At 36.2% G+C, this 144,179-nt stretch overlaps 4 protein-coding genes across 7 annotated transcripts; 2 read left to right on the top strand and 2 right to left on the bottom strand.

Annotated features, from left to right (window-relative positions):
* Positions 1-24,855: 24,855 nt before the first annotated feature.
* LOC125075156 lies at positions 24,856-119,905 on the bottom strand. 4 transcript variants are annotated; one of them, XM_047686776.1, is made up of 21 exons: positions 119,647-119,905; positions 49,973-50,575; positions 42,528-47,522; positions 42,283-42,446; positions 41,437-41,566; positions 40,883-40,997; positions 40,390-40,465; positions 39,476-39,619; positions 37,105-37,255; positions 35,656-35,741; positions 35,137-35,295; positions 33,848-33,997; positions 32,801-32,924; positions 31,773-31,881; positions 30,949-31,034; positions 30,078-30,199; positions 29,297-29,368; positions 28,530-28,651; positions 27,530-27,647; positions 26,872-26,899; positions 24,856-25,883 (listed from the first exon to the last, which is right to left on the bottom strand). In XM_047686776.1, the coding sequence occupies exons 1-21, from the start codon at positions 119,798-119,800 to the stop codon at positions 25,852-25,854; spliced, it is 7,740 nt and encodes a 2,579-aa protein (XP_047542732.1). In that variant the 5' UTR covers positions 119,801-119,905; the 3' UTR covers positions 24,856-25,851. The 4 variants fall into 4 exon arrangements, with proteins under 4 accessions (XP_047542732.1, XP_047542731.1, XP_047542733.1 ...); XM_047686775.1 differs by having other exon boundaries at positions 42,283-47,522; XM_047686777.1 differs by lacking the exon at positions 119,647-119,905 and adding an exon at positions 105,044-105,087 and having other exon boundaries at positions 42,283-47,522.
* Positions 64,087-116,027, top strand: LOC125075158. The gene is made up of 20 exons (XM_047686779.1): positions 64,087-64,234; positions 83,219-83,787; positions 84,905-85,013; positions 86,140-86,373; positions 92,364-92,464; positions 94,692-94,856; positions 95,879-96,001; positions 97,605-97,724; positions 98,991-99,120; positions 101,629-101,752; positions 101,945-102,096; positions 108,612-108,708; positions 109,267-109,391; positions 110,234-110,427; positions 111,595-111,681; positions 112,039-112,136; positions 112,562-112,665; positions 113,159-113,338; positions 113,801-113,974; positions 114,130-116,027. The coding sequence occupies exons 2-20, from the start codon at positions 83,290-83,292 to the stop codon at positions 114,285-114,287; spliced, it is 2,973 nt and encodes a 990-aa protein (XP_047542735.1). The 5' UTR covers positions 64,087-64,234; positions 83,219-83,289; the 3' UTR covers positions 114,288-116,027.
* A 519-nt stretch (positions 119,906-120,424) lies between the features above and the next one.
* LOC125075159 (ATP-dependent RNA helicase abstrakt) lies at positions 120,425-130,552 on the top strand. The gene is made up of 13 exons (XM_047686780.1): positions 120,425-120,780; positions 121,279-121,529; positions 123,133-123,315; positions 124,553-124,720; positions 125,111-125,300; positions 125,646-125,782; positions 127,049-127,146; positions 127,587-127,750; positions 127,929-128,134; positions 129,366-129,482; positions 129,618-129,808; positions 130,046-130,145; positions 130,426-130,552. The coding sequence occupies exons 2-13, from the start codon at positions 121,331-121,333 to the stop codon at positions 130,512-130,514; spliced, it is 1,842 nt and encodes a 613-aa protein (XP_047542736.1). The 5' UTR covers positions 120,425-120,780; positions 121,279-121,330; the 3' UTR covers positions 130,515-130,552.
* A 1,136-nt stretch (positions 130,553-131,688) lies between these two features.
* On the bottom strand, positions 131,689-141,987 carry LOC125075160. Its single transcript, XM_047686781.1, has 6 exons — positions 141,714-141,987; positions 136,541-136,648; positions 135,803-135,918; positions 134,664-134,775; positions 133,457-133,583; positions 131,689-132,888 (listed from the first exon to the last, which is right to left on the bottom strand). Exons 1-6 carry the CDS (start codon positions 141,785-141,787, stop codon positions 132,235-132,237), a joined length of 1,191 nt encoding a protein of 396 aa, XP_047542737.1. The 5' UTR covers positions 141,788-141,987; the 3' UTR covers positions 131,689-132,234.
* Between the last annotated feature and the right edge of the window lie 2,192 nt (positions 141,988-144,179).

The raw sequence follows: 144,179 nt of genomic DNA, 5'->3' as shown, positions 1-144,179 counted from the left end.
AACGAACTAAATTTTTGACTAGATTTTTGGAGTGGTCAAAATTTTCGTAGCAAACGATTTATTGATTGCACATATTTTGGAATCAGTGATACCTACTAAACTCCATTCCAACCATAACAGGAAAAATGCCAAATAAACAACATTTGACAGCAAATTGACGCGATATCATTGGTCGAGAGCTCGATTAATCTGTGATATACGCTATTGGCGAAAAAAATGGCCTTTTGAACGTCGACGAAAATGTTATCGGAGTTTTGGTAGTAAAATTAAAGTGGATATAAGTAGTTAAGTGTAATAGTGTTGTATTATAAGTAAAGATATATTAATGGTAAACTCTTAGTAGTGCACGATATAGCCGAGTTATTAGCAAATACGTTAATCTGAGGTATGTTTATCTTTTTTCCTACTTCCATTGGAATAATATAATATTAGTATCTTTTCAATACGATTCCATTTTTATGACATTTATTAATATTACAAACTAGCTATGCCCGCGACTTCGCGTGCCTTTGAATTTACCAAAAAGTTTATTGTTCAGTTCGCAGATTTTACTATAACTTATTAATTCTGTGTTTGGCAGCTTTTGTGATATTAAGTCGTTGGTGGGAGGCACCCGACGTGACGGCGGAGTGGTGGCATACGCGAGGGCTGCGCCTGGTACTGGACAGCATTTGAACGTTGCAGCGTGACTTTATTATAGCCTAAGATACACCTTATTACATCAGCTATCAGCCAGTGAAATTCCCGTCAAAATCGGTCCAACCGTTCCAGAATGACAGACATAAATAGTAAAAGATGTCATTTTGGTATAAGTACCGTGTATACATACAAATGCATTTAGTAAAAAGCGGTTATTTTAATAATACAAACAGACACTCAAATTTTATTATACGTAATAATAGATTATATGACCAATAAAACATATATATTGAGTTGATCCAAAAACATTAAATTAAACAAGATTCTAACCAAAGACGGTCTTATAAATGATATTTCTTATAGGAAAAGAAACGGGTGAGCGTAAAAAAGTAAATTGTAAAATCATTTATCGTATATTTAATACAAATGTACTCATATATTTAAATATGCATTATCCATACTGATATCATAAATGCGAAAGTAAGTCTGTCTGTCTGTCTGTTGGTCTTTCACGGTCAAGCCGTGGTACCACTTGGTGAAATAAAATTGTTTGTGTCAAGCTGCACACGTCTTGGGGCTTGACTAATAAACACATCTATAAATTTTTAAATACTTATTGACGTATCTTTCTTTGACGTATTCGTAGAAAGGTTAAGTGCCGATAATTTATTGTTAAAGATTATAATAAAACCAATTATAGAAAAACATTAGACGTTATTAAATAATAATAATGTATTAAGTGGCGTGGCTATCGTAGGGCCAGGTGGTGCAGTGCACCAGGGCCCCGGAGCTCAGGGGGCCCTCTAACCTAAGCTTTGAATAGAGATGATGTATGGATTTAGCCTACTAATGATAAGTTCAACTCGCTGTATCCTGTATCCTATTCTTATTCCTAATTTTGAAGGGTAATATGAAGTTAAAGATGGAGTGGAAAGGGGGGGTGAGGGCCGGATGATTTTCTATGCACCGGGGCCCATGCCCACCTAGCTACGCCACTGTGTATTACCATACAATACCATCCAATGTTAACTAAAAACACCATTCGTATATTTAACTTACACACAATATAACTAAGAAACAATTGAACCTTATTCTTAATACTTAAATTACATATTTTTCTAGATCACTGATGTCTAACTCCACGAGACTGTCTAAACGAGGAGATTCATTTTAAGAGGTCATAGAGGATTCGTTTTTTAAATTATAACACAATACCAAAAATATTTATTAAAATTATAAACTCAGATCGTAAAAGGACGAATACTGTGAAACGAGGACAGATTTTTAAAGATATCGTTATAAACATATCGTTCGATTTTAGCTGGTCAACATTTGCCTTTAAAAAATACGGTTATAAAAGAGGAAACGATGCAAAATATGCACGTAACATACATATTTTTTTATGTGATCCCGTTATTTTTGTGCAACGATATTATAATTCGTATCCCACTGAAAATAAACCCCAAGAATCCAGTCAGCCATTACATACATACAAACCGTGGTCTGATGCCGTTATCTTTGCAGAACTTAATGGAATACACGGAAATACCCCCACAATTTGGCGCGTTGACTAAGAAAGTAATTTTATTTGATAGAAGTCGGAGTAATCTTGATACATATTACGATGGGTCGTTCCCAGGTCGAAGAACTAGAAAGCGCATTGTCTAATAGATAGGGGGATCCAGAACTGATTTAAAGGTCTAGGGGCGTTGGCCCACAAACGAGTCGAGGCCCGAGGTCTTTCATTGGAATCAATTATTTATTTATACTTTGTATCGGTAACCAGTAACTTTAAAAACAGTAATTTGACAGTATCTGGATATCTAATCATATATAGCTGTTGCCCGCGGCTTTGCTCGCGTGAAAGTTGAATATATTTACTGAATATTGAACTTCAAATATTTCGTTAATCTAAGACCTTTTTGTGTACCACATTGGTGTGTATTCCTATGTGTATGTGTGTATGTGTTGTATACCCTCTTAGGGTAGAATATCGAGGAACGCTTAAATACGTATCTACTCATTTTTAATCAGTGTCCCAAAAATAGAGTTTATATTTCTAACTTATAAAAATTACTACTTACATACAAACTTTCAATCCCTATTTCACTCCCTCAGGGGTAGAATTTTCAAAATTCCTTCCTTAGTGGATATTATCTCAATAAAACAATCCTACTCACCCAATTTCACGGCCCTAACTTCAATAATTAACGCTCGGCGATGATGAATCAGTCAGTCAGGACATTTTCTTTTATAAGTATGTATAGAAGATCAAAATTGTTAACTCTTCGGAATCTCCATTGTGGGGGCCTCACATACCATTTTAGCTTTATTGTGTTTACGAGTAATCTCCCGTTCATTATTGAAAGAAAACATCCTGAGGAAACCATCATTTGCATGGATGCTTCTATTAGGTCCCAACCCCTTCGAGAGGAGGGGTGGTCTAAGTCCCAGTATGACACTGGCAACTACTACAAGTATCATCGTAAGACAATTTAAAAATATATCGTATAAATATTATTATACATCCCTTTAAAATACATTCCGCTGGGCAAAGTTCAACTATTGTTGCGGGACTAGATAAAAAAGATCTAAATATCTGTGTGTCGGTCTGTGACATCGTAGCTCCTAAAAGGATGAACTGGTTTTGATATAGATGGATTTTTGTTTGAATGTTGTATTAGTATATTAGTAATAGAAGTATTATATAATTCAGCGCTTTTATAGTTGTTAAAAGGAATACATTGGATTGGAAAATATGTTTGATTTTCTTTTAAACTTGTATGTATTTCCTATTAAATTTTAATTATATTTTTAATAAATGGTTATGAATTTGATATCAATAAATACTATTAGGTTAGTTTGTCACAGTAGACTTTATTAAAAAAAAAAAACTCGCTGATGTTAAATGTCAAAATCTTAAATCAAAATACAATCATTTAAAATAAATTAAAAGTAATATTTTTTAAAATTTCCGTGCAAGATGTAATAATTATAATATTAATAATTATCTAAAAAATGGCACGATATACAAAGAAAATCGTAACTTGTAAAACTGGAAAACCAGACTTTTTGACGTTTCCCCACGAAGTGACAGCAAATTTGGCGGGAAATTTTCTCTTAGTGATAATCTGTTTTTACGCTTTTATAAGACCTACGAAGCCGAGGACGAGGGAACGAAGTACCACAGATAAAAAAAGACGCCATGTAGTAAAATATAAAACTTTATTGTTTTACCAATGTTAGTACAATATCTTTATACGCGTTCCAATTATTTCTCACCGAGACTCGGAAGAAACTTCAACTTAGCTAACAAACTTCCACGAGAACTCATTTATGGTAAGTGTATTTTATGTTTCAGCTTTCGTTTTTTTTTTACGTGACAAACGATATTGGTGCTTTGAAAAATGTCAATCTCACTTATAAACCTTACCAAAGCAGTATGTCAAAAGATTTTAACCCTTTTATATAGTAACAATAGTAAGAGCTTGTTGATTTCCCACTGGATTCACATCCATACGATGTTTTCCTTCACAATTGAGCACGAGATGAATTATAATCAAAAATTAAGGACATTAAAATTCAGCGGTGCTTGCCTGTTTTTGAAACCATTCGTTCTAACCACTGGGCCATCTCGGCTCTTGAACCCATTGAACAATTGTAATCAGCCCAACAGTTGGACATATAGTATAATTATATATCTTATATAGTAAGTAATTATTTATTATCTGTTTTCAGATATATATTCAGAGCCCCAAATAAGAGTCGCGAGAAGTTTGAACAGGACAAAATCGTCGAAATTGTAAATAATTTTAAATTAATGGAATTACAATGTTTTGGACAAAGTGTATTTACGGTGCTAGCTAATAAAGATTATCACATATAATTATGTTTTTATTTAACCTCACCAATTGATTATCCCGACCATTCTCGAAATATCCGTAATAATTCTCATACAAAAAAAAATGATTTTGCCAAAAGTAACTGAAAAAAAAATATCCGCATTAGTCTGGATTTGTTTTCATTTTAAAAAACTAGATTTTACCAAGATTAACAGCAAAAACCTCTAAACGATGCTAGGATCTCGTTAAGTAAGACTTTTCTATTCTAAAAAAATTGATTTTGCCAAAATTAACTGAGGAAATGCTAACGCATCTCGTTAAGTTCGATATTATTCATTGTAAAAAAATAGATTTTACTAAGATTATCTAAGGGTAAAACTCTCAACGAAATGCTCTATCATCTCACGATTTTTATCCATTCTAAAAAATTAGATATTACAAAGATTAACCGAGGCAAAACTATAAACGAAATGCTAACATCTCGCTAGATTGTTGTCTTTTCCATATTAAAAATTTTGATTTTGCTAAGATGACATAAAAACTCCTAACGAACATTCGGATCTATCCGCATTCGTCGTGATCTGTCCGCATTAGTCTGGATCTATCCGCATTAGTTTAGATCTATCCGCATTTGTCTGAATCTATCCGCTTTTGTCGAACTCTATCCGCATTCGTCTGGACTTACTCGCAATCGTCTGACTCTATCCGAATTCGTCTCTTTCTATCCGCAATAGTCTGGCACTATCTGTTTTTGTTTGGAAGAATCGGCATTCGTCTGGATCTATCCGCATTCGTCTGGCTCTAATCTAAACAAATAGATATTACTAAGATTAACTGAGGCAAGACTCAAAACGAAATGCTAGGATTGATGCTCAAAGCGGGATCGCTTAGTTCGATATTATCCATTCTAAAAAAATAGATTTATCCAAGATTATCTGAGGCAGAACTCTAAACGCATCGCATCGCATCGATCTCTAAATGCATCAGATCTCTAAACAATCTAGCATCTCGCTTAGTTCGATATATTCCATTTAAAAAAAAAAAATTATCCAAGATTATCTGAGTCAGATTTCTATATGAAACGCTAGCATGTCTTGCGTCCTGTATTTTAAACTAACATCGTTTGAAAATAGCTTAATGACAATGAAAATATTGTTATTAAAACACTGGAATGAGACAGGTACAAAGAGAAAGAGAGGTCATGCTTAACGCTGTTTCCTTACTTGACGATTTCAGTCAGTTCATTCTACTGTAAGACCCATAAAAGGATTTCGTAGCAATAATTTTTAATATGATACGATTTTAAAAATATAAATTATTATTAATCTCTTAACAATTCAAACCAATTATGCTTGTCTTATGGAATCTAAAGTTAATTAAGATTCGACTTATAACTACTGTAACTTAAGATTTTATTCTCTATGGAAAAAGGATGAATAGTGTTGATGAGGTTTTATAAAAAAGATTAAATTGGAGAAAAATAAAAATGGCGTGTGTTTTTCCTATTGACTTAAAAGCTAATGTATTTTTAATTAATAAGTTAAAACATAGGATCGATATTTGTTACAATATATGTATAAAAATTTAAATAACTTGAGCTGTTCAATTATATTCGAAAATAAGTCTGTCTGTTTGTTATCCTTTTACGGTCAAACCATTGAACCGAACTTGGTGAAATTTCGTATGAAGTAAGCCCGAAACACAAGGGAGAACAGACTTCTTTATGCCTCATTTCAGACAACCAACCCTGAAACGCGAGGAATCCGGGAGCAAAAACATAAAATATTTTTTTTAAGAAAACAACAGTTTATTAACAAAATACAATTGTGTCTTCAATTAAAAACCCTGATATTTCATTCAGCTATCCGCATTCGTCTGAACTTACCCGCATTCGTCTGAGTCTCTTCGCATTTGTCTGCTTCTATCCGCATTCATCTTGCTCTATTCGCATTTGTCTGGATCTATCTGTTTTCATCATGATCCTTTCGCATTAGTCTGCTCTGTCCGCAACAGTTTGGATCTATCCGCAACAGTCTTGAACTATCCGCAAGAGTCTGGATCTATACGCAACAGTCTGGATATATCCGCAAGAGTCTGGATCTATACGCAACAGTCTGGATCTATCCGTAACAGTCTGGATCTATCCGCAACAGTCTGGATCTCTCCGCAAGAGTTTGGATCTATCCGCAACAGTCTGGATCTATTCGGAACAGTCTGGATCTATCCGCAACAGTCTGGATCTATCCACAACAGTCTGGATCTATACGCAACAGTCGGGATATACGCAACAGTCTGGAACTATCCGCAAGAGTCTGGATCTATCCGCAACAGTCTGGATCTATCCGCAACAGTCTGGATCTATCCGCAACAGTCTGGATCTATCCGTAACAGTCTGGATCTATCCGCAACAGTCTGGATCTATCCGCAAGAGTTTGGATCTATCCGCAACAGTCTGGATCTATTCGTAACAGTCTGGATCTATCCGCAACAGTCTGGATCTATCCGCAACAGTCTGGATCTATCCGCAACAGTCTGGATCTATTCGGAACAGTCTGGATCTATCCGCAACAGTCTGGATCTATCCGCAACAGTCTGGATCTATCCGCAACAGTCTGGATCTATCCGCAACAGTCTGGATCTATCCGCAACAGTCTGGATCTATCCGCAACAGTCTGGATCTATACGCAACAGTCGGGATATACGCAACAGTCTGGATCTATCCGCAAGAGTCTGGATCTATCCGCAACAGTCTGGATCTATACGCAACAGTCTGGATATATCCGCAACTGTCTGGATCTAACCGCAACAGTCTGGATCTATTTGCAACAGTCTGGATCTATCCGCAACAGTCTGGATCTATCCGCAAGAGTTTGGATCTATCCGCAACAGTCTGGATCTATTCGGAACAGTCTGGATCTATCCGCAACAGTCTGGATCTATCCGCAGCAGTCTGGATCTATACGCAACAGTCGGGATCTATACGCAACAGTCTGGAACTATCCGCAAGAGTCTGGATCTATCCGCAACAGTCTGGATCTATCCGCAAGAGTTTGGATCTATCCGCAACAGTCTGGATCTATTCGGAACAGTCTGGATCTATCCGCAACAGTCTGGATCTATCCGCAACAGTCTGGTTCTATACGCAACAGTCGGGATCTATACGCAACAGTCTGGAACTATCCGTAAGAGTCTGGATCTATCCGCAACAGTCTGGATCTATACGCAACAGTCTGGATATATCCGCAACAGTCTGGATCTATTCGCAAGAGTCTGGATCTATACGCAACAGTCTGGAACTATCCGCAAGAGTTGGAACTATCCGCAAGAGTCTGGATCTATCCGCATTCGTCAGACTCTACCCGCATTCGTCTGAATCTATCCATATTAGACTGGATCTATTTGAATTCATCTGCATCTAACCGCATTCGTCTGGCTCTATCCACAATCGTCTGAATCTATCCGTATTTGTCGGACTGTATCCTCATTCGTCTGGACTTAGCCGCAATAGTCTGACTCTATCCGCAATAGTCTGGACCTACCCACATTTGTCTGAATCTAACCGCCTTCGTCTAGCTTTAATTTAACGAAATAGATTTTTTTTTTGAAGATAGTTAATCATATTAATTTTTCTCAGTTAGAGAAACACTCTAAAATAAATGCTATTGTCTCGGTTAGTTATTGAACTAGTTGCTAGTTATTTTAATTGAAAACTATCGAGTTTTCAATTAAAATAACTAGATTTTTTCCAAGATTAACAGCAAAAAACTCTAAACGAAATGCTAACATCTCGTTAATTAAGACTTTTCCATTCTAAAAAATTAGATCTAGCCAAAATTAACCGAGGAAACCTCTAAACTAAATGTTAGCATCTCGTTAAGTTCGATATTTTTCATTCCAAAGATAGATTTTGCCAAGATTATCTGAGGCAGTATTCTAACAGAAATGCTATAATCACGCTCAGTACGATATTATTCATTCTAATCAAAATAGATTTAACTAAGATTATCTAAAGTAAATCTATCTACGACATGCTCTCTATTCATCTCGCTAAGTTAGATTTTTATCCATTCTAAAAAATTAGATATTACAAAGATTAACCGAGGCAAAACTATAAACGAAATGCTAACATCTCGCTAGATTGTTGTCTTTTCCATATTAAAAATTTTGATTTTGCTAAGATGACATAAAAACTCCTAACGAACATTCGGATCTATCCGCATTCGTCGTGATCTGTCCGCATTAGTCTGGATCTATCCGCATTAGTTTAGATCTATCCGCATTTGTCTGAATCTATCCGCTTTTGTCGAACTCTATCCGCATTCGTCTGGACTTACTCGCAATCGTCTGACTCTATCCGAATTCGTCTGTTTCTATCCGCAATAGTCTGGCACTATCTGTTTTTGTTTGGACCAATCGGCATTCGTCTGGATCTATCCGCATTCGTCTGGCTCTAATCTAAACAAATAGATATTACTAAGATTAACTGAGGCAAGACTCAAAACGAAATGCTAGGATTGATGCTCAAAGCGGGATCGCTTAGTTCGATATTATCCATTCTAAAAAAATAGATTTATCCAAGATTATCTGAGGCAGAACTCTAAACGCATCGCATCGCATCGATCTCTAAATGCATCAGATCTCTAAACAATCTAGCATCTCGCTTAGTTCGATATATACCATTTAAAAAAAAAAAATTATCCAAGATTATCTGAGTCAGATTTCTATATGAAACGCTAGCATGTCTTGCGTCCTGTATTTTAAACTAACATCGTTTGAAAATAGCTTAATGACAATGAAAATATTGTTATTAAAACACTGGAATGAGACAGGTACAAAGAGAAAGAGAGGTCATGCTTAACGCTGTTTCCTTACTTGACGATTTCAGTCAGTTCATTCTACTGTAAGACCCATAAAAGGATTTCGTAGCAATAATTTTTAATATGATACGATTTTAAAAATATAAATTATTATTAATCTCTTAACAATTCAAACCAATTATGCTTGTCTTATGGAATCTAAAGTTAATTAAGATTCGACTTATAACTACTGTAACTTAAGATTTTATTCTCTATGGAAAAAGGATGAATAATGTTGATGAGGTTTTATAAAAAAGATTAAATTGGAGAAAAATAAAAATGGCGTGTGTTTTTCCTATTGACTTAAAAGCTAATGTATTTTTAATTAATAAGTTAAAACATAGGATCGATTTTTGTTACAATATACGTATAAAAATTTAAATAACTCGAGCTGTTCAATTATATTCGAAAATAAGTCTGTCTGTTTGTTATCCTTTTACGGTCAAACCATTGAACCGAACTTGGTGAAATTTCGTATGAAGTAAGCTCGAAACACAAGGGAGAACAGACTTCTTTATGCCTCATTTCAGACAACCAACCCTGAAACGCGAGGAAATCCGGGAGCAAAAACATAAAATATTTTTTTTAAGAAAACAACAGTTTATTAACAAAATACAATTGTGTCTTCAATTAAAAATCCTGATATTTCATTCAGCTATCCGCATTCGTCTGAACTTACCCGCATTCGTCTGAGTCTCTTCGCATTTGTCTGCTTCTATCCGCATTCATCTTGCTCTATTCGCATTTGTCTGGATCTATCTGTTTTCATCATGATCCTTTCGCATTAGTCTGGCTCTGTCCGCAACAGTTTGGATCTATCCGCAACAGTCTTGAACTATCCGCAAGAGTCTGGATCTATACGCAACAGTCTGGATATATCCGCAACTGTCTGGATCTAACCGCAACAGTCTGGATCTATCCGCAACAGTCTGGATCTATCCGCAACAGTCTGGATCTATCCGTAACAGTCTGGATCTATCCGCAACAGTCTGGATCTATCCGCAAGAGTTTGGATCTATCCGCAACAGTCTGGATCTATTCGGAACAGTCTGGATCTATCCGCAACAGTCTGGATCTATCCGCAACAGTCTGGATCTATACGCAACAGTCGGGATCTATACGCAACAGTCTGGAACTATCCGCAAGAGTCTGGATCTATCCGCAACAGTCTGGATCTATACGCAACAGTCTGGATCTATTCGGAACAGTCTGGATCTATCCGAAACAGTCTGGATCTATCTGCAACAGTCTGGATCTATACGCAACAGTCGGGATCTATACGCAACAGTCTGGAACTATCCGCAAGAGTCTGGATCTATCCGCAACAGTCTGGATCTATACGCAACAGTCTGGATATATCCGCAACAGACTGGATCTATTCGCAAGAGTCTGGATCTATACGCAACAGTCTGGAACTATCCGCAAGAGTTGGAACTATCCGCAAGAGTCTGGATCTATCCGCATTCGTCAGACTCTACCCGCATTCGTCTGAATCTATCCATATTAGACTGGATCTATTTGAATTCATCTGGATCTATCCGAATTCGTCTGGGTCTAATCTAACAAAATTGATTTTGCCAAGATTAACTGAGAAATACTCCCAACGAAATGTAAGCATTTCGTTAAGTTCGATATTATTAATTCTAAAAAAAAATAGATTTTTCTAAAAACGTCTAAGGCACGATTATCTAAGGAAATGCTGTAGCATCACGCTAAGTTATATTTTTTGCATTCTAAAATAATCAGATATTACAAAGATTAACTGAGGCTACACTCTAAACGAAATGCTAACATACGGCTAAGTTATATTCTTTTCCATTTTAAAAATTTAGATTTTGCCAAGACTGACACCGAAATAATCTTAACGAACAGTCGGATCTAACCGCATTAGTCTGGATCTAACAAGATTATTGTCAAAAATCAAATTTTTTACAGTTACTTTTGGCAAAATCATTTTTTTTTGTATGAGAATTATTACGGATATTTCGAGAATGGTCGGGATAATCAATTGGTGAGGTTAAATAAAAACATAATTATATGTGATAATCTTTATTAGCTAGCACCGTAAATACACTTTGTCCAAAACATTGTTATTCCATCAATTTATAATATTTATTTACAATTTCGACGATTTTGTCCTGTTCAAACTTCTCCGGACTCTTATATTGGGGTTCGGAGTATATATCTGGAAGGAATGATAAATAATTATTTACTATATAAGATATTATAGAATCCATCTCCATACTATTTTAATACTATAAATGCGAAAGTAACTCTGTCTGTCTGTCTCGCTTTCACGCCAAAACTACTGGACCGATTTAAATGAAATTTGGTACACAAATAGTCTAGAGCCTGATAAATGACATAGGATTTACTTTTACTTTTTAATTGGAAACAAGTGCTGTAAGGGTTTGAAAAGAGGGATGAAAGGTTGTAAGTTGTTGAAAATTTTTAGAACTAGAAGCTAAATCTTATGTTTTATGCTGAACACTTAGAAACTAACATATATGACACCCACTAAGGTGGGTATTTTGGAGATTCTACCTCTAAAAGAGTGAAACGAGGGTTGAACGTTCCGTCAATTTTTAAGTCGGAATCATAATACTTTATTTTTAGTACACTGATTAAAAATGAGTACATAAATATTTAAGCGTATCTGCCTTTTCTTCTCCTAAGGGGGTAAAATAAGGGATGGAAGTATGTATGAAAACCCGTAATTTTTTAAGTTAAAAACATTAAATTTTATTTTAAGGATACTGATTAAAATTACTTGATATGTATGTTAGCGTTTCTATATAATCTACCACAATGGGGATGAAATAAGGGTTGAAAGTTTTTATGGGAGTCAGTCGTTTTTTAAGTTAAAACCATGAAACTCTATTTTTGGTATACATATGTATGGTATGGTATGATTAAATACGTACTTGAATGTTTCTACATGTGGTTTAATAGGGGTTGACAGTTCTTATATAGATTAGTCTGGAAGTCCGTCATTTTTTAAGTTAGAAGCATGAAAATGTATTTTTGTGTTACTAATTAAAAATGATTAAATACTTATTTAAGCGTTTCTGGATATTTTACGCCTAAGGGGAGAAATAGGTGTTGACATTTCGTATACAGGTTAGTCTGAAAGTCCGTCATTTTGAAGTTAGAAGCATGAAATTTTATTTTTGAGCTACCGATTAAAACTGACTTCATTCGCATTTAAGCGTTTTTGGATATTTAATGCCTGAGGAGGATACCGATTAAAAATGACCGATATTAAAAACAAGGAAACTTTGCTTAGAATTATTTTTTCCACTAAACAATATCTTATTGTTTCTTAGTTTGGTTATTTGAAAGCTTCGTAGAGACTGATGAGATATGAGACTTCGTAGAGTGCTAATGATCACTTATCTTAGAATTGGAAATATCCAAATTGCTAGAATTTCGCTGAAAGTTTTGCATCAGTTAGTGGCGACAAAATCTTAATATTCAAAATATGAAAAATATCGAACTTAGCGATATGTCAGCATTTCGTTTGTTTTTCTCAGTTAATCTTGGCAAAATCTATTTCGTTAGATTAAAGCCAGACGAAGGCGGATAGATGCAGACGAATGTGGATAGATCCAGACTGTTGCGTATAGATCCAGACTGTTGCGTATAAATCCAGTCTGTTCCGGATAGATCCATACTGTTGCAGATAGATTCAGACTATTGCGGATAGATCCAGACTGTTGCGGATAGATCCAGACTGTTGCGGATAGATCCAGACTTTTGCGGATAGATCCAAACTAATTCCGATAGATTCAGACGAATGTGGATAGAGCCAGACTAATACAGAATGTACAGACTGTTGCGGATAGATTCAGACTATTGCGTATAGATCCAGACTGTTGCGAATAGAGCCAGACGAATGTGAACAGATCATGATGAAAACGGATAGAAGCAGATAAATGCGGATAGAACTACACGAATGCGGGTAAGTTCAGACGAATGCGGATAGATGAATGAAATATCAGGATATTTCATTGAAGACACATCTTGTATTTTGTTAATAAACTGTTGTTTTCTTTGAGAAAAATGTTTTATGTTTTATGCCCCCGGATTTCCTCGCGGCTTCAGGGTTGGTTAAGTCATAAAGAAGTCTGTTCTCCCTTGTGTTACAAGCTTACTTCATACGAAATTTAATCAAGTTCGGTTCAATGGTTTGACCGTAAAAGGATAACAAACAGACAGACTTATTTTCGAATATAATTGAACATCTCAAGTTATTTAAATCTTTATATGTACATACATTGTAAGAAAAATCGATCGATACGCCTATTTTTATTTTTCTCCAATTTAATCTTTTTTAAAAAACCTCATCAACACTATTCATCCCTTTTCCACGGATAATAAAATCTTAAGTTGAGTCATAAGTCGAAACATAATTAACTTTAGATTCCATAAGACAAGCATAATTGGTTTGAATTGTTATGAGATTAATAATAATTTACATTTTTAAACTCGTATCATAATAAAAATTATTTGTACGATATCCTTTTATGAATCTTACAGTAGAATGAACTGGCTTAAATCGTCAGGTAAGGATGGAAGGAACAGCGTTAAACGTTTCTCTTTGTACCTGTCTCTTTCCAGTGCTTTAATAACAATGTTGTCATTGTCATTGAGCTATTTTCAAACGATGTTATTTGACATGTTATGACATGTTTTTGCGCACGCACTTGTCCACTATGTCCACGTGTTGGCTGGTCTACCTTGAGATCAGCCGCCGTGACCGCAATCACTAAAGACGACATCATAATTGTTTTTTTTTAGGATAAATAACTTTTAAGATTCAGACATATGCTGAAAGATCCCGCCGAATGCATGTATAGCCAGATAAAAAGACCCTGACGAATGCCGACTAATCTCAACTGTAAGATTGATGCAAGCATTTCGTTTGAGTTTTTATCTGTTAATCTTGGCTTTATCTATTTTTTTAGATTAGAGCCAGACGAATGCGGATAGCTCCATACTAATGTCGATAGATTCAGATGAATGCGGGTAGGTCCGGAATATTGCGGATAAAGCCAGACGAAATCAAATAGATCCAGACCAATGCGGGTAGAGCGAGACGAATGCGGATAGAGCCAAACGAATGCGGAATGAGTCAGACGATTTCGGGCTATTCCAGACGAATGCGGATAGAGTCCGAAGAATGCAAATAGATCCAGACTAATGCGGATAAAGCCAAACGAATGCGGATAGAGCCAGATGAATGCGGATAGGTTCAGACGAATGCGAATAGAGCCAGACGGATGCGGATAAAGCCGAACGAGTGCGGATAGAGCCAGATGAATGCGGATAGGTTCATACGAATGCGAATAGAGCCAGACGAATGCGGAGAGATTCAGACAAATGCGGATAGTCTTTTTAGATAGCGAGAAAAACTGTAAACCAAATTCTCGCATCTCGCTAAGTTCGACTTTTTCCATTCGTAAAAATTAGAAATTGCCCAAATTATCTGAGACAAAACTCTAAACGAAATGCTAGCAATTTCGATATTTCTCATACTAAGATAAATTATAAATGGCACTCTACGAAGTCCCATATCTCATCAGTTTCTACAAAGTTCCAAAGAATTGAAATAACCAAAATAAGAACCAATCAGATATTGTTTAGTGGAAAAAATAATTTCAAGCAAAGTTTGCATTCGCCTGAATTTCCTTGTTCTTAATATCTATTGATAATTCATCTCACAATGGATGCAGAAAACAATCTGCAACCCGCACATAACGGTGGTTTACTTGGTGGTAGGGCTTTGTGCAAGCCCGTCTGGGTAGGTACCACCCACTCATCAGATATTCTACCGCCAAATAACAGAACTCTGTATCGTTTTTTTTATATAAATATTGGACAATATCACATACATTACTCTGATCCCAATGTAAGTACCTAAAGCACTTGTGTTATGGAAAATTATAAGTAACGACGGTGTTGTGTTACGGTTAGAAGGGTGAGTGAGCCAGTGTAATCACAGGCACAAGGGTCATACCAGCTTAGTTCCTGAGATTAGTGGAGCGTCTTTGTCTATGGGCGGTGGTGACCACATCAGGTGGCCCGTATGCTCACCCACCAACCAATGGTAAAAAAAAAACTGATGTAAATTTGCGATATGTGATCCAACAGCTTCGGACCAACGTGCTCGAATTACGATATATATTTTTTAAATCCATTTTTATTTCCTTTTTATTTACGTTTTCATACCCAACCCAAATTTTAACTGGCAGTTAAAATAAATGTAAAATAAAACGACCGATAACAATCGTAATAGAAAAAGAAAATGTTTTATTTAAAGCACTTTATCCGTGTATGTAAGTATTGCAATAAATTCACTTCAATTTCAACGAAAAGTTAGATAAAATTTAAAAATAATCAATAAAAAAAAATAAACTATTTAATAGGTTTATGTCAACGTATAATTGTAAATATCGTTAGATTGTAATCTATCTCGCCAAATTGTGAAGCAAGGCCGGCAAGAAACTCAGTAGTTACTCTTTTTCAACAATCTAACCTAACCGAAATATATAAACTATCGATATTTATGACGATTTATTTTGACTTAAATCACCGATCACAATATTTCGGCAGCTTACAATCTCGCGAGATAGATAACAATCTAACGGTATTTACAATTCTACGGTGATATTTATATCGTTATTATTTGATAGCAGTCAAAGTTCAGAACGCTTTTTATGTAATAAATGTTGACAGCCTAGCTAATAGTTCCGTATCACCTACACGGTATCATCTTGCGAACTAAAACGCTATGTCTCTTGTGACTGTAGTTACACTTCTTTTTTTTATGGCATTTGGCGGTGACCATATGGGCCACCTGATGGTAAGTGGTCACCACCGCCCATAGACAAAGGCGCTGTAAGAAATATTAACCATTCCTTACCTCACCTATGCGCCACCAACCTTGGGAACTATGATGTTATGTCTCTTGTGCCTGTGATTACACTGGCACACTGGTGGCACCTTTCTAACCAGAACACAATAATGCTATGTATGTAACTGTTCAGGGGAATATTTTATGAGTGGGTGGTATTTAGACGGTCTTGCACAAAGTGCTGCCACCGATCAAAGCCTGTGTGTTCGTAAACGGGGTTGTGATCGAATAGCCCTTTTAGTTTTTATGAGTTTGCCACACAACGTGATGAAAAACTTATAGAAGCCACAACAGGAACGTGAGCTGATTTTTTGATTAATAAGTATTTTCGTTCCTATGCATAATTTTTTATACCTTGAACTTGACATAAAAAACTTGAACATAATAAATAATACACAGGTATAAAAAACAACCACCGTACAAATTATAGCTAAGTGGATTGGTGGCAATACTATCAACAATTTGATTGATACGAATCGGAATTGTCCGATTTAATACATAGATAATCAACCAGCCCTGATGTCATTGGAGACATATTTTTACTACCATTTTCGTATTTCAGGTGTGTATTTCTCGACACTCGTCAAGCTATTAAGCGGTTATCTTCTATTCGCTGCAAATTTCGAAGATTTCCATACGATCGCTAAAAAATTAGCTGCCGATAAACGACCTGTAGTTTCAACGAGAAATAATCAGGCAAACCCAGATAGCTATTACGAATACGAAGACGATTACGAGAGATCATATGAAAACAGACCGAAGAACAATCACCAGTTGAATAAAAAACGCCAGAAAGCCACCTCAGACACAGATACAGATCCTCAAATAGATTTCGAAGAATTAGTCGAAAGAGTCAAGAAAAGAATTGAGAAGGAACTTAAAGATAAATATTTGAAGAATATAAAACAAGACGATGAGAACAATGGCGACATTGACGATAATAATGAAATGGTTACTAATAAGGAAAATAATTCTGAAACTTTAAAACACGAAAAAGAAAATAAACAGAAGAAATCAAAAGTAACGGAAGGAGTTGAAGAAACGTCACCACCAGAAGACGACACGGAATTTATCGATGAAATCACAGATAAACGTCAAAGACTTAATTCGAATAAAACTCAAACACAAGAAGTTAGATACGAATACGCTGATGCAATGTTTGAAACGACACCATCGAACAAAAGAAATAAAAAGAATCATATTTATAAAGAAAAAGGTTTTATAGAAACTCCCGCGGAAGAGAAAAACGATGACTTGCCCTTTAAGAAAATCATCATGACTAAGAAAGACAGCTACGAAGATTACAAAATGCCAGAAAAGGAAACTGATATTTACTCGAGTTCAGAGAAGGCGCGTCAGAAATATGAGAATACAAATAAAAGATTCAAAATCGAACAGAACAGACAACAGAAACGTCACAGCAATGACAGTTCCGAATCTACGTCACGTCAAACCAGAGCCAGCACGAAGAGACTCAAAAGTCATGGTAAAATTAAATCTAGAACGAGAAAAACAACGCCAAACTACGATTACAAAGAGAAAACAAATTCCGACGAGCTTGAAACGAAAACAAAGAAATTCGACGTGGTCGATGAAACGACCTTAACATCGAAAGAAATTACGAAAAGAGCTAAATCTGGTACAATGCTACCAACACGAGAAAGATTTAAAACTGTAACGCCAAATTACAACGCAAAACTGCCAACGTTAGTCGAGAAATATGATTTCGATGAACCTTTACCGGAGAGGGATCGCGAAAGGGAGGATTTGAAATACTACGGGAACCCTCCCGCTCGTATCAATAAAAAAATACGTCTAGTATAAAGTTTTCAGTTTATTAAATTACAGAACTCAGAACTGTTATATAAATTCAGACCCTGAATATTTTCTATTCAAGTAGGCTCTTAAAAGCACTTTTGAATTATGTTACAGTGTTGTGTCAAATGTAAAGGTACCACCGGTTCGAAAAGTAGATTCTACCGGGAAGAACCGGCTAGTAACTCTTTTCTACCGTGCTAGTTCTATGTCAATAAAGTGCAATTTTATTTATAATTATAAATAAAAATAAACAAATTTTACGCACGCTTGTTTTATAATAAATATAATCTTGTATTGAGTAATATTCCTTAGTTATCAATGTTATTTTGACATGAGCTTTAAATTTATTAATAGGTCAGTTTAAAACTGAGGTATCTTATGATAGGATATTAACTTTTCCAATTCGGAAACGGTATGTTATAACTACAGATTCTCTTGCCGGTTCTTCTCGGTAGAATCTACATTCCAAACCGGTGGTAGCCTTACTTTAAATAGTTTGTTAAATGAACATTCAAAAGTGCTTGTAAAAGCCTTCTTGAATAAAGTATATTTTGATTTTGATTGATTTTATACTTAATATTTTTGTAAACACATTGTGTAGCGACTATAGGGTATATCCACTTTATTAAAAACATCCCAAGGAGAGTCTCGAACTAGAAGCCTGTTAAGATTTTTCCAAAGAACCTACATATACGATTTTTTTGACGACCTCTGTGATCGAGTAGTGTGTACACCGGTTTTCATGGGTACGCCACTGCGAGGTCCCGGGTTCGATTCCCGGCCGAGTCGATGTAAAAAAAAGTTCATTAGTTTCCTATCTTGGGTCTGGCTGTTTGTGGTACCGTCGTTGCTTATGATTTCCATAACACAAGTGCTTTAGCTACTTACATTGGGATCAGAGCAGTGTATGTGATGTTGTCCAATATGAATATACCAATAACTTTAAATTTTTTAACGAACTACATTTTTGACTAGATCTTTGGAGTGGTCAAAATTTTCGCAGCCAACGATTTATTGATTGCACATATTTTGGAATCAGTGATACCTTTTAAACTCTACTCCAACCATAACAGGAAAAATGCCAAATAAACAACATTTGACAGCAAATTGACGCGATATCATTGGTCGAGAGCTCGATTAATCTGTGATATACGCTATTGGCGAAAAAAATGGCGTTTTGAACGTCGACGAAAATGTTATCGGAGTTTTGGTAGTAAAATTAAAGTGGATATAAGTAGTTAAGTGTAATAGTGTTGTATTATAAGTAAAGATATATTAATGGTAAACTCTTAGTAGTGCACGATATAGCCGAGTTATTAGCAAATACGTTAATCTGAGGTATGTTTATCTTTTTTCCTACTTCCATTGGAATAATATAATATTAGTATCTTTTCAATACGATTCCATTTTTATGACATTTATTAATGTTACAAACTAGCTATGCCCGCGACTTCGCGTGCCTTTGAATTTACCAAAAAGGTTATTGTTCAGTTCGCAGATTTTACTATAACTTATTAATTCTGTGTTTGGCAGCTTTTGTGATATTAAGTCGTTGGTGGGAGGCACCCGACGTGACGGCGGAGTGGTGGCATACGCGAGGGCTGCGCCTGGTACTGGACAGCATTTGAACATTGCAGCGTGACTTTATTATAGCCTAAGATACACCTTATTACATCAGCTATCAGCCAGTGAAATTCCCGTCAAAATCGGTCCAACCGTTCCAGAATGACAGACATAAATAGTAAAAGATGTCATTTTGGTATAAGTACCGTGTATACATACAAATGCATTTAGTAAAAAGCGGTTATTTTAATAATACAAACAGACACTCAAATTTTATTATACGTAATAATAGATTATATGACCAATAAAACATATATATATTGAGTTGATCCAAAAACATTAAATTAAACAAGATTCTAACCAAAGGCGGTCATATAAATGATATTTCTTATAGGAAAAGAAACGGGTGAGCGTAAAAAAGTAAATTGTAAAATCTTTTATCGTATATTTAATACAAATGTCCTCATATATTTAAATATGCATTATCCATACTGATATCATAAATGCGAAAGTAAGTCTGTCTGTCTGTCTGTTGGTCTTTCACGGTCAAGCGGTGGTACCACTTGGTGAAATAAAATTGTTTGTGTCAAGCTGCACACGTCTTGGGGCTTGACTAATAAACACATCTATAAATTTTTAAATACTTATTGACGTATCTTTCTTTGACGTATTCGTAGAAAGGTTAAGTGCCGATAATTTATTGTTAAAGATTATAATAAAACCAATTATAGAAAAACATTAGACGTTATTAAATAATAATAATGTATTAAGTGGCGTGGCTATCGTAGAGCCAGGTGGTGCAGTGCACCAGGGCCCCGGAGCTCAGGGGGCCCTCTAACCTAAGCTTTGAATAGAGATGATGTATGGATTTAGCCTACTAATGATAAGTTCAACTCGCTGTATCCTGTATCCTATTCTTATTCCTAATTTTGAAGGGTAATATGAAGTTAAAGATGGAGTGGAAAGGGGGGGTGAGGGCCGGATGATTTTCTATGCACCGGGGCCCATGCCCACCTAGCTACGCCACTGTGTATTACCATACAATACCATCCAATGTTAACTAAAAACACCATTCGTATATTTAACTTACACACAATATAACTAAGAAACAATTGAACCTTTTTCTTAATACGTGAATTACATATTTTTCTAGATCACTGATGTCTAACTCCACGAGACTGTCTAAACGAGGAGATTCATTTTAAGAGGTCATAGAGGATACGTTTTTTCAATAATAAACACACAATACTAAAAATATTTATTAAAATTATAAACTCAGATCGTAAAAGGACGAATACTGTGAAACGAGCTGGTCAACATTTGCCTTTAAAAAATAAGGTTATAAAAGAGGAAACGATGCAAAATATGCACGTAACATACATATTTTTTTATGTGATCCCGTTATTTTTGTGCAACGATATTATAATTCGTATCCCACTGAAAATAAACCCCAAGAATCCAGTCAGCCATTACATACATACAAACCGTGGTCTGATGCCGTTATCTTTGCAGAACTTAATGGAATACACGGAAATACCCCCACAATTTGACGCGTTGACTAAGAAAGTAATTTTATTTGATAGAAGTCGGAGTAATCGCAATACATATTACGATGGGTCGTTCCAAGGTCGAAGAACTAGAAAGCGCATTGTCTAATAGACAGGGGGATCCAGAAGTGAATTTAAAGATCTGGGGGCATTGGCCCACAAACGAGTCGAGGCCCCTAATTTTTATTTTAGAAGTTATATTGAACAATTTCATTTAAACTTAAAAAACAGTAATTTGACAGTATCTAGATATCTAATCATATATAGCTGTTGCCCGCGGCTTTGCTCGCGTGAAAGTTGAATATATTTACTGAATATTGAACTTCAAATATTTCGTTAATCTGAGACCTTTTTGTATACCGCATTAGTGTTTATTTCACCTCTTAGGGTAGAATATCGAGGAACGGTTTAATACGTATCTACTCATTTTTAATCAGTGTCCCAAAAATAAAGTTTATATTTCTAACTTAAAAAATGACAACTTACATACAAACTTTCAATCCCTATTTCACTCCCTTAGGGGTAGAATTTTGCAAAATTCCTTCCTTAGTGGATATTTTCTCAATAAAACAATCCTACTCACCCAATTTCACGGCCCTAACTTTAATAATTAACGCTCGGCGATGATGAATCAGTCAGTCAGGACATTTTCTTTTATAAGTAGGTATAGAAGATCAAAATTGTTAACTCTTCGGAATCTCCATTGTGGGGGCCTCACATACCATTTTAGGTTTATTGTGTTTACAAGTAATCTCCCGTTCATTATTGAAAGAAAACATCCTGAGGAAACCATCATTTGCATGGATGCTTCTATTAGGTCCCAACCCCTTCGAGAGGAGGGGTGGTCTAAGCCCAGTATGACACTGGCAACTACTACAAGTATCATCGTAAGACAATTTAAAAATATATCGTATAAATATTATTATACATCCCTTTAAAATACATTCCGCTGGGCAAAGTTCAACTATTGTTGCGGGACTAGATAAAAAAGATCTAAATATGTGTATCTGTGTGTCGGTCTGTGACATCGTAGCTCCTAAAAGGATAAACTGGTTTTGATATGGATGGATTTTTGTTTGAATGTTGTATTAGTATATTAGTAATAGAAGTATTATATAATTCAGCGCTTTTATAGTTGTTAAAAGGAATACATTGGATTGGAAAATATGTTTGATTTTCTTTTAAACTTGTATGTATTTCCTATTAAATTTTAATTATATTTTTAATAAATGGTTACGAATTTGATATCAATAAATACTGTTAGGTTCGTTTGTCACAGTAGACTTTATTAAAAAAAAAAAACTCGCTGACGTTAAATGTCAAAATCTTAAATCAAAATACAATCATTTAAAATAAATTAAAAGTAATATTTTTTAAAATTTCCGTGCAACATGTAGTAATTATAATATTATAATAATTATCTAAAAAATAGCACGATATACAAAGAAAATCGTAACTTGTAAAACTGGAAAACCAGACTTTTTGACGTTTCCCCACGAAGTGACAGCAAATTTGGCGGGAAATTTTCTCTTAGTAATAATCATATTATTATTTTTATACTGTTTTTACGCTTTTATAAGACCTACGAAGCCGAGGACGAGGGAACGAAGTGCCACAGATAAAAAAAGACGCCATGTAGTAAAATATAAACCTTTATTGTTTTACCAATGTTAGTACAATATCTTTATAGTGTATAAATAATGCTACAAACAAATATAACAATAAAAAATAAATTATTTTAAATAGTGTTTTTTTAATGACAGACGAAAGTAACATTTTGTAAAGCCAAGAAAATATGTTACAACCATAACGTAAGAAGAAAACTAATACTATACATATTTCTTCGTTGAATCAACTTTAAAAAATAAACAAAATATTTTTGACAGCTGACAGTTTAATTTTTTTTATTTTAGTTATGTTATTTTAGACAGAGAATGGGCAAGGCAATAACCTCACAAGATATATTATTCTCTAGACAGAGACAACACGACTATACCTTTCATTTTTCTGTACGTCTGTAGTAACAAACAGAAAAATAGTTTATATAGAATTTATTTCACTATATCTATGTATATAGGTTAGATTTTATTTGAAGTTAATCATTATGGGAATGTATCTATTACATATAATAATAAGTTCTCGTCTAAATCATTCTTTATAGTATCTATTATCGATATATATATATATATATATATACACATATATAATTAAATAGCTCAGCGACACACAGCGCGACACAAAACTAATACCCAAAGGTAATTTAGCAACACAAAGATTGTTAGCACGTGTGGTTGAGCCATTTTTTTAAATATTTTATATTCATTCAATCTACTATTCAAACAAAAACAATTTTAAATATGACATATTTATTTTAAAATTGAATGTCTACACAGATTTAATTTAAAAAATATACTAACATGTATAGCCATAGACCATCGCCTATTCCGAATTTTAGTAAAAAGAAGAAAAAAAACTTAAACGTCAAATTTTGACAGTTAACATTTTTAGTCCTTAATTTACGCCTTAATAATGGCTTCTAAGGCATACAGTAATATATTATATAAATTCAAATTATTATGCAATCGGGTGTTGTTGACAAGAAACTATGTCTTGAATTCTTAAAACGAAGTTTGTCACATGAAGTGTAGAGATAAGGAAAAGTAACCCGAAAATAAAAACTAAATATATATTATAAGGATTCCTGATAAATTTCCAGAATGTTCCGTAGCTAGAGGTCATTTATAGAAATTAACATTTATGAGTATATAATTATGATATATAAAAAGAGGTGACGTAGGACACGCATTGGAACGAAGTTGCTTCCTCTATATATAATGTATTAAATAAGACACTTGAATTAAATTACAAAAAGTTTGAGAATAATTCAATGAAAAACCATAAGCTTAAAGAATATTACATAAAAACAATGGAAAGAGACAGAGTTAAAAAGAAAGAGAGGCAAAGCTCACCTGCAGCTTCGTTGCCTCATAAGAAATCATTCCAAAAATATTTTCTAAATAACGCCATTTTCAGTCAAATGTAGTTTTCCCTCTAATTTACTTTAAATTTCCTCTAGCTGCAGTTCCTTTGTAAATTTCATACGATTTGACGCTATACATGAAGATACTTTCCATTACCCCTACCATTGTTTATTACAAAGACTAACTACCATGACACCGTTATGTCAGCAATTATAATTAACTATTGTTATTTAGACTCCATCTCGGCTTCGTATGAACGAACTTCACACAAAGTAACCCCCTCCTCTATAAAGTAATATTTTCCAGGAATCCTTTCTCAGTGAACGTCCTTCCGTATTTATTCTAAATTTCAATTCAATCGGTCCTATCGTTTCGGATATCTCGTCATCAGTCAGAGTTTCGCTTTTTTATAATCTGTAATACATATTCCATATATACACAGATCCGTAATAACATAATAATTAGTATTAGATTCATACTTTACATGAATATATATTATCTGTATATTTATGCATCTGTCATCTCGAGTGACAGCTATCGCAAAAGCGCGGGAAAATTATACAGATAAAATATGGCGCGCGGTGTGTGTATGTGTGCACGGCGAGCTGATAATTAAATATAATATCGATTTAATGGTATTTTTTAAATCGACCTTACATGAGAACATTACACATATAAAAAAAAAATCGAAGTATGAAAAATATATAGTCTAATTAACCTTCATTTTTTTTTTTTTTTAATTAAACCCCTTTATAAATATTGGGTCAATGTTTGAATTCTTTTGACATGACATCTTGTTTTTTTTATTGTGAATAAAAAAAATATGCACAGATACGACATCGATATTACAATTCGAATCGAATCGAGAGTTGATAACAACTACGTACCAATAATTTTTGTTTTAAACAGCTTTTGTTATTTATGTTATTTTAATATTTTAACATTCTATCTTAAATAAATATGAAATACAACAATAGAAATGACCAAAAACGATCTGCACGTTAAAAATAAACCGTTACTAAACGAAATCATAATGATAGTTTTTTTTTAATTGTTAACTGTTTATACCGTTAAATACCATGAGTTAACTTCCTGACATGACGTCATTGTTCGAGATTTTATAGTCTCTGGTGTTCATTGTGGATTCGTAAATGACGTTTTATATGTCGACGAAGTTATTCGAACTTTGGAAGTTAAATTAAAGTTTATATAAGTATTTAAGTGGAAAATATATTAATCTAGAGCAGCTTGTAAATTATTTTCAATAGATATAAAAGTTTTCTTCAAAATTGAATTTCGATTAGCAACGGTTTGTTTTTGAACGTTTTATTTTTTTAAATATGAAATCTAACCGCCATATTTATGATTGTGACAGATCTTGAATTCAATCATCATTGGACGCCATCTTGGATTGTTTGTGTGTTCTTCAGTATACTGACATTAAACTAAAATTGTTTATAAATCATTTTCGACCGGAAAATAAGTCTGGCTCTGTTATCAATTTCAGTATTATTAATATTAATAATATATATATGGTATAATTATTGAATTCATTCAGTATATATTTAATTCGCAATAAATAAGGCGATTATTATTTCATATAACTTTTAATGAAAATATACAATTTTTTTTTATTTATTTTGGTCTTTAAATATATTAAACTAAAAATTTTAATGTTTCCGCAACGAGTCACAAGCTCCCTCGGCTTGTTGACGGGTAATCTGAAAAAAGAAAAATACATATATATAACGGGGCGCGGTTACTTTGGTTGTTGATTTGGATAATTAATGAATCGAGTAGTTGGCAATAATGTTTGATGGCTGATTTACTTTTAAGAGCGGGTCACCCCGAATGGAGTTGTAAGTGTCATGGCAACGCGAGTCGTTATGTTTTGACAGGCGATTCGAATGCGATGGTTGCTTGCAAACCCATTTGCTCTTAATCGAGATAAATTATTGTAATCTTTTGATATTATTGTGATGTACGATTATTGAATCAATTAATACAGTGATTAGACGATATTAAATACGTTTTATTTTGTGAGTATCTCCATTGCACGCCCACATAGTCTTCCAAATGTCGGATCAATCCCTGAACCCAACTGTTCGGCATCCTGCTCCTCCGACATTTTTTTATTATTTTTTTTAGCATTAGCAGCCCGTAAATGTCCCACTGCTGGGATAAAGGCCTCCTCTCCCTTTGAGGAGAAGGTTTGGAGCATATTCCACCACGCTGCTCCAATGCGGGTTGGCGGAATACACATGTGGCAGAATTTCGTTGAAATTAGACACATGCAGGTTTCCTCAAGATGTTTTCCTTCACCGCCGAGCACGAGATGAATTATAAACACAAATTAAGCACATGAAAATTCAGTGGTGCCTGCCTGGGTTTGAACCCGAAATCATCGGTTAAGATGCACGCGTTCTTACCACTGGGCCATCTCGGCTCTCCGACATATATATACAATATCTTAAAGTCGTTGTAATATTATAAATGCAAAAGTAAATCTGTCTGTCTGTCGCTCTATCAAGGCCAAACTACTGAACCGAATTTGATGAAATTTGTTTTGAAGAAAGCTTGTACTCAAGATAGGACATAGGTTACTATATCACGTTAAGCACTTCGACGATCAACTACAAAAGCGCCGAAGACGCTACGAGCGACAAAAAAATTAACTATTATTTTATGATTTATTATATAGATAATCACCTGTATGTTTCGCTACATCGTTGTCTTCCTGTGGAGGAAAAAAACAATTATAAAGCCTTTTCACACGAGACATAATTATTACAAATATACATTTTATTGTGAAGCGTTTTTAGACTACTTTTAATTCAATCAACGAAACGTACAACGTCGCTCTACTGCGGGTCAAATATATAACAGAATTTCTATTTTAGCAGGTCGTCTGACGATGCTTTGGCAAGAAGCTTGATATGAATTGATTCACAGCTTAGAGTTAAGAGTCACATTTTCTATCCTTGAGATTTGTTTTTAATAAACTCCAGAGCATATATGGACTAGACGATACAACAGGTAATGGGATGGGACCATATCAACCCAAGACGCAGAGGGTGCAATGAACCCTGGCGTTCTATAACTGGACCACATCGCGTAGAATTGAACGAAACGCGTAAGCGCCTTGAAGTTCCAGTCGCTTACGACGTTTCGGTCGCGAGAGTACTCTCCTCTACAAGCGGTGTAGCGCTGTATGTTTTAATAGTTTGATTAGACGACATTACGAAGAATTATCGCTGCAGCGAACTTTAGTTCTAACTAACATTTACATGAATACGTCTATCATAGAATGATAATGGCTTTAACCGCTCCCAAAAATGGGATGTTCGATATCTACTAATAGACTTACTAGTATCGTCTTGCTCCTGTGCACAGTTAGTGTCTGTTGGGGGAGGCTGCAGTCCGGGGAGACGCCTATGGTGTCATATATCTCCCGCAGCATCACGAGCATCGTATCCTCGGACTCCCTGGGGGTTGGAATGTATCATAAAGAATTGTTAAGGCACTACATTTTAGTCAAGACGGCAATTTTAACTATGAAAGCATCGCTATTTTGACGAGCTACATCGACTAAGTTTCATTGGAGTTTTCTGCCAGAAAATCCGTTAAAAGCTTTTCTGGTAAAAGTTCATGCGCAGGCTTTAGGTGCTTTTCGAAACTCAGGACTTTCAACTCTGTCAACTGCTAGACCATATGGCTTTTAGGGCTTCAGCCCAGGGCCCCGTGGATTCAAGGGGGCCCCAGCTAAGTCAAGTCAAAGTTAAAAAAATAGACAATCCGAAAGAATCCATAACGAGCCCTGCGAGTCCTGCAATTAATCAAACCCATTCAATTAATTCAAGCCTACGTTCAGATATGTCGTAGGTGGGCCCCTAAGTAGTGTTAGCCCAGGGCCCCCTAAATTTACGGTCCGGCCCTGTCGGACTTTTAGAAATATCTTTATAGGAATAGATAAGAACTTCGTGGTATTAACTCGGTGGTAGGACTTTGTGCAAGCTTGTCTGGGCAAGTACCACCCACTCATAACATATTCTACCGCCAAGCTGAAATTAGTATTGTCGTGTTCTAGTTTGAAGGGCGAAGCCAGTGTAACTTCAGACATGACATCTTAGTTCCCAAGGTTTTTGCGTCTACCAATTTGATTCAGTGGGACATTAACAGGCTGTTAGTGTGGAAAAAAAATAACGTTATTTACAGAACTCAATGTGATCGTATCTAAGTCCAATAAAAGAAAGAGACTTACTGTACATTATTGGCATAACTTAAAATATATAATAAAACACTTTTTTGTGTGTTTGTTTGTTCTTAACTAGACCTTAAACGGAAAATATATATATATTTGCACACACCAGTAGCACACGTGACTCCTCATAGCGAACAAATATTCATTAATCATCTCAAACGGCGCCTCCTGCAGCACGTAGTCCACACGACGACCGTCGTTCAGCTTGCCGAGCATGTCCGCCGTCGCCTGCCGGGAGTGAACGAAATGACCGATGAATGTAATTGAAATCTATACATAGTATAAAACAAAGTCGCTTACCAATGTCTGTTCCTATGTATGCTTCGATCATTAAAATTACACGACGGATTTTGATGCGGTTTTTTTAATAGATAGATTGATTCAAGAGGAAGGTTTATGTGTATAATACATGCACAATATAGTTGAGAAACAATGATTACCTACAAGATACATCAAAATGATGTACTACAGTATTGTACACCTTAAAAAGGCCTTCGACAAAGTTCGCGATGGTATATGTCTATCTCTTAGGGATAACCCACAATAACCATTTTTTATCCTTTACTTTTTACGAGAAATAATGGCTTATTTTCGAAGCGATTTTAAGCAATACAACATCAATCCTTATCCAATTAAGTACCTTAAATACATTGTGCATTTAATATAGATCAATACGGTCCTTTACAGCGTGTGATTTAAGTGAATATTTTCGAAGATATTACAGATTTAAAACGCAGGGACATAGCGGTTTGTATTGTCTAACGACTGAAAAACTGTGAACTACAACGTTCAGACATTCTGTAGTATATTTAGTATCAGCATTGCCAAAGCGAAGCCGGGTCGGGTCGCTAGTGTATATAAAAAACAACTCACGATATTCTCTTGGTTGGTTTCGTCCTTGGATTCGGCGTTCAATTCTTCTTTCTCCATTTCCTCTTCGACGACCTTCAACAAAATCATTCTATAGTTACTTAAAAAAAAAACAAAATCAAAATATAGTGCATTCAAGTAGGCTTATACAAGCACTTTTGAATCGTCATTTAACAAACTATATTAAGTGGAGCTACCGCCGGTTCGGAATGTAGATTCTACCGAGAAGAACCGGTAAGAAACTCAGTAGTTACTCTTTGTCAACATCTACAAATACAGTCATGTTAGTTAAATACAATTATATATGTATGTTATGTTTCCTGTCTGGAAGTCAACAAGCATTAACTCCACGCTTTTTTATCATCAATATACTCTTGTATCGACTGATAAAAGCTGAACCTACGCCTTAACCCGCGCAAAATTTACAAAGCACAAACTTCCAACCGCCGTTTTACCCCCCCTTAGGGATGGAGTTCCGTAAAATCCGTTCTCAGCGGATATCTACTCCCTATAAGGAACCTACCAGTAAAATTTCAAGTTTGTACTTGTTAAATATATTATAAACAGTAAACGGCTGTAAACTTCCCACGACTGGACTAAGGCCTCCTCTCCCTTTGAGGAGGTTAGGATTGCACCACGCTGTTCAAATGCGTTTTGGCTGATTCAAATTTGATAGAATTCCGTTGAAATTATAACCAACAATGCTATGAAAGTAACCAAAGTCTACTTTTCCAGCGTGTGCTGCGGAGCTGAGTCTCCAAGCTGATATATAGATCGATCTCACCTTCTCCAGATGCTGATCCGGGGGCGGCTGCGTCTTCCACATACTGGACCACGTGTTTTTTATAGACTCGATCAATTTCTGTTTAATGTCAGCGCCGACGCGCGCCATCGTGTCCTTGAGCTCTGGAAATATAATAAATTGCCACATTTATAGTTTTTGTAATTAATTCTAAGCTTAAAATTTGAGAGAGAATTATGATATCGGAAGGGGGCGTCGTCAAATGTGCGTCTGTGTGACGTCATCGGGGCGTGACGTTTGTGGGCGGAGTCACGTCATAACGCACCAATCGGTGCGTCGATCGTTTGAGATACGTTTGAATGGAAATGAAAATGGTCACTGCCCATAGATATCGGCGCCGTTAGAAAAATAAATATAAATCAACCAACCTCGGGAACTAAGATGTTATCTCTCCTGTGCCTGAAGTTACACTCACTGACCCTTGGCCTTATTACCAAACAGAAATACTTAGTATTCTTGTTTTCCGGTGGAATATCTGACGAGTAACTGGTACCTACCCAGACGGGCCTGCACGAGGTCGTAACACCAAGTGGGCGTATTTAAATATCTAATAGAAGATTACTATGAAAAAAAAACGTTTTAATTATGAATTGCGGGTTCAAATCCAGACAAGCACTATGGAAAACATCGTGAGGAAACCTGGACATGATTAATTTAAATGAAATGCCGCCACACGTTTAACTAACCTAACTAAACCGCATTGCATGGCGGTATGAGCTCCGAAACATCTCCGAGAGAGGGCCTTTAACCCCCCACCTCAAAGGAAAAAGAGGCCTTAGCCAATGGGGCCTATACACATACAGCCTTTACTTTTGAAAACGACAATAACACAGTTATTATCTTTCGTACGTACCCAAGTGCATACGTTTCCGCCCTTTGTGGTGAGGAATGAGGAACGGCTTCACGTCTCTTAGCTCAGGATTGATCATCGGTTCAATTCTGCAATCAAATGTTATTCACAGCACATTAGATAAACATTTTCCTGGTTGCTCTCCGACAGAGCGACCGGCTTAGCTGATGTTATTATATTCCACAAGTACAGAAACTGCCACGTCGGTCTAGTGGTTAGATATAAGGCTGCAGAACCTGAGATCCTGGAATACGGATTTATATAAAGGTATTGGGTTGTACTAGCGAAAAATTCTCGATAACAAAGTGTTTCTCAGTGTTTTGTCACTGCTCTGTTACTGTGTAAGAATTCACTTTGGATCTCACTCGTGAAATTTCACCTCACCCCATTTTGATACGCGTATCCTATAAACATTATAATCATAAGTCATGCGCCTTAATAACAAGTACAGTTGTAAGTGTGGGGGGAAGGGGTATTCAGGATTCCAAACTAGGTTACCTTGTACTACGGGTCACCTGACTAAAATTTAATAAATTAACTAACTGGAATACTTCTCAGTTACAGTCCAGAGTTTACACGTTAGTGATGCGCTGGACTGTCACTGAGAAGCGGTGGCTAAAACCATCGGTCCTCGTCGAGCCGGATTGCTGTCCAATCGAATTATTAGAGTGAGAGAATAGATATTACACCTCTTTTTCACACATATATACATTCTATAACATATCTTACAGCATTTGCTAGTCTCCGAAGGAAATAGCAGACAGCGATATTTGTATATATGAATATATTTACCTATAAATTATTAATAATAAATTCGAAATCATTACCTGTAGGCGATCGGATCGTAGGGGTGGAATATATTGAAGAAGTTCTTGCAAGTCGGAAAGTGAAAATCTTTCCCGAGAGTTTCGACGCCTCGTATGCAGTTGAACATCGCTGAAATATTAACAAAAAGTATGAATCTATATATACTAGCTGCTGCGCGTGGTTCATATGCGATAAACGTTTCTAGGTCATTCCGGTAGGCCGGAGATCTACGCGCACCTTCTCCCCCCGCCTCAATAGGCGCCACAGGGGCTAGGAGGGTTCTCAGTACCCCGGGAATCCCTCCTAGGAATTGGGCTGACCGTCAGGGAGTCACGGTAGTATGCGAAAGCGATCCCGTGGCGCCCACCGATGAGACGGAGAGGGTACCGCTGGTTTTTTAGTGGGTATTTCGGTGTGCCGCTAACATCTTGGGCACCGGTGAGTCCCACATACCCCCCCACTTCCACCAAAAAAAACAAAAGTTGAAGAATTTGCCTATCTAATACAAAAATACTTTTTCAATTTGAACGGATTGAAACCGAGATGACGGAGTAGTTAGAACGCATGCATCTTATAGAAATATTGCGGGTTCATACCCGGGGCAAGCGCCACTAATTTTCCATTTGCTTATTTGTGGATATTCACTATCATGCTCGGCGGCTAAGAAAAGCATCGTGAGGTCTGAATGTATCTAATTTCAAATGAAACACATGTATATCCAATTCAAGCAGAGTGGTGGACTTAGCACCATGCCTTCTCCTCAAATGGAACAGAGGCCTTAGCCCAGCAATGAGACTTCTTTAGTACTGTAACGATTTTCGTCCCATCAGATTATACGACCGAGCCGAAGGAAAACGGTCACTATCACGCATAGACATTAGTAACCTTGGAAACTAAGATATTACGTCCCTTGTCCCTGTAGCAACGCTCACTGACCCTTTTAATTGGAACAGACTAATTGGGGGATAATGCGTGATGAATAGGTGATAGCTAACCAGACGGACTTGCACAGAGCCCTACCACCAAAAAAATATTGAAGGAACCTCACCGATTGGACTTCCAAGGGCATACATCGCGTCTGGTACGAATTCGAGGCTCGGATACTTGACGCACGGCTGACCGGTGCCGGCCGGGCCCGTCACGTACTGCTCCTGTTCCGACATTGGAACACCCTGAAATGATCATTTAATATTCAGATATGGGTACTGTAAGAGATATTAATCATTCACTAAGTAAGATGACCACCAACTGAGATGTCATGTCCCTTGTGCTTATAGTTACACTGGCTCACTCGCGCCTCGAAACGGAACACAACAATAAGTTTTGCTGTTCGGCGGTAGAATATATGTTGGGTTACGGGGGTGGTACCCAGACGGGGATATAGCCCTACCACCAACAACTGACTGTGGTTGCGTGTGTGAAAGAAACTAAACTCATCCGAAACGGTTGAATCGATATCGATAAAAAAAAATATGTATATTTCAGGGGGTCCCTAGATGATTTATCCTTTACAAAAAAACTATATCCAAATTGAGTGTTGTATCGTTTTAAATACAATGAGACTTTATCTGAGACTACTGACTTGCCCACCTTAACAATTATACAATATATACGATTTTAAATTCATTGACATCTTTTGTAGATTGGTTGAAATATTACGATGATTCTTGAAGTTTACCAAATTATTACGCCGACCAATAAAGATGTACATATATTAGGATACATCGTGGAGTTAATGCTCGTTGACTTCCAGGCAGGAGACATGACATACATATATAATTGTATTTAACTAACATGACTGTATTTTTAGATTTTGAAAAAGAGTAACTACTGAATTTCTTGACGGATCTTCTCGGTAGACTCTACATTCCGAACCGGTGGTAGCTTTAATTTAAATAGTTTGTTAAATGACGATTCAAAAGTGCTTGTAAAAGCCTACTTGAGTAAAGTATATTTTGATTGATTAATTGGTTGGCAAGTGTTTTATGCAGACCCTTATTGTACCCAAGCAGAGCAGGATCTGGTACTAGTTTATTCAGCCATGATTATGGATTCGAACAATACTTGTTAAATAAAATACAAAAACAACACTTACCTTCGGCATCTGATGACACAGCAGGTCATAGAGGATAACGCTGCCCAAGGAATGCCCCCCAAGGGACACCCCACCCTTAAAGTCTGGGTTTCTTGACCTAAAGAGACTGTAAATACGATTCAGCTCGCTGCATACCGTATTTATTATTGTCTGTAATAAAAAAAACAATAAAATTAGTTATTTATTAAGAATTTCCAAGAAAAAGATACGTGCTTAACTTTTGCAACAAAAGGTCTTTAAAGCATTATTAAAATGTTACTTCAATTACAGGAAACACACAGCTTAGATAATTAAGTTAGACTAAGCAGAATATTATTAAAAAAAAAAAACACCGTAACGCGTTACGTAACGAAGCGGTTTACCCTCCCATAAGACGTAATCGCTTCCATTATATGATATAAAACCGTATACGATAGAAAGAGACAGAGTAAAAGAGAAAGAGAGGCAAAGGTCGCTTGGAGAGCGTAACGCATATTCCCTAACATGACGATATCTGCCAGTTCACTTTACTGTAAGCCGCGTTAAACAAATCCTTACTAATAATATGGTACACTATACCCTGTTCAAGTTAGCTTGATCTTTTTGACAGACGGGCTTGTGATAGGAAACAGAAAATATAACATATATAACAGAGACCCCAACCAAAAGGACCCCCGTTCGTAACAATAACTTAACAATGATCTTTAATAAGGATTTTTGTAATCGATATTTGTAGCAGTTACCGCCTGCTAGTCGCGTCCCTACCGTCCGACCGATGTAACACTGTACAAGCGTCTATTATTTTCAGATTTTCTATTTAAATTTTACTTTTTTTTACAAATTAAGAAAATAATATGTTCGTCATTACAAAGTTATGTCGATCGGAAAAATTTACATCCGTCGAAAAGATCAAACTAACTTGTACATCGAAGTGAAATAAAATAGAACATTGAAAACACATGAAAACACAAAATTTAAACAAAAAATCTGATAGCTTTTGAAGCAATATTAACACAAAAATATGTTTTCATGTAACAAAATCGATATAGTTCCACTGGTGACACGGACACTGGTGAGGAACCTTCCAGTCACCACATACTCAGTCGTTGTGTACCAGTTTGAAGGGCTGAGTTTGAGTTTGAGTGTAACTACAGTACGAGGGATTTAACATAGCGCCCAAGGTCGACGGCGCATTGGCGATGTAAGGAACTGTTAATATTACTTACAGTATACAGGGTGACCACTTAACCGATGGATCACATGCCAGTCTGACGATCTATCTGAAATAAAAACAAAAAAACCAAACCTACCTGACAAAAGACGGGGCTCGTGTAAAACAGTACGTCGAGTATCGTGTCGTTCGTGAAGTTTCTCAACCGCGGTATGCTCTCTAGGGTGACGGCCGCTAGACGCCTGTCGACGCCCGTCGTTCCTGAATGCAGACTCGAATGCCAGGATATTGGCAACACCTGTCGAAACGTCAATGTCGGTGATTATCGTACCATTCAAATCAAATCAAAACATACTTCATTCAAGTAGGCTTTTACGAGCACTTTTGAATCGTCATTTAACAAACTACGTTGTCGGTTAGTCTGGTTTATATAAAGTATATCAAAAGTATTTTTGAAGGTCAACGTTCTTTACACCTTCAAAGACTTATATCACTACATATATCACTTCGAATGTTACCGATTTTGGTTAAATCGACCACTGCAACTACAGGCACAAGGGACATGACCAGCTCAAAAGTTGGTGTTTAGCTAGTCACCCTTGACATTGGCAGCCGAAATCGGTCAGGTCAGGAAAATTATTATAAATAATACACTCACCTCAACTCTGCCCACTAATCCACTATCATAAGAATTTTTGTAATGGGACTGTATCAGCTGAAGACTGGTAGCTCTGAAGTCGTCCACTGAAAATAGACAAAATGAAGAATTCAGTAAACTGTTTACATTCAACGTGGAAAACTGATCAGCAGTGGGGTGACCACGTTAATTGCTAAAGATTTCGTGATCAAATACAGGCACCATTTTATCATGGGATTTTTTTTGTTACTTGGGTTGGCGGACGAGCAATGAGTCATGGTCACCACTGCCCAGACACAAATATTTATCATTCCTCATATAGCCAATACTACACCAATCTTGGGAACTAAGATGTTATGTCCCTTGTGTTTGTAGTTAGCCCTCACTCACCCTTCAAACCGGAACGCTACATTAAATATTGCTGTTTGGCGGTGTTTACGAATATACGACGTGTGGCTGGTACAGGGGCTTGCATAGGCTCAACCACCAAGTAAATAAAATATTCCAGAATAAGCAGAGTAATTTCTATGTTAGCGATTGAACGAAGTGACCAAGTAGAGTCAAGCGAGATGGCCCAGTGGTTAGAACGCGTGCATCTTAACCGATGATTTCGGGTTCAAACCCGGGCACGCACCACTGAATTTCATGTACTTAATTTGTGTTTATAATTCAACTCGTGCTCAGCGGTGAAGGAAAACATCGTGAGAAATCTTGCATGTGTCTAATTTCAAAGAAATTCTGCCACATGTGTATTCCACTAACGCGCATTGGAGCAGCGTAGTGGAACATGATCCAAACCTTCTCCTGAACGGGAGAGGAGGTCTTAGTCCAGCAGTGTAATGTAACGAATCAAGTCATCCATTCGTCTGCCTTCCAGTAGTCCTCTACGAATAATTAATAAATATCCTAATAATGGATCTGTGGAGGATAGATGAGCACGATAGCATGAAAAAGATTACCCTTGACGCCACCGAAAAGACGGAGAGAGTACTAGGGCGCACAAAACTACCTGGGTATCGGGAAGTCATCATTATGTAAAATTATATAATAAATAGTTGATACCCTAAAGGGGGAGCCAGGAGACCTTTAGTACAGGGCAACCTAGTTTGGACTCCTGTCTCCCACGCACAATTGTACTTATTATTAAGATGCATTTAAATTGTAATGTCTGTAATGTGTGTAAAAAAATATATAAGTCCCACGAACTCGCACTTAATATGGGGAAAACAATATTTTTTTGCGACGAAATAAAGAAAGGCTTTCTCTATAGGAGCCCTTTTTTGTTTGCCGATTATATCATCAAACTTCTCCACTGCGAGCTTTTCATACACACGTGGTAAAGTATCCTCCGACACATATAAGCTTCTTTCAGTTTATTTAGTTAAGTTCCTCGTCAAGATAAACTTTTGCCAACTCGTCGAATAAAAAAAAAACCCTTAAACATAAATCCTACTTTCCAAATAAACTCACCAACTTCTTCGACTGGTCGAAAGCGCATATCACAAGCTGATCCGACGCCGTGGCAGAGCAGCAGCAGGTGGTCGATACTCGAAGGCTCCGTGTCCTCGATTTCGGATTCGACGAACCCGCGACGAACCACGCGGGGACGCATCATTGATTGCTTTGGATAACAAAAGTGGAGCATGAGAAATAACTTCCATATCACTCTCTCTTCCGTCGTTTCTTAAAATATAAACTATATCGATGATGATGATGAAGACGTCCTCTGGATTCGGGAACTCCGTTCTCAAAAGTAGTGTAGAGAACCATCAATAACTTTGTATTTTGAATGTTAACAGTAACTACTGCGCTTCTAAGTTCTACTCGATAGAAACTACATTGCGAACCGGTGGTAGTTTTACTTTAAACAGTTTGTTAAATGACGATTCAAAAGTTCTTGTAAAAGCCTACTTGAATAAAGTATATTTTGATTGATTGAAACCAAAATTGTAAATTAATGAAGCAACCGAAAAAGTATCTTATCGTAATTCTCGTATCATGACGCACAGCCTTTTTCATGGGGGCGAAAATTTCTAGTCAGGCATTCTAAACCCCTCCTACAATATATCCAAAAATCAGCCTTCAAGATTCAATTGCTTTTCTCGGCCATATTTTTGTATATAATGACCGAACTAATATGAAAGTCAGGGAAAAGAAAATATAATTGTACATTAAAATATGTCCTACGTAATCAATCAGAAGGTTTTTTTATATAAAAATAATCTATTCTACACATATGATAAAATTGGAGTGTCTGTTTGTAATATTAAAATAACACCGTTTTACTAAATGCATATGTACGTATACACGGTACATATATCTAAATAACATTTTTTACAATTTTTGTCTGTCAGTCTGTCTGTCTGTTTGTTCCGGCTAATCTCTGGAACGGCTGGACCGATTTCGAAGGGACTTTCACTGGCAGAAAGCTGATGTAATAAGGAGTAGCATAGGCTACTTTTATTTTAGAATTATATGTAAAATAACAATAAAGTCACGCTTTTTTATTAAATTCAAACACGCACGAAGTCGCGGGCACAGCTAGTGTTACATAAAGTAGGAAGACATACTATTAAATGAGCAACCCAATGGTACATGGTCACATTATACATAAACAGCCTGTAAATTTCCCACTGCTGGGCTAAAGGCCTCCTCTCCCTTTGAGGAGAAGGTTTGGACCATATTCCACCACGCTGCTCCAATGCGGGTTGGTGGATACACATGTGGTAGAATTTCGTTGAAATTAGACACATGCAGGTTTCCTCACGATGTTTTCCTTCACCGCCGAGCACGAGATAATTTAAGCACATTTAAATTCAGTAGGTTTGAACCCGCAATCATCGGTTAAGATGCACGCGTTCTAACCACTATGCCATCTCGGCTCAAGTGGTCACCACTACCTATAGAAATTAGCTCTGTAAGAAATGCGTCACCAACAATGCGAATTTAAATGTCATGGCTGTTGTGCCTGTAGTTACACTGGCTCACTCACCCTTCAAACCGGAATACCACAAGCAATCAGTCTTTATTAACAAATCAATATCAACTAACAATTCTTTTTTTCTGATGCCTGTACTCTCCAGCTCCGTGTACGAGGAAGACTAGGTGATCGATCCTTCTTGGCTGTTCCGCTGGGTTTTTTAACTTGGGTGGGTTACGGTACACACGCTTACCAAGGGTAAATAGCTAGGAAAGGGAATTCAGGTAAATATGGAATAGGTAAAGGATTTTGTGATATGCAAATTAATTACTTATATATATATATATAAGTCTTCTGTACATGTACATAACTGATCTCTAACCGGTTGGACCGAGTGTGATGATTTTTAATGTGCATTTGAGGGGGTTCCTGTTTTATTTAGATGGGATCCTGTAGGTGGCGCTACGATCGGAAGTAATTTTTTTATTTCACCTGGACGAACACAAGACTGAAATCTAGTAGTCAAGTAAATAATATAAAAAACTATTCCATTTTCAATCAAAATTAACGATTCCTTACATCATCAATGCACCAAAGAACTTGAGTCTTTAAGTCCCTTGTTCCTGTAGTTACACTGTAGTTATTCACCATTCAAAGTGGTACACAACAAGATAAATTATTGCTGCTTGGCGTTGGTAACTATAGGCACAAGGACCATAATAACTTAGTTCCCAAGGTTGGTAGCGTATCGAAGATGTCAGGTCATTGTTTATTTCTATGGTGGTGACCTTCAGCTGGAAAATTTGCCCGTCCGCCTATTTAAAAAAAAAGTAACTTCCCAGCCAGTCTTTCACAAAGTCCTATCAAATATAAAGAAATCCATTTCGAATTATAGGAGGTAAATAAATTTTGGTAACTTACTGGTGATGAGCTGAACGCATCGTTGGCGCTGTTCTGCAGGAAGTGGACCATCACAGCCGGTCCGTGCATCACGACCAGCTCGTTGTTTGGCAACACGAGTCGCCTGTGCCATTCACCAGTGGTTATCCCGTGGATGTATTCCTCCTGTTTATGACAAATTCGCAAACCATTATTGGAAACTTTTAGGTATTTTAGTCAGTTTAATCTTCTCTTCAATATATCATGATATCAATCTTGCATTCTTAATTTGTACATATTTCTATCCTACGGCGTTGAAATTTTTCATGTAGTTTCAGTTGCCATGACAAAACATTTTTATGGTAACCATAACCTGATCTACATCCAGGTTTGGCTGCAGACGAAGAAACTAATCAACGGACAACAGTATAGACACGAAATTTTACATATAAAAGCATGTAAAAATTCTTTAGACACGTTATGAGAAATAATGTCATTCATTTAACCTAGGAGCCAATTTTTAATTGGGTAACGTTTTCGTATGTATTTCTAGAACTTCGAGGTAAATTATTGAAATAGTTCGAAATAGACAACGCACCTTATATTTCTATCTTATCAAGGTCAATATAATCTCAAAAGATGAGAGAATAATCGGCCACTTTTATATAGGTAACCGGACGAACAAATGGGCATGCCCATAGACAATGGCAATATAAGAAATATATAACCAATTCTTACATCGCCGAGGACGATATAAGAAGACATGGATGGTGTGTATGAACGATCAGATGACGAATAATACAAGACTGCTGCCGCACCGACTCCGGCAGAACTGCTGTATGTCTTCCTCTGGTTAGTTAAATAACCAATAAATTGTAATCTTTACTAACAATATGTGAGCACAATGCTTATTTTGACCAGGTCATGAATTTACAAAAAAAATAGTCAATTCTCACCTCAAGTTTCTCTGCGATCGTTTCGGCATATGGTACGTATCTGGCGTCCGTTGTACCCTTGTAGAACCAGCTGCATCTGAAATTTTATAGTTGGTATTTATTATTATTATTAATCGCACAGTGTATTAAGCTACGGCGGCTATTCTGTAGTGCAAGAGTGTGAGCGCAAACACTGGTGTTTAAACACATTCTCTATTCCGTCACTCTAATAGTCCGATGGAATGAAAAGAGCTCGATTCCACAGGATCAAAGGCTTTACGTGCTGTCCGAGGCATAGGGGTGCACACACTTTCAACTTCCAGATTCCGGGCTTGTGCTGAGATTTCTTCAATAAAAAACACCCCTCGGAACGACCTAGGTTTTGAACCCAGGACCTCAGAATCTGAAGCCTTATATTTAGCCATTAGATTAACGGGGCAGTCTTTATATTGTTATAACTATACAACAGACTAAAAAATATATTTATGTAAGACATAGGCCATAATAAACATACCTCATAACGTTCGTGGGTTTATCTTCCCAGTAGACGGCTATCTTCAGTCGGCCCATCACATTCACGTCGTACCGGCCACCGTCGGTAGCCACGAGAGTGTTCTCGTTCAAGTCGGCTACAAACGGAATAATATTATTGGCAAACATTGGCATTTTATTGGCATATATTGGCAAAATACGTGGGATTATATTATGTTAGTATATGTAGCAATATTTTTACATTTATTTTAATTTAACTCATATTATTTTCTTAAACGAATATTGGACAAAACGACGAGGGATTGTACCAAAGATATTAATATACAAAAAGTCCCAAAACAAGCACAGGTACACGTTTTATATATATTCAAAGGCACGTGAATATCTAAATTTTAATATCCTTAATCCTGGCATAACTGTTATTGACCAGATTCGGTATCTGAAACAAGGGTTGGAGCTTTAAACTTATATACAAGGCACGACAATATTTGCTATCGCTTGCTTTTATTTTGACTTTTAAAGACAAGGAGTGCCAAATACAGTAGTAATATCATGTTTCTTCCTAAATATACTCACGACTATTGAACGCATTCTCCAAAGCCCTGGAATCTGTGAGTGAGAATCCTTTCCAGAAGGACCTCTCCTCGGAATCTACTTGATAGAACCAGTGGTGCTTGACCGGAGCATGTTCGGATGTAGCTCGATTCTGTGGAATAAATTAGAAAAACCTTGTAAATTCAAAATTGTTAGTAGTTGTAGGTATTTTAGACGTTAATAGACACTGCTTCAATTAGCTTTCAATCTGAAACGCAACGTAACATTAAGCGTTACTGTTTGACAACTTATCCTACCGCTGAATAGCAATACTTACTACTGTACAGAAATTCAAATCATTAATAAAAAAGTATATTATTTAATACAAGATTATATAGATGATAAAAAAGCGTGGAGCTAATACTTGGTGATTTTCGGGCAGGATATATGACATAACTTTGTATTTTAAAGGTTGAAAAAGAGTAACTACTGAGTTTCTTGGCGATTTTTCTCGGTAGAAACTACAATCCGGTGGTGGCTTCACTTAATAGTTTGTAAAAAGGCGATTCAAAAGTGCTTGTAAAAGCCCCCTTGAATAAAGTACATTTTGATTTTGTTGTGTTTCAATATCAAGGGTAGAATGAGTCATTGTAATTGCGAAACAAGCTTAAAGGACATAACTTCTAAGTTGGCTTTTAATTTTAGGTGTCAAATAAAAACATGATATTTTCCTAAAATAATCTACGGAAGCAATTTTCAAGAAACCAATTTATACATATACAAATTACTATTATTACTAGATTTATAGTAACATACAACCACAAAAATAGGATTTTTTGAAGTCAATCTAACTGTAGATTATATTAAAGATAAGACAAATTCAAGTACCTCAGACAACACAACGATTTTGTCATCAGATCCATCTTGATAGGATTGCTCGCAAAAATTAACTGTCGCAGATTTTTTAACAACATTTTCGCTTCTAGTGTTCATAGTTTTCGTATCCTTTTTAGTATCAGAATTAGTCTCCATGGTCTGTTTAACTTTATAACCTGTATTGTCAACAATGTTTGTGCTATCGATCATATTATAACAGTATTTACAATTAACAACAGAATCTTTTGATGATTCACCTATTTTCAATGTTTCGTTATTTTGTGACGTCGTAGCTTCTTTTCTATCAACGTTTATTGGTTCACTTGAATTAATTTCAATTGGATGGTTAAAATTATATTCGACTGTAAAATAATTGACTGTTTTAACTGTATCGTCGTTTGGCTTTAAGTTATTAGGTGATGTTAAGTCGCGAATTAATGCCATATTTGCTAAATGATTTTGTGGAATGTGTGTCGAATTTGTTGTGGATGTGTTTTTAAAGAAATTATTAACATTATTTTGGATTGTATTGCGTGTTTCGTCGTTTGATTTATGTCTGTAATGGTTTTGGGACTCGCTCAATTCAAAAAAAGACTTCGAATGATCTGGTTTAGGTGGCGTCTTAAAATAACTCGATAGTCTACTGAAATCACTGTAGGCCTCCGATTCTTCTGTACTTTCTACGTTTGAAGAGAAGAAGTTTATTGGATCAGGTAAAGGCTCAACTTTTGTTACTTCTGAAGATCTATCTAAAACAGGTTCATGTGATGGTTCAACTTTTGTTTCTTCTGAAGATATATCTACGACAGGTTCAGGTAATGTTTCAACTTTTGTATCTTCTGAAGGTTTATCTACAAGAACATCATCAGCGTTTTCTGGACGAGGTTCAATGGTATTTGAAATTGGTACTATTTCGCTTTTAGTAGGAGAACTATCATCATCTATCAATTTTTCAACCATAGATTCAACTTTTGAATCACAAATGATTTCATCGTCCAAGTTATCTGTTTCTTGGGTAAATATTTGATTCAAATGAATGTTTTTCGAAGTGTCAGGAATGTAAGCGATCTGATTATTAAGACTACATAATAAATCTTGGGATGAAACACCACTGAGTCTTCTTCGATATTCATCTTCAAAGCCTGGAGGTATTCGCATTTGATTAGATGTACCTGTATTAAATGAGCTTATAGTCGTGGGTGATGTTATAGAATTCTTATAATGATTTTCAACTGCATAATTTCCCGTGTCAAAGTAAGAAGCTATAGTTAACGCTGGACTAGTCGATGTAGGTAAATCAAAGGGTTTAATTTCTTTCCGTACTTCTTGCGTATTATCGTTAGAATCAGGAGTACTTTCCATTTTTTTGAATCTTTCAACTCTGTTAGTAAACGTATCGACGTCTTGTGCGGGATCATCTGAACACCTTTTCTGTTCTCTATATTCTATTTTATCGTCATCAGTTTCAGATGGTTCTATAACGAAATCCTCGAATAAAGGAAAGTCTTTTTTTGCGTCTAATTCTATTGAATGAACATCTAAGCCGCTTTCGTCTGATATTGTATCCTCTTCAGGTGGAGCAGAAGGAACACTAATTTGATGAGTTAGTATAGCAGTTTCCTCTTGAGAATTTTTGTATTCAGCTTTTATTTCGTCACAAGCGTTTGTAGGTATATTTTCTAAAAATAAAGATTTGTCTTGAAGAAAGCCAATAGGATTAGAATCTAAAGGAAAATTATAATCATAATCCAAATGAGCCTCTGACGCGTGGGGCTTGTTGGTCGGCCAGGGATAATTTAAAATTGGATTGTTACCACTCATATCATCAAGGAGGTCTGTTGGTGGCGGTATAATCATACTTCCTAAAATATTCTGTGCAATTAGAGATATATCTACTAATGGTTTCGAGTAATCAGATATTTCTACCGATTTAACATCATCGTGTAACACTGGATATAATACAGGGTTTTCTAATTGTATTGGAGCTGTTACATTTTCTATTAACTGCTTTGTAAGGTCATCGACTTTATTTTCTTCTGACACACTAACATCCCTGCAAGATACATAAGTATTTAAATCAGAAACTTGATTTTCTTGCAAATCAGGTTTGATTTCACTACTTCCGACATTTCCAAATAAATTGTAGCTCGGTTGTGGAATTATTCCTGCACCTGAATTTTCAAACAAAGATACATTTTCCAATTTCGTTTCAATATCATTTATGTTAGCATCTTTAACAGATTCAGGTAAGGATATTGAAGATAAAGATGGAAGATTAAATAAAGGTACAGAAGGAATGATGGGAGACTGTTCGAATAATGAAAATGTAGTTGCATTCACATCAACTGATTCTTGCGGAAGTATTATAGAAGACAAATGTTCAGTCGTATCACCCCCAATAATATTGGTTGGTTTAAAATCAGGCACAGTTTTGAATCCTGGTTTTTTTATCGTCATACAATCTTCTGGTATTTTTGTAGTCTCTGTTTGAGTACTCACACCAAATTGGTTATGTATATTTGGAACATTATCTTTAATGCTGCTTATTTCTGGTTCAGATTGATTTAAACCTTTTGCTTGTACATCAACTGATGAACTGTCATCTTTAGTAACTAGTTTTAAATCATCAGGTTTTTTAATTGCGAATGGTAGAACAATTGATGTTTGTTTATCAAAGAAACCTTTGGATGAAGGATCAGTAAATACTTGTGATATTTTAGGTACATCACTAATGAAATCCGATTCGTAGTCTCGAGAATTGTCAATTTTATTTTCTTTTGTTGAATTTTCTAGTGATAATGAATTATCAAAAATAGATTTTAATGAATTATTTGATTGGATAATTTCATCATTTGATGAGCTAGGCAATTCATTCAGTTTTGTTCTTGTTTTGTCATTAGACTGAATATCTAATTGTGGATTGTCAAAAAAACTTTTTGATGTTGAATCCAAAGTTACTTGAAAAGATTTCAAATTTTCTGTATCTATATTTTGTTTGTTGATTTCTAATATTTCTTTGTGTTCTGGTACAATTTGTCCAGTCGTTTGTCGATTGTCAAAAATTGTGGATACGTTGGTCACTTCTGCTGTCTGCGAATTATTGATTAAAGCGACTTGCTCTTTCTTGTGTGATTCAGATTGAAGTGAAGATACATTATCTTTGTTGAACGTCGATTGCATTTCTTCCATAGCTTTAGTTGTTGTCTTATCAATTATTTGATTACTTTCTACATAGCCTTCTTGTGAAAGACCTGTCACTCTTTGGAATTGTTCTGCTTGTAGAGAATGTTGCTGATTATAGTTACCATACCATCCGGCATAGTAATTCGAACTAGTATTAGTCTGCGGTAAATTTTGATTACCATAATTATCGTGTGTTGTATAATACTGATTCGTTTGATCATTTGATTGGGTAGGTCCCATTTGGTATGAATATGGATTCAATGAAGCTTGCTCTTGATTCATGGTAGGTACAAAAACCTCTAGAGTAGCACCATCGCTCTGGGGATAACTGGGGTAGCTTTGAGGCATATTTTGATAGCCATATGGATCAATTTCTTGTTTAGTGTTGCTATCAACTGCATTGTATGCTGGATCAAAGAAAGTGGTTACTGTATTTTGGATCTTATTAATATCTAAAGAGCTAAGTTTAGATTTCAATGATCCAATAATTCCAAATCCCCTAGACTCTTGTGGTTCTTCGTGCTTCTCCGTTGTTTGTCTACTTAAATCAAAAGCTGTATTATAATCTGGTTGTATTTGTTCATTGCGCGTTTGAGGGCCGTAAGCCGGATATGTTTCTATACTAGCTGGTTTACTAATATCAAATGGCGTATGTTTTTGAAAACTATTCATACTATAATCTGGATACATTGTATTTTGAGCGGTTGCTGTACTTTGATCCGGAGTAAATAGAGACCCCTGAAAAGAATTAGCTGCAACGGGGTCAATTATTGGTTTTATATTATTGCTTATATTCCCTACGCCTTCAATAGGTCCAGAATAATACTGTGGTTTCTTCTTCGACATTCTATAGCTTAGATTACCAGATAGCTTCGGTGGTTCCTGAATTGGTTTCTGAAGTTCAGGTTGCAAATTACCGAAGTGTTCAGATGAAATATTTTGAGGGACGGTTGAAATATCTTTATTCTCTTTCTTAAATGAAGTAACAAAATCGGATTGAAGCGGATTATAAAACGTTGGAGGAGCTTTAGTTTCCGGTGACGTGATCTGAGATAAACTAGGTGCTAAAGGATTATATGATATATTAGGTATTTCTGCTGGTGGATTATATAAAGTAGGAGATATAAAAGTATCTATATGTTTTTGATTTAGTGATGTATTTACAGAATCCGCAGAGATATCCAATTCTTTAGAATTATCGGCTTTACATGGGACCTTGGCGTCTGATAATGTTGCGTTTGCTAAATCTGGTATATACATCGCTGGTTGTAATATACTCATAGACGGCAAATTCTGGACGTTTTGATCAATTTCTACTTGATCGCCTCTATTATGGGTTGTATTAATAGTTTCAATTTTGCTAGTTGGATCAAACGTTTGACCATAATTATGCATTGACGAAACAACTCCAAAACTCGACGCAACATTTGCCTCTGGCGGCATAATTGGAACGAAAATATTTTCATGGATCACACTTGGAGGCACTTGAGTTTTCAATATTGGTTGATTTCCCGAAATCCGCCTTGCAACGGACGGTGGTAAGACCGACTTCCCAGCAGATGCTTGACCGTCCCTTCGTGGTAAATTGGAAAACATTGGAGGCGGAGGAATTATAGTCGCTGACGGTTGTGGGATTTGCGGGGTTACGATCGGTTGTAGCGTAGTCGATTCTTGTTCAAACGTTGTTAAAGGTCCACTATCGTGCGGCGATACTAAATCACTACAAGCTTTAGCTGTTTCACTCATATCACTAGCTGAAGGATTCAATACATTAAACGTAGATTTTCTTTCATCAATCCCTTTTTGATTATGTGCATTCTGTCCGTCTGGTATCATTTGCGGGGTTAATACTGAATGTGGTGCACCAAGTCCTATTGATACATCATTATTTTTACTACCAACATCGTGTATATCAGCTATTTGAGCGTTAACATTAGCTTCTACGAAGTACGGTGGAGCACTTTGATTCGTTGGTGGATTGAAATGTACGTGACTGTCACCAGAACTCAAGCCTGGTATTTGTGCATATACTTTCTTCTTCGTCGTTATTCGGTAATTTGACGCTGTACCTGAAACAAAAACGTCATCTTTAATTAAAACAATAGGATAAACAGTTCTTATTGCAACTGCTGGTTCTTTATCTAGTCGATCGTGTATAGTGGCTGCTTATTTATGTGACTCTTTATTATTTTCTTTTATACAGAGATATATCGAATCGGAGGAATGAGGACCGTGTTGTGAGAAAGGTTTTGAGAATGGATGTCAAAGTCAAGCTAAAGTAGCAAGAACCCAGTAACTTTTTATTGATCCAAACCTGGATCTGAACCAAGGAATCTGCAGTCATATAAACTAGCCACTAGACCAACGAGAGTCGCGTAGGTACCATCCACTCATCAGATACCGACAAACAGCAATACTTAGCATTTTTGTGTCAGTTTGAAGAGTGTTTGAAACAGTGTAACTACAGGCACAGACATTACCGTGTGGAAAGCGGCCTCTATCGAGAAGAAATGGCAAGAAACTCGCATAGTTCTTTTCAAATATTATTCTCAATCAGTCAGGTACATTATCGATGTAAACGTTGGTTAATATTTCTAACAGGGCCCGTATTTATCATCAGATCACTCGTTCAGACCATCAGATGACTCGTTCGCCAGTCTATCTATTCAGTCTAAAGTCAAAATTATAAAACAACGTCCAAAGATTGAACAACTGTTTATAAGTAGTGTGTAACAAGATCTTACGGTTTTCATGGGTACGCCACTCCGAGGTCCCGGGTTCGATTCCCGGCCGAGTCGATGTAGAAAAAGATCATTAGTTTTCTATGTTGCCCTGAGTCTGGGTGTTTGTGGTACCGTCGTTACTTATAATTTTCCATAACACAAGTGCTTTAGCTACTCACATTGGGATCAGAGTTATGTATGTGACGTTGTCCAATACTTATATCATTATTTATTATCCCACCAGAAAAACAAGACACATTGATCGTGAAACGGATCTCAAAAATCTAACGGTAACATCAAATTCCCCATCAAGAAAACCCACAAAAAACGCCACATATCATAATGAAATGACTCACAGAGGAAAAAGATAATATTGAAATCGTATTATAAAAAATAAAAAATAATAACGACTCTTGACCTTATGAATAAAAAGTCCTAATCACCTCGTACATAATTAATAATAAGAGGATCATTATGTCTGTACATCACTACAAAGTATAAAACAAAGTCGCTTCCCGCTGTCTGTCTGTCCCTTGGACCTTTTAAACTACTCAACGGATTTTAATGCGGTTTTTTTTAATAGATGAAGTGATTCAAGAGGAAGGTTTATATATATAATACACAATATAGTAGAGAAACACTGATAATTTAAGAGGTTTCTAATGTGATGTCATTAATAAATACATTTTTTTGGGCCTACATTGCAAATACTGACTGAACCCTACGAGCTAGATCAAAGTAATGTTCTACAGCTTACTACGCCTTAAAAGGGTTTTCAGAAATTCTGCGTTGGTATACGTCTATCTCTTAGGGATAACCCAAAATAACCATTTTTTAACCTTTACTTTTTACGAGAAATAAATAATAAATATTAATCCTTATCTAGTTAAGTGCCTTAAATACATTCTGCATTTAATATAGATCAATATGTCTCTGAGCTGACTGAAAAAGCAATGAAGGTTGTATATCAAGGTATTCTGTAGTATATTAAGAATCAGTAATGCACGCTTGCGAAGCAGGGGCAGAACTAATTACCGTCTAATATCAATAAAATTATAGCAACAACAATTCGTAAGAGACTAGTGTCCATCCGGACTTCAGCTTGGGAGGATGTGGAGTCTTGGACTCCAATTCTGCTAACAATATAATCCGAACCGAATCTTTCACTCTTATTTTTGATTTTATTTGTCAAATCGATACGGTGAATTTCGTCTGTAAAACACGGGATCGAGTGTCGAGTTCACGCAAAACAAATAAAACAAATAGTAGGGAGGGAAAGTGACAATGGTAGTGTTGACCAGTGTTTACGCAGCAAACGTACGAGAAAGGAGGTAGTCCGATATGGACACTTCTAATGCCGTCAACCTCTACCCGCAAACTTCAGTCTCGTGAACAAGACATTCGTAGATAACGTCGAAATATCGAGCTCCACCAAATAAAAATAAAAAACAATATAAATACTTGCAATAATAAAAAATATCTAGGTTAATTTAAAATCAATACGAATATTATCAAGTTTAAGAGTTTGTTTGGTTAAAAGCGTTAAGATGTTTTGTCTATGTCTATGTGGACTGTTGTTGTTAAACAATAATACTAAGTATTGAGGGGGGGGGGCATACTTCATCTGATGAGTTCGAGTTAGAAACTCTACCACCAAGTAATAATTTACAATGGACGAGGAGACAGGGAGACGAGAGAAAATAGGTATTATGCATGTGTCAATAAACTCAAATAAACCTTCTCAACAGGACATTTAATCCCTTTGATTTTTCATTTTAATGAATAACATCACTCACCAATCGACGGGGGCTCCTTTAGCGGCGGGGGTGCAACTTGCATCGTCACGTCTGGTACACAGAACTGCGTGCTCGTTGCCTGTGTCTCTTGATATGACCTGTCGTCCGGAGTTTGCTCTCTGCTTTTCATATTCAGCATGTTTGAAAACGAACTGAACACCGCACTCGCGACTTGAGGCAAAACAGTCGGTAGTTGAGAGAAATTCTGCGCTATATCCGACGTTATGCTATGCTGGACGTCATCGACACCTTGTACTTTATCTGGTTCATTTAAATTTATCTCTTCGAGGTTATCTTCGGCTTGGAGATCGTTCTGATCCTCTTTGATATTACTATTCAGCGGTGCACTCACGTATCGCGTGCCTTGTAATCGTGCAAAGTATTCATTAACGTCAAAATCGTCGTCGGATTTCGTCGAGGCCTTCGATAAGCTCGAGTTAGCGTTATTACTTTTATATACATGTTTATTTGTATCCAAAATATTTGGATTTGTGTTTTGAGGTGCATTTAAGTGTGTCGTGTTAATGTTCGCGTCGCCGGATGGAAGGTTGAAGGTATCGCGGTCGGAGTGCTGCAAGGGTCTCATTTGAGTCTCGATTTGATCTGGAACAAAAAAAGAATATATCAACTTGGTGGTATTATAAACATACTATTACAGCCTTTAAATATCCCACTCCTGAACTAGAACCTCTCTCTTTGAAGATAATTTTTGGTTTCAATTCTGCAGAATATGCAGGATACAAATTTGGCAGAATTACATTAAAATTACAGACACACGCAGATTACCTCACGACAGTTTTCGTTAGCCACAAGATAATTTATAAACGCGACTTAAGCACATTGTAATTCAAAAGTGCTTGCCTGACTTGGAAAATGCCATCACCGGTTAAGATACACGCGTTCTAATCACTGGGCTATCTCGGTTTAGTATTTATATACAGGATTATGGGTAATTCGACGTATTAACGTTAGGAGATGATAGGGGTGTAATATTTGCGATAATTTAAGCCCCAATATGTATGATGGAAAAGTGAACCATTTTTGACTTATTTTGAAAAAAGATAAAAAAACGCGATAACTCAAAAATACTGTAAAGTACAAAACATACCAATAAATATATAATATATACTAAAGTCTCTTCGTCAGGTCTGTCTGTTTGTCTGTCTAACGCTATTATCATAAAAACTATTGTACTAAACAGATTTCCATGCGGTTTTCACGATTAGCCATTGGCTAATCTCCTGGGAGACCAGCCAGCTATGCAGAATATGTTAAATACATACACAGATGCACTATCTCTACTATCAAAATCTGGTACAAGGTCAAACGCAGAACCCAATAGAGCTTCCTCTACGTGCTTTAGAGACTGTAGCGTATTTAGGTGTATGCGTACGTTGAAACGTCTATGTTTTGTCTATGGAATGATTTGACGTATGACGTACTTCCTTTTCTCTTCCCTTCTGGTGTGAGCCGCGTTAACGTGTGTTATGTGAGTGCGCCGCGCTTTTGAAATTAGCTTGTGTAACGGACTTATCCTTCTCCTATAATATCACCTATCCCTTTGGCTGTGTTCTTCGAGTGTATGAAGACCAAGGGAGCGCTCCCAAGAAGAACGTGTCTTCACAAGTCCGAGCCCAGAGTTTTTAGGTAACAACCCCTTTCATACCAAAAATACAGTCCACTTTTCTCTCAGGAGTACAGAGACGTAAATGCAGAAACTGTCCCACTTATGCCAACATAACAATGATAGAACCCAACCGATCATATGTCGGACTCAAAATTCGAACATACGGAACCGAGATCAAGAGTCATATACGCCGTCCGGCGGACCAGAGTAGGAAGTCAGTACGAGAGGGCGGTTCTCTTGTACAAGCTGCCGCGGCGCAGTGAAATCGTTGTAATCTGTATCTCAAACTTTCTCCCTAAGTGCTACAAATTTTATACATCGACGGGATATGTCGTCCCAATCAGCGGCCGTTCTGTGTGACGAGTACTGTTGACGACACAAGCCGTTAGAGTAAAATTAAACAAAAACAATCTATTTAAATAAATACAATTTTAATTAAGAGCGCAAGAGGCGCCTAGCGATGTACAAAGTTGCAATATCGATTCTTACTCCTTGGGTACTTTACTTGGTGGTAGGGCTTTGTGCAAGCCCGTCTGGGTAGGTACCACCCACTCATCAGATATTCTACCGCCAAATAACATTACACTGTATTGTCGTGTTCCGGTTAGAAGGGTGAGTGAGCCAGCGTAATCACAGGCACAAGGGACATGACATCTTAGTTCCCAAGGTTGGTGGCGCATAGGTGATGTAAGGAATGGTTAATATTTACAGCGCCTTTATCTATGGGCGGTGGTGACCACTTACCATCAGGTGGCCCATATGCTCGTCCGCCAAACAATACCATAAAAAAAAAAGAAAATAGCTTAATTTGAAGGCTGAAAAGTAATATCAGTAATATAAAATCTGCCAAGGAGATACAAAAAACTTTTTTTTATCTATTCTATACATATAATAAAATTGGAGTGTCTGTTTGTAATATTAAAATAAGTGCTTTTTACTAAATGCATATGTATGTATACACGGTATATATACCGAAATAACATTTTTTACAATTTTTGTCTGTCTGTCTGTTCCGGCTAATCTCTGGAATGGCTGGACCGATTCTGACGGGACTTTCACTGGCAGATAGCTGTTGTATAAAGAGTAACTTATGTTAGAGGAATAAGTTTTTTGTTAAATTCTATAAAAACCAAGGAAACCTAAGGACATAGGTTACTTTTTTATAAATTAAACATACGACAGCCCCCTTGGTGGTAGCATTTTGTGCTAACTGTGGGTTTTTTACTGGTTAATTACCCACACACACATCCCATATTCTACCAGTAAAAAGCAATATTTTGTTGTTCTCTGATTTGAAGCGTGAGCGAGCCAGTCGACAGGCACAAGGGACATAACATCTTAGTTCCCAAGGTCAATGACGTATTGGCGATTTAAGGGTTGGTTAATATTACAGCACCTGTCTATGGAGGTGGTGACCACTTACCATATGATGGCAGGCTTTTCCCAGCCTATTTACATGATATTTAAACACATCAATGGACTAAGTTATAACATTAACTTGAAACAGTTACGTCGTCGACTGTACGAGACCAGTTTCAATAGACTTCAAGTAGGTATCAACATTACTATACTTGGTTTAAGATAAGTGTTGAGATCGTTAAAAATCGACAACTTTTCGCATTTACAGCTTTACAAATCAAACCAATCATGAACTTAGGGAGACAGCCGTGATAGTTCAGGGTCTGGAATGTGTCGATCTTAACGAGAGACAGCTGGTTCAAATCCAAACAACAGCGAATTAAATAAAACATCGCGAAGACACTTTGTCGAATGTATTCACCAAATCAATTTTGAACAGCGTGGTGGGCTAAGCTGCAAACATGTTCAAGAGGCCAGTTTACTTTCTTTATAAAGTCATCTTCTATATACTTATAAAATAACATGTCCTGACTGACTGCTTCATCATCGCCGAGCATAAATTATTTAAGTTAGGACCATGAAATTTGGTGAGTAGGATCGTATTATTGAGTCACCCACTAAGAAAAGAATTTTGGAAATTCTACCCCTAAGGGGGTGAAATAGGGGTTGAAAGTTTGTATGGAAATCAGTCATTTTTTAAGTTAGAAGCACGAAACTTTATTCTTGGGCAACTGATTAAAAACGAGGGGATACGTATTTAAGCGTTTCTAGATTGGATTCTACCCTAAGGAGTGAAATACGGTGTGTATTTGGTATACAAACAGGTCTTAAAGTTAATTAATAATAATTAATAAAATCAAAATTAAGATATTCTTTATTCAAGTAGGCTCATAAAAGCATTTTAGAATCGTCATGTCACACTATTTACTTAAATGTGTTCAAACCTGTGGTGGGACATGAACTCCAAAAACCTTCTCCTCAAAGGGAGAGGAGGCCTTAGCCCAGCAGTGGAAAATTTACATTTGTCAATGTAAATAATATTAATTGTTTATTGGTTACAGGGTTTAATGTAAGTTACCCCGTGGTAAGCCAGGATATAAACTATCTCCATACCAAAATCCATCCAAATCCGTCCAGCCGTCTTTGCATGTGTGTGCAACGAACATACAGACTTTCACATTTATGTACAAAAATAATTTGTAACAAGGTAAGAATGTTCGCATGGACCTTACTACGTGAACTTGGTCACGGGCATCCGTCATTTTAGGATTCCGTTGTGAGTTGCTCGCTAAGTTCATTACACTTAGTTGCTCGTACCGACTTTACGCGGCTATATTATAGATTCTGTCATACATTAGAAGGCACATAGGTCGCCTGGAGGCATGACATCTTCATGTTTACGTGTCGATTTCTACCAGATCGCTCTACTGTAAGCCGCGAAAAGAACTTCGTTCCAAAAAAAGTGCCATCGTATCATATAGAACTTCACGTACGGAACCATCAATTATTCATACGTTTCGACTTGTTTTGAGACAAGGTTAAGTGAGTTTTTATTGCTGGAATAGTCGCTGAGCCCGTTCTCGAGGTATTTGGTTCAATATACGAATATTAATACATAGAATTCCCTTGACAAACCCAAGAGATATCCGTGTATCGAGGGGGGAGGAACTATGCAGGATTTTTAGGTTCTAAAGCTGTATTAATAGGCGTCCGATGCCCTTCACGTGCCCTACTCTGGACGTAAGCAAGAGTTTATATAGAGGCGTGAATAATGTATTTCCATATACTAATATTATAAATGAGAAAGTAACTCTATCTGTCTGTCTGTTGCACTTTTACAGCCAAACCACTGAACCGATGTTAATGAAATTTTGTACAAAGCAAGTTTGAACCCCAAGGAAGAAGGAAGGCGAGAAAGCTTAAAAAGCGAACGAAGTTGCGGACGAAATAGTACTCAAACTCAAATTCCTTTATTCATTATAGAAGTAAAACACTTTCTTATTGATGGTCAAATTAAACACTACCACCGGTTCGGAAAAAGGAACACCCTGACCTGAGAAGAACCGGCGAAAGAAACTCAGCGGGTCTTTTTTTTTCGTAAAATTCATTATATACATGATTGTATATGAATAGAAACAGCCAGGAGGCGATCGTTTCATTCCATAATACGAGCTACAAATACATTATCTATACTAATATGATAAATTCTAAAGTAACTGTCCGTCTGTCACGCGTTGACAGCTAAACCACTGAACCGAATTTGATGAAATCGGTTATGAAGCAAAACTTTAATCCGAATTAATAGAAGCTTTAATGAGTTGAGCCGAGATGGCCCAGTGGTTAGAACGCTAGCATCTTAACCGATGATTTCGGGTTCAAACCCAGACAAGCACCACTGAATTTTAACGTGCTTAATTTGTGTTTGTGCTCGGTGATGAAGGAAAACATCGCGAGGAAACCTGCATGTGTCTAATTCCAACGAAATTCTGCCACATGTGTATTCCACCGACCCGCATTTGAGCAGCGTGGTGAAATATCCGATAAATAGGCTCCGAACCTTGTCCTCAAAAAGAGAGGAGGCCTTAGCCCAGCAGTGGGAAATTTACAGGCTGCTAATGTAATCTTCTAACTTGTTATCCAATGACTATATTCCTAGAATATCCGACACGACAGTTACACTGTATTCTATAATCAACTGCGCATAGAGATATTTAAGATAAAATAAAAAAAAAAAATACCACCTTCGTGACAGATAACATAAAATTCGATAGATAAAAAAAAAACGTGCTCAAAGACTCATTACATTAATTACTTAATTTTTAATTAGAATCATTATTTATCTATTACGAAATACTTAGGTAATTTTATCTAGAATAACTAGTTTTTAACGATCTGTCTTAATACTGATCGCTGATTGGTTGTTTGTTTATTACGTCATCGTGCTATCGACCAATTACAGTTCGATTGGAGTAAAACAAAAAAAATACTTAGAACTGATTTTATATGTACGTCTTGTAATGTTGGTGACTTGAAGTGATCAGTCAGATCAGAGAAATGTTAAACTTATTACTGGCAAAGGTACCACCCACTTACCATACATTCTATCGCCGAGCAGATAGGTACTGTTTTGTTCCGGTCTGAAGGGCGAGCTGTGCAACTACAGGCACAAGGGACGTAATAACTTAGTTCCCAAGGTAGGCGCGTCGGAGATCAAGGAATGATTATACTTCCTTACGGCACCAATGTCTATGGGCAATGGTGACCACTAACCATCAGGTGATACAAATGCCAGTCCATCTATTATAAATGCGAAAGTAACTCTGTCTGTTACCCATTACCGTCTTTACCAGAGGGCACATGGGGCACGTGCCCAGGGCCCCCATCCCGAGAGGGCCCCGAAGAACCAACAAATTACCAAATTAAACCAAAAAATATCTAGCCAAGGGCAAGGGCAATCTAAAAGGGCCCCAGCATAGCTTGAGACGGCTCTGCGTGTTATCTCTTCACGTTTAAGCCGCTGAACCGATTTTCTAACCGGAAAAAACAAAAACTTTTCTTTTCATGTGTATGTTATTTTATAAATATATATTTGTGTATATATCCTTGTGTACCCGTGTGAAGGGACGGTTAGCTTGAATATAATAGACTAAACGCTTTACCCTCTTTGTCTGAACGTGTCGGTTAAACAATCACAATGACTCAATAGGAAATAAAAATAAATTGCTACAATGAAATACATTGTAACAGTATTAGACAACACATGCATAGTATTAAATTTTATTAATCAATACGACGTTTGTCAGCTAGTTTTGTTTTCATAAAAAAAAACTAGATGGCGTCACTAGTCTTTTAAATCGCGCTGACGTTTCGTACAAATGATTTACATATTAATATTGTACTAGAGTCAGCGTTGCTGAACCATCGTTGGCTTAACTATCGATAGTTGGCCTCGGAAACTGTACAGGAATAGCACTATCGATAGTATCGATAACTCTCCGTGAGCAATACTAGTGAGCGATACTATCGATAGTTTTGGACTAACGATAGGTAAAGTTAAAAGTAATACTATCGATAGTATTTCCCAATTCCCAGTGGGAGCTATCGATAGTATTGACACGTGACAATACTATCGATAGACTATCGATACTCTAACACTAACTAGTGGGTCTCCCGCAAAGGTTAGCGTTTGTTCAAACAATTTCGAAGGAAGTTCGAAACCTATGTTTCAGGTTTTGTTTTGATTTCATTGTAAGCAAGGCACTCACTCGCCTTCATTTAGCGCCGAAATGATGAAACCACTTTGATAATAGAACGGTTCGAGTAGTTTAGTGGGCTCACTTAAGCACGTGCAAATCTAATGGTGCTTAGATTTGAACCCAAAATCTTCGCTTAAGATAGTGGTATTCTAACCACTGAGTCATTTCAACAAATATACAAAATATCAACGTTACGTTAATCGCATAAAACCTATAAAAATAGTTGTATTCGTTTTTTATATCTAAATATAAAAATAACATATTTATGGCTAATAAATTAACATAAATTTAAATATTAACTGTTTTTACCGAATATTATACGTGTTAGGTAACAAGAATATCTATTAATAGTTTGTTTACAATAAATATACATATATATTTTTGGCATAGTTCGGCGGGCGAGGATATTAGCCAGGCCTCCCGATGGTAAGTGGTCACCACCACCCATAGACAATGGTCCTGTAAGAAATATTAACCATTCCTTACATCATAAATGCGCCACCGACCTTGGAAACTAAGATGTTATGTCCCTTGTACCTGTAGTTACACTGGCACACTCACCCTTCAAACCGGAACTCAACAATACTGAGTACTGTTATTTAGCGGTAAAATATCTGATGAATGGGTGGTACCTACCCAGACGGGCTCGCACAGAGTCCTACGACCAAGATCCATTTGAAAAAAAAAAACACAATCAAGGGCGACATTACTTTGCTACAGAATGGTTCCGTATGATAAATTCTACTAATTATGATCATGATATCGTCCTGACCGATTTCTGTCACGGCGTCCAATTTCAAGAGAGACCAGCCAACGCAGGACATATTATAGAGCACGTGTCTGTGTAAACAGGTGCACTCTTTATTCCCCTAACACTCATAATCCGATGGGACGTCGAATCCAATACGACCTGAAGTTAAGTTGAGGGCCAGGACAAACGACATCACACGCTTTCCGAAGCACGGACCCACACACTTCCAATTTCCAGACTCAGGGCTGTAACTGAGAATCATTCGTTACGTAAACCGAATAAAATATGATCTGCCCGACCTGGGCTTTGAAGCCAGAACATCGAGATCTGCGGCCTTATATCTAGCGACTAGACCATCGAGGCATACATCCTACTATTATTGTAAACGCGAGCGTGGATCTCTTTGATTCTTATGCGCACTACTGACAACCTACAGATTTCGATGACATAGATGACACATAACTAAATACCTTCTCCCCTCCCCTCAAACGCGAGCCAGTGTGAACAAGGCACAATCTACATAACATCATCAGTTCCGAGGGTGGGTTGTTTGGTGATGAAAGGTTATTGTATAAAAACAAAATTTGACGACCTCCGTGGTCGAGTAGTGTGTACACCGGTTTTCATGGGTACGCCACTCCGAGGTCCCGGGTTCGATTCCCGACCGAGTCGATGTAGAAAAAAATCATTAGTTTTCTATGTTGTCTTGGGTCTGGGTGTTTGTGGTACCGTCGTTACTTCTGATTTCCATAACACAAGTGCTTTAGCTACTTACATTGGAATCAGAGTAATGTATGTGATGTTGTCCAATATTTATTAATATTTATTTATTAAACATACAGTTATGTTAGTTAAATACAATTATAATATATAAATATATATATATGTCAACAAGCATTAACTCTACGCTTTTTAAAAAAATTAATCATGAATCGCTAACAGCATATCACCGTATGGCTTTCTTGCTATCGATGCGGATCTCTAAAACAATACAATTACTAGCGAGAAACGGTTAATTTATATTACTATGTTTCAACGACTTCGGCTATTCAACATATATAACATAACTATGTTTTCCTGAACAATTTTGGTGTCACAACGATAACACTTTAAAATCATTAAAAAAAAATTTATGAACAATAAAAAACGACTTCGAGTAATAGTCTGAGAATAAGGAAGAGGTGTCTGGAACACGCGGTTGGAACGATGTTACTTCCGCTTTATATTATGTATTAAATAAGAGACACTATGAAATAATTATAAATAGTTTAAATAACTAAAAAACACGCTTTTAGCACACATTAAAAATTCCAAAAGCAAACCCATATCATGTCAAACAGCCAGTCCGCCATCTTGGACGTCCGCCATATTGGATTTAAGTCACGTGATTTTTTTTCGTATTCCTGACAGCAAACCCTTTCATTTGATATCCGTATCATTGGGGTGGATTTCAAACAGCCGCCATATTGGATTCGTAATGACGTTTCTTAGCTAGTCATGTATTGTCATCGGAACTCGGAGCGTGTGCAAAATGTCATCCTAATCGAAGACCGGGAAGTGGGTCGAATTAAGATTCCAAGATTTTCTTACATGCATAGTTACAAGTGAAGCTGATATAAGCGTGTTAAAAAATTAACAACGTTTGAGAGTAATTAAAGGATAAGGAATAAAATTGTTATTAAAAATCCCGTTTGAATTAATGCAATAATAAAATATGTTTCATACAGCCCTATAAAATAGAGATAGACAGAGAGTTAGAGAAAGACAGAGAAACGTCAAACAAACCTTAGATTCACGTATTACATACGATTTGCTAATAACTCAGCTATATTGTGCACTACTAAGAGTTTACGATTAATATATCTTTATTTATAACACAACACTATTGCACTTAACCACTTATATACACTTTAATATAACTTCCAAAATTCCGATAAAAGTTTCGTCGACGTTCAAAACGGCATCTTTTCGCAAAATCGCGAATCCACAGTGAATATCATAGATCAATCGAGCTCTCGACCAATGATGTCGCGTCAATTTGCTGTCAAATCTATGTTCATTGGCTCTTTTCATGTTACGGTTGGAATAGAGTAAAGATCAATTCATGCTTATATATATATAAAATTTTAACTCCGTAGGAAAAAGCTTTATGTACGACAGGCGACAATTCCCTTCCATCTTTTCCTGTGATATTATTATACTTTGGTTAGTTTTTGTTAACACGGGGATTTCGATTATCGAATTGATTCCTCGTCATTGATTTATTGGCAAACGATGTTCATTTATTTCATTGTGTCTGTATTACGTCCGAACCGGGTATCGCACCCCTTATTTTATTGTACAGTCATGGTAAGAAAACCTTCGTCAGTTTTCAAATTCAACTCTTAGTACATTTTGAAACTAAAGCATTAAACAGAAGACTGCACATAAAATTAAACTAACACAGTATGATAACAAGGTTCAAAATAGTGTACATTGTGACACAATATGTCATACTCAAACGGTAAAGCAGATTATCGCGCATACTCACACGAAAATAGTCCTTAAGGCGACGAACCTTTTCTTACCCCGACTGTACATAAGAGCTTGCTTTAAATACATTTTTAGTTATATTTATTATCAATTACTCATATTAATATATCGTAAACAATTGTCTTGCAAAATATTTACATACCGAACGCCGGTCACCGCTGACTACTGCACTGATTCGTGAATGTTAATTTAATGAACGGCAAAACCTGATTTGGATCGCGTCATGCCATAACGCTTCTATTACAATTATGATTTGATTGAAAAAAAAAAATTCAACTCCATCAAATTTTTTAATTGATAACTTCTTATAGGAGCGTGAACCGCTTCGTTACGTAACGCGTTACCAGTCTGTCTTGCTTTCCTTTCTCTTACGCATACGACAGCGATAGGCAGGCATTACATTATCATATTAATATACAAGAGCCGAGATAGCCCAGTTTAGAACGCGTGCATCTTAACGTTGATTTCGAGTTCAAACCCAGGCAGGCACCACTGAATTTTCATGTGCTTAATTTGTGTTTATAATTCAACTCGTGCTCGGCGGTGAAGGAAAACATCGTGAGGAAACCTGCATGTGTCTAATTTCAACGAAATTCTGCCACATGTGTATTCCGCCAACCCGCATTGGAGCAGCGTGGTGGAATATGCTCCAAACATTCTCCTCAAAGGGAGAGGAGGCCTTTAGCCCAGCAGTGGGAAAATTTACAGGCTGTTAATGTAATGTAAATTAATATACATAAAATTTAAGTAATAACCTTAGCTTTTTCAAGTTCAAGTTTAACAATTTCAATGTTGAATAGTTCAACTTAGATTTGTTTAAGTTATCACTCCTGTCGGGCGTCTCGAGAAGTACACGTATTTTTTTCTTTTATAATACGAACAGACAGAATACGGACTGATACGTGGCCTGTTGATAAGTCACCACCCATGGACATCTTCACTGTAAAAAGTATTAGATATCCTTTAAATCTTCAATGCAATACCAACCTTGGGAACTAAGATACGATTAGTTACTGACTCAATCACCTTTCAAACCGGAACACAACAATACTGAGTACTGCTGTTTGGCGGTAGATAATGTTACGAGTGGGCGGTACCTACCCGTCTTGTCTAAGCGTATATAAAAATGATTTGTATTAAACATTTATATATTATTGATTCGAAAATATATATGGAGGAGCGCAGAATGCTATTGTAATTTGTAATAAAATTATTTAAAATAAAGATTCCACACACAGTACCGCGCGTTACATGATACACATATACAGATTTTTTTTTTTTTTGTGGCTTCTTACCGGGAGGGCACAAATTATTTAATCAATGTGCGAATTAATACAGATACCACTAATGATGTCAAAGTCAAAAAACAATGACACTTTTTTTTTTTAATCTGTTTTTTTTTATTGTTATAACGACAAGGTATCGTCCCGTTGAGCCTGATTTTAATTATCTTTTGAATCAATATGTCTTATATATTTTTGCTAGCAATAAATGACGAATATCGATCAATGAGCGCCCAATACTTATTACAAAAAAGGAAGCACATTAAACACTGTTCTCCAAACTCAAATTCATCTCGCATAAACTAAACTACACAAATTATCATAGAATATAATTAAATCATATCATATGTCGCTGATTTTGTATTGAAATATAAAAATTAACAATCGTTTTCATACAACTTACAACATTATTCAGTGAAAGATAAGTTCACCGGACACACGAGTCAACGTTACAGGTGACGAACGGTTCGTTTCCTTTGAATAACGTTAAGGTATGTCACTTATGAAAAACAAACATCCGCCAATATGACCATAGATCAAAGGCACCGACGAGGGCTTTTGAAATAGATTACAAATGATTAACAAGTATTTACAAGCTTGACAATGAATCATGGGAATTTAATCATAGTACGAATTTGAAAAGTCATTTAACACAAACTACTGCTGCGACATACGTTGTCGTCCTAACTAGCCGACTACTCTGGACTTATTATAGTGCACAGGCATGTGCGAACACTGATGCAATCTCTATTCCAACACTCCCCTAATCTGATGGCACGGTAAATCCGATACGACAGGAAAAAGTTCAGGCGTAGAACCAACGGACAAACAAACCAACCAACCAACCAACCAACTATACACTTCTAACATCCAGACTTCGGGTTGTCACTGACATTTTGTTCGATAGAAAAACTTAATAACTTTTAGCAGCCCGACCTGGAGTTTTTACCCATACCATCAGAATATACAGCCTTTCATATGGCCACTAGAACAACGAGACACATATACTGCTGGACAAAGTTGCCCCCAAGGTGCTCCACAGCTATAGGTCTGCCCACGCTACGTTTTCCGATTCTATATAAGTTTTTCTTTAACTACATATAACCTGCCATTACAGTTCTTTGTCATATCAGATGTATCATAGAGAGGTGCGGTCAGAACGTCGCCTTTAACTAACACAGTTAAAGATAACCAATACGTTTTAAAACCGAAAGTATTGCACAACGTTCGTTTTGTACACATAACAATTGCGTCAAAGTCGTAAAACTAAAAGTTCGTATTAATAATGTCAGTGTATCAACTTTCATTTTTAAACAGAAACATCTTTATCGTCCATAAACAGATTGGCTACGTAATGGTAAATGGGCATAACCGTCCATAGACGTTAGTTCTGTGAGAAATATTAACCATTCCTTACATCGCCAATGCACCACCATACTTGGTAACTAAGATGTCCCCTGTGCCTTTGGTTTTACTGGCTCAAACAGCCTTCTCTCGCCATTTTTGTTTGTGGTGACCACTTACCATTACGTGGCTCATTTGCTCGCCTGCCTCCCTACATAATAAAAAAAAAAAAATCTCTAAATCTAAAACATCTCGTAAATCCTTAAATTAAAATTATAAAGGCGAAAGTTTCTTTGTTTGGATGTTTGTTACTCTTTCACACAAAAACTACTGAATGGATTTTAATGAAACTTTACAGTAAAATAGCTTATACGTCAGAATAACACAAGGGGTAGCATTTATAAAAAAAATAATATTGTGTATACAATAACTGACAACGAAAAACGTGAACGAAACCGCAGGCGAAAATTCATGACATCTGAATCAAGATCACAGTTTTAGTCTTTGCACTACGGTGCTCCACCATGAAATGTATCCTGCCAATACTTACCATCCGAGTTGACCACGAGATAAATTAACAACACAACATAAATCACATAAAAATACTTGCCCACGCGATTTAATGTACAAATGAATGATCTTAGAAAACAATAAAAACTATTAAACGAAATCGTAATTACAAAATATTTAAGACTTGAGTATAGATACATAACCAAGTTACTTGATAACTTTGATGAGTCAAAGTTACGCCCTGAGTAAACTAATTTCAAAACTAAACATTCCATCCACACTACCAAGATAGTACAACTGGAACGGAAAACGATAGTAAAAATTAAAAAAAAACAAAAAAAAATAAACTAAAAATGTCGAATTACTCACGCCGCATAACACTATCCGGCATTGATCAATGCTAAAACACACCTGCGCAAGAGTCGACGGTCAGTCTGCGTGTAGATGTCGACGCGATCGCACGCGTACGTTCACTAACAGTGTTGTGCTTTTAAGTCGAGTCGAGTCTTGAAGTTTTGTGACCGCGTTCGAAAATCAAATACATTGAACGTGTTCTGTTTTGAAATATACATAACGAGTGAAAAAAAAGTGTTTTAAAAAGTATGTTCGTCTAATTACAATAAATATAATAAAATATTATTCTACATAAACATTACAATACACAAAAAAAAAATCTAAATTCAAAAAAAAAAATAAGCAATTGATCTATTTAAAATAATATTAAAAAAAAAAATTCCATAAAAAACAAAAACCTTTAAATATCGATAAATTATTCATCAAAGTCGCTTCAAGGATTTCTAAACTTACTATGAACACTTATAATAAAACACATTTATAAAAAAAAAAAAAAAACGAGCTGCGCGTGCGCAATCGTTCTCTTACTTACGAAAGTAGTTTTGATATTATATACATTATATATAAAAAAAAAACGATACATAACCACAAAAGACAGTTTATCAAGCAAATTTCTAATTTTCCAACAATCATCAGGCCAATGTTGTTTACACCCTTAAAGACGTATCACTTTGTATGTTTATTTTGTTTTATTGTAAAAAAAAATCATATTGCGATATACACAGTTAAACTAACTACGTTCCCGTCATCACACGTATAAAAAGTGTTCATAGAATGTTTACGTTAAGGTCAATTGGTTTCGGAATCATAAACTTACTTTTAACCATATTTTTGTAAATAGTTTCAACGAGGTTTATATCACAGAAATAACTGGTATTCTTGAGGATTTACATAAACTTAATACGATAGAAAAAAAAATATCAAACTTTTATAAAACCAACAGATTGTCAAACATCGAATCGAAATCAAACTAAACCGATTCGGATTAAGTCTGTCATCGAGATAGTTTGAGTACCGGGAAAGGACGGCAAGAAATGGGGGTTGACGGTTCGTTAAAGTTTCGTAAATTACGCGCGTGAAAAGCCACAGGTTCAGCTAGTATGTTAAAAGTTTTATCCAAATATTACTTTAATAAGTATCAAGACTGTTCCGTGGAGGTTTAGAGGTTGCCAATTTAAGTGCAAGTTTTAAAATCGACGTTACGACGGCAACATCATACACTAAAGTGTTGAAATGTTGTTTAAAAAAAAAAAAACTAAATTTTTTATATATAACGGCGTAAGGTCTGATCTGCCTCCATAAACACCGTAACTAATTACAGGCCCAAGGGATACACGTGTTGCTAATATTTTATAAGATGACCTTAAGGCGACTTAGTTTGTCCAATGCCCGTCTAAAAAAAAATATGTAAATTATATTTAATCAAGTTTTGTACTTTAGATCGCGCGTTGGAAGCACTACTTTTTTTTTAATACGTTGTTTTGCTAACTAGCGACCCGCCCCGGCTTCGCACGGGTGCAATATGGATTATCCCTAAGAGATAGACATAAGCCATCGCGGACTTTTTTGAAGAACGTTTTAAGGTTTACAATACTGTAGTACATTATTTTGATCTATCTCGTAGGGTTCAGCCAGCGTTTGCAGTGTAAGCTTCACATTAGAAACCTCTAAAATTATCAGTGTTACTCAACTATATAATGGATGTGTTGTACATATAAACCTTCCTCTCGAGTCTCTCGCTCTATCACTAAGAGAAAACCGCATCAAAATCCGTTGCGTAGTTTTTAAGATCTAAGCGTACATAGAGACAGACAGCGGTAAGCGACTTTGTTTATATACTATGTAGTGGTACATACTCAGCATTGAGTATCATAGCGGCAGTCAAAGTTGTCATCCGCCTAACATTAATCAAAAAACCAACAAATAAAAATATTCTATATTTAAAACTCAAATTTAAATTTGCTAAAATTTAAATGTATACAATCTTTTGTTTTTTTTTTTGGGGGGAGTCGTTGGTGATATGTACTGCCACATATACTGCCACTGAAACAAACTTTGTATACAAGATATATGCCCATTGTAAAAGTGAACTGTAATATTCTTTATGAGCGATAAAAGTTCTTTAACCCGAAGAAACATTCAAAATTCAAACTGATATACCAACACTCATCCCCCATTTAACCGTCTTAGGAGTGAATTATGAATAAATGTAACGATTTTTGCATAATATATTAATAATAAAACATTTTTTTATATATATTACCAGCTATGCGTACTGGTTTCACAGAGACAAAAAAGATAAATTCTTGTTTTTTAGCCGGCTAGGAAAGTTGAAATTCTCGGAATATATATATATAAACCTTCCTGTTGAATGGCTCCGTTCATTGATAGAAACTGCATTAAAATCCGTTGCGTAGTTACAAAGATCCAAGCGTACAGAACGCGGGAAGCTATTTTGTTCCATACTGTGTAGATATATAAAAATTTCATGTCTATACTGTTGATCTTTGATGAGTTCCTTCATCTGGAATCAATTGTGTGTAACGGCTTAGAAGCTACGATGCCACACACAGACATACAGATACAAGCATTGAACAATTATAACCTCTTTTTGCATCGGAGTTTAAAAAAAAAACAAACGAGAAAATTTCATCGACACGCGATACTAGTTTAAATTGTTATAATTAGCGATACAAAGTTTCTTTTTACAAGAATTATTGTTATTATTTAAACGTTTATAATAAATAATTAAATAATAATTTATAATAAAAACCAAGTGGGAATTACAGATAGTTAGAAATATAATAAAAAAACCCCATAACATTAAAACAAAGAAAAACTTCTATTAGAAAAGAAACGATGCAACTTTTTCCCGCCAAACAAACATTTTTTCCCTATAAGGAAAAGACAAAGGTGTTACTTTATACTGCCGTATAGTATGATTTTTTTTAATGTGCTTTATGAATTCAGGATTATCACATAGCTCTTAAATGTTGCTTATATATATATACATATAAATATTAGCTGTTAACTGTAACAGTATATTTAGTGTGCCATATTTAATTTAATAAATAAATAAATGACAAATAACGATAAAAAATATTCACAATCTTATATTATGATACAAACTGTTATTAAAAAAAACGCAGGTCACACTTAAATTAAAAAAAAAAAAACAAAATAAAGATGAAATACACTAAAGGCAACTAACATGTCAAAAAACTTTATACAGCCACCAGACAAAGGTACTGCATTATACAGCCTTATGAATATTTTCAACTGTCATAATCATTATTATCAAGGCTCCGATATTGACAACACGATAGGTTAAATTAAACTCGGAGAGTGTAAACACTTCAAGTTCCCACCAACGTTCATAAATAAATTTATGACCATGGAGGTTTTTCCGCATTTGATCTTAAATACCATTTTATTATTAATTTATTGTGTCTATTGTTTTTCAAATACTTCACGAGTATTTAAGTATAGTATGTCTGTTCGTATATTCCATTTTAACGCAAAAACTAAAAATCCGATAAACTTTTACATTAGTTTAACTTTTTTTTTTTTACTCACTTTTCACCTCATGCTCGGTAAAGGAAACCTGCATGTGTCTGTCTGGTGCAGCATGGTGAAAACGGATTTTGATGCGGTTTTTTTAATAGATAGATTGATTCAAGAGGAAGGTTTATATGTATAATACATGCACAATATAGTAGAGAAACACTGATAATTTTAGAGGTTTCTAAAGTGATATCGTAAATGGATAGCCCACAAGAACCCTTTTTTTAATCTTAATTTTTACGAGAAATAATGGCTTATTTTCGTAACAATTTTAAACAATACAGCAATAATACTTATCCAATTAAGTACCTTAAATACATTGCGCATTTAATATAGATTAATACGGCCCTTTACAGCGTGTAATTTAAATGAATACTTTCGAAGATATTACAGATTTAAAACGCATAGCGACATAGCGGTTTGTATTGTCTAACGACTGAAAAACTGTGAACGTTGTAAGACATTCTGTAGTATATTTAGTATCAGCATTGCACGCGTGCGAAGCCGGAGCGGGTCGCTAGTCTTTTGTAAATAACTCTCAGTTAACATTTATGTGTAAAAACTTTTATTTAAGTTTCACCGTCACAATGTATTGATATTTATTTAAATAAATAATACATTAATTCTTAACGTATTTAAGGACATTTGACGCTTTACACTTCGCAATACGAAACCGGTAGTTTTAGAGTGATTACGAGATGTTTAAACAAACACAAACACAGCGTGTGTTGACAGACGAATTAGCACAGCGCGGTCGAATAGACCGCTTGAATGGTATATCAAAATCGTGATATACCATTGGTTTGATCAGCACAGACTTAACCATAACAAACGCCTGGATGCTGTTGTTATCTGACGAATTCCTCTCCCCAACAAAAACTATCTGAACGGTCCAAGACTTAAGAATCATCGGTGAACCGACCCCGAAATTGCATCCCCTTTCGATCGGTGCAAGAACACATTTACGCTTTTCTTTCGCATTAAGTAGGGGTGTGTGGCACTCGACCACTAAAGAGCCAGCAGTACCCTCTCTATAGCCAAGTTTTTTACTCAATAAATCCTCCCTGGGGCAAGGTATTCGTATCTATAATAAAATTCGACATATTTTTACTACAATTTCAATTAACAAATTTGCCAATTAATAAATTAAAATATTTTATTAAAAAAAAAAAATCAATAAATAAGGCGTATTACACAAAACGAAACGTCAAAAGAACTCTGTGTGTCTGTCTGTTATGCTAACACAACTAAACCGAAATTGATGAAATTTGTTTTGAAGCAAGCTTCGTAAGAAAATCCATCCTCACATACAAGCGAAGTCGCGGAAACTAACTTAATATAATACTATAAAATAATTCATTACATTACATTAACAGCCTGTAAATTTCCCACTGCCGGGCTAAGGCCTCCTCCCTCTTTGAAGAGAAGGTTTGGAACATATTCCACCACGCTGCTCCAATGCGGGTTGGTGGAATACACAAGTGGCAGAATTTCGTTGAAATTAGACTCATGTAGGTTTCCTCGCGATGTTTTCCTTCACCGCCGAGCACGAAATTAATTATAAACACAAATTAAGCACATGACAATTCAGTGGTTCTTGCCTCGGTTTGAACCCGAAATCATCGGTTAAGATGCACGCGTTCTAACCACTGGGCCATCTCGGCTCTCTCTCCCGAAAATAATTCACGTCCTCATAAATCGTACTTAAACATACTTGATATCATTACAAAAAAAAATCTCCAATACACGTGGAAAATCGGGATCTAAAGCTAATACGTTATATAGTCTAGATTATTCAAACGAGGTCACATAAATACAACCTCACCTCATATACTAGAACAGTAATAACTATGTTGATATATATAGCTCTACGAATAGAACTCGACATATATAATATTATTAACAGTATTTAAAACTTGAACTTGAACACTAGCCTCGTGAACACGACATTCGTAGATAATGTCGAGATATCGAGCTCCACCAAATAAAAACAAAAAAAATGGTAAATATCCCGTTTCAAATACTGTTAGTAATAAAAATTACCATGTTAATTTAAAATCTTATATATATCATATTTTCTCATTCGTGGCCGGAGAGATATGAACTATGTCGAATTTCCCCAGCCAGTTCCACTAGCCTCAAAACCTCAAAACATTAACAAAGACAAACAAACAAGCATGACCTTGGATCGACGCGACGCGATTGGTCGACATTTGACGATCTGTCGGCCCTCCCACTTTTGAACGTCAACGAAGCTGTTTTTCTAACTTTAAAAGTAAAACTAAAGCGTTATAAGTAGTTAAGTGTAATAGTGTTGTATTATAAATAGAGATATATTATTATATATTAAATCTATGTAAATCTAATTGTTTATCTTCGCTCGTAATAATCAACTAACCTTGAGAATTAACATGGTACGTCCCTTGTGCCTAGCGTCATGTCAAAAAAAACATTAATAAATAAAACATTACGCAAGACAAGATTATATTAAATATAAAAAGTCGTGTACGTAGTATTTATTGATTTCTATGCAGGATTTAATATAAACTCGATCGTACTTCATTTACATACTCTGTAATCGGAATTGTAGTAAAGACTACCTACTGAGTTCCTTGTAGAATCTGCTTTCCGAACCGGTTGTAGCTTTACATTTAAATCAACAATAACACGACGATTCAAATGCGCTTTCATGAGCCTACTTAAGTAGAGAATATTTTAATTTTTAATCAGCCCTCAAACCGGAACACAACCAAACTGCTACTAATCTACCTAAATGAGTTCGCACGAAGCCCTACCACCATGTAAATACCCTTTTTTTATTCTCGCTGGAAAAACGCGTTACGCGCTTCCCCCACGTGATGGAAGTGGAGGGGTATTTGGGGCTCGACTATGTCCAGGGCGCCGAGTGCGCCACCGGAACACCCACTAAAAAACCAGCGGTACCCTCTCCGTCTTTTCTACTATAACCTCATGATTGACACGCGACATGTGTAAAGATACAATATAAATAAATTGACCATCTAGAGCTTTTTTTCTCAATGTCAAGAACTAATTTACATAATTATACAATATTTGTACAACGCGAAATTATTTACATAAGTAAATTTCCATTACCAGAAAATAAAATCTATAATATATATCCATATATTTGAAGATACCTAAGTTGAACTTAAACCGGATACGTAGCGTTGAATTATTCGACGTAAACTTTGAGCGTATTCCGGCTTCGCTCAAGTTATCCAATGAGAATCTGCCGAATGTCTTTTTTTTTTTTTAAGTTTACATCCTCACTAGAGTGACTTTAAGTTAGTTGTGACGATTTACAATATTTCTTATTGACTAAACATCATATCGACAGATCTTCGCTGTAATTGAACTTCAGTATAGGCTTAATTCTATTTCACCGAAGAAACATTTTTAAGAGACTGTCAGGGAAAATACTAAATTAACAACCAACCGAAGAAAGTATTGTTGGGTGCATAAAATAAATTGATTTATAAAAAACTATTTTGTTTGGTCCATTTAAATTTAAAGACAATAATACGGGATGAATAACTTTTTATGGTCTCCTAAAATTTTTTTGTTTTATTTTCTATTTTAATTTAGGGACTATTGTCCTACACAAGTACGTCAGCCCCATTGTCCCTTCTTCCTTTTTCTAAAACATTATTTTATATTAATAGCCATTATAAATATAATTCCAGGAGCATCCTAGCAGATTCTGATAAAGGATCTGACAGAATCCTCTGAACAAATCCAACATCGAACAAACACGCTTTTAAATAAGTTAAGAGTAACTTTATCTGATTCTGAGTCTTGCCACATTCCATAAACAGATGATATAGATATTCTACAATTATATAAATTACAATCGAATCGATTGTTTGGAAAACGCGCTTGCCCTTAAAGGGTTACAGAGGTCGAGAGGCAAGCGGTTGGCGCATCGTTTCATACGGACATAAGTGCTCATGGCGTCATAAGTCACCGTGACTTCTTGAACTAGTGATCGTGACGAGATTTTATATTGCTAGTACGCTTATTGTCATGTTTTTTATTATATGCGTAGGCGGACGAGCAAATGGGCCACCTGACTGACGCTGTAAGAAAAAATAACCAGCGTATTAAATAGCTGAGACGGCCCAGTGGTTAGAACGCGTAAATCTACCATCACCATTGAGTTTCCATTTACTTAATTTGTGTTTGTAATTCATCTCATGCTCGGCGGTGAAGGAAAACATCGCGAGGAAACCTGCATGTGTCTAATTTGAACGAAGTTCTGCCACATGTGAATCCACCAAACCGAATTGGAGCAGCGTGGTGGATTATGCTCCGTACCTTCCCCTCGAAGGGAGGGAAATTTACAGGCTGTAAATAGGGCCACCAACCTTCGTAACTAGTATTTTATCCTCGTGCATGTATTAACACCTGACTCACGCACCCTCCAAACCGGAACTAACTATAAAATCTTCAAAATCAAAATTTCTTACAGCATCAAAATATATACTCCTACTACCTCGAGTAGTGTATACACCGGTTTTCATGGGTACGCCACTCCGAGGTCCCGGTTTCGATTCCCGGCCGAGTCGATGAAGAAAAAGTTCATTAGTTCTCTATGTCGTCTTGGGTCTGGGTGTTTGTGGTACCGTCGTTACTTCTGGTTTTCCATAACACAAGTGCTTTAGCTACTTACATTGGGATCAGAGTAATGTATGTGATGTTGTCCAATATTTATTTATTTATATGGGCGTTGTTGACGTACCGTCATCTTTGCCATCTCCCTACGTACATATATGCATTACGTATATTACAAAAAAAAAAAACAAAAGAATAAATAGTCGAATTTCACCACCATGCTTTGCGAAAACTAGTTACACACAAAACCCTGAAGTACTGCTAGGCCATGGTCAAATACCATACCCGATATAGTATTGACCGTACACGAGAGCTTACCTTGTATAATTTATTTATTTATGAAACATCTCTTCGATCACTTCGGTCTCATAACGCGATCTTTTAAAGACATCTATACATAAACGCGACATCAGAGTCGCCGAGGCTGTACTCTCTCTGATCGAGCACGGAGCGGGGACCGCTGGATTGCAGTAATTAGCATAATAAAAAAAAACTACCATATACAGTATATTTATATATTATATATTATCATATACATTTAATATGGATTTTTAAAGATCTATATAAATAACGCCAAAATTTATAAAAATAAAATGGTGAAAAAAGGCACGGGCACCTTTGAGCCCGTGACTGTTGTAAAGTATATATATAAAAAAAAAACAACGCGATCTTTTAAACCACGCAACGCATTTCAGTGCGGTTTTCGTCAAAAAACAGATCGATTCAAGAGGAAGGTTTATTTGTATAACACGCATATTATAATTGAGATAAGCCGAGAATTTCGACTTATTATACCCGTGTCAAAGGACAGGTAGGTCGTTTGTAGGCATACATAAACGCTTACAATAACACGATATAATTTAACTCGAAGTGTTTATCATTTAAGCTCAAATCTCGAACGCTGAATTAGAACTCGAAACGGAGTTCTAATTTTACGAATCGGTTCGGTTAGCATGATGCAATTTTATGGTCACCATGAATTGAACTCAAATTCAACGATATTGACAAAATTTTACATACTACAAAGGTTGTTTATTTGAACAGGTTTTTAATATGACGTTATTAATTTTAATTACTTAATCCTTAGAGCTTATAGTATATTCAAATACCAACAGCCGTTGAAATTTAATGAAAACTTGCCAACATAATAACAGTAAGAAAGGGCGCTACCTCCTGAAACAGTACGCATAATCATGATACAATATGCAAACCCTAACAAATTAAATGAATACTTGTACAAAGATCAACAGTGAGATATGATGCTACCTCCTGAAACTGTGCGAATTATGAAGATACAAGATGTAACGCTGTCAAATTGAATGAATACTTCTACAAGGATCAACAGTTGGACAGGACGGTATCTCCTGAATTAGTGCGTATTACTAAAGATAAAAGGTTCAAATCACACACGACAACTATTGAATATCAATAAGAGCTTATCAACCTTATCAAACAGGACGCATTATTTCAGCAACAATATGCAAAACCTAACAAATTAAATGAGTACTTGTAAAAAGATTAAGTCAGATACGGCGGTGCCTTCTTAAACAATAAGCATCATGAAGATACAATATGCAACGCTGTCAAAGTAAATAGACACTTGTACAATCATCAGCAGTGAGAACGGACGATACCTACACGAATTGCGTGTGTTAATCCGCAAATAAGTAGATGTATTTTAGTGGTTTCATAACTAAATAAAACAAAAACGGGGAGATTAATTTCGTATACACTTAACCTTGGCCTAATGATCTAACGTACAAACATTCTTCGTTTACATATTAAGCTAACTTTTGCACGCGGTTCTCGCACCTTCTATTTCTCTACTAATATTATAAATACGAATTTAACTCTGTATATGTCTGTCTGTTGCTCCTTCACGGTCGAATCACGGAAACGAATTTACTATTTTTTTACAATCAACAAATGAGGTATAGGTCACCTGATGATAAGTGGTCACCTTAGACATTGGTGCCGTGAGAAATTTTAGTCATTCCTTAAACATCAATGCTCAACTAAACTCGGACCTAAGTTATTATGTCCCTTGTGCCTGTAGTTACATTGGCTCACTCACCATTCAAACCGGAACACAACAATACTGCTATTTTACATTACATACATACATTAACAGCCTGTAAATATCCCACTGCTGGGCTAAGACCTCCTCTCCATTTGAGGAGAAGGTTTGGAGCATATTCCACCAAGCTGCTCCAGTGCTGGTCGGTGGAATACACATGTGGCAGAATTTCGTTGAAGTTAGACACATGCAGGTTCCCTCACGATGTTTTCCTTCACCGCCGAGCACGAGATGAATTATAAACACAGATTAAGCACATGAAATATCAGTGGTGCCTGCCTGGGTTTGAACCCGAAATCATCGGTTAAGATGCACGCGTTCTAACCACTTGGCCATCTCGGCTCTTACTGCTATTTAGCGATAGAATATCTGATGAGTGGGTAGTACCTACACAGCCGAGCTTGCGCGAAACGACCACCAATTCCGTATGAAGCAAGCTTGATCTTCTGACATAACGATTTTTCTTTTTTTCTTTTCATAACTGGCAAACTACTGTCAGCCGCGTAAAAGAACTACGTCACAACATTTGAAAAAATACTGGACATATGTGGGGCATATATTTCTCAGACATACTAGACGTAAACCTAGTGAGTAAAGGGAACGTCGATCGATCGTACTCCGAGGAGAGTGAGCTACGGGAGGTACAGAGGGTTCATATGTGATAACGACACCTCACCCTCTCCGATTTGTATCGAGAACGGCCATCGACAGTTTTAGGATATATTCCCACATACCTCGCTGGGACACCGATAGTTAAAACATTTATAATAAACTAACCGCCGTCCGCGTATTCGCACATATAAGGGATGTTAGGTATAAAATAATATTCATGTCCTTCCTTGTTTCCGGTACAAGCTTGCTTCATAGTGAATTATTTTCGTTTTTCCGATAAACCTTCCTCTTCAATCGATCTGTTCATTGATGAAACCGCATTAAAATCCGTTGCGTAGATCGAAACGTACAGACGGGAAGCGACTTTGTTTTATACCACGCAGAACATAAATTAAAATCTTAATTCTCCTCCTAAACAAAGACAGCGTTTTATCAAAATCTGCCCAGCAAATGCCTTCCTACGTGACCAATTTACCGTCATGAAGGATTATATTTTCCTGGTATTTATATATAAAATGTATTCTTGCCTTTTAAATACAAATTAACATAGAGTAAGAAATTTCAGAAGTGACACAGGCGGATATGATCAGTACGAGTACCTGCATGGAATTCACGATCATATCACGTCAACGTGTCTATCTCTTAAGGATAAGCCACAATAACCTTTATCCTTTACTTTTTACGATAAGCCATTATTTGCTTATTTACCTTACATACAATGTGTATTTAATACAGATCAATATGGCCCTTTACGGCATATAATTTAAATGAATATTTTCGAAGATATTACAGATTTAAAACGAAGGGACATAGCGGTTTGAATTGTCTAACGACTGAAAAACCGTGAACGTTGTAAAACATTCTGTAGTATATTTAGTATCAGCATTGCACGCGTGCGAAGCCCTGTTCAATTTGAATACGTTCAATTTGAATTTCTGTTCGATGCAACATCCTAACCGTACTGTTCTGTGGTCACGCTCGCGACGGACCTACAGCTGGTACCGCATCTTGCATACATATCACCCGTTCAAGGTTGCCCATCTTTCCGGGATCGTTAAACTACTTATGATTGACTTTTCGACAGTTCAGGGAGTTACCAAACTTTCTAACGCTGATCACGTACGCAAAATGTTTCATCGAATTTACGAGTGCATTTTTAAATTGTAAAATAAGGTAATACGTTAAACATTAAAGAACTAATAGATAGGGACATATCTTTTTTAACGAAGTTCCTTCACGCCGCTCACAGTAGAGGGAACTGGCAGAAAGATTTTCGTCTCTTTCTTTTTCTCTCTGTCCCTTTCTTTTTTATATCGTATTGTTTGTAAATAAAAACAATTTTATTTAATTGTGTCTGTTATTTAATTAAATAGAGCCGAGATGGTCCAGTCGTTAGAACGCGTGCATCTTAACCGATGATTTCGGGTTCAAACCCAGGCAAGCACCACTGAATTTTTATATGTTTTTTTTTGTATATTTTTATATGTACCGTGTATACATACATATGCATTTAGTAAAACGCGGTTATTTTAATATTACAAACAGACACTCCAATTTTATTATATGTATAGATATAGATTACATTACTTATTATAAGCTTACATTAATATTTTTCTGTAACGCACAAAAAATAAACATACATCGTCCAACTAAGCTTGAAAGCACTTTAGAATTGCTGCACAAGGTTAAGTCCAATGGAAAATTTTTCCGAGTTAAACCGTGAAATTAAAAATTTAGTAAATAAATAACTTAATAATAGATTCTTCCCCCCCCCCCCTATCGGATTATGAGAGTGACAGAACAATTGACAGAAGTACAGGTGTACTCTTGCTCTATAATACGTCCTGCGTTGGCTGATCTCCTTTGACATTAGCCGCTGTTTTTTTTATGTTCCAGTTGGACGGACAAATGAACCACCTGATTCTGGTCTGTTCAGCAGTACCCATAGACGTTCGCGCCGTAAGATATACTAAACATTCCATACAACACGAATGCACCACCAATCTTGGAAGCCAAGATTCTATGTCCCCTGTACCTATTGTTACACTGGCTGGCTGGAGTACTGCTGTTTGGCCGTAACTAGGTGCAGAAATGGCAGAGCAATACATACATATAGATATATACATATATCAACTGAAAAACTGTGAACGTTGTAAGACATTATGTAGTATATTTAGTATCAGCGTCGCACCCGTGCGAAGCCGGGGCGGGTCGCTAGTTCTCATATAAAATAAATGATATAACAAATGTACGTTTATCAAAACACGTCCGATGACCCGAATTATGGGTTATGAAATACAAAGAGCCTCTCAACGTTTTTGGTTAACGAGAAAATTACCATTACGTAAGATTCGGGCGCATGTTAAGTAAGACATTTTAGCTATATGGATGACTCCAGCGATGTATCATTGATAACATTGATAGAATAAGTGATAATCATTGTATGTACACGAGACGAAAGCATAAGCTTATAACGCCAGGTTTCCGACCGACGAATTCAATAAATCCTTCTTGGGGCAAGGTTGCTCAACTAAAAAATAACACAGATATTTTTAACTTTACCGATACATAAACTCCAATCATTTGTAAAAAAAAATACATTAATAAAAAAAGCCTATTATTCAATACAAGATTATATAGATGATAAAAAAGCGTGGAGCTAATACTTGTTGACTTCCACGCAGGACATATACATATATAATTGTATTCAACTAACATAACTTTGTATTTTAAATGTTGATAAAGAGTAACAACTCATTATCTTGGCGGTTCTTCTCGGTAGAATCTACATTCGGAACCGGTGGTAGCTTCACTCAATATAGTTCTGCAAAATGACAATTCAAAAGTGCTCGTACAAGCCTACTTGAATAAAGTATATTTTGATTTTAATTATAGCATGTAATGTTTGAAGTTCTACTTATTTTGGGGCGATGCGCGCGCAGGATGACGTGGAAACATTAGACATTGGCAGTGGTAATCACTTTCCATCAGGAGAGCCTCCTGCTCGTTTGCCAACCAAAAAAAAAAATTACATAAATTTAGTGCACAGTGGATAGATTTTACACCTTCCCCATAAGAATGTTTTAGGAAGTCACCTCATAAACACAAAACCCTAAGATCTCGTTTATTCTACGAAATGAATTCGAATCCCACGGTGCCAGAGCAACATCCCTGTACCGTTTGTGCGTGGCCCCTATGCTTAACTACCACACGATCACCACTGATTCTACCACCAAACAGCAATACTTTGTAAGTGATTGGTAATATTCCAAACAGTGACAACTTACCATCATTGGACTTGCGCCTATCTCTACGTATAAAACAAAGTCGCTTCCCATCTGTACGCTTAGATCTTTCAAACTACGCAACGGCTTTCAATACAGTTTACATCAATACACAGAGCGAATCAAGAGGAAGGTTTATTTGTATAATACGTCCATATTATAGTTGAGAAAAGCCGAGAATTTTGTCTATCCTTTTTCAAACTAAAAGTTGTTTATAGACCCTTATTGAAGGGACGGATAGCTTAAGTTGAAAAACCCTCAGTATCGGAGTTCAACACAACTTAAAGACTTTAAAGGTACGCGTTTATTTACAATAAACAAATGTTACGTCATCGCGTACTTTTTAATCGTGCATCGAAGGGTCGCGATGACTCAGTACTCATTATGACAGAATGCGGCGCCGGTTTATTTTTTTCGGTATCCTTCAATTATTTAGGGTACCGTCGGCACGTGATGAAAACCCGTCTTTTTTATGTGACACAACATTCCTTGTAAGAATACTGTTTGATCGTTACGAATTCATCTTAAATGAACTCCTTGATGCGTGGCAATGGTGTTCTTTGACTATATTTTATCTATACTAACATTATAAATGAAAAAGTAACACCGTCTGTCCGTCACGGGCAAACCGAATTTGATAAATTGGAAGCAAGCTTGAAGGCGAGACAAAGGCTTCTTTTTTATGTCAAACTGTTGACTACAAATCCCTCAAACGCGAGCGAAGCCGCCGGCGACAATCAGTCGTTAAATATAAAATAAATTTATTTAATTTTCTTTGTGCTCAATTCTAATCATATGGTTTATCTTATTGGTTTTATTAATTATTATTTATTATCTATAAATATAATATAATTGGAGTGTCTGTTCGTAATTTTAAAATAACCGCTTTTTACTTAATGCATATGTATACGCGGTAAATATACCTAAATAACATTTTTTTTAAATATTGTCTGTCTGTTTGTTCTGGCTAATCTCTGGAACGGCTGGACCGATTTCGACGGGACTTTCACTGACAGATAGCTGATGTAATAAGGAGTAACTTAGGCTACTTTTATTTTAGCACTATATGTGAAATAACAAATAACAGTACACTATATTGTTGTGTTCCGGTTAGAAGGGTGAGTGAGCCAGTGTAATCAGAGGCACAAGGGACTTAACATTTAAGTTTCCAAAGTATTGATCTAAATGTATCGAACGAATCATATTGGCACAGCGTAAAAAAGAAAAAAGAAGCCCCCCCCCCTTCTTTAGTCTAGCAGTAATACCTATTCTTACTGTATTTCTGACCTAGACTGTACACTATGATGACGGGACGTTTATACATTATCTCAATGACAGATTAAAGATTATGACCTTGAACTGACGTGACGTCATCGGTCGAGACTTATTAATCTGTGGTATTCATTGTGGACTCGTGAATGACGTTTTGAATGTCAGCAAAGCTTTTATCGGTACTGTGGGAGTAAAATTTACGTGTATGTAATCGATTCAAGCTATAAGCGAAATTGACGCGATATCATTGGTCGAGAGCTTGATTAATCTATGATATTCACTATGGATTTGCGAAATAAATTGCCTTTTGAACGTCGACGAAACTGTTATCGGAATTTTGGAAGTAAAATTAAAGTGGATATAAGTAGTTAAGTGTAATAGCTAACATAAGCTATCTAACAACTGCCCCATGCCAGTAATATAAATATACGGAACCCGAAAGAAAAAACAACCTCTAAACTTAATTGCGCACGCGCCGGTCGGTCGGGCTTGCATGCCAGCATTTTTTTCATCGGCCTTTAAGTTCGAAACGTGGAATTTGATTGAATTTAAATTTTCGAATGTCATTTGTTATTACTTTTAACACGATTACGAAACAAACAAAGAGAGTAATGTTCCACCTTCAATCTCTTAGATTATAAAGATGATAAAAAATCGTGGACTTAATGCTTGTTGACATCCAGGCAGGATATATAACATAGATATACAGGGTTATCGGTAATTCGACGAATTCCCGTTAGGAGGTGATAGGGGTAACTATTTGCAGTTTTACAGATTTTTTCAAAATAAGTCAAAAATGCACGTTCAAAATTTATTTAATAATAAGAATTACCAATAACCTGTCCAATTGTATTTAACATGACTGCATTTTTAGATGTTGGAAAAGAGTAACTACTGAGCTTCTCGCCGATTCTTCTCGGTAGAATCTACATTCCGAACCGGTGGTAGCTTCACTTAATATAGTTTTTAGAAGCCTACTTGAATAAAGTACATTTTGCTTTCGATTATAAAAGAAAACAAATCTAATCCATTTAGTCATTTCCGTCTTTACCATAAGGGCAAAAGTGGCACGTGGCCCCCATCCCGAGAGGGCCCCGAAGAACCGACAGTTAATCTCACACGACACATGACAGCTATGTATATTTTCGCAATTGCCATATCTGTAAGAAGTAACTAACATACTGATCGATGGTCGATATTAAATGGGAAGCTATAGACGTGCCATGAGATTGTACCACCAATCAGATTCCGAAAAATTTACAAAATTATTGCACCGTTTATTTGAAACTAAACATAAAATCATGGCCATAAGAGAATTATTTCTACAGGGAAGACGAATTTATAAAAATTAAAAATAAATTGTTATTTTGCTAGATATTTAATTTTAGTAGCAAAGGGCCCCAAATTCACGTGTGCCCGAGGGCCCCAGGATAGCTTGAGATGACTCTGTATGTAGTAGTTAGTTCAGATCGTAAAAGTCCAACTGATGGGCAAGCTGAATCCACCACGCAGATCCAATATTAATAGTATTCCTTCACCGACGAACACGAAATTAATTCTAATTGAAATTTGAACTCGTAATGATCGATTAAAATTCACAGTTAACCACTGAGCCACCTCGACCCTTAGAGAACCTTACATAAGCCTGTATTAATATTACTATAATAATCACGATTAAACACGATACACGTTACTAATAAACCGAACCGGTTTTCAAGTTGTAACTTATAACACTAGCGACCCGACCCGGCTTCGCACTCGTGCAATTCTGATACTAAATATACCACAGAATGTCTTACAACGTTCACAGTTTTTCAGTCGTGAGACAATACAAACCGCTATGTCCCTGCGTTTTAAATCTGTAATATCTTCGAAAATATTCATTTAAATTACACGCTGTAAAGGGCCATATTGATCTATATTAAACGCACAATGTATTTAAGGTACTTAATTGGATTAGGACTAATGCTGTATTGCATAAAATCGCTTTGAAAATAAGCCATTATTTCTCGTCAAAAATGTATAAAAAATGGTTATTGTGGGCTATCCCTAAGAGAAAGACATAAACTATCGCGGACTTTTTTGAAGACCTTTTTAAGGTGTACAATACTGTAGTACATAATTTTGATCTATCTCGGAGGGTTCAGCCAGCGTTTGCAATGTAAGCTCAAAAAATGTATTAATTTACGGCATCACTTCAGAAACCTATAAAATTATCACTGTTTCTCTACTATATTGTGCATGTATTATACATATAAACCTTCCTCTTGAATCGTTCTGTTTATTGATGGAAACCGCTTTAAAATCCGTTGCGTACTTTAAAAGATCCAAGCGTACAGACGGCGGGAAGCGACTTCGTTTTATACTATGTAGATAATCATTACATTATTTAAATTATATACAATAATATGATTGAAGATTTAATAGGTGATGAAGTTGCGTAACCTTCTTAATGTATACTTCCACTAAACATCAATACTAAGTATCGTGATTGTAGCATAACTAACTCAACTTATCACATACATTACTCTGATCCCAATGTAAGTAGCTAAAGCACTTGTGTTATGGAAAATCAGAAGTAACGACGGTACCACAAACACCGAGACCCGAGACAACATAGAAAACTAATGAACTTTTTCCAATGCGAAATCGGATGCGACCATGACCACCCCCCCCCTTGCCTATTATGAAAACGGAACGTGGACTGGCCAACGTTGGAGTTCAACCTTGGCTACATTGAATGGACAGTGCAGCCCGTAACCTCTGTAAACTCATATGGATTTTTGGTAGAGAAAGCAAGTAAAATCCAAAATGTCAAGACATTTTTCACGGATGAATCAAATCAACAACGATATTTCCGTGTTTTTATTTTTTATTTTTATGAGGGCCCTCATATAGGCAGGGCATCAGCATAGCTACGCCACTGACCAATACGCCTAAACCTTTCTCAACGATCACTCCGTCTATTAGCAAAAAAACGCATGAAAATCAAGAGTTTTTAAGTTTATCACGTTCAGATAAAAAGACAGATCACCCAGACTTTGTTTTCCTATATACAGTAAATAAAAAAAAAAAAAACATTTTGATGAGACATCATTGTGAATATAATACGTAATTGTAACACGACACCAAGCAACGGCGAGTTCAATGACTTCACTGTTAGCAATCATTATTCCAACTAAAATCTGACATTTGTTGATTGTTTTTTTAACACCGATTTGATTGGTTAATATCAATTTACTAACTGCCCGTCACAAAAAGAGAGATGTCGGAGGACGTCCGGATGGAAAGAAGTTGCTTAGCTGAGCTATACATCATGTATTTAATAACAAAACGAAATAAATGAACATGGTTCGAGAATAATACAAGGACAATGACTAAATTGTTGGGCGCCATTCATTTATTACGTAAGACGATCTGGGGGTGGGAAGGAGTCTCCATAGTTCTTACGTAAGATCAAAAAATGAACAAAGTTAATTAACTTCAATAAATTATTTCTTTAAAACATAAACATTAAAATAAACCAAACATGTATTCATTTTTTCCTTTAGATTCTTACGTAATAAATATTAAACAGGGGGTCGGCCTATTCTTATTTTTTCTTATAATAGGGGGGAAGGTCAAAAACAAGCGAAAACTACTTATTAAAAATCACGTGGGAATGAAAATTACAACAAAAAATAATTTTTCAATGAATTATTGGAAAATATTTTTATTTTAAAATTGATTTAATGTTCATCTTAACAAAAATTTTTATCTCAATACCTAATCATAATTTAATAATTTCAGTTAAAAATAAAAACATAAAATGAGTGTACAGTTCTAAAAGAAAAAAAAAAAAAACTGTCTAAAAACTAAAAATGTCTATTAAAAGTGACAGTGTAAAATTAACACTATTAGTTCTAATTAATTTCGTAATAAGAAACAATTGTGATGTTGACATAAGTGAAAATGTAGACGAAGGTACAAAAACAGTCGATCACATGACGAGAGACGAAACGAGGTTCGACTACGACGAATATCCAAACGTAGACAAAGACTACGAAGCAAAATTAACAAATACGGAAGAATCGAAAGAATCCAAAGACAACGAATCAGTTTCCAGAGAATACAACGAAAGATTAACAACGGACAACACACCGACGACATTGACAGAAGAATCACACGGAGACGTTGAAGTTAGAGAAGAATATGACGCTGTCAACGGTGAAAATCGAGAGGAACACAACGATCAATTAAGAACTACGTATCAGGATGTCACGGAAACCGCTACTAGTTATTCAGCTGTATCAGACAGCAATGTCTATAGAGAGACTCTTCTAGAAGATTTTAACAGTTTAAAAGGATTTAATTCACAGGTACGTATTGAAATCTATATGAATGTTAAATAGGCAATCTGGAAGATACATTATGGTCAAAAACAAATTCCCCCATTCATATAATTTGGAATGTTGAATAGTCACTTTACAACATTTTTAAACGTAGAGCTATCACCACTTCGAAATGTAGATTCTACCAAGAATAACTTGCAAGAAACTCAGTAGTTACTCTTTTCGAACATTTGGAATACAGAGCTAAATACAATCTACACATATAATAAAATTGGAGTGTATATTGTGTATATTGTAAGAGCCGAGATGGCCCAGTGGTTAGAACGCGTGCATCTTAGCCGATGATTTCGGGTTCAAACCCAGGCAGGCACCACTGAATTTTCATGTGCCTAATTTGTGTTTATAAATCATCTCGTGCTCGGCGGTGAAGGAAAACATCGTGAGGAAACCTGCATGTGTCTAATTTCAACGAAATTCTGCCACATGTGTAATCCGCCAACCCGCATTGGAGCAGCGTGGGGGAGTATGCTCCAAACCTTCTCCTCATAGGAGAGGAGGCCTTTAGCCCAGCAATGGGAAAATTTACAGGCTGCTGATGATGTATATTTATAATATTATAATAACCCATCTTTACTAAATGCATATATATGTATACACGGTACATATACTTAAATAACATTTCTTACAAGGGTTCGTAACAATAACTTAACAATGATTTTTAATAAGGATTTTTGTAATCCATATTTGTAGTACCGCCTTCTATTCGCCTCCCTACCGTCCGACCGATGTAACATTGTACAAGCGTCTATTATTTTCAGTGTTTCTATTTAAATTTTACTTTGAAGCAATAATATATAATAGAAAAAGTCTTGATATTTTCGGATAACGCTTGAATCGTTAGGATTTTTTTAAAATATTTTTACAATTTTTAAATTCATTAAATTAAGAAAATAATATGTTCGTCATTGCAAAGTTATGTCGATCAGAAAAAATTACCTCTGTCAAAAAGATCAAGCTATCTTGTGCAGGGTAGGTATGACAAGATTAATTATTTACATTATTATCTAATATTATATATACAGTATCCTATAGCTAAGCCTTAACCTTTGCCAAAAAGTTATAAAAAAAAAAACAAAAATTACAGGTGGAAACCACATCACAGGCAACAACGCGGTCTATGGAGAGCATCGAAGACACGTCTCCGGTTGATGAGGATTATGAAAACAGCGGTGCGAGGAACCCCAAAACTGAATGTATGTATATACCTATAAGATACATATACTGAAGCTATATAAGATTTTAAATTAACGTGGTTATTATACTACTATCGGTATTTGGAGTTGGTGGAGCTCGATATTTCACGAGACTAGACTCGATTCGTCGAGACCTATTCCAACGCTGAGCAATGGTTGAAATTGTTGTGTTCCTTTTTGAAGGCTGAATTAACCTTTAATTCGCTGGGAAAACGCATTACTCGTTTCCCCCGCGTGACGGAGTATGTGGTAGTTCACCGGAACGGTGTCCTAGTACGACGGAATATCCACTAAAAGACCAGCGGTACCCTCCATTCTTTTCAACGAGCGCCACAGGACAGGGTTGAAAAAACCTGCGTGCGAAGTCGGGACTCGATCGCTAGTCAATAATTGTGGTTGTAGAGCCGATGTCTATGGGCGGAGGTGACCACATACTACAACGCGGTACCGTTCTGACGATCTCCAATTTAATAATATAAACTTAATTAAGTATGCTATTACTTTCAACAAAAAAATAATCCTTGATGATAATCTTATCTCTGTTCGTTTGCAATGATCTACGCGTTTGTGTGTTATTAATCTTCACTTAAGACTTTATGCACCAAATAATATCAAGAACACGTAATTTTACGTTTTTCTTAAAGAACTTAAAGTGAGGACTGGTGACTTTGGGAAATAAGACGTTACGTCCCTTGTGCCTGTAGTTACACAAACTGACTCCCCCTTCAAATCGGAACAAAACAATATATTGGCGGCAGAATAACTGATAATAATAACTTTACCGCATTAGCATTAGCAGCCCGTAAATGTCCCACTGCTGGGATAAAGGCCTCCTCTCCCTTTGAGGAGAAGGTTTGGAGCATAGTCCACCACGCTGCTCCAATGCGGGTTGGCGGAATACACATGTGGCAGAATTTCGTTGAAATTAGACACATGCAGGTTTCTTCACGATGTTTTCCTCACCGCCGAGCACGAGATGTATTATAAACACAAATTAAGCACATGAAATTTCAGTGGTGCCTGCCTGGGTTTGAACCCGAAATCATCGGTTAAGATGCACGCGTTCTAACCACTGGGCCATCTCGGCTCTTTACCGATATTCAACTAATAATTTCTATTCTTCCAGCTGACAAGCAACCAGTTGACAAGAGACTGTACGAGAAAACCCGTCCAGTACCAGCCCTGAGCAAGAGTTCGACATTGAAATCATGGCTGGAGGATTCTTGGCTACGACCTCCCGCTGGGATCCTGGTGCCGTTACGACCCTTGGCTCTGAACAGGGCTTTAGGGGTCTGGAACGACTTGGCAGAAGAAGGGTTGAATGTTACCGATATCGTCATCGTCGGCTACGATTCAAATGGTAATTATATGATGTGGACTTAGGATTTAAGAAACGACTCGTTTTGCTGTCTACGAGGCGTAATTCATAAGTTACTATTTGTTTGCTTCATACGGAACACAATGCTTCGAATGACAGGATCATTATTTTTATAGTATAATACGATGGTTTCCAAATGTACCAGATGGTAAATGGTCACCACCGCCCATAGACACCAACGAATAATAAATAATAAACATGGTGGTGTACTTCTGGTGGTGATCCAGGTAAGTACCAACATCATATATTCTACCGCCAAGCGTTTTGAAGGGTTTGAACGGTGAGTGAGCGAGGGTAACTACAGGCACAAGGGTCGTAACTTAGTTTCCAAGACTAGTGGCGTATTGGATATATAAAATTTCTTGCCATCAAGTGACACACTAGCTCGTTGGCCTACAAGTTTCATAAAAAAAAAAAACCTATCACTGCCAAAACTTTTTATCTGCCCGGGATTCACAGAACCTGGCTAAAACCTAAAGCCCTACAAGCCAAGCTCTAGAGTCTAGACCAACGGGACACTACCTCATATAATAATAAATAATCAGAAATTACAAGCAAAGCGTGAATTAGATGTTACGTAGATAGTAATTACGATCATGATTTTACTTTGATGTAATCTTAAGCGACGTTTTATTACAATGTACATTACAAGGTCATATTCACCGATAAAGGAAATATATTATCTATTGTGCATTCCAACGGCAGGACGAGCTGAGATAAACAAAACTTAGATTTACAAATTCTATGAGGAGAGGGTTTGTAACTTCCGTTCATAGGAGCCTTATATACTAGGACTATAAGGAACCCACCTGCCAAACTTCAAGTTTTGTAGATGTTAATGTTTATGAAATTTCTTGATTAATCAGCGAGTACTATTTCGCTTTTATATATGTGTATATATAATATATAAAAAAATGTTAAATCACGTGTAAATTAAAACAACAACAAAAAATACTTTAAGTAAAAAAAAATTGAGAAAAAGAAAGAGAGAGGAAAGGTCGCTTGGGGGGGGGCTAAGGGGGCTTTTCCTTACGTGACGATTTATGCCAGCTTACTATAGCCAAAAAAAAACACTTACCAAAATCTCTAAAACTAGACGTCACAACATCATCGTCCTTACCTGAAATAGAAAAAAATAAATGTAATAATTACTTTACTTATGAACTTAGCGGGTGTCGAGTTAAACATCTGACATCTCATTTTATCACCATTGATTTCATATACAAAAGATAGAAGAAAGCATGATATAAATAACCACCCCCCCCCCCCCTTTACAATTATTTGAGAATAATTAAACAACAATGACTATATTGTTATTAGAACAATAACAAGAAGTTTAAATAATTAAAGAGCCGAGATGGCCCAGTGGTTAGAACGCGTGCATCTTAACCGATGATTTCGGGTTCAAACCCAGGCAGGCACCACTGAATTTTCATGTGCTTAATTTGTGTTTATAATTCATCTCGTGCTCGGCGGTGAAGGAAAACATCGTGAGGAAACCGGCATGTGTCTAATTTCAACGAAATTCTGCCACATGTGTATTCCGCCAACCCGTATCGGAGCAGCGCGGTGGAATACGTTCCATACCTTCTCCTCAAAGGGAGAGGAGGCCTTTAGCACAGCAGTGGGAAAATTTACAGGCTGCTAATGCTAATGCTTAAATATTTTTTTATAAAAACGTATATATTAGAAAGAGACAGACTGAGAGAAAAAGAGATGGAATTATCGCTTGGAGAATAAACGCTTTTCTCTTCTCGCTTTCACTGAAATACGATCAAAAAGTCTCATTTTACAAATTGTAGTTTTCGTTCGTACATACAAACCCAATGATCTACATTAATATCGAACTTCAAGAAAAACATCTTTAAACCTCCAAATAAAAAACATTTGACAGCAAATTGACGCGATGTCATTGGTCGAGAGCTTGGTTAATCTATGATATTCACTGTGGATTCGCGAACAAATGGCGTATTGAACGTCGACGAAACTGTTATCCGAATTTCGGAAGTAACATTAAAGTTGATATAAGTAGTTAAGTGCAATAGTGTTGTATTATAAATAAAGATATATTAATCATAAACTCTCAGTAGTGCACAATACAGCCGAGTCGCATGAAACACGCAAATCTAAGATTTGTTTACCTTTATTCCTACTTCCATTGGAACAGTCTATAATATTAATAAAGGCGAATGTACTTGAAACTTTTTTGCTCGAGAAATTTCTATGAAATCGTAAGCAAAACGTTTGCACACAGTTGTATAGAATAATGAATCAATCAAAGTTAAATATTGCGAATGTAAGCAACTGGAGCGTTAACTTACATAAGCCAAGGTTAAGTTACGAATAAACTTGGAAAGTTATAATGACAGAGTCGGACACGAGTTAGGCGCGAGACCGTTAATTTGGTTCATTTTAAATAGTTAGTTCACATTAATAGTTTGAAATCTAAAAAACACGCTTTTAGCACGCACTTAAAGTTACAAATGGAGCGTTTTGTCCAAAAATAATAGTTTAAAAAACTAAAAATCACGCTTTTAGCACGCACTAAAAGTTACAAATGGAGCGTTTTGTCCAAAAATAATAATTAAAAAAACAAAAAAGCACGCTTTTAGCACGCACTAAAAATTAAAAAAGCAAACCCTTTCATTTGATACCCATATCATCATATTCACCACTGCTTCAATAACATTTGGTGGATTCACATGTGGCAGAATTTCGTTGAAATTAGACACATGCAGGTTTCCTCACGACGTTTTCCTTCACCGATATGAATTATAAACACAAATTAAGCACATGAAAATTCAGTGGTGCCTGCCTGGGTTGGGACCCGAAATCATCAGTTAAGATGCACGCGTTCTAACCACTCGGCCATCTCGGCTCATAATGTATACTCCCACTAAACAGCAATACTAAGAATCCTTGCGTCTGATTATAGCATAACTAACTCAATTTATAAATAAATAAATATAAATAAATATTGGACATCACATACATTACTCTGATCCCAATGTAAGTAGCTAAAGCACTTCTGTTATGGACAATCAGACCGCCGAGCACGAGATGAGTTATAAACACAAATTAAGCACATGAAAATTCAGTTGTGACGGCGTAGGTTCGGGTTAAGTTGCACGCGTTTTAACCATCGGACCATCTCGGTATCTAACCTACTCTAAATCTATGGTAGGTACCACCTACTCATCACATAGTATAACATAACTCAGTAATGTTTGAAATAAGCTAGCTAGAGGTAACTACAGGCACAAGGGACATACTATAACATAAGCGTCAACAGCGCAGTGGTTTAAGGGCCGCTAAGCGATGTAAAAGAGTCGCAGGATCGGTCCTGACCGCTTGGGCTATTGTCTTACCCACTCCTAGCACGAGTGATAAGCTTAAATGGAGGAGTCAATAGAAATGTTAGCAATTCCTTAGGCTAATTTAAATAAAAAAAAAAAAAAACATATTTTAGTTCCCAAGATTGCTGGCGCATGGACGATAAGTAATGGTAGGTGGAACCATCAGGTAACTCATATAACAGTCAGCCTGTCTATATTAGAAATTAAATTTTATCGGACCACCAAGACATGGGGTTCTGTGTTAAAATCACCACGAACCAACGAGACAGTCGCGTACCATAAAAAGAGTACACACAGACATACAAGACCGGCTTACAAACAGTATTAATTTATTATATTACTATGACAAAGCATGTGTATGACATTAATAATTTCCAACTACCCGTGTTTAGGACGAGGGGGGGGGGAGATGTTATTACAGTTTTTTGCGATAAATATAAACGAATGTAGAATACCAGACTATAACCAATCAAAATCAAAGTATTCTTTTTTTGAAATTTAAAGTTACAACCGGTTCTGAAAGATTAAAACGAGAAGAACCGGCAAGAAACACAGTAGCTACTTTTCCACCGTTTTAATTACGTTGTATGTCAGTAAACAACAATTATTTCTTATATATCCTGCTTAGAAGTCAATAAACACTACGTCCACGTTTTTTTAATCTTTAATATAATCTTGTATTGAGTAATATGCCTTATTTATCAATGTTTTGTCATGAGCTTTTTAGCAAGATAAAAACCGCCGTGGTGTCTTATTATAGAAACGAATACAGTGCCCCAGGAAGGATGTATTAACTCTGCGTAGTCGGAAACTAGGTATGATTAGTTTATCTTCTTACCTAGATTTATCTTTGTGCTAAATGTCATCCAGATCAGTTCAGCCGTTCTGTCGTAATTGAATAGCACCCATCCAAAGTCAAAGTCAAAGTCAAAAATCTTTATTCAATATAGAAGTGTTTACACTTGCTTATTGATTGTCAAAAATCTACCACCGGTTCGGAATTTAGCACCTCGGACCTGAGAAGAACCGGCGAAAGAAACTCAGCGGGATATATTTCCATCCAAGCTTTAGCATTATAACATAAAAATAAATAGTTTTTTACAAATGAAGCGGTTTTTCCAAAAATAATAGTTTATAAAACTAAAAAAGACGTATTTAGAATGCACTAAAAATTACAAATGGAGATTTAATACCCATATCATGGAAGTGGATTTCCAACAGCCAGCCCGCCATTTTGGACGTCCGCCATATTGGATTCGTAATGACGTTTCTTAGCTAGTCATGTATTGTCATCGGAACTCGGAGCGTGTGCAAAATGTCATCCTAATCGAAGACCGGGAAGTGGGTCGAATTAAGATTCCAAGATTTTCTTACATGCTTAGTTACAAGTGAAGCTAATATAAGCGTGTTAAAAAACAAATACCTCATAACGTAACGTAACGTAAAAACTGGGCAAACTACCAAAGGGTTTTCACCGATGGACATGATTAATGACAGATTAAATACACAGGCAGACGCTTTTGAAGGTCCATTAGTACAGATTTTATATTCTCTCATTGGTCTAGTGGGTAGGTGAGGATGCAGATCTCAATGTCTTCGGTTCTCAAATTCTACCGCCAGGAAATACTTTGTATTGCTGTGTTCCGGTCTGAGTGAGACAGTGTAACAGGCACAAGGGTCATAATATCTTATCTCCCAGGTTGGTGGCGTATTAGTGTGATGTAAGGAATGGTTATTATAATGGTCCATTTGCTAGTTCGCCTTCCTGTATAAAAAAAACACGCGGCTACCCAGTACGTTATTGGGTTTTTCAGTCATATTAATCTCATTAGGAACACGGTGTCTATAACGCGGGCGAAAACTAGTTATATCATAAAACTAACTGAATCTGCAGCTTTACACGCGCGAAATTTATAAAACACAATTTTTACCATTTTCAAAAAAGGTTTGGAGTTTCGTAAAATCCAGTCTTAACGGTTGACACCCTATAAAGAACCTACCTGCCTAATTCATACGTATTATAATTTCTGAGATTTGGTGAATAATCAGTGAGTGGTATTTCGCTTATATATATATAAATCTTGTCTGTCCTTACATTAAGCAAACAAGGCGAAGGATATGAAGAAAAAAATGTATTGAATAAAATCAGACAAAAAATAATATCTATTAATATCAAGGAAAAACGTAACAGACTTGTTGAAAAAAACCAGAGGTCAATACGACAGTGAAAATAAATATTTCGAGTAATCTTTAAGATACTTGAGGATGATTCGACCGTGATTCCCACTTAAATCGAAGAATACCTAAGGACGTATTATGTTAAAGTACGTTCGTCATGGTAGGATGCGAAAGCGACCCCGAAGCGCCCATCGGAGAGAGTACCGCTGACTTTTTTGTGGGTAATCCGTTGCACTAGGCACCGGTGAGTCCAACATCACAACGCCCCCCCCCCCCCCCCCCCCCATGTGTAGCAAACGAGGAATATAAAGCTTTCTTCCAGCGAGATAAAAAAGAATCACCTAGCGTACAAACAAAACACAACAAAAATAATTGCTAATATTAAATCAGTAGAGTTCAGTTTCGACGTCCTTTGATCATTGCTTCTCTTTCCACCAGGAGTCAACTGGAGATCACGTCACAACCTACAGCCGACGAGCTCGAACAGCGGCGAGAGAACCGTATCGGAGGCACTATCGAAACTACTACTGAAATATCAAGTGAGTATGGGGTCTACTATACTACTGATATGGGTGCAACACTATGATAGAATTTTTGGACGGGCAATTGTCCACGTGATGGTAAGCCTCAACTACCCATAGACATTTGCTCCTTAAGAAATTTTAAGCATTATTAACAAAATGAAAATATACTTTATTCTACTTGAATATGCCTTTGAATCGTCATTTAACAAACTATAAGTTAAGCTACCACCGGTTCGGAATGTAGATTCTACCGAGAAGAACCGGCAGGAAACTAAGTAGTTACTCTTTTTCAACATTTAACATCGTAGATGCACCACCAACGTAGAGGCGATATAATTTATACAGAGGGGATGCTACACATCGAGACGGACTCGACCAAAATCCTACCCTATGACCGAAAACGGTAAACAGTTCGATACATGTCACATTAAAATCGCGACCTTCGAACGACCTTCGGTGAAAACACCAGAAATACTCGCCGGTTAAGTGACCTCAGACGAACACGACGACGTTCTTCATAAAAGGCAAATTTATCCGTAACACCGACGACATTATCACAATTAAAACAGACGGCGCGACAAAAAGACAATCAGTCACGCTTAATATTACAATGTATTTATATTCGCATTGAAGAATCGATACGATTCTATATGTAATAGGTAGGTAGGCTAGCAAAACTTCAGATAGTCACGATAAATAAGAAATATTAAACATACCCGACACCGTTGCACTAACACTGAAAGGTGTTGCGTTCCTTGGAACTTTAGTTGGTGGTAAGACTTTGTGCGAAACCATTTTTTTTTTTTTTTTTAGCATTAGCAGCCCGTAAATGTCCCACTGCTGGGATAAAGGCCTCCTCTCCCTTTGTGAAGGTTTGGAGCATATTCCACCACGCTGCTCCAATGCGGGTTGGCGGAATACACATGTGGCAGAATTTCGTTGAAATTAGACACATGCCGGTTTCCTCACGATGTTTTCCTTCACCGCCGAGCACGAGATGAATTATAAACACAAATTAAGCACATGAAATTTCAGTGGTGCCTGCCTCGGTTTGAACCCGAAATCATCGGTTAAGATGCACGCGTTCTAGCCACTGGGCCATCTCGGCTCATAAAACCATTAGTTGACTTTAATCGACATAAAACCTCTACCACCAGCTCGGAATGAAACACTTCAGACTTTAGAAAAACTCGAAAGATATTAATCGAGATGAAGACATATTTACTGACAGATATTCAGTGTTTACAATGAGAAATCATTCATTTCTGAAACGGCCTGGAGGCGATCGTTTCGTTCCCAAAACCACCCATCAGACTGACAGACAGTTACACTGTGTATTGTTGTGTTCCGATTTAAATTGTGAGTCAGTGTAACTACAGGCCCAAGACACAACAATACACAGTTTGGCGGACATATGCTTACCCAGACGGGACATTGTAGTTCCCAAAGTTACCAGCCCATTATCAATACGAGGAAGGCTTTACATTCCTCACATAGCCTATTTCAAAATAAAAAAATAAATACTACTAACCCCGGTCTCTGAACAGCGAAACAATTGACAACAACATAAAAATTAATTATTTATGAGGCAGACACTATTTACATAACAGTGACGCATATTAAACTATAAATACGAACTAATTACATTAAAATGTAGAGAAAACAAAATTTAAAAAGATTATATAGTAAGTTCCTTGCCGGTTCTTCTGATATTCTTGGTGTGATCAAGGATACGTTTAAATCGTTTATTAAAACAAGACATATTATTCAATAAAAGATTATATGATACAAAAAAAAATGTAATATGTTTTAAATACAAGATGGCCTAGTGGTTAGAAGGTGTGCATCTTAACCGATGATTTCGGGTTCAAGCCCAGATAGGCACCACTGAATTTTCACATGCTTAATTTGTGTTTATAATTCGTCTCGTGCTCGGCGGTGAAGGAAAACATCGTGAGGTATTCCACCAACACGCATTCAGCGTGGTGGAATATGCTCCAAACCTTCTCCTCAAAGTGAGAGGAGGCTTTTAGCCCAGCAGTGGGAAATTTACAGGCTGCTAATGTATGTAAAACGTAAATGTAATATCTGTATTTAACTAACATAGTTTGTATATTAAATGTTATAGAATCTAGCCGGTTCTTCACGGTAGAATCTTAAAATAACTCAAAAGTACTTTTTAAGAGTCTACTTGAATTATATATATTTTGAATTGATTTTAACTGTGATCATTTGTCATCAGGGCGTCTACACAGACGGAAGTAACGATGGTACCATGCGAGCGCTCGCTTCAGCTGCTAAACTGGTACCATACGACAGTGCATTGTTCGTGGTCACGGATAAGGGCGCGGGCGATCCGCAGAGGCTACCGCTTGCTCTGAGGGCTTTAGTGGAAAAAAGATTAAAGGTAACTTTATCATAAAGACTAGTAAATCACACGCGAAGTTTCTCATCTCACCTATGATAATGTTTTTTTTTTAAATTCAATTACATTGGTAACCGACGACGTCTTATCGCACGATTAACGTTTGTTTTTTTATTTTATATACAGCCTTTATAATATAACGTCGCTGCGCCTGCAAAGGTCGCTATCAATACGCACGTACTGTAAAAACAGTTTTGTGATCAATTCAATAATTTAAAAGTTTTAAAATTTAACTATGTGACGTTCATACATCGAAATTGAAATAACGATTAAAACGGCATATTATCTAAAAATAAGAAAAAAAAAACACATAGTGACTTTTGCAGGCGCAACGACGATATTTAAGTTTTATTTTCGTTATTAAATTTTCTAATTAGCTTTTATATTCCTCAGTACAGTATTTTATCTTTGTTGCCTTAATTAAAATCATTATTTAGTTATTAAGATTCGATTTTATACTTATGTAGGTTAGTTTGGTTTATATAACATTACATTACATACATTAGCAGCCCGTAAATGCCACTGCTGAGATAAAGGCCTCCTGTCATTTTGAGGAAAAGGTTTGGAGCATATTCCACCACGCTGCTCCAATGCGGGTTGGCGGAATACACATGTGGCAGAATTTCGTTGAAATTAGACACATGCAGGTTTCCTCACGATGTTTTCCTTCACCGCCGAGTACGAGACGAATTATAAACACAAATTAAGCACATGAAAATTCAGTGGTGCCTGCCTGGGTTTGAACCCGAAATCATCGGTTAAGATGCACGCGTTCTAACCACTGGGCCAGTGGGAAAATTTACAGGCTACTAATGCTAGTAAAATCTGCGAACTGAACAATAACTTTTTTGTAAAATACACACAAAATCTAGTCCTAAATATATTGTTAAGTATAAATACGAATGTCAGTCTGTATGTCAGTATGTCGCTTCTTCCTAATGGACTTCCTAAGGACCTGCATCACCAAAAACATTCATAACGTTCCAATGTATGCCAATCCACAGGTATATACCATATGGACGGACCCAACTCATCCATCGGCCGAATCGGAGCTGGCTCTTCAGGATCTAAGGAACATATCCTCCCATACAGAGGGTGAAGTTCTTCCATATTCCTTGCAAATAATGGTATGTATTAGATTCATTTTATGCAATCATTACATAGTATAAAACAAAGTTGTTACCACTGCCTGTCTGTCCCTTTGTATGCTTAAATCTTTAAAACTACGCAACGGATTTTGATGCGGTTTTTTTAAGAGTGATTCGAGAGGAAGGTTTTTGTATATAATACATAGACAATATAGTTAAGTAACACTGATAATTTTAAAAGTTTCTAATGTGATGTCGTAAATTTATACTTTTCGCTTACATTGTAAACGCTGGCTGAACCCTACGAGATAGATCAAAATAATGTACTACAGAATTGTACACTTTATAAAGGTCTACAAAATAGTGCGCGATGGTATATGTCTATCTCTTAGGGATAACCCACAATAACCATTTTTATCCTTTACTTTTTACGATAAATAAGGGTTTATTTTCGAAACAGTTTTAAGCAATTCAGCATCAATCCTTATCCAATTAAGTACCTTAAATACATTGTGCATTTAATATAGATCAATATGACCCTTTACAGCAGGTAATTTAAATAAATATTTCCGAAGATATTACAGATTTAAAACTCAGGGACATAGCGGTTTGTATTGTCTAACGACTGAAAATCTGTGAACGTTGTAAGACATTCTGTAGTATATTTAGTATCAGCATTGCCAAAGCGAAGCCGGGGCGGGTCGCTGGTCTAGCATAAGCTTAATGTACATTGCATTTAAAGATTTAAGAACATAAATACCAAACAATTTACCATAACCGAGGCATGGTTGACACGTATAAGATCGCAGTTCCAACTCGTTTTAATGGCAGCTGGTTTAAATAACACACTTAGAATCACGTGTTATTCTAATCTAATTCATAACACGTAGTAACATATATCCGTACAGTTCCTCTTTCCTCAGGTCCTCGTTTCATTTTCCTCATCCTTTCATTAACTGTTTTATGTTCGTACTTTTAAATGTCGAGTTGACCTTTAAATTTTCCTTTGATATCAATGACGAAATAATGTTTTTTTTTTGGGCCAAATGGGCCACCTGATGGTAAGTGGTCACCACCGCCCATAGATAATGGCGCTGTAATTAACCGTTCCTGACATCACCAATGCACCACCTTGGAAACTAATATGTTATGTCCCTTGTGCCTGGAACCGAGTACTGCCGTTTGGCGGTAAAATATCTGATGACTGGGTGGTACCTACCCATATGCAAGCTCATCTGCACAAAGCCCTACCACCTAAACTTCACTACTTATATCCACTTAAATTCTATTTCCAAAATTCCAATAGCAGTTTCGTTAACGTTCAAAACGCCATTCTTTTCGCAAATCCACAGTGAATATCACAGATTAATCAAGCTCTCGACCAATGATGTCGCGTCAATTTGCTGTCAAATGTTGTTTATTTGACATTTGCCCTCTTGTGGCTGGAATAGACTAAAAGTATTTATAAAAGTCGCATTTATTGCAAGAACTTGTCGCCATTGGACAGATAATTATATTCTCCAATTACGGTGTAAGTTAAGTCGTAATACATTTACAAACAAAGAAACCATTTCGAATTACAAAGCAAAATAAATATTGCCATCACCAAAAAATAATAATAATAATTAAATTATATTTTCAGAGCGAAGAGAGTTCGAGCAACCTTGCATCAGAAACAGATCTACAGGAATGGGAACCAATGACAGCACCAGGACCGAGGCGCGCCAAGTTTATCAACCAACCGGCTATCGACACATTTGACGTAAGTTAACATCTATAAACATTGTCTTAAAAGCTACAATTGCAATTTATATATACATATGACATGAGAAAACAAATGGCGACCGATTTTTGGATTACAACATAAAAATGGCAATCCATAATAAAGATCCGATTGATGTTGTTGACTTCCAAACAGGAGACATAACGCACATATATAATTGTATCTAACTAACATGACTGTATTTTTAGACGTTGAAAGAGTAACTACTGAGTTTCTTGCCGGTTCTTCTCGGTAGAATCTACATTCCGAACCGGTGGTAGCGTTACTTTAAATAGTTTGTTAGACGACGATTCAAAAGTGCTTGTAAAAGCCTACTTGAATAAAGTATATTTTGATTTGATTGAGAGCCGAGATGGCCCAGTGGTTAGAACGCGTGCATCTTAACCGATGATTTCGGGTTCAAACCCAGGCAGGCACCACTGAAATTTCATGTGCTTAATTTGTGTTTATAATTCATCTCGTGCTCGGCGGTGAAGGAAAACATCGTGAGGAAACCTTCATGTGTCTAATTTCAACGAAATTCTGCCACATGTGTATTCCGCCAACCCGCATTGGAGCAGCGTGGTGGAATATGCTCCAAACCTTCTCCTCAAAGGGAGAGGAGGCCTTTATCCCAGCAGTGGGACATTTACGGGCTGCTAATGCTAAAAAAAAAAACACGTCCTATTACAATTGGTCCTCCGCCTGATCCGGACGTACCGAATTCACCATCTCATCAGATTATGCGAGACATAACTCCTAGATTAGCTAGTCTTCCTAAAAAAAGGCTGCTGTAACCAAAATAATTCAAATGTCAACAACATCCCGTTATTACTTTGATACTTTAACTATATTTTTTTCGGAACCAGTTTAAACTGGTTCATCCGAAATGTCTTGGAACATTCTAGAGACCTAAAGTTTTCTTGGTGTATTTTTCCTTTTACTTTCAGATGAGATAAATTTCAATGCAATTGTTAATATTTATCGTCATTCTGTGGTCTTCAAGCTTGGCACGTAGAACTAACTGTGAAATACTCGAACTGAATAAAGTTCTACCGATTTCTCTACCAGACATATCTACATTACGACAGTAATAGAGAACTGTCGCAATACAATTGGTTATTATAAATTCATCTGGGTCAGGTCAGGTCAGGTCAATTCAAGTCAGGTCAAGGGCCTTTCATCACACACAAAACCTTGAATCACGGTTTAAATTTGCTTATTCGAAATTCTTTGGGCACTGAAAATTCACTAAATCTCATTCAGATGCTGTTGGTGAGACGAGGTAGCGAAGAAGCAATAACCTGGGGTATACCAGTGGAGAATGGGGTGACGGTGTTGAGGATCCTCATCGAAGGTGACGTGGACCACGCCGTATTGTATCCACCGAGTGACGGTAAGTTCAAATACTCATCACACATCGATCGAACCCTCATAATTTACTCAACTACGACGCTATTGAGAAAAGCAATCCATTTATGTTTGATCCACTGAATTTTTATGTGATTGATTTGAGTTTATAATACATCTCGCGCTCGGTGAAGGAAACCGTTTAGAGACTATCACATGTGTACTATTAAGCTGCAATGAACAGCATGATTGAAATCATCAACTCAGCGGAGCTCCAAATATTCTCGTTTAAAACAAAAATACGCCCTATCAATAGTTACAATCTGAAAGTCATCAAGGGTAAACTCTGTGCCTCTTTTTAAGCATGCTGTCACCGTAGGAGTGTGAGGCTTGCAATCGTAAAATATATATGAAGAATCATTGAAAAATCTAAAATGTATATACATATAATAAAATTATAGTATCTATACTTGTATAATAAGCGCCAAAGTATGTCTGTTACATCTTCACGCTTAAACCCCTGAAGCGATTTAGATTAAATAAAATGAAGATAGTTTAAGTTCCGGGAAGGACATGAGGTACTTTTTTAAATACACCAAAGAGGGGGTAAAATTGATGGGCTTGTGTAAGGGTAAAGTTTTCGCGCGGCTAAAGCCTCAGACTCAGCTGGTTATTACAGAAGTCAAATCAATCAAACAGGATCTCCATGTTATTTGAAATTAATCACTTGAATCGTATTTACGATTATTAAACAGTCCTGATATAAACAGGAAATCATTGTTCACACTAATAGACATAAAAAGATTATTACGTTATTTTTTTCCAATTCTATGAATCACAACCACTGTAGTACAAACATCAGGACAAATTACGATGAATTATCGGATAATACAAGGTTATGTACAAACGATTCGAAATTATATTCATAATCGGTATAATGTAGGGTTTACATATATTAGAATTTTATAGGATAATTCCCATTGTTTAAAAACCTTAGTAATTCTTATAGTTAAATATTTTATGCTTCTCATCATCCTCCTGCCCTTATCCCCACTTTACTTGGGGTCGGTGCAGCATGTCTTCTTCCATACTTCTCTGTCGGACGTCATCTCACAAGTAACATTCATTCTAACCATATCGGCTTTCACACAATCCATCCATCGTTTCTTGGGTCATCCCCTACCTCTATATCCATCCACATCCATTCTCAAAACGTTTCTCACAATATGGTCCTCATTCCTCCTCATAACATACAGAGACAGACGGTTTTCAGATAGCTTCTCGATTACCGGTGCCACTCTCAAACTTCCTCTTATGTACTCATTCCTTACTCTATCCATTCGCGTAACACCACACATTCCTCTCAGCATTCTCATCTCCGCCACATGCAATTGTCTTTCAGTCACCCCTTTTATTGGCCAACACTCTGATTCATATAGAACAGCAGGTCTGACCATGGTCTTATAGATCTTCCCCTCAAATCATATTATTGTATTTTGTGCTTCTATCATTTATTTTAACTTTACATTGACACACTACAGCAAAACTATGCACTTAGCTTAAATGTATTTAAATATGTAAAAAATAGGTAATATAGTTAGTCCACATATTAGTAAGGTAGATGTCGCCCGGGACTACGCTCGCGTTTAACGTATTAGTCGTCAGATGTTGACTTAAAAGTAGGCTATTATCATTCAAGCATGATTCTCTGATTTATATCTCATCATTCAGTTCAGTGATTTGTCCGTTTGTTAACTCCAAAAAAATCCCCCCAATTTATCCTTGATGTATAACTTTACTGGTAACCCTACTGTATTCAACATTTCGCTAACAATGTTGATTTTAATAGTTTAACAACAAGTTATAATATTGCGTCTAATTCACATGCAGACAAATTATGTCTGCGCAATTTATTAAGTATAAGTAAAAAAAAATTGACGACCTGATACTCAGTGGCCAACGCTTTTGGACGTTGTCACTCTCAACCATCCATTACATCGCCAATGCATCACCAACCTTGGTAAATGGTACGAAATATTATTTATCTTTATGGAGAGCCGAGATGGCCGAGTGGTTAGAACGAACCACTGAATTTTCATGTGCTTAATTTGTGTTTATAATTCATCTCGTGCTCGGCAATGAAGGAAAACATCGTGAGGAAACCTGCATGTGTCTAATTTCAACGAAATTCTGCATTGGAGCAGTGGAGTAGAATATGCTCCAAACCTTCTCAAAGCGAGAGGAGGCCTTAGCCCAGCAGTGGGAAATTTACAGGCTGTTAATTTTATCTTAATGACAATTTAATATATTAAATTATGGTCTGATATCGTGCTTATTTTTTTGTGGTATATATGTTACTGTAAAAGCTCGAACTAAGGTAATTCTTAAGATTTTCTAGTAAAACTTAAGATTGATATCGCGTCAATTTGGTGTCAAATGTTGTTTATTTCGCTTTTTTTCCTGTTATGGTTGGAATATAGTATACATAAATTATCCACAGGATAATCTCGGCTTTTTATAAACTTTGTTTAATTATACTCAATTTGTCCAACAGCGCCACAAATCGACATATACAATCAAACATCAATACAATTGTTCTCGTCGACATCCAAGACCGCCAGCCAGAATCCCAGAGACGTGTTCCTCGTCTTTCCGGGATCCACGTTGGACTTCGATGGGTAAGTTTTGTAGAAAAGGCAAAAATTCACCAGCTCTCGCATAATTGCCCATTCACCATAAAAGTCACAATTGGAGGGGGGGTGTATGGTAAAGTGCAGATAATTGTCTCTAAAAAATACTCGAATCATTAAAACATTTTGAAAATCTAATCTGTTCTAAGGGAATAACCACCTTTATGAATTTGCTTATAGCTTGTCAGTATTGCCGGCGAAGTCGTCGAGTGCGGACGTATCATCGCTAGTCGGGATGTGGCATTTGAGCGTACGTTGCGTTACGTGTAACTACAGGCTGAGTGTCAGCGCGCGGACAGATCTGCACTTCTACGTTGAGATTGAACCAAGAGGTATGTTTATTTTGTTATATCGTCCATTGACTGCCACGTTGTTTTAGTGTATTGACGTAAGGCCACAGATCACTAGGTTCTGGATTCAGCAATAACGGTTTGTGTAACAGACCGGACCGAAGTCTTGAGAAGTTGGAAGAGCCCCGGAAATGACGTAAAGTCTTTGATCCTGTGCCATAACCCGATGAGACGGTAAATCTTACTCGACCAGGAAGATTTCACAGACAGTGCAATCAAATTTAAGTACTACGATTTCTCGAGAGAAAACCCAATAAGCAAAGAAATCGAGAACGGTATAATCAATTGTTGGACTGTTAATGTCCCACTTCTGGGCAAAAGTCAACCTTTTAAGGAGATATATTTTGGAGTTTACTTCACTACTCTGATCTAATTCGAGTTTCTCGATACACTTCGCAATAACCACGACGGTTACATCAAGACGCGTTCCTTAACCGTCTAACACGAGATGAATTAAAAAATACGAATTACTGACATTAATTCAACTTACTCGGGTTTGAACTTTTGAACTGTTATATCACGGCTCAAAGGTGTGAACCAAAGACCTCGCGACCTGTACAGTCACCTAACCACTAAATCAACGAGACATTCATTCTTAAACATAATATAGAACTAACAATAAAAAATTTAGAGGTTATTGACCTAACCACTGGAACTGGTTAGTATCTCATATGTATTTAATTATTACAATTACTAGCGAATCGGCCCGGCTTTGCACGGGCGTTACTTATTAATATAGAAACGTCAAAATTAGTTTTAGAGCTTAAGAGCCGTCTTGCAGTGTAAAAGTTCACAGGATCGATCCTGACTTTTTGGGCTAGTCCCCTCCTAACACAAGCTTCAAGCTTAAATGGGGGAGTAAATAAAAATATTCGTAATTTCTTATAATGAGGCTTTGCTATTGTTCTTTTAAATGCTACAACCAGTTATCAGGGTGTACTAACTACCCTCCTGGCTTCACGCGGGTACAATAAAGGTATATACAACTTTTAAACTCATTGTTTTTTCCGGCTAGAAAAACTTAAATTATCGTCTTTTCTCAACTATTATAAGCATGTATTATACATATAAGCCTTCCCCTTGAATCGCTCCCTGTTTTGATGAAAACTATATCAAAATCCGTTGGGTAGTTTAAAAGATCCACGCATACTGAGCGCGGAGAGCGACTTTGTTTAATAACAGAAAGAGATAGATAACCTATAAGTTACGAACAAGTTAATATCCTACCGGTGACTTTTTTTTATTATCCGAACATTATATCTGGAGACCCTTATATACTAACAAACAAATTTTACCTCTATATAACATATACATATATATATCGCTTCATTATTTGGTGGTAAGTATATGTAGACAAAATTTACCAATTTTTTATCACACAATAAAAAAAAACACATTATAAAAAACATACCTTAGACAAAACCTAAAAAAAAAACCAAAAGAAACAGTATATATTGACTGCTAAAACCTCTTCTTTTGAAAAGATTCGAAGCTTAAACCACGCAGTTCAATTGCGTATTAGAGCTACATGCGAAAATTTAAACACACATTAAGAACATATGATATTTTTTGTCTGGCTTCGAACCCGCAACAGATTAATCACATGCCCTAACTGTACCAAAGCAATATTGATAATATTATCATAATTTAATAATATCTATAAGAAGTTATACAAAAAAAATGTTCAAAACTAACGTACGATATTCTGAGCAAGCAATTTACACCTTATTGTATACGAGATACGGTTCATTTTTCCATGACATACTTCGTACCAACATTTGACGTCGCATTTTTAATCTTATTACAAGGGACGTAGAGATTAAATTATTTTATTTGTAATATAACAAAAATTCAATTTTGTTTCGTTCAAAATTAAGACTATACACTAATAAACCGCGACTATGTTTGCAATTTTAAATCTATTCAAATATTACGAATGCCAAAATAAATCTGTTACCTCTTCATGCTTAAATCGCTAAATCGATTTAGATGAAATTTCGTGTTGAGATAGTTTAAATCCCGGAAAAGGATATGGGCTACTTTTTTAAAAATCACTTCTCAAGGGGGTAAAATGGGGGTGTCGATGTGTTTTAATTCCGCGCGGATAAAGCCGCAGGCTCAGATAGTTTGACTGTTTAGGCTACGTTTTAGCAGGTTAGTCCTGTTATAATATTATACAGACAGACAATAACTTGACCATTTGTATAAATAGCGTCCGGGGTTTCGATTCCAAAACTGTCCTGCCCCTTTGCGAGATTCAGTAACGTACAACCAAACTTTAACGATTAAACTTAAGTCGTATCATATTAGTCCGATTAAAATTCTTGTTAATTGAATACAACGAATACTTAACATTACAATTTACTTCACAAGGTTCATCACAATGAACAGTCCCGTCTGACTAGCCTTTATCAAAAATAAGGAATGAGTAAATTTACGGCGCCAATGTCTATGGGCAATGGTGACCATTTACCATCAAGTGGACCGTTTATCCGTCTGCCTTCCATTTTTCATAAAAAAAACTTAATATTTTAGCTAAACGTCTCGGTTTCAAAAAGTTTACGTTGTAAGACAAACATACAAAGAAAAGCTGTTAAGTTTGGGCCAGATACCTTCATGGACCCGTGACGCGCCCAAAGAGACGGAGAGGGAACTGCTGTTTAGACCCCCCCCCCATACCTAATGTGAAGGAAACGCTTAACGCGTTTTTCCAGCGGGAACAAAAAAGGCACCTTCATTCAAGGGCGTTCGTTGAACTCAACAAACTTTCATCACAATCGGAACTATAGTTTTAAAAACGCATAGAGGACAAACATACAAAACAAAAATTTTAATTTAACTATTAAGATCACGGACGAAAAACAGGATCAACGCCCAACCAAAAAAAAAAAAAACAATACATGCTTCAGAGAATGAAAAAAAAAATAACCTTTTCACATCACGATGACAGCTCGGCCATCTTCCAAAATGGCGACGCACACGCTATAGGTCAAGGACACTGCACTGAGATCACGAGTATAGACTTTCTTTCTTCATCGTTTCATTACAACTCGGTCGATATAATATTATTTAAATTTATGTTTAATTTTAAAAATATCATTCGAAATACTTGTGTTAACAAAAAATCGTATATTCTATATCAATATTTAAGTGAAATTAATTACGATGTTTTTGATATAAATGGATTTTTTGGCGCGAAAGGAGCGATACCATTTCCATTCCGAATATTACGTTTAATTATATGAAAATATGGCGTCATTCAAAAGTTATATTTTTATTATATGTATCGATGTGACCTTGTGGTCATAATATGTATCGTAACGTATTTGTATCAAGACATACAAGTTGAAACCAATAAACATTAATATCAAAGAAGACCATTTTATTTAACAACAGATAAAAAATACAATAAAACTCGAAACAGAAATACGTACAAAAAATGTATTTGTAACAGACCGAAAATTTTAAAAAATATATAAATCCCGTTGTCAATGCCGTTATAATCCGTGACACATCACTTGGCAATGACCGATTAGAAAAAAAAAAACAATAGCACAATTTGGCGCGAAACACTTGACGTCTAATCGACGTCTAATAACAAACTAAGTATTATAAATAAATCATCATATAATTTTCTTATCTATATAAAAAAAAACAGCGCATGCGTCCGTCGTTTCACGTTTAACTTAAATTAAAAACATAAATAATTATATTCGTATTAACGCACTATAACTGTTTGGTTGACTTGAAATCACGATGTATTTTTTTTTTAATTTGTACAAGAAAATTGCTTAAAACGAATTATTATTTAGTGCCTAGTACAAGAGGCAGTCTTATGCCTAATTAACCATTTCAGCTATATTCGTAACCTAAGTCAAATATAATATTGACATAAATAGGATGCTTTCCTATTTATTGTCTCGTCTCAGGTGAGACCGACTCGTATTACGTGCCGGTAAACGTCACGACGCTCCCGTATACCGTCACTGTATACTCTACTGTCTTGTATGTGGCGCGTATTCAATATACATTGTTATATATAAGTAAAATAATAATAAAACTATGTCTTTTCACTAACGAAGCTGTACGTTTTCATTTTATTCGTATATACTCTATTGCAGTTATTAAAACAACGCACAGATAAATAACATTATTATCTGACATATTTCATAATATTGACAGTTACAAATTTAAAAAAAAAAGTGACAAATCCCTAGAATGTTTTGTGTGAACAAAAAATAGGTCCATATAGGTAGCATGGACCTCTTTAAAATGCGGCAAGTTAAGATCAACTTGGACATTCGCAAATGTCTCGGTAACGCCATCGAGCGCTATATAGCTAAACTAGAGTTATTAGAAGCATCTAAAGTCTCAGTATCGACCGCAGCATGTCCTAAAACTAAATAAAAAATATTTTACTACAATGACTGAAGAAATTTAAGAAAATTAATAGATGTTAGATCCAGACACTTAACCATTGCGAGATTTGCAATGTCGTAACGCAAATTTCGGCATATTTTTGTTGACGGTCGATCCGAATGCGTCTTGACGTGCTGGCGTACTACACAACACTGACCAACTTTCGACCACTTGGACAAATGTATTAGACAACGATTTTGTTCTCAATGTCCTATGTATGTACAAGCGTTAAAAGGCTCGTCTGTGACGTGACGTCACATTCAATTCAAAATGGCGTCTATAGAAGACACATATATAACATATAGTAAAAATATTGATATTTATTTTGTAATACAGATAAAACATTTAGTTTAATAGTTGTAATTTAATCATGACTTTATCGATTATCTTCATGATAATGAAAGATACGAAAACGACTGTTGGGGTTGCGTAAATTAATTTAAAAAAAAAAACTGGTTTTTTAATCTGTAGGCAGACTGGTGCTAAAAAAAAAAAGTTTTTTTTTTTTAATCTGTAGGCTGACTGGTGCAAGTCTTGGTTAGTACGTACACCCAATAGCTATTCTACCGTTAAACAACAACGCTTAGTATTATTGTGTTCTGGTCTGAACGGTGAGCGAGATGGTGTAACTACAACACGAGGGTCATAACATCTTAGCTAGCAAGAGCTAAGGTATGAACCTATGATTCCTTAATAGTTATGTTTACAGCGCCAATATCCAATATCTACGAGCAGGGATGACCTCTTACATTCGAACCCATTTGCACAAGAAAAAAAATCGAATCGTTGCAATTGTTACCGAATTTCTTCAATTAAACAAACCCTGAGAGCCGAGATGGCCCATTGGTTAGAACGCGTGCATCATAACCGATGATTTCGGGTTCAAACAGGCACCACTGAATTTTCATGTGCTTAATATGTGTTTATAATTCATCTCGTGCTCGGCGGTGAAGGAAAACATCGTGAGGAAACCTGCATGTGTCTAATTTCAACGAAATTCTGCCACATGTGTATTCCACCCGCATTTGAGCAGCGTGGTGAAATATGCTCCAAACCTTCTCCTCAAAGGGATAGGAGGCCTTAGCTCAGAAGTGGGGAAATTCACAGGCTGCTAGTGTAATATTTATGTAAAAAGCAAACCCTGACAACGTCAATTAGTTTAAAACAGCTAAACCCGTGTATGATATATGAATAGGTTTAGACGTAATTTTATCTCATGAACATGAAGTAGGAAGCCGTTTAGGTTATCAGCATTACCCGGTTAACTGATAACGAATTGTAAATATATGATTCTAAGATGAATGAAATCAAAACACATATCAATTTTAATATACGTATATTGTGAGAGGGGCAAAGTCTAACATCACTTCCCTACATAGTACAAGACGAAGTCCAGCGGTCTTGCTTGGATCTTTTAAGCTACGCATTGTAGACCGGTTCTCATCAATAGACAGAGCGTTTCAAGAGGAAAGTTTATATGTATAACACAGGCATATTATAGTTGAGAAAAGCCGAGAATTTCAACTTTCCTAGCCGGAAAAAAGCTGGCATTTTTCTTTTTATGTTTATTATGAACCCGTGTGAAGCTGTGACGGGTAACTAGTCGTATTATATAACAAAGTCGACCACCACCCCGTGTCTGTCTTTTTGAACGCGATTAACTCAAAAACTATCGAACGTATTTACAGACGGTTTTTACCAATCGACTGAGTGATTCGTGATGAAGGTTCAGGTGAGAAATTAAATTCAGTTTTGTCTAAATTGGCTAAATCACGCCGACTGCTAGCTATACTATCGTGCGCCGCGTAAACCAATAGAGTTATATGTATTATGATATTCTACCCGTTCGAAACCGGGATGGCTAGCTAGTTAGAAAACATGGATACCGCGGAACGCTCGACTAATGTGAAACGTCGAAATTGATAGTCCAATTAATAAAGCTGGAGTAAAATAAATAAAAACAGAGATTTAATAAAATAAATATTTCTAGACCAAAGTCATACAAAGTATTACTGTTTAGCGGTCGAACAGTTCACAGACAGGTCCACCAAGTTACATTACAATCAACAAACTTTCAGATCTGTTGAAACTTCGTGTGATGGGACCGGTTGCGAGTGTCAGAGAATCTGCTCTGATCGACGAATACGGATTGGAACTGGCCAAGCTGCCCTTCAGGTAACATGCCCTTTATTTTTACGGTAATAACTTTCAATCTTGGATATGGTCAAATATTATAATGACCTTTGTGCACCTTGCTGGAATAAAATACCCCTCTTGCTCCTCACTTCACCTCGTATGTTTTGCATAACTTATTACTTAGGTTTGTTTTTCACACCCTACCATTACGTATGTAGATATGACGTCATCAACGCAGATCCACTCATTACATCTTCTACCGCCAAACAGCACTTAGCATATTATATTTCGGTTAGAAAAGTGAACCCAGTGTAACTGGCACAAAGGACATAACATCTTAGTTCCTAAGGTTAGGTTAGGTTAAGTAGCCAGTGTAACTGGCACAAAGGACATAACATCTTAGTTCCTAAGGTTAGCGGCGCAATGGGGATGTTAGAAATGGTTCATATTTCATACGACATCAATGTCTATAATCGTGAAAACTTATCATCAGGTGATATTCATAAGCAATTATTCATCGTTGAGGAATACCACCGTGACCGATATCGATCAGACCTCATCAACATTTAATTGATCTTGTCCGATTTAAACTTTCAGTTACCAGCCAGCTGCTGACTCTGATCACGATAAAGACCCCATGTCAGATATACTAGCTGACATCCCGATGCCAAGCGTCACGAGTACCGAGACATATGTCAAGATATTGGGACGTGATATATACGGTAAGGAAACTTCTACCATGGCAGTAATTGCTTCACATTATTACAAAGTATTCCAATCAAAGGAATAGATATAATATATCTTTATATATAAAATAACACTTTAAGTAAGTAAGTTTTTTGTATTTGCAATTTCATAGACTATTCAAGACCTCGACCAATGATATCGCGTCAATTCAAGGTCAAAGTTGTTTATTTATTTTACTATTCCTGTGATTGGACGAGACTATAGAACACGTGACGTCATAATGATATAACTCTTGCACTGATCGAGCGTTCATCGTAGTACATTTAAATTGTTAAAATAACATTAATAAATAAGGAATATTATCCAACACAAGATAAAAAAAATGAAAAAAGCGTGGAGTTAATACTTGTTGACTTTCAACCAATAAATATTATGATCGTAATTGTATTTAACTGAGATACCTTTGAATTTCAAATATTGGAAAAAAGTAACTACAGAGGTTCTTCTCGGAAGAGGTTACATTAAAAATCGGAATGACGTATCTGTTCAATAATACATTGCTAATATGATTTGTTAAATTAATCTTTCCTAAATAACATTGTAGTCATTATTGTTTGAACATAGTCCATTACGTCGGAATCTACAGAAAATACTCGTAAAAATACCACTGAGCGAGATTGTTTTGATATTTCTCTTGTCAATCGTTTTTAATCATAAACGCGAGACGTAACGAAAAACTCAATAAATCCTTCTTGGATCGAAATATTCGATCTTACAATAAATTCCGCTAACTTTTTAATATTTCCACGAAATATCAATAAGTTATATATTACGAAAAATTGTACATGGTATCCATAAAGACATGTGCTTCTTTCAGGGGAACCGTTCGTCCGAGTGGCTGGACCTTTGAACCACCACGCAGAAGTGAGAATGGGAAGATCAGCGTCGATTAAATTCCCTGAATCTATTAACGACCTTGAAGAGGTCGAAGAGATTAATTCTAGTATATACAATGGAAAACTTCAATACAATGACAGTAATCTTCTACCATTCGGACAGGCAACTACACAGGCAGGTTACCTTTCTTATTAGTAACAGAAGTAAATTGACTATTAAAAATGATTTACTCTTTAAGGGTCATTTGCAAAAAATACTTTAGTAAAGAAGGCATATTATTCGATACAAGATTATATTGATGATAAAAAAGCGTTGAGTTAATGCTTGTTGACTTCCAAGCAGGAGATATACATACATATGTAATTGTATTTAACTAACATGACTGTATTTTTAGATGTTGAAGAAGAGTAACTACTGAGTTTCTTGTCGGTTCTTATCGGTAGAATCTACATTCCGAACCGGTGGTAGCTTTACTTTAAATAGTTTGTTAAATGACGATTCAAAAAACTTGTAAAAACCTACTTGAATAAAGTATATTTTGATTTGATTTGATATACAACTTACTGATTTAAGACGTAACAGAAGAAGAATAATTATTGTTGTTTCAACTAGCTTTATGCATGTAAGCCTTCCTCTTAAATCGCTATGTTCAGTGATGAAAAAAAACATCAAAGCGTACAGACGGAAAGCGACCTTGTTTCATACTCCATAGAGATGTTATTACATTCTAAGCTTGCTTGATCCTACTTCAGTACAATGAAGGAGTACTTAACCAATTACATTTATCTTGAATAGCGTATTATTTCGCTAAAATCAACGTCAACATTTTCCGAAAACTATCTACAAGTCGCATAGCAATGTGAACAGAACACATTTAATAGTCATCTATGGAGGATGTATTGTCATATTTTCCTTGGTGGTAGGGCTTTGTGCAAGTCCAACCTACCCACCCAATTAGTCAATACAACCCAATCATCAGATATTCTACCGTCAAACAGCAGGACTTAGTATCGTTACGTTCTGGTTTTAACGGTGACTGAGCTGCAACTACAGGCACAAGGGACATAATGTCTTAGTTCCTAAAATGGTTAAAATATTTTACAGCACCATTGTCTATACGCGGTGGTGGTATTTACCATCTGGTAGCCCATTTGACAATTTGGCAAAAAAACCTCAACACAAACTTCTCTTTAAATTAGAAGATAAAATAGGAATACTGCAGGAAAACCCACATCGACCCTTTAAGCTAATATGAAAATCACCCTTTAAGCAAATTACATTTACAAATATGGCAACATTAAGTTCTCTGCGACTATATATTCAAAATCATATTCTTTGCAGGTAGTTAACCAAAGGGGGTCAATTTTGACGTCAGTCCAGATCGGTTTAAGCACTAAAATATACGGAGCACCCAGAGATCGACTGCAGGTAACATATATAAATACATTTACCAGCTTGTTTGCCATTTATATTATGTATTATATAACTCAAAAATTTATAAAACATAAGGAATACTTTACGGTATGCAAATATATCGAAACGTGTATACTCCTTTAGGGAGTTGATTTTTGTAATCAAAAAATTTTAAATATTTAAAATTTAAAACAATGTTTTATACACTAAAAGCCTTATATGTATTACTTTTAATATAATATAATTCAAACATTTACCCTTTAGGGTTCTCCTATGATGGGGTCATAGGATACTCCTATAACAATTATTAAATCTATTAATGTACGTATTATATATTACGAACGCAATGAGAAAACTAAATTTTTGTTCTAGTTATACTACGAAGTCACAAACTTCAGGGAACAATCGGTCAGGTTCAACTTCGAAGCAGTCGGAGAGTTAAGATTCTTAACCGGATTGGAGCCTAGTTCGTAAGTTATACTTAACATTGTTATGTTCCGGTTTAAAGGGTGGGTGAGTCAGTGTAACTACAGGCACAGGGGACATAACTTAATTACCAATATTTGTATCGCATTGGAAATTTAAGGTATGGTTATTATTTCTTATAGCAGTCCACCTGCCTACATCATAAAAAAACTATACATTTCCATAATAAATAATTTATAAAGGATACCGTGTAATATAATGTGAAGTGCCCACGAAGTGCCCCCTATTGGGCGCCATTTTTTACAAGTTAATATAAAGCCACTTCGAGGTGCACGAAATAATCGTATATATTCACAAAGTTATACAAAAGAATTGCTCATTTCATACTATCAGATATCGATCTGTTTCCAAGACTACCTGGAAATATTGCCAAAGAATTATTAACTTCAATCGATACCATTTCTTTCAGGCAAACAATAGCTTCAGGACAAACCGCAACTATTATAGTTAGTCTGACGATCAATCAGAATGCTCAACCTGGAGCAAGGGACCTCATAACATTCACAGCTTTCGGTAAGACTTTTTATTTTAATAAGGCATTAGACATTCAGCCTTTACTTGTGAAATATCGAAAACTGCCATTGGGCAAGGCTTTAACAGAATGTCACTAATTTCTATGGTTGGTTGTGCATTGAACGTTTAGACGTTAGTTTTTCGTTGGTCTAGTAGTTAGATATAAGACAGCAGATCCCGAGGTTCTAGGTTCAATCCTCAGGTCGGACTGAGGCATTTTGAACTCTTTCTGGGATCCTGTTGTAAAACCGTTATCAAAAAAGTTACTTCTCAGTAACAGCCTGGAGTCTATAAGTTGGAATTGTGTACAATCCCGTGCCTCAGACAGCACGTAAAGCAATTGGCCTTGCGCCTGAACTCTTTGCGGTCGGGTCCGATTTGAATCCCATCGGATTAGAGCATGCACCTGTGTTTACAAACACCTGCGTTGGGGACTATGATGAAATTAAAACGCGAGCGAAACCGCGGACTAAATATATTATTTTGTTTCTAGGTTTAGATCAAGTATCAATATCGACATACGTCTACGTGACGAACCCTGGGGAGACTATACGAGATGTTGGTGCACCGGAAATGAGACACAACTTCCAAGGATCCTGTTTAGGGAGACAGGGGAGCGACTGCTCTGAGCACGTTTGGTCGGCGACCATCATCGCCAGAGATCCCGTTGGAGGTAGGCGTTTTTACGTAAAATGAAACTTATACAATAAAAAAACTGCTTGTCCCGACATCGTACGGGTAAAATTCTATAAAATAAATCTCTGTAATCTTAGTTGAAATTTCCAAAAAAAAAAATATTTTCCTGCTTTTAAATTAAGGCAATCTAGACTCAGAAGTTTTAGCTGTGCGATGTTTTAACATGTGAACTCCCAAGATTACGATATAAGGTAGGGTAACTTGGTGGTAGGGCTTTGTGCTATCCCGTCTGGGTAGATACCACCCCCTCATCAGATATTCTACCTCCAAACAGAAGTACCCAGTGTTGTTGTGTTCCGGTTTGAGAATGAGTGAGCCAGTGTAACTACAGGCACTAGGTTCCCAAGGTTGGTAGCACATTGGCGATGTAAGGAATGGTTAATATTTCTTACGATGCCAATATCTATGGAATATAAATATACATATATTTCTCTTACAGGTCTACTCCGTCTAACGTCATCACCACTTGGCCTGGTATATGACAGCAATTTCATTTCCGGCGCTAGAAGCGAGGTGATGGCGTCATACAGAGCGACCTGCTGCGCCCCAAGAGTCATCGTCAACGCCGTCGATGCATTCGGAAACGCTAACAGCTATACCATCGATATTTCAAGTACGTATCGCTAGAGATATTTTTTTTTTATATACAAGTTAAGGCAAAGGCACAATCCTTTATGCCACTAACGTCACCTTGGACGTTTCTATTTATTTATTTATTTCACATGTGACGGTGATAAAACTTTGACTATTGCTTTAACCTTTCCACAGATTATATAAACGAAGCCGGCATAGCAGCGATCGCTTTGGGAGTAATATTGATTATCGTATTACTAGTACTAATAATCTTCTTTATATATTGGTGCGTCAAACGCCGGAAGGAGTCCAGAGAACTACCTACATACACGACATCTAGAAATATTAATTAAAAACGCGATTAACAAAGCAAATTATATATAAAAATAATTGTAAAGTTTTTTTTTTTTTTTATTTATATGTAGGTTCAAGTATTAAACAAACGGCCAATGCGATTGATTTTTTTTTTTCAATATATTTGGAGAAATACTGAAACTAAGCTAAAGCCAATAATGCAAATAGATAGATTAACACGTAATATCTGAACTGCAGCGACGTAACGCACCTCTTTAGTCCATCGATCCTCGAGACGTATCCACTTGTCACTTTACGTTATGTCTAACCCATAGACGTTTAAAGAACTAGATGCACTAATATCACTGTGGTAGAGATATATACACCAGTCAGATTCATTGTAAAATCACCGAAATCAGACTACAAATTTCTAAATCATTTAACGTTTAATTTACCTCCTCCAATATATAACTTATACAAGAAAGCTGAAGAGAGTTTGTATGTTGAACTAATCTCTAGAACTACAAGTCTTAATAGCCTAATAAAGGAAGGCAATGGGCTATTTAACATCACGCTATAGCCACGACGGATACGGAACGTTAAACGCGGATGAAACTAAACCGCCAAGTTACCCAAAAAAGCAATTACTGAAACACATATTACTGTCAAAACTTAAAAAAAATCGTTTAAATATAGAATATATCATAAGTTACCTTTATAAAGTAAATATCATTAAAAGAAAATATATTATTAAAACAAGAAACTAATAATAATAATAAGATATTTATTGTCAACAATATTACTTTAATATATCTTTGATTATAAAAGTTACTTAGCGGTTCTTTGTTAAACATCGCTATCTCTTTTTCTGTCATATCGATTTGATATACGATGGAAAGAGACAAAGCATTAGAGCGCGTTACGACTTCGTGTTACGACCTCTTGGGCGCCAATTCTATGAATAAATTATCGTTGTATCGCAATCGAATCGAAATGTCATCGTTGACGTTCACCCGTTTACCTATTCTGCTAACAGTATAATTCAGTCCAATCAAAGTTAGATCGGAATATAATCTGCATCGTATCAACAGTAACAGCCTGTTATTTCCTATTGGTAGGCTAAGGCTTCCTCTTCTTATGGGCAAAAGATAAGCATATTCCACCACGCTGCTCCAATAAAAAAATTCGACACATGCAGGTTTCCTCACGATGTTTCCCTTCGCCACCGAGCACGAGATTAATTATAAACACAGATCGTACAATAGAGATTATATCGTAATCAATATAAACAAGTACAATTCGTCCTCAGATTAAGCCGAGTTTTATTTTTGTAAAGAATATTCGAAGTTGGATCGTAATATAATCGGAAACGTGTCATAACATGTCGTTGGAAACTAAGATGTCATATCCCTTGTGCCTGTAGTTACACTGGCTCACTATGCATTGCTGCTTGATGGAGTATGTGAGTAGGGCTTGCACAAAACCCTACCACAAAGTGATAAAGATCTGTTCACTTACAAAAGCGCGCCCATCCACGTTAAATATCAACGTGCATAAGTGTGGGTGACGCTCGTACTTACTGGATGTCTTGAATTAGTGTGCGTGAGATGACTAAAAGTACAGATAGCAAAAAATAATACAAATTAGATTATATTTGTTAACGTACACCGATAATTTTACTTGACGGGAGTGAACAGATTTATATTTTAAAGTACTAGCTGTGCCCGCGACTTCGTGCGCGTTGTATGAATTTAAGTTACTCGGATATTGTAGCGTGATTTCATTTTTACTCTATATATAATTCTAAAATAAAAGTAGCCTAAGTTACACCTTATTACATCCGCTATCTGCCAGTGAAAGTTCCGTCAAAATCGGTCCAGCCGTTCCAGAGATTAGCCGGAACAAACAGACAGACAGACAGACAGACAGACAGACAAAACATTTTTTACAATAAAAAATGTTATTTTGGTATATGTACCGTGTATACATATATATGCATTTAGTAAAAATGGGTTATTTTAATATTACAAACAGACACTCCAATTTTATTACATGTATAGATTAACCAAGTCGTTTGGCACGCCATGACGTCGTAACGTGTTTACATGTGTCATCTCTTTCCAACATCACTGATTCGTCATTCGACAGAATAAGACAAAGCATTAAGTTATCTAAGCGACATTTATAAAAACCGATATTAATTAAGTATTTTTTTTTTCTTTTTTAAATAATTGTTAATTAAATATATTTTACTAATACGGGTAGTACAACTTATTAATTAATAAATAAATAAATAATTTAATATAAATAAATATTATTAAGTATTCAGCCATATTTGATTTATTATATTGTATTTTATTGTCAATAAAATTTTATATAATAATAAGTCTTTAATTAACCCTCTTTCCTTTTAAAATACAGCGGTACCTAAGTGACTTGCTCGAAGGTCACGAGTTCAAATCCTACCTGGACACTATTAGTGTCTTTCGTTTTTAGTTATGGCTTACAAATCCGTTAAAACATCTTTTTTTTTTATTGGCGGACGAGCAAATATGGTAAGTTATTAATTACCATCTGATGGTAAGTGATCACCACCGCCCATAGTTATGTCCCTTGTAGTTACACTACTCATTCACCCTTCAAACCGGAACACAACAATACTGAGTACTGATTTTCGGTAGAATATCTGATGAGGGGTGGTACCTACCCAGACGGGCTTGCACATAGCCCTACCGCCAAGTATTTGTTTAGTTAAATAACTAAACCTTCTCTAGCTTCCCGCACGAATATAACAAAGTTACCCTTCCCATTCCCCCATGAAGTTGAAATTATCAAAAATCCTTTCCTAGTCAGCATCAGAATAACGAAAGGAGTATCACTTATAAATATATGTAAATGAGCCGAGATGGCCCAGTGGTTAGAACGCGTGCATCTTAACCGGTGATTTCGGGTTCCAGCCCAGACAAGCACAACTGAATTTTCATGTGCTTAATTTATGTTTAAAATTCATCTCGTGCTCGGCGGTGAAGGAAAACATCGTGAGGAAAGCTGCATGTGTCTAATTTCAACGAAATTCTGCCACATGTGTATTCCACTAACCCGCATTGGAGAAGCGTGCATGGAATATACTTTGTACAAAATGGCTGAACTCTGAGTGTTTTAACAATAAAGCTGACAATACATCAACATTAAAAAAAAATTAAGTTAGTAGAGTCTGCCCGTGACCACGAACACTGCAAAGTGCTCGAAACGTCGGGATGTTAAAATAAAATAATTAATATACGCGATTAAATCCCTTAAAAAACTAGTTTTATTTCAAAGTTAGTAGAAGTTTTTTTTTCAAGAAAACTTTTCAATAAATTAATTTTCCACATTAATAAATTGCATGTAATGCAAAATTACACTTATGATTATTTAAATCAGCCATGTTATTTTCTATATTAAAAATACAGTTAAAACCGTTTATGGCGACACCGTTTAGAACAACATATCGGTTATAATGACCAAAATCAAAGGTCCCGGCTGAATACTATATAACTGTCTTATAAAAAATATTGCTTTTTACGACATTGCTTACTACGACATACCCCGCATTAAACGACCACATTTGGCTAATGTTTTCGAAAAATTATATCTGTAGAACAACCAGCTGATCCGTATTGTAAACAATTTGAATAGGCACAGTGTAATTAATTTTTAACAGTTTTGATTGAAATAAACGAAATATAATTTAATTTCATACATTAATATATTTTGCCTATTAATACCTATGACCTACACATTAAATAATACCACTTCATTAAAAAATACGCATCACCGGTTGTTACAACTATCGGTTTTTATGACTAAATATGAGTAGTCCCTCCAATGTCGTTATAACAGATTTTGACTGTATATGTATATAAAAATCTATGTTACACATATATTATTTGTAAATTAAAATTACCTTCTAATCTATTCTAACAGCAAAAGGAAAAATGCCAAATAAACAACATTTGACAGCAAATTGACGCGATATCATTGGTCGAGAGCTTGATTTATCTATGATATTCACTGTGGATTTGCAAAAAACTGAAATAAGTAGTTTAGTATAGTATTGTTGTGTTATAAATAAAGATATAATAATCATAAACTCTTAGTAGTGTGCAATATACCTGAGTTATTAGCAAATCACATGAAATACATAAACCCAAGGTTTTTCTATCTTTTTTTCTACTTCAATTGGAATAAAATTTTAATCAACTTCTACACTTCACAAAGCGCATACGTAAATAAAAAAATAGTTTTAGTTTACGAATGCAGTTAAGAATATAAAAGCTCCCAAAAGACAGTAAAGTTTTTACATCACAATTAATATGGGGTCTAATTAACAGTACAATAAGGGCTTTTCAGTATCGCACAGCCTCCTCTACCTTTGAGTTAATTATACAGTAACAGCCTGTGAGTGCCAGCCTCTCCGTTTGAAGATCAGGTTTGTAATTAATTCCAACACACTGCTCCAATACTATTTGATGTATATAATGTGAATTTTCACAATGTTTTCCCTTCAATATTTTCTTCATTAAACACAAGGAAATTCTGTAGCTTGCGTGGGCATAAAACCCACAATCACTGGTTAAAGTACACACATTCTAACAACTCAGCCATCTCGTCTAGTTAAGAGTAATTTGAGTATATCTCTGGTGTTGTTTTTGTTTATTTAATAATATTTTTTTGTTTGTTATTCATGAATATCTCATTTATACTGAATTCAATCTGTGTACTATAAGAAGATTTGAGAGTGGAATACTAAAATTAATGATGATAATTTAAATTATCTTTTTAATTTATAGAAAATTAAATTATGTATTGGACATGAATTTTGCAGCTATAATACATTTTAAAAAATCTAAGATTATATTGACCGAGAATAACAGGAAAATATTATAAATACATTATATATTACAAAAATAACCTATTGTTTTTAAATCATTTACGATACGGCGATACAAAAAAAATATTATGTAACTGAAATAAAAAATTAAAAAAAATCAAGTAATAACTTACTAGTTTTTTAAAAATCATTCCAACACTTTTATAATTTGAACTTGATGGTAAATGCGAATCTGGCGCAAAGCCACTCTGGAACGGTGCGTTTTTAAACGATTTATACAAAAAAGACGACATTTTACGAAAAATACATCAATTACACCAAAATGTCACAAAAATTAATATAATTCCATATATTACACATAGATATTTATACAAGCAGTCAATAAACTTTCAATGTTTTTAGAAAACTTGCGAAAAAAACGCACGAATCGAACAAAAACTGACAGACAACGTTTTAAAATAGATGTGATGTATATTTCACTTTCCAACCAAGGTCGTGCGAAACATATAGTTTTAATACCTTTCAGGGACTAAAATAGCACTAACCTTGTCTTGCCATCAGTTCCTGGCTAGGAATAGCGGGTAACAAAACTGCATTGTGCGTCAAATCTTCAATAGATAGTCCAGTTACGGCTGAGGACAAGAGTGGATTTTTCACAACATTCCTGGTCGTGTAGTCACCAAAACATTTATCTGACATTTTCAAACTTTAGAAACGATCGGAACATGTGTGTATTTTTGCGATTTTTCACATTTGGAGGTCACAAAAAGCAAATTTAATTATGTGAAGTTACGTGTCACTAATGTTTTGATCTGACATTGACAAATTCTGTTTCGTTCCGTAATTGCGATTTTATTGGCTGCTTCCTTCCGTCATGAAGTAGGTTGCATTACGGAAATACATTATCAATAGTCAAGTAAATAAGACATTTCTCAGTTATGGTATGACTTTACACGTTTTCTTTCTAAAACTGAGTCTCTACAGCGGAAAAATGTTGTCAACACGTTTAAGTGACTAAGTTTTTGTAAATACCTTTCAAAAACTATAAGTTTTCAACAACGAAATTTTACACAACGTTGCGTAATTCGTTGTGACTTGTAATTGTAAATAATTGCAAACATAGTATTTGTCAGCTATTTTCGTAAACAAACACTATATATTTATTAGGATTAAAACTTAGTTCATATAACTTTATAGAGGTAACTTGAAGACATTGAGTATTTAATTTATAAAAATATCCAAATCAGATTTAAAAATAGCTTTTATAGGTGACCGCATTGAATGATAACACAAATTCTAGCCACATAGTATTTCCCAACTAAATCGTACTTTCGATATGATTGGCAAAAGCAAACCGACCCTTTTGTTCTCAGTGGAATTTAAGTGATGTTTATGCAATATAATAAATTTAACTATTTCAAATGAGCTCCAGTGCTTAAATTGTTACATTGGTTAAAGCAGTAACTATTTCATTAACATTATTTGGTGTTACTCGGTGGTGGGGCTTTGTGCAAATACATTTCGGTAGATATCACCCTGCTTACTGCTGCTACTGCTTAGTATTGTTGTATTACTGTTCGAGATGAGTGATCCAGTGTAATTACAGGCACAAGGTTTTTGAAACATAGGCGATGTATGGATTACCTTACAATTCTATTTTCTATGGACGATAGTGAATGGTGAGTACTTTTCATCTGGTGTTCCATTTGTTGGTCTACCCTCCTATACAATAAAATCATTCTTCAACGACATTTTAATATTATTATAATTATTTCACAAATAAAAGCCATAAAAATGATGTTATTATTTTGAGAGACGGGCCATATCGGGATCTTTTCAATGTTTTGATGAAAACTTCCCTTGGCAGGAAATACAAAGATAAGCAAAACAATACCAAATCAGCTGTCGGAGTCATAAAACCTATATTTGACCAATATTAAATAGCTTAACTATTTGTGATTTTTTTTATCCCTATCAACAAAAAAGTGGTATTCAAATAATAAAAAATAACGTCTCTCAAACTGATTCTGACTGTGAATACAACATATTATTATACTAACAATATATCTGAGTTATTTCACTTTTAGTATGAAACAAAATTAAGAATGTAGGGATATAACATTTTAAGATATGGCAATCCCGTATCCTTATGTCAATGTCAAATCAATGTTTTGCAGAAGGACCAAAACAAAGTTTAATTTCTGTAAATTATGAATATTTTAAAATAAAATGTCCGAAGTACCGGTTAAACGTTACCGTCGCGAGAAATCCTCGGAATCTGAAGAAGATGTGGATAATTACGAACCTTATATACCAGTTAAGGAAAGAAAGAAACAAAAATTGTTAAAGTTAGGACGTCTCGGCCAAGTCGCTGCTGAGGCCGCCGCTGAAACTAAGAGTTCCAGCGAGAATGATCCAGACGATGAAGGTATGATTCTATTTTTATATTAAAAAATAAAAACATTTATAACTTTCTTTATTATAATATAACTTTTACGATTCTCACTTTAAAAACACAGATATACATAAAAAGACAACTTTCTTTGTGAATATTTGAACACGTCCATCGCTATAAGCGGTTAGATCCGAAAAAGAAAGAAATAAAAAGGCATGATAGTAGACAGAATTAAAAATCCAGAACCTAAAACAACACAATAATAACTAGATAGAAAATACTTGCTATTTAAACACATAAGAACAACCACAAAACTGTTTACAGCATAATTTTATTACATGTCACAAATCCTTAATGAATATCATATTTTATTCAAGCTCTCAAACAATGATTCATCAATTCAATATCAAATGCTGTTTATTTGTGTCCTCTCGTCATTCTATCTCATGTGGCCCGTAATGTAAATTCAAGTGAGAAGAACCGTCGAAAAGGAGTTTTTTCTACTATTTTTGACAAAAACATAAAGATATATCAGTAGAGGGGAAAATAGTCTTTATCTACTCAAACATGGAGCTTGATTAAGGATTAATATTTAATTTAATTAAAAATACCATTTTAATGGCTCTTGCAATATATAAAAATATACATATTATGTATATTTAAATGACTTATTTATGTTAAACTACTCCTGCACTCATTTAACTTGTTAACTCTTGTCTGAATAATCAGTTATTATTAAACAATGCAAGCAAAAATTAAACTACCACTGGTTCTGAGCATAAAATACTCTGCCCTGAGAATAACCGGGCTAAGAAACTCAGCGAGAATTATTAATATAAAATTTCGTAAAATTGTATTCTATGGCATCATCTTGCATAACGGAAAGTATAATTGCACTAATTGCACAATTTGCACAGGTCTCCTAGATTTATTTAAAAACACAATCATTACATAGTATAAAACAAAGTTTTTACCACTGCCTGTCTGTCCCTATGTATGCTTAGATCTTTAAAATTACACAACGGATTTTGATGTGGTTTTTTTTAATAGATAGAGTGATTCGAGAGGAAAGTTTATATGTATAATACATGTTTACATGTCGTAAATAAACACAATTTTTGCGCTTACATTGCAAATGTTGGCTGAACCCTACAAGATAGATCAAAATAATGTACTACAGTATTGTACACCTGAAAAAGGTCTTCAAAACAGCCCGCGATGATATGTCTGTCTTTTAAGGATAACCTACAATAACCATTTTTATCCTTTGGTTTTTACGAGAAATCATGGCTTAGTTTCGAAGCGATTTTAAGCAATACAGTATTAATCCTTATCCAATTAAGTACCTTAAATACATTGTGCGTTTAATATAGATCAATATGGCCCTTTACAGCGTGTAATTTAAATTAATATTTTCAGAGATATTACAGATTTAAAACGCAGGGACATAGCGGTCTATTTTCTAATGACCAATAGCTATGAACTTTGTATATAATGACATTCTATAGTATATTTAGTATCAGTATTGCACCCGTGCGAAGCCCGAGCTAATATATAATTCTCTCAAAATGGAGTCTCAATTTAATTGTTCAGGAGAAAATAATTTAGATTTCTAATGGTTTCAAAAACGTTTCAGCCTCCCAAGAAGAATGGGGACGACGGTACAACGTGTCTCTACTGGATCAACACAGCGAGTTAAAGAGGATTGCAGAAGCGAGAGCCCTATCCGCTGCTGAGAGGCAGGCGAAGGAAGAGGAACACATATTGAAAAGCGTCGCTCAGAATACAGCGCTTATGGGGGTTGCGGAATTGGCGAAAGGTAAGAATTTTTAGCAGCATCTTTTTTTGTGGCATTATTGTTAACGCCAATGTCACGTGTGATGGTAAAGATGTTGGAGATTGAACGGTACGATCGAGATTGATGGCTCAATTTTTGAAGGCCTAATAGACAAGAACGTGAAATGCCGCGAATTTAAAATTTTTGTCAGATTAAACTGCGATTATTTGGTGAGCAGGTCGTACCTTTTTTTTATGATAAAGGTTGGCGGACGAGCAAATGGTCCATCTGATGATGTAAGTTGTCACCATCGCCCATAGACAAATTAGCGCTGTTAGTAATATCTGATGTGTGGGTGGTACCTACCCAGACGGGCTTGTACGAAGCCCTACCACCAAGTGAACCTTATCTTATCAGTTTAATGTGTTCTGCTTGAAAAGGCTAGTGATTCAGTGTAACTACAGGCACAAGCGATATAAAATTTACTTCCCAATGTTGGCGACGAATTTCCAATGTAAGGATTGCTTAATATTTGTTACAACGCCAATGTCTTTGGACGTTGGTGACCATTTACTAGCAAGAGCCTCAATTTCTCGTTCGTCTACCTTCCTACAATACTGTGAAAGTAAACTAAAAAAACTGTGAAAAATCTGCCACCGTTACGGAACGAAACATTCGGTAGAACCTGTAAAAGGAACTTATCTATTTTTGTATATTTTCTTTTCCAACAATTGTTTTTACAGTTGAAATTTCATATTCCTTCCTTCCTTCCTACACACAAACGTCCGTCAACGATTTTTTTTTAATTTTCCATTTTCCAATTGAATAGTTTTGATAGTTGTCTAACTTCCTGTTGTAAAGGTGCGTACATTTCCCACAAAAGAGTTACTAACCCTGTAAAGTCGGGTGATATTAATAGTATACTAAAGTCTTTTATATTTTTACGAACAAACAACACATTATCAAGAGTTTTGGCATTACAAAAAAACGCCTTCTCATTTTAAATAAATATTGGACAACATCAAATACATTACTCTGATCCCGATGTAAGTAGCTAAAGCACTTGTGTTATGGAAATCAGAAGTAACAACGGTACCACAAACACCCAGACCCAAGACAACGTAGAAAACTAATGAACTTTTTCTACATCGACTCGGCCGGGAATCGAACCCGAGAACTCGGAGTGGCGTACCCATGAAAATCGGTGTACACACTACTCGACCACGGAGGTCGTGGTCATTTTGGTAGAACAGATGGTTGTTAAAATAATTGATTCCAGGTATCCAATACTCGGAACCGATAAAGACGTCCTGGCGCGCTCCTCGCTGTATCCTCGATCTGCCGGAATCACGTCACGAGCTCGTTCGACAAGATCTGCGCATCTTGGTCGAGGGCGAAGATGTTCCACCACCCATAAAGACGTTCCAGCATATGAAGTTTCCAAAAGGTACGTCAATAATCAAGCCCTCGACCAATTCGATGGTGAATGTTGGTTATTTGGGTTTTGCCATTTTTTTTTTAAATATGTTCTTACGTTATACGTCAAGCAGTACTCAGTTTTGTTGTGTTCCGGTTTGAAGGGTGAGTGAGTCAGTGTAATCAAGGGAAATTACATCTTAGTTACTAAGGTTGGTGGCGCATTGGTGATTGATTGGTGAATGGTTAATATTTCTTACAGCGGTAATGTATATGGACGGTGGTAGTTACCATCAAGTGGCTTATTTGACCGTTCGTCTACATATTTTCTATCATTCCAAGCAATCTTTATTCATTGCGAAAAGCTAGTAGCAAAATGTCTAGCTAACATCTTATCTTCTAAAATGTCATTGAATTTCAGGTATCCTCCGTGGCCTAGAAGCAAAAGGTATCAAGAGCCCAACCCCCATCCAAGTCCAGGGTATACCAGCTGTGCTCAGCGGCCGGGACATGATCGGCATAGCCTTCACCGGTTCCGGGAAGACCTTGGTCTTCACTTTACCCATTATCATGTTCTGTGTCGAACAGGAGGTGAAAATGCCGTTTATACGGTAAGTGGTAGTGCAAGATGTTGGGTAGGTACCAAAACAGTACCTGGGAATATTATCTATACATATAATAAAATTGGAGTGTCTGTTTGTGATATTAAAATAACCGCGTTTTACTAAATGCATATGTATGTATACACGGTACATATACCTAAATAACACTTTTTACAATTTTTGTCTGTCTGTCTGTTTGTTCCGGCTAATCTCTGCAACGGCTGATTTTGATTGGACTTTCACTGGCAGATAGCTGATTTATTAAGGACGAGACTTTAATGTTAATAAGTATTAGGTAAATAAATGTTTAGAGGAAATGAAAAATTAAATCAGCTGTTTGATTATTTTCAACAGAAACGAAGGTCCATACGGTCTGATAATCTGCCCGTCGAGGGAGCTCGCGAAACAGACCCACGATATCATATTGCACTTCGTGAAACACTTGAAGATGACCGGGAGTCCTGAAATAAGGAGCTGCTTGGCTATTGGAGGTCAGTATCAGGGTTCAGTTCATGAAGAACTAGTTGTAGCCGCGACTTCGCTCGCATTATAGGGGTTGTTCGTTGGGTGTTAGACATTAAATGTACCCTATGTCCTTCCTTGGGTTGCAAGATTGGTCTGTGCGTGAAATTTCATCGAATTCGGTTCAGTAGTTAGTTTTGAAATTAATATTACATTATTTCAATGTATTTAAATTTATATGTTTGCTGTAATTTATTAATTTTTGATTATTACATAAAATAGTACCAGACTCCATTGATATATAATTGTAACGCCTGCCGTGTACACATGCTTAGGAATGTTGTCTAGCTCAAAATTTTGTAAGTCCGTAATTTTAATGTATGTTCTGTTTGTGTACCTAGGAATAAATTAATAAGTAGTTTGTTGAAAGAGCAACAGACAGACGGACAGAGTTGTTTTTGCAATTTGTTATATTAGTATATGAACAAGTGTTTGCAGTAATGATATGAATTAAAATTGCGGTTTAAACTATGATTGAAGTGATAACTGATAACGTCTTATGGGAGGGTAAACCGCTTCGTTACGTAACGCGTTACGGCGCCAGTCTGACTGCCTTCCCTTTCTCATACGCAGCGGTAAGCAGGCAATAATGATATTAATAATGTACATAAACAAAATACTACACTACACCGGAATACCCACTAAAAAACCAGCGGTACCCTCTCCGTCTCATCGGTGGGCGCCACGGGATCGCTTTCGCATGCTACTGTGAATACCTTTCTTACTCTGACTGTACATATTCTTATTAAGATTTTATTAATAAATAACCTCTCCTTACATTATCATATTACATTACATTAGCAGCCTGTAAATTTCCCACCGCTGGGCAAAGGCCTCCTCGCCTTTTGAGGAGAAGGTTTGGAGCATATTCCCACCACGCCGCTCCAATGCGGGTTGGTGGAATACACATGTGGCAGAATTTCGTTGAAATTAGACACATGCAGGTTTCCTCACGATGTTTTCCTTTGCCGGAATCATCACGCCGCATGCCGCAATCATCGGTTAAGATGCACGCGTTCTAACCACTGAGCCATCTCGGCTTATCATATGAATACACATCAAATTTAAGTAGTAACCTAAGCCTTTCTCGAGTTAAACAATTTGAAATAGTTCAACTTAGTTTAGTTTAAGTTATCACTTTTGTCGGGCGTACGTTGTTTTTAATTTAATTGTTGTCGTTTACCTAATTTTATACAGCCAAGCGATTCGTATTCAGCCAATGATATTGTACGCAGGTGTGGCGGTGTCAGAATGCATGGAAGTGGTTCAAAGGGGGGTGCATATCATGGTAGCGACCCCCGGACGTCTGATGGACATGCTGGACAAGAAAATGGTAAGAAATTATTATAATTTTTCAACGGAAAGATTGTACGAATTGACTCAGCTCCAGTAAGTGCTGTCCTGGTTCAGATTCTGCCATATTGTTGAATTAAATGTATATCTACCGATTCGAAAAGTTGATTCTACCGCGAAGAACCGGCAAGAAACTCAATAGGCACTCTTTTCCACCATTTTAATTTGACTATATTCAATAAAGTACAATTAAATATATATGTATAAATCTTGCCTAGAAATCAATAAATACTAAGTCCACCCTTTTTTATTTTTAATATAATCTTGTATTGAGTAATATCAATGATTTTTTCTACGTGAACTCAAATCTTGGTTCCCAAGATTTTTGATATTTTTAGGGATGTTTGATATTGGTTCTTGACTAACAGTGCTCAGTTAAAAAAAAAAATTGTCACAGAATAAAAATCTTTATTTTCCCAGGTGAGGCTGAATGTCTGTCGGTATCTTTGCATGGACGAAGCTGATAGGATGATCGACATGGGTTTCGAGGAAGACGTCCGGACGATATTCTCGTACTTCGCTGGCCAGCGACAGACCCTGCTGTTCAGCGCGACCATGCCCAGGAAAATACAGAACTTCGCAAGGTATGTATAGAATTAGTATAATAATACAAACAGTTTATGATGACAATACTAGTAATTTCAAAAAATATGGTTAGAGAACCCAAGGTTCTGGTATCAATTCCCGATGTCAACCACCACTTACGGTTCACGTTCATCGTACTAAATGTCGCATAGATAATATTCGCCCCCCCCCCCCCAGGTCGGCGCTGGTGAAGCCGGTGACGGTGAACGTGGGGCGCGCGGGCGCGGCGTCGCTGAGCGTGCGGCAGGAGCTGGAGCCCGTGAAGGCGGAGGCGCGCACCGTGCACCTGCTGCACTGCCTGCAGAAGACTCCGCCCCCCGTGCTCGTGTTCGCCGAGCGCAAGCAGCACGTCGACGCCATCCACGAGTACCTGCTGCTCAAGGGTGAGGGAGACGCATGCACATATGTACTCACACCCACGCACACACAATTTCAGAGTACCATTATATTTTTACCTTTAGTGTAATTATCAGATTGCCTTTTTCGATTCACATGGACCGTAGAGTAAAACCTTTAAAGAGTTACAAGAGACGAAAGCCCCGAGTAACTCGTGTTCATTCAAGAACCTGATTGATATATTTAAAAAAAATCCCGTCTAAAGTGCTTAGCATGTAAGGATGTCCATGTTGATTTCTAAGATCCAAATCATTGAATCATCATCGTCATCAACATCATCACCGTCTTCATCATCATCATCACCGTCGTCATCATCGTCATCACCGTCGGCATCGTCATCATCACCATCGTCATCATCGTCATCACCGTCGGCATCGTCATCATCACCGTCGTCATCATCGTCATCATCGTCGTCATCATCATCATCACCGTCGTCATCATCGTCATCACCGTCGTCATCATCGTCATCACCGTCGGCATCGTCATCATCACCGTCGTCATCATCGTCATCATCGTCGTCATCATCATCATCACCGTCGTCATCATCGTCATCACCGTCGTCATCATCGTCATCACCGTCGGCATCGTCATCATCACCATCGTCATCATCGTCATCACCGTCGGCATCGTCATCATCACCGTCGTCATCATCGTCATCACCGTCGGCATCGTCATCATCACCGTCGTCATCATCGTCATCATCGTCGTCATCATCGTCATCACCGTCGGCATCGTCATCATCACCGTCGTCATCATCGTCATCATCGTCGTCATCATCATCATCACCGTCGTCATCATCGTCATCACCGTCGGCATCGTCATCACCGTCGTCATCATCATCATCACCGTCGTCATCATCATCACCGTCGTCATCATCGTCATCACCGTCGTCATCATCGTCATCACCGTCGTCATCATCATCACCGTCGTCATCATCGTCATCACCGTCGTCATCATCGTCATCACCGTCGTCATCATCGTCATTAACGTCGTCATCATCATCATCATCGTCATCACCGTCGTCATCATCATCATCACCGTCATCACCGTCGTCATCATCATCATCACCGTCGTCATCACCGTCGTCATCATCGTCATCACCGTCGTCATCATCGTCATCACCGTCGTCATCATCGTCATTAACGTCGTCATCATCATCATCATCGTCATCGCCGTCGTCATCATCATTATTATTATAACTATAACTGAATGCTTCAGGTGTGGAAGCTGTGGCTATTCACGGTGGCAAGGATCAAGAAGAACGATCTCGTGCTGTGGAAGCCTTTAGAAAAGGAGAGAAGGACGTGCTCGTGGCTACGGACGTCGCTAGCAAAGGTACTTAGACTAATATTTAGCCTCGACTTAGTGGTAGAGCTTTGTGAAAGCCCCTTTTGGTAGATCCCACCGTATCATAAGATATTCTACCGCCAAACAATAACACTTAATAAATACCCCCGCCCCCCCTTCCAGGTCTGGACTTCGAGAACATCCAGCACGTGATCAACTACGACATGCCGGAGGACATCGAGAACTACGTGCATCGCATCGGTCGTACCGGACGAGCCGGTGGTGGGGGAGTCGCCACCACGCTCCTGGGCAGAGCCGCTGACACCAGTGTGCTGCGTGACCTCGCACATCTGCTCACTGAGGCCGGCCAACGGGTGAGTGGATACTTCCTGTACTCCACGTGACTGTACCGTAGAATCCTTCACTAGACCCCTTGACTACAGCATAGACTCCTGTACTATATCACATTACTGGGCTTCAGTCTCCTGTACTAGACCCCTCGACTACAGCATAGACTCCTGTACTATATCCTGTTACTGCACTGCAGCCTCCTGTACTAGACGCCGTGATCAAAGGATAATCTCCTGTACGTATAATTTTTCAATTTCCAGGTACCGGCATTCCTGCTAGACATGATCGGAGAACCAGATGTTCCGATGGCAGACGGCCAAGGCTGTTCCTACTGCGGTGGTCTTGGACACAGGATTACTGGTATGAGCCCGGACTTTATCAATATAAATTATTTGAAATTTTAGACCCCCGGCCGTTACTGAGAATTTTTTTGATAGAGAACCGAAATAACTTTTTATCGGATCGACTTAGGATTTGAATCCGGGACCTCGGAGTCTGCGGACATAAATCTAGATAAAACTCCAGCAGACAGGGTTTACAACAGGTTCCGTGAAAGCACAACAGACAAAGTTACTTTAGCGTTTATATTAGTATTGATAACTTAACATATAACAATGAAATATTTATACTTTTGTTACAGAATGTCCGAAACTCGAAGCTGTTCAGAACAAGCAGGCGTCGAATATTGGCAGACGAGATTACCTGGCGAACACCGCGGCCGATTATTAGTGTATATTTAATAGTATAATTAATAAATGTTTAATACGATATTTGAATGTTTTATTTCAAAATTGTAATATATTCAAAAAAAGGGGCGCGTGCTTAGATAGAGGTTTCTAAAGTGATGTCATAAATAAACACATTTTTTGCGCTTACGTTGCGGAAGCTGGCTGAATCCTACGAGATAGATTCAAATAATGTTCTACAGTATTGTACACCTTAAAAAAGTCTTCAAAAAAGTCCGCGGTGATACATGTCAATCTCTTTGGGATAACCCACAACAACCATTTTTTTATCCTTTACTTTTCATGAGAAATAATGGATTATTTTTGAAGGAATTTTAAGTAAAACAGCATTAATTCTTATCCAATTAAGTACCTTAAAAACATTGTGCGTTTAATAAAGATCAATATAACTTTACAGCGTGTAATTTTAATGAACTGCTTTCGAAGATATTACAGATTTAAAACGCAGGGACAGCGGCTTGTATTGTCTAATGACTGAAAAACTGTGAACGTTGTTAGACATTTAGTACCAGCATTGCACCCGTGCGAAGCAAGGGCGGTTTAGCAAGCGACTTCACGTGATTTTTTACAATTTTGTTCAAGTAAACTTCACAATGATGCGTTTTTAAATCGTCAATATTTAAACACTACCACCGTATCGGGAAGCAGCTTCCAGCGAGAAGAAATGGCAAAAAACTCGCATGGTTACTCTTTCCAAATAAACAGATTTACAATGATTAGTGTCCTGTGTTGGAACACGTGCCTAGATCCAGGCGTGTTTTTTAAAAAAGTCATATTTTAATGAATAATAAGATTTAAAATCTGTATCATCTCAGCAATATGGCGCTCATAGTAAATTACTAATTTTAAAACTATTGTCTATCTCTAACCAATATATTACCAATGGTTACAAGATACTAACTCTGATTATGAGTTTAAGCCCGGGCTAAACACCGCAGAATTCATATCCTTATTTATTATTTGTAATTCATCGGAAGGAAAACATCATTAGGATACCAGCTCGCTTTGGACCAGCGAGTCAGAATAAGCATCAAGCGTTTGCCTCAAAAAGGAGAGCTGTTGCTTAATACTCCAGTACAGTTAAAAACAGCCAAGAACATCACAGTGTACGCACACTAGAGAAATTGTAAAGCATTATTTAAATAAAAACAAATGAATAATAATTTTAAAACATATTTATTTACCAGTTATGAAGATGGGCACTTGCTAACAAGTTTATTTCATCGACCCGGAAATTCCACATGATTCAAAAACCCGGCAACATTATACTTTAGTCCGTTCTAATGGCAGGACGAGTATAAACAAACATCGACCTTGAATTATCGCGACGTCATCGGTCGAGATTAAATTATCTGCGGTGTTCATGTCGGTTAGTGGATATAAGTCAAGTGAAACAGTGTTGTATTATAAATAAACATATATTAATCAAGAACTGTTTATGCAACATAGTATATCTTAAGTTTGTTCATCTCAACACCTCCTGCCATTGGAAGCCACTATACATCTTCGTACCTTATTTATATATGACAAAAAAAAAAAAACATTATTCGTATTATATTAAAAGTACAATATTTAGTGTGTAAAGAAATATTAACATAACTATATTGGAACTAAAGGCATTGGATCACGCGAATATATATCTAAATTAAAATAATAATAAAAAAAAAAATGATTAAAAGTTTTCGCTCCGTTCCACATCCCGGTTAGGTAACAAAGTCGTACCCGAGGTACTTTTTATTTTTTCGTCTCACCCTTGCCGCTTTTTTGTCATCGTAGTCATCGGACGTGTCCTGATCGTAGACACTGTTATCAATAACCCAGTCTTCGTCTATCTCCGTTTTGATCTCGGCCTTCAACTGCCTCACCTGTTCCCTGACCGACGGCGATGATATTTTCTTCTTTCTCCGTTTAGTTGGATCCGAATCCCTGGATCGCTTCCTGGGACGTTCCTCGAGCACCAAATGTGGGTATTCCTCGACTATGAAGTTCTCCGGCTCGTAGCTCGTTGTAATTTCCACACCGACGGACGGATCGACGTCTGGTAGTATGTAATAGTTTTCAAAGTCACCTTGTAGTGTTATTTCGTTCATTTCGGCTGTGAAGTGTCTCTTCTTCTTGCCGGTGTTGCAGTGTTTAATGTACGCATACTTTGGCTTCGTCTCCTCCGGTATAATGTTCACAGTCCATTCCCTGTTACTCGAGACGGGTATCTCTTTGACCTCCTCCATCGTTATCTCCTGCTCCTCTGCTATTTCGTATATGAAGTTATCGGATATATTGCCATCTTCCATCACGTGGAGGACCTCGTTCTGGGTTTGGAGGTCTGGGTCTTCAGATGTTGATGTTTGCGGAACAATCTGAAACATTAGTTGCTTATTTAGCAATAATCTTATATTATAAATGTGAAAGTAACTCTGTCTGTCGGTCTTACACCACTAAGCCACTGAGCCGAATTTGCTATGACCCAAGATTGAACTTCAAGGGTTTTGTATGCATGACACCAGATCACAACAACTATTAATACATATATATTTGATGTGGCATCATATATTTTTATATTATAGTCACCATCCAAGGTGAACTCTTTAATTCCTAAGAGCAATATAAGGCATATGAGCTACCTGGTGGTAAGTGGTCACCACCGCTTAAAGGCATAGGCACCGTAAAAAATATTAACCATTCTTTACAGCACCATGGAACTGAGATTCAATGGCTCAAACCAGACACCTTAGCTAATCTTTCAAGGGGTAAGGGGTTCGGTTTGAGCCAATGTAGCAGGCACAAGAGACATAACAACTTAGTTCAAAAGATTTGTGGTGCATTGGTGATATAAGGAATGATTATTATTTCTTACAGCCACAGGTATCCATTTTCGCGTCTCCAAAAAAAAAACCAGAAGAGCTACCAGAATTAAACACTCCTTACCTCAATAATCTGTTTCGGATCTGGCATCTTGGTGATAACTTGTTCTGACTGCGTGATCGAGGCCTCCGCCTTGTCCGTCTCCACCTTGACCACCCACAGCTGTTTCTTTTGTAAATTCTTGATGGACCTGGAACATATCATTGTTTTTTTAATAATAAAATCGATTATCAACGTTTGGTGATGTATAAAAGTATTTTCATTATTATAAATGCTAAACTAACTCTGTCTGAGCCAAATTCGATGGAATTTGACGCAAACTTGAAATCCAAGGTAGAACCGGAACCACGGGCAACTAATAGTATTTTAATAAATGTTTCCTAATGCAAAACAATATAACTTTGCCAAAGTTTTGACTATAGCCAAGGTTTACATGACAATATAAGAAATTGGAAAAGATGAAAAAAATATCAGTTAACTATATACTAGCCGCTCGTCCCGACTCCGTCCGTTTTGCAATGAGAATTTTATTTAGTTCTCGATCGCAGTAACAAGTCCAATTCAAACCAACCATCGACACAAATACACACAAGAACGTCATCTATATCGGTCCAACCGTTAAGGATGAGTTCAGTTACAAACGAACGGATGACAGACGGACGGATTTATACATATATAGTATAAAGATGAAGAGTTTGTTTGGTTGAACGCGTTAATCTCAGAAACTACAGGTCCGATTTGAAGAAATCTTTCAGTGTTAGTCCATTTATCGAGGAAGACTAAAGGGTACATAGCATAACGCTACAACCGGTTGGAGTAACTTAACAAAAAGTTGCAAAAACTTATGACTTTTGAGAGCTTTCAAGTTACAGTTAAATCTCTACATATAATAAAATTGGAGTGTCTGTTTGTAATATTAAAACAACCGCTTTTTACTAAATGCATAAGTATTTACGGTACGTATACCAAAATAACATTTTTTACAATTCTTGTCTGCCCGTTTGTTCCGTCTAATCTCTGGAACGGCTGGACCGATTTTGACGGAACTTTCACTGGCAGATAGCTGTAGTAACAAGGACTAACTAAGGCTACAACAATAACTTTTTTGTTAAATTCAAACGCGCACAAAGTCGCGGGCACACCTAGTATGAGTATATCACAAATTAAGCACAAGGAAGTTCAGTGATGCTTTCCTGAGTTTGAACTCGACATCAACGGCGCTCGCACGCCACTGGGCCATCTCGGCGTCATAGTTTAGAGTGCTACTTACAAATATCCCAAGGTATCGACGAGTTGCCTGACGTTAAGACGGGAGACACTCTCGGCTGTCTCCTTGACGGCCTCGACGCAGTAGTTGTGTTCCATACGGATGATATCAGCCACTGTTGGAGAGAAGTGTGATGATAAACCAACACAGAAAAATACAAGAAGATTTTAATTAGTCTTCAGATTTTCGAAGTTTGGACTCTTGGGACTTTTTCGAAAAACGTATCCTGTAATCCTACTCGCCTCGACGGATTCGTCAAGGGATAATCATTCGCAGCCTATAAATTTCCCACTACCGGGCTAAGGCCTCCTCTCCCTTTGAAAAGAAGGTTTTGGTGGATATTCCACCACGCTGCTCCAATGCGGGTTAGTGGAATACACATGTGGCAGAATTTCGTTGAAATTAGACACATGCAAGTTTCCTCACGATATTTTCCTTCACCGCGGAGCACGAGATGAATTATAAACACAAATTAAGTACATGATCACTGACATTTAAACCAGATATTGATAGTCCACATGACGAATCAGAATACGCAAGTCCTACAGGTGCCTCCTGTGAGGTCAGTTCTCGGCTTCGGTACCTAACTTATGAATTCACCTCTTACGAATTTGTCGACGTTAGTTACACTAATTAAATCCTACAGTCATAACATCCGAGATGTGGGATATGGGACCCGAACTCTAGTAATCCAGCTCCATCTATTCACAATAAACTATTTACGGGTATTCTTCCAAGCGCTTTGGAAATTCTTTACGGAATTTAGATTCAACGGCAACTTTTTTATTTCCTACTAATATTTACTGTCCTCAAGTCCGATCAAAAACTTGGACTTATAATTACACAATTCTTTTAGAGTTTTCGTAGATAATTTTTGTTGGTCAGGTACTCGTATCTGTTGAGGATCTAATGAACGAAATGAAGTTCAGTACTTGGACTTGAGTTTGAGTTTTTTGAGGAGTTTCTTGTGGATTATCTATACACATAAAAAAATTGGAGTGTCTGTTTGTAATATTAAAATAACCGCTTTTTACTAAACGCATATGCACACGGTACATATAAAAAAATAGCATTATTTACAAATTTTGTCTGTACACATTAATATTTCCTACCTATGACTTTCTATATGCAAATTTTCTTACCTTTCTTATCAGCGGCTGTTTGTTGAATCGGAGCGGCTTGTTCCTGCGGCGTCAGTAGTTCAGGTAACATTGGCGAGTCGATCCATAGTCCTTGCGCGTCCAGTTCAAAGTGATACCTGTTTCATTGAATCGTTTCAATTATAGTACTACTTGAAGACTTTGTGCTGGCATATTTTGGTTAGTACAACCCACTCATCAGAAATTCCACTGACAAACAGCAATACTTAGTACCATCAGTGTAACTACAGCCTCAAAGGCTTATTATTACTTCCAAGGTTGGAGACGCATTGGCGATGTAAGGAATGGTTAACATTTCTTACAGCGCCAATGTTTGTGAGCCAGTTGACCAGTTCATATAAAAAAAAGTCATCAGACAATTTGGCTGAATACCACATCTGAACCAATCAGGGAATCTGAAATGCCTTTAAAAACAATGACATTTGTAATGTGACGCTGCTTGGGTCGTCGATCGGCAGTCGATTGAGATTAGAATAACAAAACATACATAAATACACATATATAGACACACACGCGTGCCCACATAATAGTAACTGTTATTTTAATTAATTACTTTTTTTTTAATTATTATTATTATTATTATAAGAAACAAATTTGTAACCTAACATTTGGGAAAAACTGACTTCCAAAACACAGAGAAAGCTAATTTGGAATTCAGGGCTGACATCAAAAAATGCAAACAAAATTTAGGTGTAAAAAAAAAATCGACCAGTTTCTCACCCACAAAGCTGCAAGCTCACGTGTCTCCATAGGCACTCGCTCTCCTCCTGCATAGCACCTTCGATCCAGTTCTGTCTTTTATCATCGGTTTGGGCTGACGTATTAACACTGCATAAAAAAAATACACATATACTAAATTTAGTTCAATTTAAAGTGAACTGTGTGCGATAGGTACCATCCACTCAAAACATATTCCGGTTCGAGTGAGCCAGTGTAACTACAAGGGATAGTCTCCCAAGGTTGATTGCGTATTGGTGATGTAAGGAATGGTTACCATAGCGTCAAATCTATTATGAGCGGTGGTGATCACTCTCTATCAGGCATTCCATATACCGGTCCACCTGTATATTACACAAAAGCCAACCTAAAACTTGATTCTATTAGGCTTTTAAAAGCACTTTTGAATCGTTATTTCCAAATAATTATTTAAATGTTGTTCAAGAATATACCAACCGAAATGAACTTAAAAGATGTCATTAGCCATTCTTTTCCAACTATTAAATCGCATCCAGACGATTCCAACGAAAGGGGGAATTCCAAATATAGACAAATAAACAACTTTGACCTTGAATTGACGCGATATCATTGGTCGAGATATTATATCTCTATACTATACAATTAGTGAATAAATGATTGATAGCACACCTTGGGAATGAAACGATCGCCTCCTGGCTATTTCTAATCATATTATATGTACTTGATTAGATTGACAAAAAGACCCGCTGTGTTTCTTTCGCCGGTTCTTCTTAGGTCAGGGTGTTTCCTTTGCCGAACCGGTCGTAATATTTAATTTGACTATCAATAAGTAAGTATTATGCTTCTTTATTGAATAAAGGAATTGGCTGTCTTGGTATGGGCATGTTATACGGAGGAATGAGGACCATGTTGTGAGAAAGGTTTTGAGAATGGATGTGGATGGATATAGAGGTAGGGGACGACCAAAGAAACGATGGATGGATTGTGTGAAAGACGATATGGTTAGAAATAATGTTACTTATGAGATGACGTCTGACAGAGAAGTATGGAAGAAGACATGCTGCGCCGACCCCAAGTAAAATTGGGATAAGGGCAGGAGGATGGATGGATGGATTGAATAAAGGAAATTGAGTTTGAGTTTGTAAGCGAAGTTTTTATCGCAACTTTGGAAGTGAAATTAAAGTGGATATAAGTAGTTAAGTGGAACAGTGTTGTATTATAACTAAAGATATAGTAATCGAGAACTGTTTGTAGTGTTTACTACAGCTGAGCGATTAGCAAATCGCATGGAACTCAACTCCTCCCACCATCGGAATGAACACGAACTGTGTGACATTTCTATAAATATATTTTTAATTTACTATATTCACGTTTTAAGTCAAAAATATTTATTCGATATGGAAGTGATTACACTTGCTTATTGACAGTCAAAAGTCTACCACCGGTTCGGAAATTAACACCTCGGACCCGAGAAAGGAACTCAGCGGGATATATTTTTTTTAATTTCAGCTATACGAATACAGAGGATTTACGTACGAGGCGTAATATTGAAACTACAATTCGTTAACAAGCTACGAATAACGGACAGTTGGATAAATGTATGAAAACGAAATATATTGGTGTCTCATGAGTATAAACCGGCTATAAAAATTAATACAACGATTTTGATCTCCCTGCCGTCAGTTATGTGGGACTTCTGGCTGAATGCCAGACGATGCGTGCCACTTAATACTTGCGGCACCCTTCCCGTGATTACGGGACTGTTACACGTGCTGCCGGGGGCCCGATTCTAACAAATCGACAGTTCGTCGCAATCGAATCGAAAAGTAATCGTTTCAAACGACCAATCGGTTGCATATTTAACAGTTTAGATTCGGTCAAAGTTGGATCTGAATGTAATAGAGATCTTATCGTAACCCATATATGTAAATGGTCTTCAGTTAGGGGAATTAGGGGAGGGCAACTGGAGCAACTGAACTGAATTATAGCTTACTGATTGAAAAATATTAAAATGAATTCATAATATAATTATTAGGGTCTCATCGCCTCTGTTGCTCTTGTCTCCTCTCCTTTGTGGCACCAGGACTTCCAGACCTCTAAATCCGACTCTGCTTTTGTGATAGTCAAAGTTGATTTGGAAACGGTTACCGTTGTAAGTTTTTAGAACTTTACTAATTGGATATAATAATCTGTACTAACTGAAAAAAACTACTAAACAAATATATATCCTATTCCAATGGAAGTAGGAAAAAAGATAAACAAATCTTAGATTTACGTATTTCATGCGATTTGCTAATAACTCAGCTACATTGTGCACTACTAAGAGTTTATGATTAACATATCTTTATTTATAATACAACACTATTACACTTAACTACTTATATCAACTTTAATTTTACTTCCAAAATTCCGATAACAATTTCGTCGACGTTCAAAACGCAATTTTTTCGCAAATCCACAGTGAATATCACAGATTAATCAAGCTCTCGACCAATGATATCGCGTCAATTTGCTGTCAAATGTTGTTTATTTGACTTTTTTCCTGTTATGGTTGGAATAGAGTATTCATAAAACTTATACCAGAATACGCAGCACGTTTCGGACAAGGTTTTAGTATTAGTATATATATAAACTATTGATGGGATAAGCTTGACTCTAATGTTGTTATATTAAACTAAATAAAAACAACACAAATGTTACAATAATGTAATATAATACTGACAATAATGATATCTCGGGTATCATCTCAATAAACGAAGAGCCGGATCTACCATATGACTTTTTGGGCTTCAGCACAGGGCCCCGTGGTTCAAGGGGGCCCCAGCTAAGTCAAGTCAAAGTCAAAAATAGACGATAATGCGAAAGAATCCATAATTTTATTAAATTAAAGAGATCGTATGGGTTGCGTTTTGCGATGCCTGCAATTAATCAAACCCGTTCAATTAATTTAATTCAAATCTACGTTCAGATATGTCTTCGGTGGACCCCTAAGTAGTGTTAGCCCAGGGCCCCCTAAACTTACGGTCCGGCCCTGATTAAGGTGCGTAGAATAGAATTGTCCATAACTTTGTTGATTCTACGAGTCTCCTTAATAATGTACATTTTGAATGTCCTCGCCTTAACAAGAGAAACCAGTCTTTATCTATTCAAAAATATGTTCTTGTTCTTGGATTTGCGATAAAATTGCGTTTTGAACGTCGACGAAACTGTTATCGGAATTTTGGAAGTAAAATTAAAGTGGAAATAAGCAGCTAAGTGCAATGGTGCTGTATTATAAATAAAGAAATTTTAATCACAAAACTCTTAATAGTGCACAATATAGCTGAGTTTTTAGCAAATCGCATGAAATACGTAAATCTAAGGTTTGTTTACCTTTTTTCCTACTTCCATCGGAATAGGCTATAAGTATTTATGAGTGTACTTGTTCGTTTCATAGTTTTAAAGTTAAAGCAGGTGAATCTGCAAAGTGCAGTTACTTATAATATTACTAGTGACCCAACTCGGCTTTGCACGGGTGCAACTTTTTAATAAAGAAAATGTAATGATACAAATATATTTAATTAGCATTCGGTAAATGAAAACAAGTATTAAGTGTGTAAGGAAGGATTTGATAAACATGGATGTGATCGGATGAAGAATAACAGAGAAGAATGGAAGGAAAAGACATGTAGAGGCGACCCTAAATAGAGACAAGGGCAGGGAAAGAAGAAGCACTCGGGATGAATATAGCAGACTACCAGTGAAAGAGCTTAGAACTGGATCATGAGTTCCCGAGTTTCCTTACATACAAACAAATAATATTTACCTCTTTTTATTAATATAGTATATATTTAATGCTCTGAAATGCTCTGATCTTCTAGTGTAAGTTTTACATACAAATAATTTTCACACTTTACATTAACCGGAACCACAAATTTTTCCTTACTAAAAATCCTATTTCAAGCATTCCGATGCAAAATGGTGTTTTGTTAATTATTATATACAAGTTTACAACTTAAAAATTGATTTGTCCCACATAACTGATTCAAAACTTTTTATAATCTATTGAATTAATTAAAGCTTCATGAAAAAAGGCCATTTTGTACATTGACGAAGCTGTTATCGGAAGTATGGAAGTAAAATTAAAGTGTATATAAGTAGTTAAGTGTAATAGTGTTGTATTATAAATAGAGATATATTAGTCAAGAACTGTTTGTAGTGCATATAGTAGAGCTATTCAATGTAAGTCTGAGATACTATCTTTTACTTCTTTCATTGGAATAGAGACTATATATATCTTATAATGTATACTAACTAGTACAACTCGGCAAACACTGTCCTGTCTGCATGTATGTATATATTAGATATGGCTGTAGTGCCATCTAGCGGTGACTTACAACAAAACTGACAGTTGAAACCTTCCTCAAAGCAAATAATGCGAATAACTGACTAATTTCAATGGTGAAACACCAAATGGTGTCCAAGTCTAGTAATCTCAAACAGATGTACCATTATTAATAAGATTTGATTACAATGGAGTTTCGACGAGCATATTATCCATGAATATAATCAATTCTGTATTGAGGTGTGTATGTGTTATTGAATTCTCATCTGGTTTTTGTCCAATCTATAGACATTATTAATTGAATAATTTTTTATAGGTGTATGTATAAATTCCAATCAATTTTCCAGCAGGATATTTTACTATTGACGATGTTTATCAAAATTGTAGAGATCGTTAAAGTTTATGAACGTCATAATGAGCTTAAAATGTATAGAATGAAAATATTTTGTAATAAAAAACAATTTTGTAATATTAGTTTATACTATAAATAACATGACTATGTGAGTTAACACTAAAAGTCTCTAAATAACTCTATAGTATCGATATAGGTAACAAATTTGATAAGCTCCATAGTTGAATGGTGGGAAGGATGATATGATATACAACAATACTTATTAATATAAATAATTACTGTATAAGTCTTAATCCGAATCCTTAAAGCATTTTCACGTAATAATAATCGATACAAACAAGAAAATCGAATCGAAAACAAAATGTAAACATCTTATAGGATTCGTAAATAAATCTTTGTTCTTAGGACGTAAATGATTTTTTTTTAAGCGTCCGAGGTCACACAGCGTTACTGTAAGCAATGATCACCCCAGTTCATCCAAATAACATTCTTATTGAAATAAAAGCGGGAAAAACACTTACTTGTAGAATGAAAAGCTGCAGATCACATCATATTCCATGTTGCAGCCTTCAACTACACACTTTAGAGCGCTCATAGTGGGAACCAAAGCCGCGACCTCCAGTTATCGAAACCGTTTACTCACATCCTTCTCAATACGAGAAAATTATAAAATATTAACATTTAGCGCCTAAAGTAACTTTCAAACAAACTAATTTGATGGATCTTTAGAAAATTATCAATCAAATGTCGAAAATGACATGCTGTCACGAAAAGTCGAAGTCCTAAATGCGTGCCATGAAATGGTGATGTAATCTACCATAGGAAATATGTGTGGCAACATTTAATTCGTGATTCGATTCAATAGATTTGTATGGGAACTCGATTGTTTTATGACGCTATTTATTATTTGAAGAAAACTCTACTAAGTCAATTTTTTTTACAAAACTAGATTTCTTTTACAATTTAAACGTTGATATACGTAAAATAAATTAAGTGATTCATAATATTAACATCGACTTTCTCTTCTGCTCTCGACTTAAAAATCCAAGTGACAGTTATTAATATATAAATAGTGTTACAATGGAACATCTATATATAAACACAACGTGAAACAGAAATATAATCATAATATTTTAGTGTGAATAAGGTAAGCGAACGATTTCTATAAAATCGATTTTATTGAAATTGTTGCCAAGCAAAAAAATCTGACCATAGAGTTACATACGATTCTATTGCCACAGGATACTAATTTTATATTGGAAAGCAGCCAGCAAATTGAAGGCAAATTAAAAATTATACCTGCAATTCTAGAACAATATATATCACTTTTAGAGTATAAGAGTTACAAAATATCATATTCAAAGTCGTAAACTATTTCTTTAACACGTTTTATTAGTATTCTAATTTTCACATATTTCATAGACAACAATGCAAGCAGCATATTGATCGCTTTCATTTTACGTTACTTCCGGTCATTTGGGTTATTTTAAGAATAACCTTTCAATCTTAATATTTCATTAAACATTATCGTGAATGATGAATATCAAATAATATTGATGTATGTAGCCCGTTACTTAGTCGTAAATTGTCATTGTCACATTTTCTCTGACAATTTTGTCAAAATTCTATGTCATTATTTGTCAAGGATGTCAATCGAATAATTGTTTTGTCTTTTTAATGAATTCATTACGTAACACGATATCACTGGTTCTTTCGCGAAGTGTTTTATACTGAAATTTCGTATTAACTCAACAATAAAAAATAAAAGATGAGTTTCCAAACTAATCTCGTGATAAATTGGTCCATTTTTAGTATATTTCTTTTATTATCGTCTTACTTTAACCTATCTCTGAGTTAGTGTTTTCTAAAACAACGATTAAGGCTCCAGTCGTCAAATATTTTGGATAACCCTATGTATTTATATAACGCTACGTCCCAACATTATTGAGTAACAAGATGACGAATATAAGTTGACCTCTTTGCAGTATTCGCTTTCACAATGACAAGAGGTCAATTAGATTCATAGATTAGAAGTTTTTATTTAATATTCAATTTTACGTTTCAACTAAATTCTAAACTAAAATACAGGTTAACTTTTGCTAATCACATAATTTACTTTTAGTGCAAAATAAATATTGAAGTTCTTTATAGAATAAGTATGCAATTATTTAATGAATTACTAAGTGATGTAAGTACATATGATGTAAACATATTTCAATCATGAATAGTTATATGGATTACACTTAGTTCTTGACTAACACTCAACGTCATCGATCAGGAATGGAAACAAATAAAGAAAAATGATAACATTTTTTTTTATTTTACCCTTTGATAAAGGCTATTGCCCACACTATTAGTTCTAAAACGTATTTTGATAAAAAAAAAATGTTTACCAAATTATTCAATGTTTATATTGTGTTTTAATTCCAATTAATAATAATAGTGCAATAATGTTGCATACAAAAAGATGACGTCATTGTATCAACGCCAATTATTATTACTTCATATATTATTTCGATAGTGTCTACGTTGGTTTGTTCTTCTTTCACACAACAACAGAGCCAATCAAAAACTTTAAATACTATTTAACAAATAACAAATATCAGATATGAAATCTCTTTGATACCGATCTAAGTTGTTTTTGCATAAAGATATATTTATTTTATTGGCTGAAGAGTGACTACCTATCATATGTTATAATTGTATACCAATAACTGTTTTATCCTTAAACTTATAACAAAACAAATACCTACTAACCTTACCTATCTAAGGAAAATGCAATAAATAAAATTGTTTTGAGTTTGCAAACTGTTATTATTATTAAAAGTACGTGTTAATTGTTATACTACTTATAAATACAATATCATTAGTTAAAATTTCGATTTTAATCATAAATTCAATGAAAGAAACAAAGGAATTTAATGCGCGGGAAATCGCGCGCCAAAATTCCCGCGCTTTCGTTATTTCATATATTTGATTGTTTAAAT

This window comes from Vanessa atalanta, chromosome 30 (genome assembly GCF_905147765.1).
Source record: "Vanessa atalanta chromosome 30, ilVanAtal1.2, whole genome shotgun sequence".
Classification (NCBI taxonomy): Eukaryota; Metazoa; Arthropoda; class Insecta; order Lepidoptera; family Nymphalidae; genus Vanessa; species Vanessa atalanta.
Note: the sequence above shows the minus strand (reverse complement) of the source record. Positions and strands in the feature narration are given on the sequence as shown.

Bases quoted from the DNA above. Each gene is read 5' to 3' on its own strand.
- LOC125075158 (XM_047686779.1), top strand. From the start codon at position 83,290: ATGTCTATTAAAAGTGACAGTGTAAAATTAACACTATTAGTTCTAATT. The intron at 109,392-110,233 runs GTAAGGAAACTT...TGCTTCTTTCAG, and splicing joins ATTGGGACGTGATATATACG to GGGAACCGTTCGTCCGAGTG. The intron at 112,666-113,158 runs GTAAGACTTTTT...TTTTGTTTCTAG, and splicing joins CATAACATTCACAGCTTTCG to GTTTAGATCAAGTATCAATA.
- LOC125075156 (XM_047686775.1), bottom strand. From the start codon at position 119,800: ATGTCAGATAAATGTTTTGGTGACTACACGACCAGGAATGTTGTGAAA. The intron at 39,620-40,389 runs GTGAGAATTGAC...TGTCATAAACAG, and splicing joins CGATCGCAGAGAAACTTGAG to GAGGAATACATCCACGGGAT. The intron at 30,200-30,948 runs GTACGTACGAAA...TTATATTTCCAG, and splicing joins GCGGAAACGTATGCACTTGG to AGCTCAAGGACACGATGGCG.
- LOC125075159 (XM_047686780.1), top strand. From the start codon at position 121,331: ATGTCCGAAGTACCGGTTAAACGTTACCGTCGCGAGAAATCCTCGGAA. The intron at 127,147-127,586 runs GTAAGAAATTAT...TTATTTTCCCAG, and splicing joins ACATGCTGGACAAGAAAATG to GTGAGGCTGAATGTCTGTCG. The intron at 128,135-129,365 runs GTGAGGGAGACG...TGAATGCTTCAG, and splicing joins CGAGTACCTGCTGCTCAAGG to GTGTGGAAGCTGTGGCTATT.
- LOC125075160 (XM_047686781.1), bottom strand. From the start codon at position 141,787: ATGAGCGCTCTAAAGTGTGTAGTTGAAGGCTGCAACATGGAATATGAT. The intron at 136,649-141,713 runs GTAAGTGTTTTT...TTTTTTATGCAG, and splicing joins TGCAGCTTTTCATTCTACAA to TGTTAATACGTCAGCCCAAA. The intron at 132,889-133,456 runs GTAAGGAGTGTT...CTAATGTTTCAG, and splicing joins ATCCGAAACAGATTATTGAG to ATTGTTCCGCAAACATCAAC.